This window comes from Stomoxys calcitrans, chromosome 2 (genome assembly GCF_963082655.1).
Source record: "Stomoxys calcitrans chromosome 2, idStoCalc2.1, whole genome shotgun sequence".
In the NCBI taxonomy this organism is placed as follows: domain Eukaryota; kingdom Metazoa; phylum Arthropoda; class Insecta; order Diptera; family Muscidae; genus Stomoxys; species Stomoxys calcitrans.
The window spans coordinates 144,736,375-144,880,553 of NC_081553.1; the positions used below are offsets into that span (position 1 = coordinate 144,736,375).

Below are 144,179 nucleotides of genomic sequence, written 5' to 3' on the forward strand. Positions count from 1 at the left end.
GCGGTTCTCCCGGGTCCGTTCGGCTATTCACGGGAGGAATAAGGCGCATCGCAGGTGGAGACGTTTCAGGACGCCTGAGTTACATGATGCCTTTCGCTCAGCAAGAGATCACGTCAATATGTTGATTAAGATAGCCAAGAAAGACTACTATTACAGAAGCTTTTTTTCTGCAATAGGCTCCAAGAGAACTTGGAAGGTTATTCGAGACATAGGAATTGGGAAAGATATTAATAGATGTTCAACAAACTTGGACATCAATGGGCTTAATAATGCCTTTGTTAATGTCCCACAGATCCCAGTTTCTATGGCTTCAATATCCCCCTCATTCGATGACGACTCTGGTTTTGGCTTCAGCTGTGTTTGTCCCGCCGATGTCTTTGAGTGTGTCGCGACTGTAAAGTCTAACGCTGTCGGATCTAATGGCATTGATCCTTGATTTGTAAGACTCTTGCTCCCACTTATTATTCCTTATGTATCCTAGGTTTTCAATTCCACGAGTTAGATGCAAGGTATTCATCCAGCGTGTTAGATGTACGATCGATCTGTGGAGCGAATATAGATTCGGATCATTAACTTGTTGCAGCAAAGGTTCGTACCCGTTTTAACATGACGAGGAAAGTACGATCTGACACTGCACGGAAGCTGGACATTGAAAAGCTGCTAATACAACAGATGGCATCGGCATACTCCACTCGACTGACCTAACTGCTTGATGAAAGCACTCCTTGTTCCGATGATATAATGGCGCAGTGAGTGTGAGCGAATTAAGCTGTACAGGAGTTAGAAATTCTACCAAAGAATTAAACATCAAACCGATGACAAAGAAGGAAATCTGGTAACTGACACAGATAACATGCTGCGGATATGGAAAGAAAATTTTACCCAACTGCTAGTGTCCGACGTTGGTGGCGAAGAGGATACCGCAGAACCAATCCCTGATGATGGTATAGAATGTTTACCTCCTAGTCAGAATAAGGTCGAAGTAGCAGTGACCCGACTAAAGAACAACAAGGCAGCAGGAGCCGACGGGTTACCCGCTGAACTATTTAAGACCGGAGGCGACACGCTGATAAGGCGTATGCATCAGCTTATCTGCGCAATCTGGCTAGAATAACGCGTACCCGATGGTTGGAACCTCAGCATAATATATGCCTTACACAAGAAAGAAGACAAGACGGAATGTACCAACTACAGAGGAATAAGTCCTCTCCCCATCGCATACAAGATACTCACGAGCGTACTGTGTGAAAGATTAAAAGCTAAAGTTAATGAGGTAATTGGGCCCTATCAATGCGGCTTCGGACCTGGTAAATCCTCCCTGGATCAAATACTCACACTGCGCCAAATCTTGGAAAAGGCCCAAGAAGGACAAATCAACACCTACCTCTCTCTATGTTGACTATAAAGCCGCTTTCGATACTCCTTAAAGTTCAAATGTATTTCAAGCCATGTCTGAGTTTGGTATCCCTTCAAAATTAATAAGACTCTGCAGGATGACACTTGCTGATACGCGTTCCTCAGTAAGAATAGGAAAGAATCTGTCCTAACCATTTGATACCAAACGAGGTTTCAGACAAGGAGACAGCCTATCGTGTTATCTCTTTAATATCCTGTTGGAGAAGATTATACGAGATGCAGATGTGTATAGATATGGCACAATAATCACTCGCCTATGCCGACGACATCGATATCATAGGTCGGTCACCGGAAGCAGTTACTACTGCATCCTTTGAAAGAATCGAAAGAGAGTCAGTGGAAATGGGTCTGGCAGTAAATGGAGATAAGACGAAAGCTTTGCACAACCGATAATGAAAATGGAGAAAGTTGGAAACCAAAACTTTGAGACAGTCAGTAACTTTATCTACCTCGGCACCGCCGTAACCGAAACGAATGACACCAGATTTGAGATTAAGCGAAGAATAATACTGGCAAACAGATGCTACTTGGGACTAAGTAAGCAGTTTAGAAACAAGGCCACCTCTTGGCGACGAAGATTACACTATACAAGAAATTGATACTACCCGTGTTGTTATATGGTTCTGAAGCATGGGTACTTGTGAAAGCAGATGAGGCAGTGCTTGGAGTGTTTGAGAGAAAGATTCTTCGTAAAATATATGGATCAGTTTGCGATAATGGAGAATATAGGCGATGTATGAACCTCGAGTTGTATGACGACGATAGCATAGTTACAACATAGTTATATTTAGCTATGTTGTCAGAATGGATGAAGAAGCTCCAGCGAAGAAGTCTTTTGAAGGCAAACACGGTGGTATACGCAAACCGGAAAGACCACAAGCCCGATGGAAAGATCAAGTGGTGGGAGACACCTCGAAATTTGGTGTCAGAGATTTTAGAATGAGCGAGAAGATCGAGGCGCTTGGAACGCTATTCTACGTTCGGCTAGTGGAACAAATTTTCTGTCCTAGCCAATTAAAGTAAGTAAAGACCAATTGGGATTCTATGAGAAATTGATGCATTTGCAAATGTCGTCTTTTGGCAACGATAACTATTTGTTATATGTGAGACATTCCGGGTTTCGTCCTAACCACGACTGCATAACTGCCTCGGAAGAGGTCACTGAGAGAATCAGGGTCAATTTTTAGAAAGACAAGACAAATTTCCTTGTTCTTCATGACCATTCTAAGGCATTTGACACTGTGGATCATTCCTTGTTATGTGATCAGATAAGATATCTTTACAATTTTTCTTCTATGGGCGTTCATCTTATTTTGCCGTACCTGTCACACCGCACTCAGTCCGTCAGTTATAAGTCTTCTGTATCGTCGCCTCTGCTTATTTTAAAAGGTGTTCCTCAGGGATCAATTCTGGGTCCTCTTTTCTTTTCATTGTACAGTAACGACTTGGCGAGTCAATTGTCTTATTGTGAGGCACATATGTACGCTGACGATGTACAGATATATATCGGTAGTCCGAGGGATGAGATTGCTGAAAACATACGTCTGCTTAATCATGATCTGTCAAGAGTCAGCATGTGGGCGAAAGCCAATGGCCTGTGTCTCAACCTTGTAAAGTCCAAGTGTGTTGTTATCAGAAACAGGTTGTCTCGTTTTTCATGTGATGTCGGTATATTCATTAACGGCGCTAGATTGGAAATCGTTTCTCATGCGAAGAACTTGGGCGTGGTTATTAATAGCACTCTGACTTGAATTTATCATATCGACTCTGCCGTTGGTCAGGGATATTCAAAATTGCGTGCTTTCCGGGCCACTCAGTCGGTAACTCCGCTGCTGGTTAGGTCTCTCTTGGAAAAGACTCATCTTGTTCTTGTCATTATCTACGGCTGTGAGATGTGTGCTATTTGCGACCGATAAGTAGACGCAAGCTGAACACCTTTTTTAATAGTTTTACTCGTTATGTATTTGGCTTGAGATGGCGTTTCCTTACAGCACTTGTTGTACTTGAGGATTAAGGATGGGATCAGCTCATACCATCGCGGCATAATCGAAGCGACGATAGGAAACCTGGAAGGAAGGGAAGAGGTTTCCGATCGGATACCTGAGATGAACCTTGAAGTCGAGTGCTAGGCACTGCTGCCATCGGCATAGTCTTGGATTGACGAAACCTAGTATTACCATCTGGAAGATCATGTTACACGGATGTATCAAAGCTAGAGGACAGAGTGGGCCTGGGGGTTTACTGAGATTTGTTTTAGGTTGCCTGATCATGAGGGGATGCAGATCGTGAGAAGACGAGGATATTACTGAAAGGAAGCAAGAAGGAGGTCAGTATATCTCACGACCTCACTTATGTAAAATCGGTACGGCAAGTGATAGGATGTGTAGGGCATGCGGGGAAGATGATGAGACGTTGGAGCATTTCCTTTGTTATTGCCCGGCTTTCGCATCCAATAGATACCGGCACTTAGGTAGAGACACAATATCAGACATGAACCAACATAGGGGAGTAGCATGGAAAAAAATAAGGGATTTCGTAAGTAGCACGGAATTCGTAGCTTAAATTTTCTTTTTAGAGGTTATTTTATAGTTTTTAGAGCGCTCAACAAGCCAATTACTGGCTTAGGTGTATGGCCATAGTGGCATGGGGCGGATTAATATCTGCACCCTCTTTTCAACCTAACCTAAACTAAAATATTTTTAAATCTGTTAAAATATTTAAAATCGGTTAAAAAATGCCTTCACAAACAGCAATATAATGGACGAGCCTCTGGGAAAATTAAAAAGAAAATTTTTGAGAACTTTGTAGGGGCTAGGTGACCAAATTTGAACGCCCACCAATGGGTCCTCGGGGGCTCTAGGGCCCTCATTTAATGCACATAAGAGGGTTAATGGCTCAGCTATAACCATGTATAATTTCATGAAGATATCTTTATCCGTTCAAAAATTGCAGATTGATTTCTCAAATCGCAAAGCACTGAATGCCGAGTTCTTAACACTTCCAAGTAGCCCCACACGCCTACTAACTAAAGGTGTCTAGTGTTGTCCTGGTGGAATATGACACCTTTACGATTGACCAATTCTGGTGGCTTCTCCTTGACGGCTGTATTCAATTTGTCCAATTGTTGACAGTAAACATCCGAATTAATCGTTTGGTTCCTTGGAAGCAGCTCAAAATATACCACACCCTTCCAATCCCACCAAACAGACAGCATAATCTTCTTTTGGTGGATATCAGCCTTTGAAGTGGTTTGAGCTGGTTCACCATGCTTGGACCATGATCGTTTTCGACTAACGTTGTTGTAAACAATCAATTTTTCATCTCCAGTTATGATTCGTTTTAAAAACGGATCGAATTCATTGCGTTTAAGGCGCATATCACAAGCGTTGATTCGGTTTGTTAAATGTGGTACCCATATTAAAATTGACGCCAAACAAACAAATGTAAACAAAATTTCGCACACTTTTTTTCTAAAGCAAGCTAAAAGTAACAGCTGATAACTGACAGAAGAAAGAATGCAATTACAGAGTCACAAGCCGTTGAAAAAATTTGTCAACGCCGACTATATTACTACTATATTACCGACAATTACTTTTTGGGCAACCCAATAATTTTATGAAAGAAACACAGCTATTATCATTGAATTTCCGAAAGAAGTGACAGAAAAAATTTTAGTAGTCTAGGCAGTAAGTTCTTTCAGTCAGTTTTTAATTGAATCGGAAAGTTCCGTGTTTGAAAAAGTCTATCGGCTCGAAATTTTGATAAATACTTTCTATAGAAGATAAAATTCACCCACAAACAATCTTTTGACCACATATTTATTTATTTAAAAATATGGATATTTATGGTATGACGGCTTAGCATCGATTAATTATAACATATTATAGATAAGTGTTTTTTTGTTGGGTTTACTCCCCCATTGCATGTGAGTCACAAAGCTACTCTAAGCTAGAACAAGTAAGAACGTGCTAAGTTCGGCCGGGCCGAATCTTATATACCCTCCACCATGGATCGCATCTGTCGAGTTCTTTGTGCAGTATCTCTTTTTAGGCAAACAAAGAATAATGAATATAGACGGAGGAGGAGGAGGAGCTATATGAAGTTATAGTCCGATTCGGGGCTCAAGAAACAAAATCGGGAGATCGGTTTATATGGGAGCTGTGTCAAGCTAAGATCGGTTCAGAGAATTGCGCTCTCTAGAGGCTCATCAGGGTATGGACCGATTTGGACCATACTTCACATAAATGTTGGAAGTGATACTAAAACACCACGTTCAAAATTACAGCCAAATCGGATAGGAATTGCGCCTTCTAATAGCTCAAGAAATCAAGACCCAATATCGGTTTATATGACAGCTATATCAGGTTATGGACCGATTTGGACCATACTTGGCATAGTTGTCATAGCGAAACACGTCGTGCAAAATTTCATTCCAATCGGATAAAAATTGCGCCCTCTAGAGGCTCAAGAAGTCAAGACCCAAGATCGGATTATATGGCGGCTATATCAGGTTATGAACCGATTTGAACCATACTTGGCCCAGTTGTTGGAAGTCATAGCGAAACACGCTATTCTACGTTCGGCTAGTGGAACAAATTTTCTGTCCTAGCCAATTAAAGTAAGTAAAGACCAATTGGGATTCTATGAGAAATTGATGCATTTGCAAATGTCGTCTTTTGGCAACGATAACTATTTGTTATATGTGAGACATTCCGGGTTTCGTCCTAACCACGACTGCATAACTGCCTCGGAAGAGGTCACTGAGAGAATCAGGGTCAATTTTTAGAAAGACAAGACAAATTTCCTTGTTCTTCATGACCATTCTAAGGCATTTGACACTGTGGATCATTCCTTGTTATGTGATAAGATAAGATATCTTTACAATTTTTCTTCTATGGGCGTTCATCTTATTTTGCCGTACCTGTCACACCGCACTCAGTCCGTCAGTTATAAGTCTTCTGTATCGTCGCCTCTGCTTATTTTAAAAGGTGTTCCTCAGGGATCAATTCTGGGTCCTCTTTTCTTTTCATTGTACAGTAACGACTTGGCGAGTCAATTGTCTTATTGTGAGGCACATATGTACGCTGACGATGTACAGATATATATCGGTAGTCCGAGGGATGAGATTGCTGAAAACATACGTCTGCTTAATCATGATCTGTCAAGAGTCAGCATGTGGGCGAAAGCCAATGGCCTGTGTCTCAACCTTGTAAAGTCCAAGTGTGTTGTTATCAGAAACAGGTTGTCTCGTTTTTTATGTGATGTCGGTATATTCATTAACGGCGCTAGATTGGAAATCGTTTCTCATGCGAAGAACTTGGGCGTGGTTATTAATAGCACTCTGACTTGAATTTATCATATCGACTCTGCCGTTGGTCAGGGATATTCAAAATTGCGTGCTTTCCGGGCCACTCAGTCGGTAACTCCGCTGCTGGTTAGGTCTCTCTTGGAAAAGACTCATCTTGTTCTTGTCATTATCTACGGCTGTGAGATGTGTGCTATTTGCGACCGATAAGTAGACGCAAGCTGAACACCTTTTTTAATAGTTTTACTCGTTATGTATTTGGCTTGAGATGGCGTTTCCTTACAGCACTTGTTGTACTTGAGGATTAAGGATGGGATCAGCTCATACCATCGCGGCATAATCGAAGCGACGATAGGAAACCTGGAAGGAAGGGAAGAGGTTTCCGATCGGATACCTGAGATGAACCTTGAAGTCGAGTGCTAGGCACTGCTGCCATCGGCATAGTCTTGGATTGACGAAACCTAGTATTACCATCTGGAAGATCATGTTACACGGATGTATCAAAGCTAGAGGACAGAGTGGGCCTGGGGGTTTACTGAGATTTGTTTTAGGTTGCCTGATCATGAGGGGATGCAGATCGTGAGAAGACGAGGATATTACTGAAAGGAAGCAAGAAGGAGGTCAGTATATCTCACGACCTCACTTATGTAAAATCGGTACGGCAAGTGATAGCATGTGTAGGGCATGCGGGGAAGATGATGAGACGTTGGAGCATTTCCTTTGTTATTGCCCGGCTTTCGCATCCAATAGATACCGGCACTTAGGTAGAGACACAATATCAGACATGAACCAACATAGGGGAGTAGCATGGAAAAAAATAAGGGATTTCGTAAGTAGCACGGAATTCGTAGCTTAAATTTTCTTTTTAGAGGTTATTTTATAGTTTTTAGAGCGCTCAACAAGCCAATTACTGGCTTAGGTGTATGGCCATAGTGGCATGGGGCGGATTAATATCTGCACCCTCTTTTCAACCTAACCTAAACTAAAATATTTTTAAATCTGTTAAAATATTTGAAATCGGTTAAAAAATGCCTTCACAAACAGCAATATAATGGACGAGCCTCTGGGAAAATTAAAAAGAAAATTTTTGAGAACTTTGTAGGGGCTAGGTGACCAAATTTGAACGCCCACCAATGGGTCCTCGGGGGCTCTAGGGCCCTCATTTAATGCACATAAGAGGGTTAATGGCTCAGCTATAACCATGTATAATTTCATGAAGATATCTTTATCCGTTCAAAAATTGCAGATTGATTTCTCAAATCGCAAAGCACTGAATGCCGAGTTCTTAACACTTCCAAGTAGCCCCACACGCCTACTAACTAAAGGTGTCTAGTGTTGTCCTGGTGGAATATGACACCTTTACGATTGACCAATTCTGGTGGCTTCTCCTTGACGGCTGTATTCAATTTGTCCAATTGTTGACAGTAAACATCCGAATTAATCGTTTGGTTCCTTGGAAGCAGCTCAAAATATACCACACCCTTCCAATCCCACCAAACAGACAGCATAACCTTCTTTTGGTGGATATCAGCCTTTGAAGTGGTTTGAGCTGGTTCACCATGCTTGGACCATGATCGTTTTCGACTAACGTTGTTGTAAACAATCAATTTTTCATCTCCAGTTATGATTCGTTTTAAAAACGGATCGAATTCATTGCGTTTAAGGCGCATATCACAAGCGTTGATTCGGTTTGTTAAATGTGGTACCCATATTAAAATTGACGCCAAACAAACAAATGTAAACAAAATTTCGCACACTTTTTTTCTAAAGCAAGCTAAAAGTAACAGCTGATAACTGACAGAAGAAAGAATGCAATTACAGAGTCACAAGCCGTTGAAAAAATTTGTCAACGCCGACTATATTACTACTATATTACCGACAATTACTTTTTGGGCAACCCAATAATTTTATGAAAGAAACACAGCTATTATCATTGAATTTCCGAAAGAAGTGACAGAAAAAATTTTAGTAGTCTAGGCAGTAAGTTCTTTCAGTCAGTTTTTAATTGAATCGGAAAGTTCCGTATTTGAAAAAGTCTATCGTCTCGAAATTTTGATAAATACTTTCTATAGAAGATAAAATTCACCCACAAACAATCTTTTGACCACATATTTATTTATTTAAAAATATGGATATTTATGGTATGACGGCTTAGCATCGATTAATTATAACATATTATAGATAAGTGTTTTTTTGTTGGGTTTACTCCCCCATTGCATGTGAGTCACAAAGCTACTCTAAGCTAGAACAAGTAAGAACGTGCTAAGTTCGGCCGGGCCGAATCTTATATACCCTCCACCATGGATCGCATCTGTCGAGTTCTTTGTGCAGTATCTCTTTTTAGGCAAACAAAGAATAATGAATATAGACGGAGGAGGAGGAGGAGCTATATGAAGTTATAGTCCGATTCGGGGCTCAAGAAACAAAATCGGGAGATCGGTTTATATGGGAGCTGTGTCAAGCTAAGATCGGTTCAGAGAATTGCGCTCTCTAGAGGCTCATCAGGGTATGGACCGATTTGGACCATACTTCACATAAATGTTGGAAGTGATACTAAAACACCACGTTCAAAATTACAGCCAAATCGGATAGGAATTGCGCCTTCTAATAGCTCAAGAAATCAAGACCCAATATCGGTTTATATGACAGCTATATCAGGTTATGGACCGATTTGGACCATACTTGGCATAGTTGTCATAGCGAAACACGTCGTGCAAAATTTCATTCCAATCGGATAAAAATTGCGCCCTCTAGAGGCTCAAGAAGTCAAGACCCAAGATCGGATTATATGGCGGCTATATCAGGTTATGAACCGATTTGAACCATACTTGGCCCAGTTGTTGGAAGTCATAGCGAAACACGTCGTGCAAAATTGCATTCCAATCGTATAAGAATTGCGCCCTCTAGAGACTCAAGAAGTCAAGCCCAAGATTGGTTTATATGGCAGCTATATCAAAACATGGACGGATTTGAACCATGCTTGGTACAGTTGTTGAAAGTCATAGCGAAACACGCGTGCAAAATTTCATTCCAATCGGATAAGAATTGTTCCCTCTAGAGGCTCAAGAAGTCAAGACCCAAGATTGGTTTACATGGCAGCTATATCTAAACATGGACCGATCTGGCCCATTTACAATCCCAACTGACCTACACTAATCAGAAATATTTGTGCAAAATTTCAAGCGGCTAGCTTTACTCCTTCGGAAGTTAGCGTGCTTTCGACAGACAGACGGACGGACATGGCTAGATCGACACGACGATCAAGAATATATATACTTTATGGGATCTCAGACGAATATTTCAAGTAGTTACGACCACCATCCTATGGTGGAGGGTATAAAAATATTCAATTGTGTATAACAAAATATTGATCTTATTAGTAGCTATATCCAAAAATAAACCGATCTAAACCATAAACCGACACGGATGTCGAAAAACCTAACATAAGTTACTGTCAAATTTCAGTGAAATCAGATTATAAATGCGGCCCCATAGGCCAAGACTTTAAATCGAGATATCGGTCTATATGGCAGCTATATCCAAATCTGGACCGATTTGGGCCAAGTTGCAAAAAATTTTCGAAGAGACTAACAGAACTCATTGTCCCAAATTTGACGAAATTGGACAATAAATGCGCCTTTCATGGGCCCAAAACCTTAAATCGAGAGATCGGTCTATGTGGCAACTATATTCAAATCTGGACCGATCTGAGCTAAATTGGAGAAGGATGTCGAAGGGCCTAACACAACTCACTGTCCCAAATTATGGCAAAATCGGACAATAAATGAGCCTTTTGTGGGCGCATGACCTTAAATCGAGAGATCGGTCTATATGGCAGCTATATCCAAATCTGGACCGATCTGGGTAAAATTGAAAAAAGATGTCGAGTGGCCTAACACAACTCACTGTCCCAAATTTCAACAAAATCGGATAGTAAATGTGGCTTTAATGGGCCTAGGACCCTAAATCGGCGGATCGGTCTATATGATAGCTATATCCAAATCTGGATCGATATGCGCCAAATTGAAGAAGAATGTCGAAGGGCCTAACATAACTCATTGTTCCAAATTTTAGTAAAATCGGCTAAAAATTTAGCTTTTATGGGCCTAAGACCCAGACTCGGAAATGGATATTTCGATGTGTTACAAACGGAATGACAAAATGAGTATACCCCCATCCTTCGGTGGTGGTATAAAAAAGTCACTCACAAACCAATCAGATTTTAATTTTTTGTGAAAAATTAAACTCTTTTCTTTTATTATATTGTGTATTGTTGAACTTTTTTTGATTATAATTTCGTGGATAGTTCGGCTTGTGGTCATGTAGAATTACTAAAATCAGACGTCGATGTTTTTTATTAATTGTTTTATTTAAAATTTTTCCAATATTTCGATTACCGCCGGTAATCTTCATCAGGGAATGGATAAATTTTAAAACATCATACTCGCATTTCGAAGCCCGGGCCCTTAACTCGACCCGAAACGCTTCGGTTTAATCAAGTTTATTGACGGCAGTCTTTTGGCCTTTACTGCCATATAGTCCGCTTTTTCATTCCCCCTTACTCCGCCATGGCTTCACAACTTGGAGCTGTGAAAAAGCGAAACGGTCGATAGGACGACGAAAATCCTGTAGGGAGATCCGGATCGTGAGAAGACGAGGCTATTAATGAAAGGAAGTAAGAAGAAGGTCAGTATAGCTTTCGGCATCATAACGGGACACATAGAACTACGAGCTCACTTATGCAAAATCGGTGCGGCAAGTGATCGCATGTGTAGAGAATGTGGGGAAGATGATGAGACGTTGGCGCATGTGGGGAAGACGATGAGACGTTAGAGAAAACTAACTGAACCCCACCCGCTCCGCTGCGCTTTTTTTTACACCATGTGTGCCCGGCTTTCGCGGCCAAAAGACATCAACTATCTTAGGGGCGTGGAATGAAAAGTAATTAAGGATTTTGTAAGTAGCACGGAATTTCTAACTTCGATTTTATTTCTCGAAGTTACTTTTTAGTATTTAGACAGCACAACAAGCCGATTACTGGCTTAGGTGTATTTCCATAGTGACATGGGGCGGATTAACTAACACACCCTCTTTTCCGGGAAATGTGTATCAAGGGTATGAGTAGTTCTAGTGTTCCCTCACTAGACATTGTTCATGCATTCTCTGACTTCTGAATATACCCCACCGTAATAGGTCTGGAGGACAGAATCTTCCTTAGCCTAGAGGCCTCAGATGTGAATTCCACCCAAGATTTGTTCTGAGCCTTTTTCAGCTCGCCCTTATATTTTCTCAGTGGCTTTTTTTCTCTTGTGGTTTTCGCTCTGTTGAAGAGTTTTCTTAGACCACCAGCTCTGGGGTCGCTATTTGCCACTTCCCATTCGCATATTCTTGCGCTTATTTCTTCCGACACAATTGCAATATCTAATACCTCCTGCTTGTTCTTGGTAATAAAGGTCGATTTATCCCCTTTATTACAAATCGCCAGATTGCAACTTATTATATATTCGATAAGCAGCCCACCCCTTTCGTTGACATCCGAACCTCCCCATATCAAGTGATGTGCATTAGCATCACTTCCTACAATGAAGCTCTTATTCCCTACCGCGAATTAAGGTTTGAAGGCTGCATCTCTGAATCGTGCGCCATATATAGGAAAGCCAGCCAGTAATGAGACTTGTTTACTTCAAGGCTGGATACTATTAAATCTTCAGTGCTTAGCGACGGAAGAAGAAAATATTTAGACTACTTTTTCGAGGAATACAGGATCTGTTTCTCCCATTCCCCGTACCCTTGAGTAGATTAAATTCACTAGCTGCTGCTGTCGAAATTCTTTTTGAGTTCTGTGCCTCCCGCTGGCGCACACCTTGAGCCCAGTCCAACTGGATGACCCACATACACAGGGCTTGTCGAGTCCCGTTTGGATGCCTCCTGTCTCGATTGCGGCATGGCGATTTTCAGTCTCCTGCAATCCGCCAGACTTTAGCGATGAGGTCGATTGTTCCTCAGGCAAGTATTCAGCAACAACTGCTGAATCGTCTCCTGCTTCCCCAACCCCACTTCTATTGACCATCTGTTTCAACTTGTTGAATCCGTAGGATACAACCCCTTCAGACTAGTTGAGGTTTGCGAGCCAGCCCGAGTTTAATACGAATACTGTATGTCTCCGGTCACCATCAGCCTCATCCAATCTACCAGTCGGTGGTTGAAAGATTGGGATTACATTCCCTTAGTCTTCCAGGTAACGATTCAGGGTCTGAGGGAATCCTTGATATCCAAGCATGCGCCATTGATCGAGAAGGAATATCTTCATTCTTGACTAAATCTAGTGCTGCACCTGGCCAGATCTCACCAATCATTTTTAGCGCACAGCGATACATTTCAATTGAGCGTTGATCCTCGAAGGCAAGTACTCTGTATCGGCTTCGATACCAGCCTGGGTGACGATTTGTGACGACAAACGTGATGCCCTCCAGGTGACCGCATCCTTTTGGCTGATCTTGGTCTTTGGGGTAGCCTGTGCAGGGAATTTCCGAGCCCAATTTAGGGAGTCTCTTTCCCTAATAGTGAGAGTGTTAGGATCATTCGCACCAAGCCCCTCAATAAACCTGAAAGCGATGCGTCTTCTATTATTTCCACCTCTTAAAGAGAGTGTTGGTTTGCCGGGGAAGGTCGATGGCCTAGGCAAACTATAGCCATGCGAAGAAAGATTAGGTTCGGCCTTGTCCTTAAGACTCGAACCAGTGGCAGACAACATGCTACGGACTGATACCACCACCGCAGCTGATGGGTCTTTGAAGTCCATTTTAAGCCTTCTCCCGGTCTCTAGATCTGCCGCTCCACTGGAAACAGACGTAGATCATCAACCGCTAATGAATAACTCTATGGCAGCTATCCTTGAGTGACTTAAATTTTTCTTCCAAAAATAATGACCTATTATGAGTTACAGGAAAATTCTGTCATGACGGACACAATGACTGAGACGTCTGTTCTATCCAATGACAGCAAGGCGATAGACCTCTTCACGTCTAGATTAGGCCACGTAGTTTTGGAATTCTCACAGCCCCCTCTTTGTGACCATCTATCATTCGTTATCCTTCGGGCCTGGTCCTGAAAACTTAGTTCCAAGTCTCGCAAGTTCGTCCGCTTTACGATTTCCTGGGATATCTCTGTGGCCCGGCACCCAGAACAGGTGAATTTTGAACTGTTCAGCCATCTCGGTGAGAGATCTGCGACAGTCGAGGACGGTTTTTGTGTTCAGAAATACGTTCTCCATTGATTTAATGGCTGCCTGGCTGTCTCAGAAGATATTTATGCCAATCGACTTATTGACATTATATCTTAGCCATTCCAACACTTCCTTAATTGCAAGGATCTCCGCTGGATACACACTGCAGTCATCGGTAACCTTTTCGATATGACCAGTTCTAGACTTTTAGAGTGAACCCCCCAGCCTACCTTGTCGTTTAGTTTGGAACCATCCGTATAGAAGTCTATGTAACTTCTGTTACCAGGGATATGGTAGTTCCAATCGGTTCTATCAGGAATAGTGGTACAGTAATATTTATCAAAAAGCGGCTCAGATAAGGTATAATCCACACTGCCTGAAACATCAGATATTGTATTACGGATAACACAGTGTCCGTAGCCGCCACATGGCCAATGACAAAGCAGCCTTAATCTCACGACAGTGATCGCTGCAATTTGTCTAGCCACAATGTCCAGAGGCATGAGATGTAGTATTAAATTCAGTGCATCAGATGGTGTCATCCTCAGTGCGACTGTGATGCACAAACAAACCATCCTTTGGATCCGGTTAAGTATTGAACAGTAAGTGGACTTTGAAGTGCCGTCCACCAGACCACAACACCATATAGCATTATAGGTCTGACAACTGCAGTATATACACAATGCATAACACGCGGTCTAAACCTCCAACTTTTGCCAATAGCTCTCTTGCAGGTGTATAGGGCAAGAGTTGCCTTTCTTGCCCTTTCCAAAATGTTGTTTGAATTACAATTTCCTTTCCAATTCCAATTTCCAAACACCCAGGTATTATGCGCTTTTTGTAAATGGAACATTCTCTCCCACTTTCGGTAGCCCACATTGCTGTTGCACGAAGAGCTTCCTGAAGTATATCTCTTAGAGTGCTGGGAAATTATCCCCTAACCGCAAGTGCCACGTCATCAGCATACGCCACCATTTTAAAACATTTTTTATCCAGAGACAATAATATAGTATTAATGGGTATATTCCAAAGTAGAGGGAACAGTACACCTCATTGGGGTGTTCCTCTGCTGACCCATCTTTTAAGATCCGCAGATCCCAAGCCTTCCTTAATGCATCTTTTAGTAAGTACGTTATTAATAACTTTCTTATGGTAGAGCTGATGCCTAGAAACTCCAACTCCTTCATGATTCACGTCGGTTTTACAATATTGAAAGCACCATGACAGCGAGAAAACCCTCTATGTTGCCCACTAGGTCGTGAAGGGCTATTTCAGTGCATTTGCCTTTACTATATACATGATGCTGCCGCGACAGGCGATATCCAGGGATCCTTGCCCTAAGATAAGTTTCTATCCACATCTCAAAAGAAAATCTTTCGCTTTCGTGTGGTAGGGTTTTCTTGCTTTCGGAATGCAAATGACCTTGGTGTCACTCCATCCCACAAGTATATATGACATTCTGATACGAGCAGAGTATATCTCCCTAAGCCAGGGAACCAGTCTATCAGACACAACTTGTAATTCTACCGGTGATACGTCATCAGGGCCTGGTGACTTAAAGAAGTCGAAACGTCTTATCGCCCAAAGGAGTTTCGGCTCAGACACAATTTTCCTAATAACCTCCGATGAATGCATATCAGTGGCAACATCTTCTGGCTCCACGTTGTCCGTTTTAGAAATTCCCGGGAAATGTACAAACAAGTAGTTCTAGTGTTTCCTCAATAGACATTGTCCATACATTCTCTGACTTCGGAATATACCCCACCGTAATAGGTCTGGAGGACTGAATCTTCCTTAGTCTAGAGGCCTCAGATGCATCTTCCACGAAGCTACAGAATTCTACCCAGGATTTGTTCTGAGCCTTTCTCAGCTCGCCCTTATATTTTCTTAGCTCAGTCTTATAGATATCCCAACCGTGTGGTGCTCTTGTGGCTTTCGCTCTGTTGAAGAGTTTTCTGCAATCCTTCCTTAGACCAACCAGGGCTGGGGTCGACTATTGCTCTCGCTGTTTGCCCCTTGATTGGCACTAGGACATGCTGACACAAGCGAGTGATTCAGGGCCTTCGTGATCCGCTTGACCACTATATCTATATTCTCCGTAGTTTCCACTTCCTTTTCTGATCGAGAAGGGATAGACGTGCAGATTTTGTGCCGAAATTTATCCCAATCCGCCTTTCTTCTGTTTAGCCGATGGACCACTTCTGCAGTAACATCTTTCTTTCGTCTGCTTGATTCTGTTGCGTATCCAAATCGAGGAACTCTGTGACTATGAAGGGGTACGTCCAGTGGGATCTGGGTCTGAGATGAGTTGGTCTGGCTGGGCAGATAAACAGGTGACGTGTGTTCCTTGGTCACAATCGGGACATACATCCTACATGTTGGCATCCATTAAGAATTGAGGCGGCTGCATCTGCCGGATCGTAATTGAGACAGAACTACTTTGGTTTGCCTGGGAGGTCAATTTCTTCAGATGCAATGGGAGCCGTTCTCCAAAGACCGCATTCACCCGGTAGCTATTCACCTTAACCGATACCGTGCCTGCATGAATATTGTTCTCTCTTGTAGCGCTGGACCTCACGCTCTACACCATGTAGATGTGCTTTAAGGCTTCTGGGCGGTGGATACCAATGCACAACATGATGATTTGGATGGTCTCTGCGATAGCATCCCAGAAGTTATTGCTTAGATAGCATTTAGATATGTCTTTGCTCGGGTAGGATCTTTGTCTCCTGATGGAGTTGGTCCACGTGAGAACTTAGGAGACAGCCCGTCGCAGTTCTAAAAGAGCTGAGCATTCTGACAGAGCTGAATATTATTCCACTGCGTGTTACAGAACTGACGATATCACACTGGCGCTGCATAACTCAGAGCAGACCGGCCAATGGCTTTGTTCATGGTCAACAAGGTTTCTTTGTCAGCTCCCCAAATGATGCCGGCAAGTGACTTTAGGACCTTTTTTCTACTTTTGTCTTTATCGCAAATTGCTGTGACATGTGAGGAGAATTTTAAAGAGCTGTCAAATGTGACACCAAGTATTTTGGGACACTTGATGGTCGGAATTGTCACTGCATCGACCATCACTTTCAGCTTCCTACACACCTCATGCATGTATGTAGACAACAATGTGACTAAAGATTTGGTGGCAGATATTTTCAGATCTCTTGCAGCGAAATAAGAGGCAAGTTCACTGAGGTAGACGTCCAACCTATCGCAGATGTCGTCAATGAGTGGGGGCCTGATGCCAAGATCGTACAATCGTCCGCATATGATACGATCTCTATGCCGTATCAAGGGAGTGGAATGGAGGATGGGTAGATTACGGGAGATATCACCCCGTATCACCACGGATACGATGAATGGCTCTCCTGCCAGCCCTATCACTCTCGGGATGTACAATACATTGATAGTTAAACATCATGGGGCATCACTTCCGATCAGTCACAGTAACCTCGCCAAAATTGACAGAGGTACTGTCATCCCGTCTACCGGGGTTCGAAAGTGACTTAACAGTAGACCCCAGCTTGCGTAAGCCAGAACCTAAGTAACATTGCTTATGTTCGTTGACTACCCTATTAATTTCCAGATTCAGCTTGCTGAAGTGGTGATCGGTACTCTCTGAATCCGATCCATTTGGCGGATGGTCGTCTGATCCCAAAGAAGTTACGGCTTACCAGTATACGTCACTCAGGAAATCAGCGAATGTAGTCGAAATGTCTGGTGAGCTGCTGCATCTCCTCGTAATCCTAGTGGGGGCCTCCTCATTCACCGTGGAAAACGTGGAGCTCTTAATCTGTTCGGCCAAAGCTATGCCATGTAGGTCGTTACCTAGGGGAGAATGCCATAAAACGTGATGAGCATTAAAGTCTCTTTGAGCCAGACGATTATGGCCAGACAGTAGCCCACTTAAGTCGGGCTTGTAAACTTGGCCATTAACTGGGTCACAACTACCAACCGGCGGTATGTACATGTTGTATAGTTCTATCTCGGCAGTACCAGACCTGACTGCTAACCAAATGCACTCCATTTTGAGGTCACTAGCGCCAGGCGCGATGGGTCGCTAATCATGCTACAAAGTTCACTTTGTCTAGACAAATCAAAACTATCCGTTCGGAGAGTACATACACTAAAACAAAAAGTGACCCTATGTTTCAAGTAAAATGAACTAATTTTCAATAGAATTGAACTTCATATAGCGCTAAAGACATTTTCATTCGAATTTAGTTTATGTTGTTGTTAAAAATGGAAAAATTATATGAAATTCTGGTTAGTTATAAGCTACTTGTCGGCAAAACTTTATCAAAAGAATTTTTTCGTCATTCTGTAAATTTGATACACAATCGTGTATGAATTGCTGGGTTGCCCAAAAAGTAATTGCGGATTTTTCATATAGTCGGCGTTGACAAATTTTTTCACAGTTTGTGACTCTGTAATTGCATTCTTTCTTCTGTCAGTTATCAGCTGTTACTTTTAGCTTGCTTTAGAAAAAAAGTTTAAAAAAGTATATTTGATTAAAGTTCATTCTAAGCTTTATTAAAAATGCATTTACTTTCCAGTATCTTATAGGAAATTAATTGCTGAAAATAATGTTTAAAATTTTTACTATGAGTAATTTAAAATGTACAAATATTTTGCAGAATCTGGTTTTCTATTTGGAACAATTTTAACTACAATAAATCAAATAAATAAGTCTTAACATTTCGGTATGTTTGTGCTTAAAAAAACATATAAACTTATTTTTGCTATACATTTCTCATTGGATTTATACAAATGTTGCAATATGGAGATAAGTCGTTAAGGATTATAACCGTTATCGCCATATTAAAAAATTCCAGAGATTTGCTGCTTTTCACAGTATCAATTTGATTTAAATTTTTTAAAAATAACTTTCAATTTATATTTATTAGTCTTTGTTTTCAGTTTAAAACTTACCGACAAAATTTGTATATGTTCGCCTTTTATTGCTAGTAGAAAATCCATTGGAAAATCATACTCTATCAGAGCATTAAACATATTTTCCCACTTCTATTTTAAAAAATCTGAAAACGCAATTCAATAAGAGCAATGGAATTTCAAAAAGCAACTAAAATTGCTGTGAATAAGTCGTATCTTAAATTTTAATGCTCACCGGACCATGTCAATAAACAGGAAATAGTGATACTCATTATAACCAATTTCTTTTCATTCTAAAAATACAAATTTTGCCCATGAACATTCCACTAAGGAACAGGGGCAAACATCTCACATATCAATGAGTGCAGCCCGATTCCAGTTTTTAACGCAAAGTTTTAATTGTATATTTATCCTGCTATTCTTATTAACTCAAATTGACAAAGTGATTGAAAATTTTTTATTAATATACAAATTTATATTGGGCAGTTTTTTTTTATTTTATTAATTTACATTTAACTTTTGTATCTATTTAAATATTGGGTTGCCCAAAAAGTAATTGCCGATTTTTCATATAGTCGACGTTGACAAATTTTTTCACAGCTTGTGACTCTGTAATTGCATTCTTTCTTCTGTCAGTTATCAGCTGCTACTTTTAGCTTGCTTTAGAAAAAAAGTGTAAAAAAGTATATTTGATTAAAGTTTATTCTAAGTTTTATTAAAAATGCATTTACTTTCTTTTAATGGAAAAGGAAAAAACTTATTCATATTTTAAGAACACAAATACCCGTCTGCAAAAAAAGCGATCTGACCAAATGAGTCACTGCTAAAAATTTCTTTAAACAAACATGAATTATGTGAATATTTTGCAATAAAAAAAATGTTGCAATACAACGATTATCGAAATTCAGAAAAACAACATCAACAATTGAATTCATTATATTAACGAAAATTTTTATTGTATAAACGTAAATTTTTCCGTTGTATTAATGAACGCAAGTCAACGAACGCTGTTTTTTAATGTGATAACCGTTTTGAAGCATGAGTGCTTGCGAAAGCAGATGAGGCAGTACTTGAAGTGTTTGAGAGAAAAATCCTTCGAGAAAATATGGACCAGTTTGCGTAAGTGGAGAGCTGTATGCCCATGAGCTGTATCACCAAGGTAACATAGTTTAACGCATCAAAATACTACGGTTGCTTTGGCTAGGTCATGTTGTCAGAATGGAGGACGACCGGGACGACCAAGAGCCCGATGGAAAGATCAAGTGGTGAGAGACACCTCGAAACTTGGTGTCAGAGATTTTAGAAGCAGTGCAGAAGATCGGGGCGCTTGGAACGCTACTCTACGTTCGGCTAAGGGACAAATGTTATTTCATAGCCATTTGAAGTAAGTAACTACAGTTTTTCTTTCAGTGCAACATCAACGACAACAACTGCGGTTACCAACAGGTATATTAATTATAATGTTCATCATTAGAACGCTTTTGTGTCGATAATAGAATGACTTTTGACTAATAAAAAAATCATTCTATTAATAAAAATTACAAGTTTTTTTTTATGTTTCCTCTCTTGTCGAAGTCAATCGTTTAAAATCCTTATTGAGTGGAATATGCACTAATAATTCATGGCAATAGTAAAGAGTTTCTCATTCATTAAAATATGGAAAATAAAATTCGAAATTCGATTGACTAAATTCAGAAAAACAACGTCAACGATTGAATTCATTATATTAAAGAAAATGTTCATTGTACTAATGCAAGTCAGTATAATATAAGTATCGGTTCTTCTTTCAGTGTGGGATTGGTTAACATTTTTATCCCAGGGCTCTCTGATGATGGGATAATTGATTGAGCAATGGGGTGTGCTCCATACCGCAACAGTTCGGCAGGTACGTTGCCAGGACAGGCTGATTTTCCGTTTTTGAATGAGACGAAAACGGCGTCAAAATTCTTCACAACTTGTTGGGGCTGAAGATACATATATCTCTGCGTAGGTTTCGGCGCACTGGGGGAATTAGAAGGTCGGAGCGTACGTACGTATTAGCTGCATTTTCAGCTTGCTCTGCTAGCATATTAAAATATATTTGCTTATCGAAATGCGAACTAGGCGTTTGACCAGCGAGGAGGAGACGCGATATTTAGTTCTGGCTCCGATTTTTTTTTCACTTGATTTTACCCGTGGCAGAGCGTTGCGTGGACATTTGCGTTGTTTTATTTGTTTTATTTTTGGAATCGCATATGATAGATTGGGCCTTCTCCGTACATGCTGCTGTGATGTCGGCCCCTGTAAAAGTGTTATTTTGCATCTTCTCGGTTAATGCAGCCTTGTATTCTCGAGCGATTACAGGGTCTTTTAGGCGAAAGAGGTTGAACTCTGTGCTTTTTGTTTGAGTCTTTTCACGACGGCTGGGCGTAGACGTAGAGCGGCCACTAGGAGCATGTGGTAGCTATCGATGTCGGCTCCACGTCTAGTTTTGACATTCATTATTAAACCCATGAAGAGTTTGCATAAGTACGTGGTCGATTTGATTACGGATGTTTACATCAGATGATCCCCAAGAATATTTGGGTATATTTCTTTGGGGCAATGTTGTACTTTCAATGAAGAGCCGGTTTCTTGCGCAATTTGTCGCCATTGTCATTCCTGCTATCGTCAGTCCATGCATTCCAATGAGTGATTGTAAATTGTTGTTGTTATTGCGCACCTTGGCATTGAAGCCCCCATTACAAGTTTAATGTATTCTTTTGGTAGTTAGCGTGTCACTGAATCGAGTTGGGATTGATGATTGGTCTTTTCGTTCCGTCGTCATCGGGTTCGGTAACCGCGTAACATTGTATTGGGTTGCCCAAAAAGTAATTGCGGATTTTTTAAAAGAAAGTAAATGCATTTTTAATAAAACTTAGAATGAACTTTGATCAAATATACTTTTTTACACTTTTTTTCTAAAGCAAGCTAAAAGTAACAGCTGATAACTGACAGAAGAAAGAATGCAATTACAGAGTCACAAACTGTGAAAAAATTTGTCAACGCCGACTATATGAAAAATCCGCAATTACTTTTTGGGCAACCCAATACAATAAATATTTTGCATGTGATAGAAGAGCTCGCTTTGCTTTCGGTGGCAATAAAAGACCGACCCCATTATTCGGTGAATTTCATCAGAAAATTTAATTAAGTGGTAACCACCTTTAAGATCCATAGTTCCAGACTTCGGCCACCGTTCTTTACTTAAATCGAGAATGTCAATGTTGTAGTTTGACATCTTGTTCTGTGCTTGGTGAATTCTCAATGAATCTGAGAGAGTTCTAACGTTCTATTTTCCAATCATAAACCGAGTTTTGAATATATACATATGTCGTCATCAGGGGGTTGTCAGCTCCTTTTTTACTTGTTGATGTTTCTGTAATCGTGTTTTTTAATGGATGGCGGATTGGACCATCGCATCGGTATATAGTTCTCGTTGTTGCTGTAACAGCAGCAACTAACTGTCAGCAGACAGTGTTTCCTATTTTCAGCTGACTTTTTTATGAGTTTAGCCATTAATGGAATATTTGACAAGTTAAGTTATTTTGTAGAGAGACTTTATGTACGTTCGCATTGCAATATCTTTCATGATAAATTTATGCATAAATTTGTGCAGAATACATTTTTTTTCCTTAAAAATACCATTTATACTTGATAAATAAAACATGTTACTCGAAATTTCATCCGGCCCGTACATACAGGTATAATATAAATAATTCTGAAATTATTTTGCTAGACTTTCTGGTGTCCACATTTTTGAGCATATCTGCGCAATTTTGTAATAACTACGGCTCCACATATATCGGACGATACATACGCGCTAAAAAAAAAGATTGAAATTTGACGATAATTTCAAATTTTATTTTACAGTTATCATTCATAGACAAGGCCGTCACAAAACTTAATGAAGTCTTAAAATAGGTTTACTTAACAGTTCAATTAAGGAAATCTGTTGAATAAACCTAATTCAAACCTACATTATGTTTTGTGAATACTGCCATTAGTAGATATGTATACATTTTTATGTTGCATCCATAGGGTATATCAACAATTGTTAAATAATTAATTTTTCTTGTGAATACATGTACGTTATTGATATAGTTTATAAAAGGACAAGAAAACCTTTATTTGTTAGGAATATAAGAAAATTGAAATATACGGTAGGAAATAGCATATGCTTATAAAGAGTAAGTTTACCAGTAGTCGGCAATTTAACAATTTTGCCTTTTTCAATCCATCCTCCTTCCTGGATAAATGTTCAATTCAATGGGTGTAATTGTGGATAAACCTTTTTGGCTGGAAATGCAAATATTGGAACTAAATAAAAAACTGAGAAAAGAAACATATGTTTTCTTTCATCTGAATAATTATGCGCCATTTTCTGTAACAAAGCAAGCTTACCTTTCCCTTGTTGAATCCCAGCTACGTCACGGTACAACAGCTTTTGGGTGCGCCTCATATTTTAAAATTTTACAACAAACGCAAAACCGAATATTAAAAATGCTAATAAAGAATAAAATGTTGAACTCCAACCAAATATCAAAATCGAAATGCAACAAATAAACGCAAATACATCGCGCAATTTACAAACCTTTAATAGAGAACACAACATATTGAACTTAAGAAGCATCTACACAGCAACAATTCTGAATGAATTTTATCAAGACTAAGAAAATTATTACTATTTCTGTTTAACACAAACAAGTGGATATCATTTCAAAATAAGGCAACATATTAAATATACAAATGTTGACAGTTTAATAAAGACTGTATCGTGTAAGAAGAATGTGGCTATTTCGAAAGTCATTAACGGAGTATAACCAGATTTGACTGACTTTGAACCATCACCAAGCAATGTTATAATCTCATAATCAGAATATGCCCCTTCTGAAGGAGAATTTATGAAACAACATTTTATATCCAAAAGGGGAGAAATTTCATGATCTCGTTTGGGATTTAGAATTCTAGGTTCCAGACTTAAGCAATGAAACTATTTGTAAGAAAATGTAAATATTAAATTTCGCAGGACAAAGGAAATTTGTTTTTTTTACCACTTTTCAACGAAAACACTGAAAATAGTAATTTGGCTTACTGCAACGATTGGAACGTATTGTGGCTAATTGTGGCTGATTGGAAAGTTCCAACAATTTAGAATGGCTTGCAAGGTGGAAACACAAAGTATTCTTGCTATTTTCATGATGCTATTTATCATCATGAAATCACTTAATGAAGTGGCCCTGAAAAATTAAAGGCATTTTTGTTTTCCATGGACTCCAAAAAACAGATTTGGTACATTAGAACCCCTGCATATTTTTGGCACATTATTATTAAAAAACATTAGTGATGCACTTATTTTCAAACACATGTATTATTTTATAAATCACATACTTAACTCAAAAACAATAAGGAATTCGATTATAAGAACAAAAAGATAATAATGTCAAAACTATTTCAATTGTATGAACCAGAGTTTGATTATTTTCATAGTTCAGTACCTATTTTAACCAAGATACAATAAATAGGGTTAAAAGAAGATGGTACTAAACGATATATCAATTCCATCAATCATTTCCATAAAAATATGAATCCATTTTGCTTCTGCCATTTGTATCAACAACGTTTTATTTTCTGCAGTACCACCAAAGAGTAAGCACAACACCCTTACCGTAATACTACATTAAAATCTTCACATACCACTGAAGAATTCGGAAACCGAGGTTCGAGCCCCCCTGCCGGAAAATTTTTTTGATATTTTTCTTTAAACTTACTTAAGAAAATTTGGCCTAACATTTTTTTTAAATGGTCTACACTTTTTTAATTTTAATTTAATTGAGAAACTTATTACTATATAGTAATCCTGGAAGACACGCATGAGACCATTAGTTCAAATCTCCCCACGACCACCGACAAAGCTAATAGAATTAATTTTAAAGCGTAATGAGTCGAGAGAAAAAAATGCGAGGGAGAACACCAGCAAGCAGAAAAGAACGAATAAGCGCAGCGCACCCGAAAGACGACACACGGCTTAAAGCAATGTTTATTTTTGGTACTATGTCATGCTAGACTATAACCTCAACACCAACGTTGGTTGTCACAACAGCAAAGTTGTAGTTGGCAAAAAAATTGGTTGAGGCAACAAATCTGTTTTCTGGGTGTAAAAACTACATTAAACCAAGATTCGGTGTGTACCATATTAGGAAAGGATATAGAAAGGTTAATACTACCCAATTATCCAAATTTCGGGAAAATCGATTAAAAAAGCCATTTAAGAGGATATCATAACGCTCTCTCTCTGCAACACATTTATTCAAAATTTTGCGAAATCAGCTAAAAAATTAGCTTTTTCTATATTCAAAACGTAAATTGCGACATCGATCTATGTGTCAGCTTTATCAAAATATGATGCAATATAGACCATTTTGGAATAAAAGGAGATATAGTTATCAAATTTTTTGAAATTTCGAACAAATTGTGAAGGTTAGATTCAAAAGAAGGCGCAGATATTAATCCGCCCCATGCCACTATGGCCATACACCTAAGCCAGTAATGTTGTGTGCTCTGAAATCTCCAAAGTAACCTCTAAAACGAAAATTTTAAGTTACGAATTCCGTGCTACTTACAAAGTCCTTCATTGCTTTCAATTCCACTCCCCGAATTTGGTTCATGACTGGTATTGTGTCCCCACCTAAGTGCCGGTATCTATTAGACGCGAAAGCCGGGCAATGACAAAGGAAATGCTCCAACATCTCATCATCTTCCCCACATGCCCTACACATGTTATCACTTGCCACACCGATTTTACATAAGTAAGCTCGTAGTCCTATGTGTCACGATATAATACCAATAGCTATACTGACCTTCTTCTTATTTTCTTTCAGTAATAGCATCGTCCTCTCACGATCCCGATTTCCCCATAGCATTTTCGCCATCCTACCGACCGGTTCGCTGTTCCACAATGTTGCATGTGCATTCATCGTCCACTCTCTTAACTCGGACTGCGTCGACCCGAAAGGCTACGGACGGCAGTCCTCTGGCCTTCACCGCCAAATCGTCTGCCCTTTCATTCTCCCTTACTCCGTTATGGCCCGGCACTTAAACGATGCTGATTTTCCCATCCTCAGAGAAGGCGTTAATCTCCTTCTTACACTGCAAGACTTTTCGTGACCTTACCGTCCTGGGTGTAATTGCCCTCACGGCAATTTTACTGTCGGTATAGATGGTCACACTCGACGTCCTCGTGTTAGCACCACACGACTTCCGTGATCGCCCGGATCTCCGCCTGCAGGACCGTATTTGGTCAGGCAGTCTAAAACAGATGTCAGTCCCTGGGTTCTCAATGCAGACCCCCAGGACCACTCTAGCCTTTAGCTTTGATCCATCCGTGTAACATGATCTTCCAGATGGCAATACTAGGATTCCTTCAATCCAAGACTGTAACCATGGCAGTAGTGCCTCGCACTCGACTTCAAGGTTCATCTTAGGTATCCGATCGGAAACCTCTTCCCTTCCTTCCAGGTTTCTTATCTACGAATCGATTATACGGCGATGGTATGAGCAAATCCCTCCTCAGTCAGCATCCGTAATAGGACATTTATGGTGGTCACCCATAGGAGTGGCGATAAAATGCCCCCCTATGGCGTCCCTTGTGCCACTTTCTCCCTTATATTTATGTCATGCGACACACAATTTATCCACAAATTCCTAAGACCGGATCCAAACGGTACTGCTCTAAGGATTTGATCAGTGTGTCTGTCCGCACATTGTTTAAAGCCCCCTCGATGGTCATGCATACCGCCAGGGAGTACGTTTTTGCATCGAAGGATTCTTCTATTTTATGCACAACCTCGTGCAGGACAGTCTCCATTGACCTTCCCTTGACATAGGCATGCTGTTTGTATTTGAGCAGTTCGCTGGATGTCCTACTCTTATTTATGGTATCCACATTACGTTCCATGGTTTTGAGTAGAAAGGACGTAAGGTTTATGGGTCTGTAGGCTTTTGGTGTCGCATAACTTCCCTTGCCTCCTGCCAGGCTTTCGGAGTATATGCAAGTCCTAGGCACGATGTGAAAATATTGGCCAGATGAGGCACCAGACAGTCTGCCTCTTTCTGTAGTAACGCCGGATGTATTCCATCAGGTCCGGGTCCAAATTGTGTAAAAAATATCACTTTTCTGAGCTGAAGACGGTAAACAGGATGGCCGTTTATAAAGGGGCTGTATAAAGATGTAGTTCGAAATTTGGGTAAGAAATATTCCGTACCAAGTTTACGCTCTTAAGTTTAAGAGCCTGCAACGATATTAGTTAAGGGACATATTTTCGTAGTTTCTGGCCAGGATTCGTAACCGGAGTGTGAGATTCACAGGCGGACAAGTAAATTATGTGCCAAGCAGGCCTCCAACGTGGCACATATTACTATTTCGTCCACAGGCAGGATGATTTCGAAGATAGGCTACATCGGACAATATATTGATAACGGTTATGTTTAAGTAGCAGTCTGTCATTATACTCACTTATACGTTTTCGTACTGAAAACTTAGCTTACTTGTTGCTAGAGGCCCACAGATTCCAGTATCCCTGGAATGTGTAGGGTAGTTCCTTGTCTTGCGAGCTCCACCGCTTTGCAATCCCCTTGGATATCACTGTGACCCGGCACCTAGAATAGATGTATCATTAAAATCAGTGCATCAGATGTCGTTCTCGGTACGGCTGTGATGCACAAACAAGCCATCTTTTGGATCCGGTTGACTATTGAACAGTAGGTGGACTTTTAAAGCGCCATTCACCAGACCACGCCAACTTTTGCCAATGGCTCTCTTGCAGGTGTATAGGGCAAGCGTTGCTTTTCTTGCCCTTTCCAAAATGTTGGATTTGAAATTCAATTTCCTTTCCAGCACAACACCTAGGTATTTTGCGCTTTCTGTATATGAAACATTTTCTCCTCGCAAGGAGACAGGTGCCACCGTAGGTAACTTGGATCTCCTGTTGAAAAGAACTACTTCTGTCTTGCACAAATTTACGCCACTTGACCACTTTCGGTAGCCCATCCGCTGTTGCACGTAAAGCTTTCTGAAGTACATCTCTTAGAGTGCTGGGAAACTTTCCCCTAACCGCAATAGCCACGTCATTTTTTACATCTTTTTCTTCCAGAGACAATAATATATTGTTAATTAATAAACTGCACCAAATTGTGACTTTTCTGTATGCATTGGTTGCTCTTATAATGCTTCTGACTGATCTTTACTCCCAAATTGCCAATTCTGCTTTTTTACGTACCCATTGAGCCAAAAACGAGCTTCGTCGATTGAATGGAAGAAGCGCGCGATTACCTTTCTTATCAAAACACGCAATTTGATAATAGAATTCAGTTATTTGCAAGCGTTGTTGAAGGATGACAAACTAATAGGGTTTTGTATGGTAGGGTTTACCGGTTACGTAAAATGACCTTGGTGTCCCTCCATCCCACAGGTATATATGACATGCTGATACAAGCAGAGTATATCTCATTAAACCAAGGGACCGGTCTTTTAGACGCAGCTTGTAATTCAACCGGTGATTCATCGTCCGGGCCTTTCGACTTAAAGGAGTGGAAACTTCTTATCGCCCAAAGGATTTACGGCTCAGACTCAATTTCGCTAATAACCTCCGACGAATGCATAACTGTGAAAACCTCTTCTGGCGCCACGTTGTTCGTTGGAGAATTTCCCGGCAAATGTGTATCAATTTCCTCACTAGACATTGTCCATACATTCTCTGACTTCGGAATATACCCCACCGTAATAGGTCTCGAGGACAGAATCTTTCTTAGCCTAGAGGCCTCAGATGTATCCTCCACGGAGCTGCACGATTTCACCCAGGATTTGTTCTGAGTCTTTCTCAGCTCGCCCTTATATTTTCTTAGCTCAGCCTTATAGATGTCCCAATCGTGTGGTGCTCTTGTGGCTTTCGTCCTGTTGAAGAGTTTTCTTCAGTCCTTCCTTAGACCAACCAGCTCTGGGGTCCACCATGGCGGTCGCTATTTTTCCCTTGTCTTGGCACTAGGACATGCTGACACAAGCGAGTCATTCAGGGCCTTTGAGATCCGATTGGCCATTATGTCTATATCCTCTGTGGTTTCCAAATCCTTTTCTGGTCTAGAAGGGATAGACGTGCAGGATTTGTGCCGAAAGTTATCCCAATCCTCCTTTCTTCTGTTTAGCTGAGGGACCACTACTGGAGTATTTTCTCCAAGGGTGAAATTAATATAACGATGATCAGAGAAGCTGTGGTCATCCAACACTTCCCAGTCGCATATTCTTCCACTTATATCTTCCGATACAAAGGTAATATAAAGTACCTCCTGCCTGTTCCTGGTAATAAAGGTCGGTTTATCCTCCTTTTTACAAATCGACAAATTGTAACTTATAATATATTTGATAAGCAGCTCACCCCTTTCGTTGACATCCGAATTTTCCCATATCTGGCGATGTTCATTAGCATCACTTCCTACAATGAGGCTCTTTTCCCCTGCAGAAGCGGCTTCAACCACCAACTTAAGATTTGAAGGCGGCATCTCTGAATCGTACGCCATATATAGGGAAGCCGGACAGTTATGAGACTTGTTTATTTCAAGGCTTGCTACTACTGAATATTCAGTGCCTAGTGACGTAAGAAAAAAACATTTAAACTACTTTTTGCAAGGATACAGGCTCTGTGTTTCCCATTCCTCATACCCTTGAGTAGTTTAATTAGTCCACGGAATTCTTAGTCCACGAATCATTTCTTCACACACCCATACTTCCTGGATTGGAACCACGTCAAATCTTCCTGCCATCAGGAGGACCTTTAGTGCCGCCAAAACGGGCTTACAATGGTGGAGATTTATCTGCAGAAACCGAACCATAGTCGGGATTCAGAACTTCCACCACTGTTGCGTTAGCCTCGTCTTCTGAGCCCGCCAGGAGTTCATACTCATAAGATTCGTTAGATCTTGTAATGATCAGCTTCCGTACGCATCCGTGGGAGGTGAGAAAGACACTGGACAGTTGCGGAGTGGAAGATTCCTCATAAGATGATTCACTATCTGCTGCTGTCGAAGTACTTTTTGAGTTCCGTTCTTCTCCGCTGGCGCACACCTTAAGCCAAATCCGACCGGATGACCGACCCATATAGGGCTGGTGGCTATAATTCCTCAGACAAGTGTTCAGCAACAACTGCTGACTCATCTCCTGATTCTCCAAACCCAGCGCTTCTACAGACATTCAGTTTCAACTTAACGTATGCATTGTTAACCAATCACTTGCCGTGATGCAAAAGAAAATCGAATTTTTATGTCAAAAATTGTAAAAGCAATTAACACCATATATAATCTATCAAATTTAGGTCTATATTTTTTCTGTGTAGCAAACCATCAATGCTATTAACAACAACATATTTTCTGCCTAACTTTAAAAATAAGGTTTTATTTTTCTTTTTGTAATAGAAACAGAGAACCTTACGGTCTGCAGCCGGAAAATATCTGATTGAATCACTTAATTTATTTTGTTTAACCTATACATAACTGCTTAAAGCTCCCTAGCTCAGTTTATTCAAAAATTTATTTTTACAATTTTTGTTCGTTTCTCTTTCGAGACGAGCTCAATGAACGAAGATGCAAATGGAAAAGGAAATCCAACGATAGCAACACACACCAACCACTGAAGAAGAGTAATTTTCCACAGACATAATGTCTGCCATTACACAAAAATCGCTGCTCCAATACTAATTTCGCTTCAATTAATTGCCAATGTAATTAAAAGCTCACGAAATGGGCACCAATCAACTAGGTTTCATCGATGTTGCGTTTGTTGTGTGTTGTTGTTTGATGTTTGTTTGTTTTCTGACAAAGAATGGAGTCCGTCGGATTACGCAATAATTTAATAGGCATTTTCGCTGCCAGTGAAGGCAGTCCTAGGCTTAAAGGACGAAATTTGAGGAGTGCAACTAGGTCAATCTGCTTAATTTTCATCATAATTTGAACGCGCATGGATTTGTCTTCACCAGCTGTAAAAATATGAGTAGATATTTTTTCTGCTGTTATTCGAAATCATTAAAAAATATTTAAACTGCCGAAAATTTATTAAAATTGTATCTTACTGATCTTTAAAATTAAGGGAAAATATAAACATAAAAAGTATATTAGTTTTTAATGTATCATTTGACATTGTAAGGCTACAATCAACATTTTAAAATCTGAAGGCAGCATAAATGTTTGCTGTTTTAGCAAAACATTACTGCTTTCCCATTTTCAGAAGACTTCTTGTTGTTATAGCAAAAATGTTTGCTATTTTTGCTCGCAAATTTCTCTGAGTGATAAAATTCTTCATTAAAGAAAGTAATAATTAAAAACCTATGAATGTACACCAACTCCCACATATAATTTTAGTATTTTCAACGTTGCATGTTACATTCATGATAAACTCAAATGCATCCAAAATTTTTGTATTTCCGGATCCCAGCTGTCCGTAAACGTTCCATCCTGTTGCAAATATTGATCCACAATCCATAAGTAAAACAGTGTGCCTTGCGCCGGTAGCAACCTTAATAGGAGTGCAATTTATTCTATTACTCCCAGCACACCTGCAAATCACGTCGATCAATTGCGGTAGTGGATAAACTGCAGGTGTTTTTAAAAAACATGATTCATTTTTGAATACTCGAATGCCCAATTGCCCGTTTGAATTATATCCCCATGCGTAAAGATCGCCAAAGCTGGATATTGCACAACTATGCCATCCCGATGCTGATATATGTGTTACCTGAAATATAAATAAATATTTTGATTTAGATAATATATTTTAAGCTCGGCTAAGGCACAAATTAAAAAATACAGTGATTGAAATTATTTTTGAAATGATCTTGAAGCAAGATATATATATATATCCGATCTCATGCAACCCATGCGGTTGGAGCGCACTCGTGAAATGAATTCAATTACTCTGAGTTAACGAAGAAAGATCAAAATGGATTCCCCTAACGTTGACGATCCGCGCAAAAGAATTAAGGACTATGATCTGCCGCTCTGCACCGGAGAACCAGGGTTTCAATTTTTTGAAATCGAATCGAATCGAAAGAAACCTTCTATAGTCCGTCCTAGTTTAAAAAAGCCAGAACAAAAAATTAAACGAGAGTATCTTGTATGGGATGGGAAGGAGACTTTTTCCTCGGTAGGTTTTTGTGTAAGCACGATATTAGAAAATTTTTGAAGATTCGACTACAAAAATTATTAAATCAATTAAGTTTTAAATTGAGAATTACAACATTTTCAAACACGATTGTGATTGAAAAATATTTTCAAAATCAATTAAAAATTAATTGAATTGAATCGATTAATTTTATGATTCAAAATGGCAAAAATTTCAATCAAGATTGTAATCGAAAACAAAGGATAATAAAAATGAATTGCTATCCTCCGGAACTTTATCAGATGATGGACACATTCAAATGTTGGATACCATAGAAGAAGTCATTGTACAAAATTGCAGCCAAATCAGTTAAGAGTTGCGCTCTATAGGCTCAAGAAATAAAATCGGTAGATCGGTTTATATGGGATCTATATCCGGTTATAAATGGATTCAAACCATATTAATCACTTATGTTGAAGGTCATAAGAGAAGATCTGAGGTCGGTTTATGGCAGCTATATCAGGTAATGAACCGATTTCAAACATACTTAGCACAATTGTTGTTGGAAGTCTTAACGAAACATCTTATACAAAATGGTAGACAAATCGGATAAGAAATAGACTTGACAGTCCTTTCGATATGTACGCCCCTTCCAAAGACTTCGTCATTGCCTCTATCTCATTGCGATCTTACTCTTCTGCCTTATATTCATGACTTTCGCGGCCTCGCATCGATGTCAGGTATTAACCTTGAAAAGCACTTAGAGAATTTTCTTAGTAAAACTAAAAACTTAAAAAAAGCTTAAAAATTTCATTAAAATTCAAATATTTTTTATATTCGATCTTATCTTTCGATTTAACAAGCATATAGGTTAGGTTGAAAAGAGGGTGCGGAATTTAATCCGCCAATTCCCCTATCACATTAGATCTCCCTATTAGGAAAATATTTTTTTTTGTAAATGGAGAAACGCATACCCTCAATTTTTTCCCCTTTGATCCTTTTAAGCGCAATACGAAATATTATGAATGTCGGTTAATGATAACACGTGCCACAACGGCGTTTAAAGTTGTATTTAGTGCTTTCTAAGGATTATAGTTGAGTATTTTAGGTCATAGCATGAAATTGGTAAACTAAGTATACATTTATATGCAATTTATTACAAAACCACAAACTGTAGCCTGCACCACTAGTGTGACTGTGATAAAATTTGTAGTTGGACTCAAATATTCCTGCTGATTCGGCTTAGCCATGTTCGCATATCCTCTCTATACTTATAGTCCGTCTGCCGATTTTTGTAATAAAGGGGAAGATCGGTTCAGTTTCCCAAGTTTCAACAGATTTGCATGAAATTTGTATGGTATGTAGTAAAATCCTGTGCCTAATTTCAAGAAAATCTGTTCAGATTAAGATATAGCTTCCATACAAATATAGAAGCCGAAGTTAAGTTATTACTCTGTGGCTACTATAGGTTGAAAATTATTATGGGAACCAGGGTCGTAGCCAGGATTTTATTTTGGGGTGGGGCCTACCCCACATTTTTTCAAAATGGAAAATGACCAAAACTGTTCTTTTACTGTGAAATTGGGTGCAGGAACTGACCCATCGGCTGTGACATTTTATCATAAAGTCAGAGCTAAATTTTTGTACAGATTGTCAACACACTATTTATAGGTCCTTCAAGTAAAAGTTTCGGCGAATCAGCTTCCGAATATTGATGACATTTTTTCATTTGCGCTCATTTTTGCTCTCAAACTTGTTTTATGACTCCAACAGGCTATCGTATGTGTCGTTTTATTGGTTTGAAATGACTTTTATTTCCATAAAATTTTACGCAAACAAATTTTTCAAAAAATAAATGTTTACCAATTTTTACGAGAGAACCATCTACATTCTGCTTAAATGATGTCGCTTATTTCTTCTTCGCACTTAATTGAAATCGATCGAAAATCCGTTTTTGATGGGAAAGATGTCCGGTAAAAATTGCACCCAACTATTGTCGTATATGCTTATAATTTCCATCATGTCTTTATAAGTCCTAAAGTTTTTCTAATTTGTTTGAGATACAAGAAGAAAAGGTGGTAGAACTAACAAGTAAAAGCGTGCTAAGTTCGGCCGGGCCGAATCTTATATACCCTCCACCATGGAGCGCATTTGTCAGTTCTTTTCCCGGCATCTCTTCTTAGGCAAAAAATTATATAAGAAAAGAAAGAAAGAAAAATCTGCTATTAGAGCTCAAGATATGATCCGGGTTAGACCTAGAGGCCCAAGAAGTCAAGACCCAAGATCGGTTTATATGGCAGCTACATCAGGTTATGGACCGATTTGACTCATACTTGGCACAGTTGTTGGATATCATAACAAAACACGTGGTGCAAAATTTCATTTTAATCGGATAAGAATTGCGCACTCTAGAGCCTCAAGAAGTCAAGACCCAAGATCGGTTTATATGACAGCTATACCAGGTAATGGCTTGAATTAAACCATACTTAGCACAGTTGTTAGAAGTGATACTAAAACACTATGTGCAAAATTTCAGTCTAGTCGGATGAGAATTGCGCCCTCTAGAGGCTCAAGAAGTCAGGACCCAATATCGGTTTATATGGCAGCTATATCAGGTTATAGACCGATTTGAACCACACTTGGCACAGTTATTGGATATCATAACAAAACACGTAGTGCAAAATTTCATTCCAATCGGATAAGAATTGCGCACTCTAGAGGCTCAAGAAGTCAAGACCCAAGATCGGTTTATATTGAAGCTATATCAGGCTATGGACCGATGTAAACCATACTTAGCACAGTTATTGGATATCGCAGCAAAACACGTCGTGCAAAATTTCATTCAAATCGGATAAGAATTGCGCACTCTAGAGGCTCAAGAAGTCAAGACCCAAGATCGGTTTATATGGCAGGTATATCAGGTTATGGACCGATGTGAACCATACTTGGCACAGTTGTTGGATATCATAACAAAACACATCGTGCCAAATTTCATTCCAATCGGATAAGAATTGCGCACTCTAGAGGCTCAGGAAGTCAAGACCCAAGATCGGTTTATATGGCAGCTATATCAGGTTATGGACCGATTTGAACCATACTTGGCACAGTTGTTGAATATAACAACAAAACACGTCGTGCAAAATTTCATCCCAATCGGATAAGAATTGCGCACTCTAGAGGCTCAAGAAGTCAAGATCCAAGATCGGTTTATATGGCAGCTATATCAAAACATGGACCGATATGGCCCATTTACAATACCAACCGACCTACACTAATAAGAAGTATTTGTGCAAAATTTCAAGCGGCTAGCTTTACTCCTTCGGAAGTTAGCGTGCTTTCGACAGACAGACGGACGGACGGACGGACGGACGGACAGACGGACGGACATGGCTAGATCGACATAAAATGTCACGACGATCAAGAATATATATACTTTATGGGGTCTCAGACGAATATTTCGAGTAGTTACAAACAGAATGACGAAATTAGTATACCCCCCATCTTATGGTGGAGGGTATAAAAATCAGAAACACGAGGAGATTTCTACGTTACGCAGTTGTAAATTTTTTTCTTTCTTTGCTCTCTAGTTGATGTCAAATGACCTAGCGGCAAACGTAAGTGTAATATGAGACTTGGTCTCATAGTAAAAAGTCTGCTGACTAATATTATTTTAACACATATCCTCACTTAAGTTGGTTATTAGGTTCGTGTTTCACAGTGAAACTTAATATATTTTACGATTACTTTTTGCTTACGATTACTTTCTGATTTCATTCATTAGGGCATTCCCATTATTTAAGATAACATTTTTATAAAAGTGTTACGTTATTAGTGATGTTTTTGTAGTTTTTCAAAAAAGTAATCGTGGAAACCATGGCTATTGTGAAACACGGGTATTGTGAAACACGAACTTAATACCCAAATATGCATTGCGATTCGGTCTTTAAAAAAATGTTCATTAACTAATTAACGCCAAAAATACCCAAGAATAGAGCTGCCTTAAAAAATTCCAGTCCGAGTTAGGAAATTTCGATTGGCATAAAGTGGACGACTGAAGCCCGTTACAAAAAATTTTCCCCTCATGTTTTGGGGAAATTGGCTTGTCGAAAGTCGGCAATTTTTTATATCCCAAAAATCAAACAAAAAAATTTGTCAAAATTCTTAGGAGTGAGATTTCTGGAATCCGTTTTAAAGTCTTTTTACGTTTGATGGTTTCTTTATTAAAACAATAAATTTATGGCAATAATCGTACATATTTTGACAACAGAAGAATTTTTTTTTCAAAAAATTTTGAAATTCAAAATATTTAAAAAAATTGCTAGTCAATATAAATTTCCTAAATTGTGAATATTTAAATTTTATCGAAATCGGACAACTAATGGGTTAAAATTTCGTCTTTAATAATATTTATTGAAATTTGTCTATAGAAAATATTATAGGAAAATAAGCATAATAAAACGACTTTAAAAATTTTTATGCAAAATGTCGGGTCGCAAAATGCAAAATTTTATTCAAATTTGGGTTTAAAAAATAATTTCGAGGTTAGGTTGTCTTTAGAGAATTTTTCGCTCATATTTATTACTTAGAAAAAACCATTAAAATTTAGTATGATTATTATTGTTATTTTTTTATAAAATTATTGTTATTCTCTTATAAAAATTTTGTCTTTAGAAAAAATTAATGAAAATTTTATTCAAATTTGTTTAGAAGAAATTTTATTTTTACTACGAATTTCATTGCAATTTTGTCCTTAAGAAAAATAATTTTAATGCGGCCCTGGCCTTAGCAAAATGTTGTCTTTGTAGAATATTATAAATATGAAGTTTCGTCATTTTAAAAAATGTTATTAAAATTTTTTGTTTAGAATAAATTTAACCCATTTTCGAACATTTACATATATGTATTGGCTGTATATTACTAACTTATATTGATAAAAAAAATGTTTGCGGATTGCTCTGCCTCCAGAGAACAATATAGAGTTGAATAATTTTTCCAAAAAATTATCTTTTCAATTCTATTTTTGTTATTAAATATAGGGTCTATCCAACCTTTTTCCAATCCCGTTTTCTCGGGAAAACACCGAGTGTATCAGGTAAGAGAAAGTTTCTGCAAAGTTTCAAGGCGATTGCATTACCAGAAGGGGTTAATTAATTTGGGAGGCTCGGGCCCGAGGGAACTATATGCAAATCTGAACCGATTTTGATCAAATTTGACAGAGGCTTTTAATGAATAATAAAACATATCATACCAAATTTCATGCAAATCCGTTGAAAATTTTAGTAACTACGCCCTAATACTTGCAACTCGAACGATTTGTATATATGGGAAACTGAACCGATTTTTACCAAAACTTATAGCATTTGTCTTTAGGCTAAAAAAGTGATATGTGCAAATTTTCGTAAAGATTGGATAACAAACGCGATCTCCACCTTATTTACAAAAAAACGATAGACGGACTATTAAAATAGTACAGAGAGGATATGCCGACAGACGGGCATGGATAAGCCGAATCAACAGGAATTTCTGAGTCCAACTACAAATTTTATCAAAGCCCAGTAGTTGTGCAGGGTACAGTTTGTGGTTTTGTAATAAACTGCATATAAATGTATACTTATGGTGATTTCGATTGTGCAAAAAAGTGTAAATTTTTTCGATATGTTGCACTGAAATAGAAATTTTGTGTTCGTTTGTCCAAAAAATGTACATACACAAAAATGGAAAAAGTGAACGCGTTTTATTTACCTAAATGTATATTAGATGCATTGCTAGAAAGTTCTTCATCCATCCGTATTATTGGACATGTGGACATGACATATGACATACATATGGACATATCAACATGTTTGATTGAAAACGGAAAAAGTGTAACACTATGAGAGGGTTGGGGCGACATTTTCATAATGTTGTCCCATATTAGTGCAACATTAGTGTAACGTTATTTTTTCAGAATCGAAATCACCATTAGTTTACCAATTTCATGCTATGACTTACAATACTCAACTAGAATCCTTAGAAAGCACTACATCCAACATTGGACGCCGTTGTGGCACGTGCTATTGTTGACCGATCTTCATTTCGTTCAAAAGGAGGGTATGCGTTTAAAAAAAAAAAAATCACTTTTTGTTTTTTGGGACACTCTAATGGGCACACACATACGCCAGTATTCGGCTTGTTGTGCGCTCTAAATACTATATAGTTACCTCAAAAAGAAAATCTAAGTTAGAAATTGCGTGCTACTTACAAAATGCTCAATTGATTTCCATAACACGCCCCTAAGTTGGTTCATGTATGGTATTGTGTTCCCACATAAGTCCCGGTGACGTAGGAAATGCTCCAACGTCTCATCATCTTCTCCACATGCCCTACACATGCTATCACTTGCAGCACCGATTTCGCATAAGTGAGCGCGTAGTCATATGTGTCCCGTTATGATTCCGAAAGCTATACTGACCTCCTTCTTATTTCCTTTCAGTAATAGCTTCGTCTTCTCAATATCCGGATCTCTCCATTGGATTTTCGCTGTCCTACCGTCCGTTTCGCTGTTCAACAGTATTAGGGCCTGGTTATGCTCTCGTAAACATAACGTACATGTAGGAAAACGTGCCACCTGTTTTGTTTTGGATTATGAATACAAATACAAATGATAACCGAATGGCTATCAAACGTAACCGGAATGTAGAATTCCTTAAAAACAAAATATTACGTTCCGTTTTCGTGTCAGCTGACAAAATTTGAATTTGACAAAAAGTCAAGACCAAAAATGTATATTTAGAAAACTGCTATTCTCCTATTCTATGACTTCTGTGAAATTGCACGAAGAGAGTAAGGGGTAAGCACCAATACGGCGCCGTATACGCTAATCCATGGTAGCACTATATCGTGAAGCTGAAGTTATTTAGGAATTTCTTATGCGCCTATCGCCATGGCACAGAACTCCGCCTTAAATGTTGTGTGTGTCGTAGTTTAGCCTCAATTCAGCGTCTATTTCCATCTTAGAGTTATCTATAAAGACCGAGGTATCCTTCTCTACAAACAAAGTATTAGCTTCCTACTTCCCCCAACCCGGAAATTGAATCCCAAGTAGTCTGGAACGCTTTTCAGTCTGCTCACCGCATCCAGAAGGGAACCTTGGCCGCATTCTGTCTCCTCCGGCATGCAAAGTTCCCTCAGCCTTAGCGCAACCTTGAAGACAAAGTTCGGAATAGAGACTTTGATATGTTGAATACCTAGCATTGCAATCATTCTCACGCCATCCCTGTTAAGATCTATCAGAAATTCGTTTACCACTATGTTCCCCTTATCACCCGCCTTCTGGCCACACTATCTCCCAAGTCCGCGTTGATAGTGCAGTCACGTAGCATACAGTCCGTCCACAGCGAGAAACTAGCGGTTACTGTCGACCCATCTCCTCCTCCACCGCGTACTCCTTCAGTTAGAGAGACTTCCCGCACCACTGCGTGGAGGGATGTCTTCTCCGACCTGCTTTTAAGGTATGCATGTTGTGCCTTTGACGTATGCCTGAAGCTCTCCGACGTAAGACCCTCCCTCATTTTCTACTCTTTTTTTGTTAAAAAATTCGAAATGTCAAATGCTTCGTTTTGTAATAAGCATAATTGCCTCTTTACACGATACATTTTTTCTACATTTATGGTACATTTACGAGAGCATAACCAGGCCCTTACATACGAATTCGTCAACCACGCCTTTAACTCGGACTGCGTCGACCAGAAAGACTTCGGTCTAACCAAATTTATTGATGGCAGTTCACTGGCCTTTACTGCCAAATCGTCTGCTCTTTCATTCCCCCTTTCTCCGTTATGATTCAGCAGCCAAACGATGCGGATTGTGACATTCTCTGAGAAGGCGTTAATCTCCTTCTTCACTCCAAGACTGTTCGTGACCTTACCGTCTTGGTTGTTATTGTCCTGTCCAGTATACCGTCCGTAAAGATGTTCATACTCAACGTCCTCGTGTGAACACCACGGCACCTTACGCATTCCGTAATCGCGCGGATCTCTGCCTGCATGACCATATTGTGGTCAGGCAGTCGATAAAAGATTTCAGCCCCTGTTTCTCAATGTAGACCACCAGACCCTCTTTGATCCATCTGAATAGCATGATCTCCCAGATGACAATACACACTCGATTTCAAGTGTCATCTCAGGTATCCGATCGGAAATCTCTTCTAACCCATCCGGGTTTACTATATTCGCCTCGATTATATCACGATGGTATATCCTGCTCCTATCCTCTATCCATTCTCCCATCGCCTTAAATCGGATATCTAGAATAGTCGCCAGTGACCTAGGAGTGGTCCTCGTCGATCTGCCTATGCGGAGACATGTTCTGTGAACCTGTTGTATTATCCCTACGTTGTTTTTTCCATCGCAATCCATCAAACTACTGAAGCGTAAGTAAGTATCCAATTTTGTTACTGAAGAGCCAGTGGGCTATGCTCGGAATCAAGCCCCATTTCGAGCCTACGGCCCGTCTACGTAGTGCCCATCATCTGTGGCCTTCTCAGTACGATCTTGAATGTGACGCTTCCAATTCAGTTTTCAGTTCACGATCTCTCCTAAGTATTTGATCTTGTTATATATCGAAATCGAAATGTCGGTCCGCACAATATTAAAAACCTCCTCGATGTCAATGCATACCACCAATGTGTACGCCGTGGCATCGAAGGATTCCTCTATTTTAGATTTTACTACTCCCATGAACATTCAATTTAGGAGCAGGGGATGCTTCTCTCATACCAATGAGTGCAATCCGATTAATGTTTGAGCTTAATGATAAGGGGCCCCCTTTTTTATGTCAAGTCTGAACGGCTTGCCGCAAAGCGACACCACTTGGCATAGAAGTTTTAATATGGAAAGATACCTCACAAATGTAGCCAACATTGGTAAGGGGATAACCACCGCTGAAAATATTTCTGATGTTCGCTCCGGGATTTGAACCCAGGAGCTTGACGTCATAGGTGGGCATGCTTACCTCTGCGCCACGGTGGCCTCCGGTCTGTAGGCCTTTGATGTCGCATAATTGCCTTGCCGGGCTTAGATATAAAAACCACTCTTGCCTCCTGCCAGGCTTTCGGAGAATATGCGAGTCCTAGGCATATTGTGAAAATAATGGCCAAAACGGCACCAGTTAGTCGGTGCCCTATTTGGCCATAATAACGCTGGAAAAATTTTATCAGGTTCGGGTGACATAAATGTTTTGAAGCTCATAAAGGCCTTCTTTACCATAAATTCCGTTATGAAAAGCCTTCGATCAACCTCATAATTCTATCTTCGAAAGACCCCACTATTGCAGTTGTAATCCTATTGACATTACAAATTATCTTGCCCAAGTCTTCTTCTGTTCAGTCTTCCGAATTTTGTCCTGTTGGTTTTCAACTTATTACGGAAGCTTATCGGTTTCGACCATGCCTTTCTAATCGAGATTATTCAGCGAAGAAGTCCTTCGAAGGTAAGAATTGTGGTACACGCAAAATGGGAAGAGCAAACCCCGGTGTAAAGACCAAGCGGAGAAATATATCTCGAAACGAGGTGTCAGAAAGTGGAGAAGGAGCGTAGACGATCGAGGCGCATAAAAATCTATTGTAAAGTCATTGAAGTAAAAGTACGATATCTGAAATGTATCAACACAAAGTTTGTATTTAATTTTACTACCGAAATAAAATTTCGTACACATTTAAAGCCATGAACCAGTTGAAACCACATCTAGTTCAGTTGGTACCTTTTTAAGCTAATCTTGTCTCTGCAGTTCCGGACGTGTTTTCATTTCGCATCTCAAAGAAAAATATCTGTATCTCCGACTAGATACTTATTAAGAAAATTTTAAAAGCTCAAAATAGACTCCAAATACCCAACAGCTGCTGTGGTGGCTTCAGACCGCAGCATGTTGCACGCCCCTTCTATAGGTGTGGGTGCCTTGCGCCTGTAGTCGACAGTAATGCTTCAAGTGCACGACCAGTCGTCAGACTTACAATTTAGGATGATAGTGATAAACCAGAGGGATGCGCAGTTCGTTGCCAGTAAAGGTAGTGTTTCCGTTTCAAATTCAGACAGCGACAGTGTCAATGAAACACCCATACAAATTATGAGCTGTGAGAATAGAGTGGACATCTTAGCGCTGCGCTTTGCGTCAGCAGAATGTATTGATACCGTCAAAAAGCTCGAAGTATCCACACTCCCTGGGGCACAAAGCTCGTCCTTGTGAGAAAGATGGACATTATCCAGCTCACAAAGGCGACAGTCTTCATCAACACTCTCAATATTGGCAAGACTTGGAGAAGCAAATACAGTCTAAAGAACAGGGAGTAGACGATCAGACAATCACCTACTCCCAAGATGCCCATTTAATGAAGGTACAATGATTGAGGTCATCCCAATAAACCTCCACCGGAGTGAGACTGCTATTCACGCTCTAATGGAGAAAATCAAAAAGGGCAAGATTCATATTGCCTTAATTCAGGAGCCATGGATGAAACGAAACAAAGTTTCTGGGCTGAATCATATCAGTTTCTGGACTGAACTACCAATTAATCTATGCTAACACTGGTACTCGCCCGAGGAACTGCGATATTTGTTCCGACATCCTACACCGCAAAAGGCAAAACAGACAGGAAATGAGGTACTAAAAGGGTGCGTTGCGAACTCTCACTACATTCCGTGAGATAGTACCAACTTTGATAAGCATGGCCACGCCTGGCAGTATTGTTGAATACTAACGACCAAATAACACTTCATATTGGCTACCTTTGTTTATAGGATTACGAAGGAGATTTTAGATGTGACAATATGTTCGGAAAATCTGATCGATGGGTTTTAGGATTGGAGGGTCTCCAAGAAGCAGTCCTTCTCCGGCCATCTCTAAGTCAGGTTTAGAAAGGCGCGGCCAGCGTCGAATCCGATAAGATTCCGTAATAATTTAAAAACCATCTGGACAAAATTCGGAAAACTAATAAGAAGAAGACTTGGGCAAGATAATTTAGATCGTCCAAGCATAGAAGACAGTAAAGACAATGCCAACAGGATTACGACTGCAATAAAGGGGTCTTTCGAACATAGTTGTGCTCTTCCAGGAAGGAAATCAGACGTTTACTTGGGCTGATGCCCCTGGATGCCCGGGAGATTTGCAAAATTGTGAAAGAGGTCCGCAGACTTTGTAACAGAGCATGTCGTACAAAAGCGGAAGTATTTTGGGATGTGTATTATACACAGCTCAAGGAATAGAATAAGTTTACCAGAACGGCAAAACGTGCCTCATGGAACCTTTTCTGTGAACAGGTCGATAGTGTTAATGACCTCGCCAAGATGAAAAGCTTTCTGTCAAAAACCCTTGTCCAAACTCAAACATTAGAAGACAACATGGTAGCGAGAGCAGAGACAACGGAGGACATGTAGAGGCTTTTGATGAAAACCCATTTTCCCTGGGATACGACGGGACTCAAGGAGACACCGGAATCTTTGAATTATGAGGTTAATCGAATGTTCATCATTACGGAATCTGTGGTAAAGGAAGCCTTAAGGAGCTACTACAAAACATTGAAGAGATGGAAATTTTTTTCGGCGTTACCACAGAAGGAGGTCGACTGTCTGGCGCCCCATCTGGTCACTATTTTCACATCATGCCTAGGCAGGAGGCAAGGGCGGTATTTACACCCAAGCCCGGCAAGGTAGGTTAATCGACACCAGAGGCCTACTTACCTATAAGCCTTACGTCCTTTCTACTTAAAACCATGGATCGTATTGCAGATACCATGCATGATAAAGAAGGTCGGTGGAGACTGCTCTGCACCAGGTTGTGCATAAAATAGAAGAATCGTTCGATGCCAAAACGTACACACTGGCGATATGCATTGACATCGAGGGGGCTTTTAACAATGTGCGGAGCGACACACTGATCCAATCCTTAGACCAGTACCGGGAGGACCTGGTTCTTAGAGAGTGGATAAACCATATGCTAAGGTACAGGTGGATAAATTGTGTGTCGCATGGCATAAATATAAGGGAGAAAGTGGCACAGGGCACGCCACAGGGGGGCATTTTATCGCCACTCCTATGGGTGACCACCATAAATGACCTATTACAGATGCTGACTGAGGAGGGATTTGAACCCGTCTGCTACGCAGACGATTTCATAATACTTCTAAGGGGTAAGGATCTGACCGAGCTATGCAGAAGGGCCGAAAGGGTCTTGCATATGGCATATGACTGGGCTAGACCCAGAGGTCTCAATGTTAACCCAGAGAAGACTGAAATATACCTATTCACGGGGAAGACGAAGGTGGTCGAATTTAACGCACCACGTTTCCTCAATAAGACGATTTCTATATATGACAAGGTCAAATACTGAGGTGTGATTTTGGACAGGAAACTGAATTGGAAGTGTCACATTCAGGAGCGTACTGAGTGGGCTCACAGATGTTGGGCACTATGTAGACGGGCCGTAGGCTCGAAATGGGGCCTGAATCCTAGGATAGTCCACTGGCTTTACAAGAGCGTGATTAGACCAATACTTACTTACGCCTCAGTAGTTTGGTGAACTGCTATGGAGAAAAAGTGCAACATAAGGACCATACAACAGGTTCAGAGAACATGTTGTCTTGGCATAGGCGGAGCGATGATGACCACGCCCACTAGGGCACTGGAGACTATTCTAAATATCCGACCTATTGACATACAAATTAAGTGTGAGGCAGCCAATACGGCTATGGGACTCAAGGCGATGGGAGAATGGATTGAGGATGGGAGCAGCTCATACCATCGCGGTATAATCGAGGCGACGATATTAAGCTTGGAAGGAAGGGAAGAGGTTTCCGATCGGATACCTGAGATGAACCTTGAAGTCAGGTGCGACGCACTGCTGCCATCCGCACTGTCTTGGATTGACAGAACCCTAGTATTGCCATCTGGAAGATTATGTTACACTGATGGATCAATGCTAGAGGACAGAGTGGGCCTGGGTGTCTACATTGAGAACCCAGGTACTGACATCTGTTTTAGCATGCCTGACCATAATACGGTCCTCCAGGCGGAGATCCGGGCGATCGCGGAATGCGTAAAGTGGTGTGGTACCAACGTAAGGACGTCGGGTCTGAACATCTTTACCGACAGAAAAATTGCCATAAGGGCAATAACAACCAGGACCTATGGGGGGTCCAGTTCGTGAGAAGACGAGGCTATTACTGAAAGGAAGCAAGAAGGAGGTCAGTATAGCTATTGGTATCATAACGGGACACATAGGACTACGAGCTCACTTATGTACAATAAAATCGGTGCGGCAAGTGATAGCATGTGTAGGGTATGCGGGGAAGATGATGAGACTTTGGAGCATTTCCTTTGTTATTGCTCGGCTTTTGCGTCCAACAGATACCGGCACTTAGATAGAGACACAATATCAGACATGAACCAACTTAGGGGAGTGACATTGAAAAGGAATTAAGGATTTTGCAATTAGCACGGAATTCCTAACTTAAAATTTTCGTTTTAGAGGTTACTTTATAGTTTTTAGAGCGCACAACAAGCAGATAACTGGCTTAGGTGTATGTGGCATGGGGCATGGGGCGCACAACAAGCAGATAACTGGCTTAGGTGTATGTGGCATAGTGGCATGGGGCGGATTAATATCTGCACCCTCTTTTCAACCTAACCTAAGAGGTAATGATCCGAATCAGTTATGCAAAAGGGCCGAAATTGTCTTGAAGATGGCATACGACCGTGCTAGACCCAGGGGTCTCAATGTTAACCCAAGAAGACTGAAATATGCCTGTTCACGAGAAAGACGAAGGTAGGCCACGGCGTTTCCTCAATAGAACGATTTCAATATCTGACAAGGTCAAATACTTAGGAGTGATCTTGGACAGGAAACTGAATTGCAAGTTTGATATTCAAGAGCCTACTAAGAAGGCTCAAAGATATTGGGCACTATGTAGACGGGCCATAGGCTCGAAATGGGACCTTAATCTGGAGCTAGAGGAACGTGATTATACCAATACTTACTTACACCCTAGTAGTTTAGTGGACTGCGATGGAAAAAAAGTACAACGTAAAGATAATACAACAGGTTCAGAGAACATGTTTTCTCCACATATGCGGAACTCTGGTATGCCCATCTGGGAGATCATGCTATACAGATGAATCAAAGGTTGAGGACAGCGTGGGCCTGGGGGTTTACACTGAGAAACCAGGGACTGAGAACAGTTTTCGACTGCCTGACCATAATACGAACTTGCAGGGAGAGATCCGGGTGATCACGGAATGCGTGTAAATATCTTTACGGACGGCAAAATGGCCATCAGGGCAATAACAACCAGGATGGTAAGGTCACGAACAGTCTTGAAGTGTAAGAAAGAGATTAACGCTTTCTTTGAGAATGTCACAATCCGCTTCATTTGAGTGATAGATTATAGCGGAGTAGGGGGTAATGAAAGAGCAGACAATGTGGCTGTGAAGGTCAGAGGACTGTCATCAATTTACTTGGTTAACTCCTTTCGGGTCAACGCAGTCCGAGGTAAGGGCGCGATCGACGAACGGTCGGTAGGACGGTGAAAATTCTATGGGGAGATCCAGATCGGGAGAAGAAGACGCTATTACTAAAAGGTTAAAGGAGGTTAATTTTTTTTTTATTTAGAGCGCACGACAAGCCGAATACTGGCTTAGGTGTATGCCCATAGTGGCATGGGGCGTATTTATATCAGCACTCTCTTTTCAGCCTAACCTTACATATTTATGCCTTTGGCCCTGAAGTATTTTTTACCGAACTAGGAACAGCTACTGCTGGTAGGGGTCAGTTTAAAAAAGTGTCGTGCTTCTTGCGGGGAAGAAAGAATTTGCACCACCAGAAATTCTTCAAACAAACAAAATACTGCTATCCCAAGAAGACTTAGCTTAAATTCTTTAGTCGCATTCCAGAGCTCAACAAGGATTGGCATTGGTGAAAGTTTTTGTGTGGCAAATTTTCAAATTGTTATTATAATAATTTAAGATTATTATTATCAAATTATATATTATGAACACACAGGGACAGAGAATTTACCCCAACTAATAATGCATCTTATTATTAATATTTCAAATTATAATTTATGTACTCATTGGAAATAATTAAACTCTAATTAATTATGCAACTTATATTGTATGAAGGAAGGAGCTATGTAGTTTGTTGGAATTATTAGAAGTAATTTTTCCAGGGTCAACTGGTTAGTGCAATGACAAACTCATATTAAGTTGACCAGATGCGAACACTGAGAGTTAACAAATGTGGAACCAGTTGTGATTACTTTAAAATTAGTGAATATGTAGGTTTGGAACTAGCGGCCTGGTCTACTGGGAATGTGTACATGTACGATATGAATCTTTTAGAAGATGTTCTACATCCTTTGTTATTCAGATATCATCAATAAAACTGATTTATTACTTTTTTAAATAGTAATAAAATGTATTTTTTTTTTTAAATTTGAAAACATAAAATTGTTCGGAATAAAACATCTAATAAGTTTGAAGGCAAGCCCGTCTGTGCTTTCTGCCCAAAATCACAAGGATAGTTTGCGGAATGCGATACACAGTGTGAAGTATATAAGACTTGGCCGGCTGAGCTTAACGGATTAATACGTACATGTGTTTAGTATAGGCTTACTTACTTCGATGCCGGCAAGCGCTTCTACAAGAACAGGAACTTCTTCGACGCTTGAAACATCATTTCCCAGCTGCCCTCTTCTGTATAAAAAGTCACAAAATATTTAAAGCTATTGCCTACACAACATTACATACAAACCATTGCCCCATGAATAGATATCGCCGCTGAAAGTCAATAATAGGGCATGTTCAAATCCACACACTAATAACTTCGGGCGAATAGTTTTAGGTAATTGATAGACTTGTGTGACACCCGCAAAAACTTCATTTGAAGTTCCAATCGCCGCCATGATCTTATTACCGCATGCTACATGACGTATTCCATGATGAAAGTTTGACTCGACTGGTATTGTAAGGTTTCTTTGAAAATTCACTTCTTCCAATTTTTCTTTGTCATTTTGCAAAGAGCATTTATACACCTTTCCATTTTCCAATAAAATTAAACAGAAATTATCACAAGAAGCTAATGAATTTATCGAAATGTCTGTTGTTATGCTCTTTATGATTTTAATACCACCGGAAACAAATCCATGTAACTGCAAAGAGCACCCATCTGCGACTGCTATATAACTCCATGAGCATGACAGCAATAAAGAATTAGATTCAAAAGGCGGTTGAAATTCTGAAAAAGAGACACGAAATAGTTTACTTTTTTTCTATGTTAATACACCATATACTCATTTACCCAATTCTTTGCTAAAAGAACAATTACCTTGGAACTGCTGAATAGTTTGTCCGCTATATGACGGGTTCAGCTGACCAAAAGAATTATAACCGCTAACTACCCAATTTGAAGCGTTTGAAGCCACCATTTTTAAAGGATAATCAAGATTGATACTGCTTTCGCCGCCATCCGCCATATCCGTTTTTAACTAAGGAAAAAGGTTTATAAGTTTAAGGTTCGATTTTAATTTTAAGTATGGATTAATATTAGATTATTTAGTATTTTTAAGTATTTTTACACTTTGTTATTTATTTACTTGTGTTTTTTAAATGTATTACGTTCCCCCAATTCTTATCGTGACTGAACATATTTCTTACGATTGCACTTCTAAACGAAGTCCTGGATAAGTATCCAGGACTTTGCTGACAACAGCAAACACTGACTGCTGATTGATAGTAGTTAATTTTGTTGCTGTTACAGCAATAGTTCTGCTACTTCAGCACAGCAGGCTGACTGCTGAAAAGTCTGTTGTTTGCTGAAAATTACTGCTGCTTTATTTATGTTGGATTTGTTAGAGAAAATTAAATAAAAGAAACGATTTTTGAAAAGAAAATGAGCAAAAGAGAGATTTCGGCCACACACCCACACTTGATAGACTGATACTATCCTTTTGCTGTTGTTGTTTATTGCACACGCTCTTTGTAAAGGCGCATGTGCACTACGTTTTATGGCATAGTAAAAAGGGTCATGCTGAGTTTCCATGCTACTTCTCTCATCGGACGCTTCCCCAGGTAGTGGAAAAGGCAAAGTTCATCAGATATGAGAAGTACCGAAAAAAGAAAATATGCGGAACGAACCAAAAAGCAGGGGAAATCCCGCTTGCACTGATACGAACACAAATACGAATACGATGGGACTGTGCAACAGAGTCAGCAGCGGATAAGCCAAAGCTATGGCCAACATTAATGCTTACAGATCTTCTTCAGAAGATTTACCATCAAAAAAGCCTATCCCAGAGGTTCGCTGGCAGCCCAAATACCAGGTACCGATGCGATGGCACAATTCCCTATCCATCGAAAAACACGATTGCAGAAACATCAACAAGAAATAATTAAACTGACAACCCATGGATTCAAAACACACACGGTTTATGATTGGAACATGGAACGTCAGAACTCTTTCAGAATCATCGAGACTTTACCATTTCCAGAACGATATGACAAACTAAAGCCTAGACCTCCTCGATTTAAGTGAATTACGATACACAGTGTTGCCAAATCAAAAAATCTTGGAAATAATTTTGGAACTTTTGAACGGATGGGGATATGTACACGAAACTTAAAATAGTCAACGTTGAGGTGTATGGTGTATCGAGGTCCATAGGCTGATCCATGAGGCTTGAAAGTTGGTCACCTCAAATTGCTCGCCAAACAGTCATATATATGCCGATCTTGATTATTTTTTTTAAAGATAGAGCTCGTAAAATACTAAAAAAACATGCTCAAATGTCTAGTATATCTCTAACGGTTTATGAGCTATTGTGCATCAAATTTCTTTTGAAAATTTTAGTCAAGGTATCGTCGGTACCTAACCTAACCTAAAAACTAAAATTTTGTGCAAATTGTCCGTTTCTAATAAAAGTAATGACTATACAATGGTAGAATTTCTTGACATTGAAGTTGCTTTCAATAATGTAAAACCGACGTCAATCATGAAGGAGCTGGAGTTTCTCGGCGACAACTCTACCATAAGAAAGTTTATTAACAACTTACTTACTAAAAGATGCATAACGGCATGCTTGGGATCTGTGAATCTAAAAAGATGGGTCAGCAGAGTAACTCCTCAAGAAGGTGTACTGTCTCCTAAAAGTCGTATGCTGGAGACGTGGCCATTGCAGTTAGGGGAAAGTTTCCCAGTGCACTTAGAGATATACTTCAGGACGTGTAACAGCAAAGTGGGCTACCGAAAGCGGTCTACTTATAAATCCGTGCATGAAAAGAAGTAATTCTTTTCAGAGGGAGATACAAGTTGCCTTCAGTGGTACCTGTCCTTTTGGGTGGAGAGAATGTTCTATTTACAGAAAGCGCTAAATACCTGGGCGTTTTGCTGGACAGGAAATTGAACTTTAAATCCAATATTTTGGAAAGGGCAAGAAAGGCTACTCTTGCCCTATACACCTGCAAGAGAGCCATTGGCAAAAGTTTGGGGTTTAGACCGCGTGTCATGCATTGTATATATACTGCAATTGTCGGACCTATAATGCCTATATTGTGTTGTGGTCTGGTGGACGGCGCTTCGAAAGTCCACCTACTGCTCAAAACTTAACCGGATCCAAAGAATAGTTTGTTTGTACATCACAGCCGCACTGAGGACGACACCATCTGATGCACTGAATTTAATGCTACATCTTATGCCTCTGGACATTGTGGCTACCCAAATTGCAGCGACCACTGCCGTGAGGTGAAGGGAGCTTTGTCATTGGTCATGTGGCGGCTACGGACACTGTGTTATCCTTGATACAATATCCGATGTTCCATGCAATGTGGATTACACCCTACCTGAGCCGCTTTTTGATAAAAAGTACTGTACCACTATTCCTGATCAAACCGATTGGAACTACGATATCCCTGGTAACAGAGTTACATAGACTTCTATACGGATGGTTCCAAACTATACGACCAGTTGGGCTTTGGGGTGTACTCTAAAGATCTAGAACTGGTTATATCGAAAAGGTTACCCGACCACTGCAGTGTGTATTAAGCGGAGATCCTTGCAATTAAGGAAGTAGTGCAATTGCTAAGATATAATGTCATACCGACGATTAGCATAAAAATATTCTCAGACAGCCTGGCAGCCATTAAATCCCTTGAGCACGTTTTTCTCGACTGTCGCAGATCTCTCAACGAGATGGCTGAACAGTTCAAAATTCACCTGTTCTGGGTGCCGGGGAACAGAGATATCACAGGGAATTCTAAAACGGACAAGCTTGCGAGACATTCCAGGAATACTGGAATCTGTGAGTATGGCTCTAGTGACATGTAAGCTAAGTTTTCAGGACCAGGCCCGAAGGACAACGAATGATAAATGGTCACAAAGAGAAGACTTTGACCAAAACTATGTGGCCTAATCTAGAATTGAAGAGGTCTACCGCCTTGCTGTGATGGGTTAGAACAGTCGTCTCAGTCATTGTGCCCGTAATGACAGGTCACTGTCTAATCGGAAAACATGCTGACAGACTGAAGGTTGCCAGCAACGACTTTTGCTGAAGCTTTGAGGACATCGAAAAAAAGGGACTATAGAACACCTTCTGTGTGTGTGTCCCGTACTAGTAGTCAAAAGGTGTTCCACACAGATAAAAATAATTTTTGAAAAAACAACAACTTTGGGCGAGAAAACAACTACAAAAGTTGTTAATTTTACTGCAACAATTTTTTATTTTTATTTTATTTATTGGGTTGCCCAAAAAGTAATTGCGGATTTTTTAAAAAGAAAGTAAATGCATTTTTAATAAAAATTAGAATGAAATTTAATCAAATATACTTTTTTACACTTTTTTCTAAAGCAAGCTAAAAGTAACAGCTGATAACTGACAGAAGAAAGAATGCAATTACAGAGTCACAAGCTGTGAAAAAATTTGTCAACGCCGACTATATGAAAAATCCGCAACTACTTTTTGGACAACCCAATATTTTGAATCGCAACGACACAAAGTACAAATTTGTTGTTGAAAGGCACACTATGCAAGCCAACATATAACAACAACAACAATATATCCATAAGCAAGGCAAAAGACCATCTAACCAGCCAACGCATGTGCTTTGCTTCTGGTGTTGGTGGTAGGTTTTCATTGTTGGGCTCGCGCTGCTTTGTCCGTTCATTTTACTGCTGCTCTCGGGTTTTCCTCTGTCACTCTACTATAACTCTTAATAATTTGGGTGCAGATTGAACTCATGTTTGGTAGTCTTGCACGCATCCTCTAGCCTACCGACATCATCTTCTTTATGGTGAAATAAATCAATGAGTACTGCGGCAGTTATGAGTGTCTCAATTAAATAAATTTAAAAAAATGAAAAAACCACATTAAAAAAATTTTTTCTGAATACGAAATTCATATTTTTTATGCCGAATTTTCTAAAATAAGTTTAATGAACGGGCGACTCGAACCTCGGTTTGCAAGTCATGAATGGCATGGGAGTTTTGTGCTCTACATGGTAGTGCGCCATTTTTTTGCAACTACCTCATCTAAAGAATTTGTTGAAAGTCAACAAAATGCCAATAGTTTTGTCTGTCAAGTCTCTTGTAGAGACTTACTTACATACGTACTTCAACAAATAATGTCTTCGATTCAATGATAAAATCGTTGAGAATTTAATGTTTCACGTACAAATTTGGTAGTTGGTTTTTTCTAAGGGATATTTTTTTCTGTGCGCTTTAGGTTCTCATTTCTTTCAGAACATGTCTTCAGAACCTGTCAAAATGAGGCATCTTCCTTCTTCTGTTCCTGGCATCTTCCTTCTTCTGTTCCTGTGGTATCACAATGGACGAAAACGTCTAAGTGAGTCTGAGGGCAAACTGCCACTTAAACCTAACCTAACAAAAAGCTCAGCTTTTGCTCACATTTTTAGGTTTTGTCATACAAAAATAACATAAGTGTGATAGCAAACATGGTGAATCGTATGTAAATCGGAAAAAACAACAACTTTGGGCGAGAAAACAACTACAAAAGTTGTTAATTTTACTGCAACAATTTTTTATTTTTATTTTATTTATTGGGTTGCCCAAAAAGTAATTGCGGATTTTTTAAAAAGAAAGTAAATGCATTTTTAATAAAAATTAGAATGAACTTTAATCAAATATACTTTTTTACACTTTTTTCTAAAGCAAGCTAAAAGTAACAGCTGATAACTGACAGAAGAAAGAATGCAATTACAGAGTCACAAGCTGTGAAAAAATTTGTCAACGCCGACTATATGAAAAATCCGCAACTACTTTTTGGACAACCCAATATTTTGAATCGCAACGACACAAAGTACAAATTTGTTGTTGAAAGGCACACTATGCAAGCCAACATATAACAACAACAACAATATATCCATAAGCAAGGCAAAAGACCATCTAACCAGCCAACGCATGTGCTTTGCTTCTGGTGTTGGTGGTAGGTTTTCATTGTTGGGCTCGCGCTGCTTTGTCCGTTCATTTTACTGCTGCTCTCGGGTTTTCCTCTGTCACTCTACTATAACTCTTAATAATTTGGGTGCAGATTGAACTCATGTTTGGTAGTCTTGCACGCATCCTCTAGCCTACCGACATCATCTTCTTTATGGTGAAATAAATCAATGAGTACTGCGGCAGTTATGAGTGTCTCAATTAAATAAATTTAAAAAAATGAAAAAACCACATTAAAAAAATTTTTTCTGAATACGAAATTCATATTTTTTATGCCGAATTTTCTAAAATAAGTTTAATGAACGGGCGCCTCGAACCTCGGTTTGCAAGTCATGAATGGCATGGGAGTTTTGTGCTCTACATGGTAGTGCGCCTTTTTTTTGCAACTACCTCATCTAAAGAATTTGTTGAAAGTCAACAAAATGCCAATAGTTTTGTCTGTCAAGTCTCTTGTAGAGACTTACTTACATACGTACTTCAACAAATAATGTCTTCGATTCAATGATAAAATCGTTGAGAATTTAATGTTTCACGTACAAATTTGGTAGTTGGTTTTTTCTAAGGGACATTTTTTTCTGTGCGCTTTAGGTTCTCATTTCTTTCAGAACATGTCTTCAGAACCTGTCAAAATGAGGCATCTTCCTTCTTCTGTTCCTGGCATCTTCCTTCTTCTGTTCCTGTGGTATCACAATGGACGAAAACGTCTAAGTGAGTCTGAGGGCAAACTGCCACTTAAACCTAACCTAACAAAAAGCTCAGCTTTTGCTCACATTTTTAGGTTTTGTCATACAAAAATAACATAAGTGTGATAGCAAACATGGTGAATCGTATGTAAATCGGAAATGTTGACACACATAATTAAATACCAATGATACATAAAAAGTGACATGTCATAAGCCAAAGACATGTATTCACCTTTAGTTAGTAGACGTGTGGGGCTACTTGGAAGTGTTAAGAACTCGGCATTCAGTGCTTTGCGATTTGAGAAATCAATCTGCAATTTTTGAACGGATAAAGATATCTTCATGAAATTATACATGGTTATAGCTGAGCCATTAACCCTCTTATGTGCATTAAATGAGGGCCCTAGAGCCCCCGAGGACCCATTGGTGGGCGTTCAAATTTGGTCACCTAGCCCCTACAAAGTTCTCAAAAATTTTCTTTTTAATTTTCCCAGAGGCTAGTCCATTATATTGCTGTTTGTGAAGGCATTTTTTAACCGATTTTAAATATTTTAACAGATTTAAAAATATTTTAGTTTAGGTTAGGTTGAAAAGAGGGTGCAGATATTAATCCGCCCCATGCCACTATGGCCATACACCTAAGCCAGTAATTGGCTTGTTGAGCGCTCTAAAAACTATAAAATAACCTCTAAAAAGAAAATTTAAGCTACGAATTCCGTGCTACTTACGAAATCCCTTATTGTTTTCCATGCTACTCCCCTATGTTGGTTCATGTCTGATATTGTGTTTCTACCTAAGTGCCGGTATCTAATGGATGCGAAAGCCGGGCAATAACAAAGGAAATGCTCCAACGTCTCATCATCTTCCCCGCATGCCCTACACATGCTATCACTTGCCGTACCGATTTTACATAAGTGAGGTCGTAGTCCTATGTGTCCCGTTATGATACCAATAGATATACTGACTTCCTTCTTGCTTCCTTTCAGTAATATCCTCGTCTTCTCACGATCTGCATCCCCTCATGATCAGGCAGCCTAAAACAAATCTCAGTAAACCCCCAGGCCCACTCTGTCCTCTAGCTTTGATACATCCGTGTAACATGATCTTCCAGATGGTAACACTAGGTTTCGTCAATCCAAGACTATGCCGATGGCAGCAGTGCCTAGCACTCGACTTCAAGGTTCATCTCAGGTATCCGATCGGAAACCTCTTCCCTTCCTTCCAGGTTTCCTATCGTCGCCTCGATTATGCCGCGATGGTATGAGCTGATCCCATCCTTAATCCTCAAGTACAACAAGTGCTGTAAGGAAACGCCATCTCAAGCCAAATACATAACGAGTAAAGCTATTAAAAAGGTGTTCAGCTTGCGTCTACTTATCGGTCGCAATTAGCAAACATCTCACAGCCGTAGATAATGACAAGAACAAGATGAGTCTTTTCCAAGAGAGACCTAACCAGCAGCGGAGTTACCGATTGAGTGGCCCGGAAAGCACGCAATTTTGAATATCCCTGACCAACGGCAGAGTCGATATGATAAATTCAAGTCAGAGTGCTATTAATAACCACGCCCAAGTTCTTCGCATGAGAAACGATTTTCAATCTAGCGCCGTTAACGAATATACCGACATCACATGAAAAACGAGACAACCTGTTTCTGATAACAACACACTTGGACTTTACAAGGTTGAGACACAGGCCATTGGCTTTCGCCCACATGCTGACTCTTGACAGATCATGATTAAGCAGACGTATGTTTTCAGCAATCTCATCCCTCGGACTACCGATATATATCTGTACATCGTCAGCGTACATATGTGCCTCACAATAAGACAATTGACTCGCCAAGTCGTTACTGTACAATGAAAAGAAAAGAGGACCCAGAATTGATCCCTGAGGAACACCTTTTAAAATAAGCAGAGGCGACGATACAGAAGACTTATAACTGACGGACTGAGTGCGGTGTGACAGGTACGGCAAAATAAGATGAACGCCCATAGAAGAAAAATTGTAAAGATATCTTATCTTATCCCATAACAAGGAATGATCCACAGTGTCAAATGCCTTAGAATGGTCATGAAGAACAAGGAAATTTGTCTTGTCTTTCTCCAAATTGACCCTGATTCTCTCAGTGACCTCTTCCGAGGCAGTTATGCAGTCGTGGTTAGGACGAAACCCGGAATGTCTCACATATAACAAATAGTTATCGTTGCCAAAAGACGACATTTGCAAATGCATCAATTTCTCATAGAATCCCAATTGGTCTTTACTTACTTTAATTGGCTAGGACAGAAAATTTGTTCCACTAGCCGAACGTAGAATAGCGTTCCAAGCGCCTCGATCTTCTCGCTCATTCTAAAATCTCTGACACCAAATTTCGAGGTGTCTCCCACCACTTGATCTTTCCATCGGGCTTTGGTCTTTCCGGTTTGCGTATACCACCGTGTTTGCCTTCAAAAGACTTCTTCGCTGGAGCTTCTTCATCCATTCTGACAACATAACTAAATATAACTATGTTGTAACTATGCTATCGTCGTCATACAACTCGAGGTTCATACATCGCCTATATTCTCCATTATCGCAAACTGATCCATATATTTTACGAAGAATCTTTCTCTCAAACACTCCAAGCACTGCCTCATCTGCTTTCACAAGTACCCATGCTTCAGAACCATATAACAACACGGGTAGTATCAATGTCTTGTATAGTGCAATCTTCGTCTGTCAAGAGGTGGCCTTGTTTCTAAACTGCTTACTTAGTCCCAAGTAGCATCTGTTTGCCAGTATTATTCTTCGCTTAATCTCAAATCTGGTGTCATTCGTTTCGGTTACGGCGGTGCCGAGGTAGATAAAGTTACTGACTGTCTCAAAGTTTTGGTTTCCAACTTTCTCCATTTTCATTATCGGTTGTGCAAAGCTTTCGTCTTATCTCCATTTACTGCCAGACCCATTTCCACTGACTCTCTTTCGATTCTTTCAAAGGATGCAGTAGTAACTGCTTCCGGTGACCGACCTATGATATCGATGTCGTCGGCATAGGCGAGTGATTATTGTGCCATATCTATACACATCTGCATCTCGTATAATCTTCTCCAACAGGATATTAAAGAGATAACACGATAGGCTGTCTCCTTGTCTGAAACCTCGTTTGGTATCAAATGGTTAGGACAGATTCTTTCCTATTCTTACTGAGGAACGCGTATCAGCAAGTGTCATCCTGCAGAGTCTTATTAATTTTGAAGGGATACCAAACTTGGACATGGCTTGAAATACATTTGAACTTTAAGGAGTATCGAAAGCGGCTTTATAGTCAACATAGAGATGGTAGGTGTTGATTTGTCCTTCTTGGGTCTTTTCCAAGATTTGGCGCAGTGTGAGTATTTGATCCAGGGAGGATTTACCAGGTCCGAAGCCGCATTGATAGGGCCCAATTACCTCATTAACTTTAGCTTTTAATCTTTCACACAGTACGCTCGTGAGTATCTTGTATGCGATGGGGAGAGGACTTATTCCTCTGTAGTTGGTACATTCCGTCTTGTCTTCTTTCTTGTGTAAGGCATATATTATGCTGAGGTTCCAACCATCGGGTACGCGTTCTTCTAGCCAGATTGCGCAGATAAGCTGATGCATACGCCTTATCAGCGTGTCGCCTCCGGTCTTAAATAGTTCAGCGGGTAACCCGTCGGCTCCTGCTGCCTTGTTGTTCTTTAGTCGGGTCACTGCTACTTCGACCTTATTCTGACTAGGAGGTAAACATTCTATACCATCATCAGGGATTGGTTCTGCGGTATCCTCTTCGCCACCAACGTCGGACACTAGCAGTTGGGTAAAATTTTCTTTCCATATCCTCAGCATGTTATCTGTGTCAGTTACCAGATTTCCTTCTTTGTCATCGGTTTGATGTTTAATTCTTTGGTAGAATTTCTAACTCCTGTACAGCTTAATTCGCTCACACTCACTGCGCCATTATATCATCGGAACAAGGAGTGCTTTCATCAAGCAGTTAGGTCAGTCGAGTGGAGTATGCCGATGCCATCTGTTGTATTAGCAACTTTTCAATGTCCAGCTTCCGTGCAGTGTCAGATCGTACTTTCCTCGTCATGTTAAAACGGGTACGACCCTTTGCTGCAACAAGTTAATGATCCGAATCTATATTCGCTCCACAGATCGATCGTACATCTAACACGCTGGATGAATACCTTCCATCTAACTCGTGGAATTGAAAACATAGGATACATAAGGAATAATAAGTGGGAGCAAGAGTCTTACAAATCAAGGATCAATGCCATTAGATCCGACAGCGTTAGACTTTACAGTCACGACACACTCAAGGACATCGGCGGGACAAACACAGCTGAAGCCAAAACCAGAGTCGTCATCGAATGAGGGGGATATTGAAGCCATAGAAACTGGGATCTGTGGGACATTAACAAAGGCATTATTAAGCCCATTGATGTCCAAGTTTGTTGAACATCTATTAATATCTTTCCCAATTCCTATGTCTCGAATAACCTTCCAAGTTCTCTTGGAGCCTATTGCAGAAAAAAAGCTTCTGTAATAGTAGTCTTTCTTGGCTATCTTAATCAACATATTGACGTGATCTCTTGCTGAGCGAAAGGCATCATGTAACTCAGGCGTCCTGAAACGTCTCCACCTGCGATGCGCCTTATTCCTCCCGTGAATAGCCGAACGGACCCGGGAGAACCGCGGTTTCGTTGTGGAGGACACTTCCCTAGTCTTGAGTGGAACCGTAAGTTCCTGTAGGTCACGGATATTCCTCTGTAGAAAGTCAGTTTTTTCATCGATAGTTTCGATACGAAATATAAGATCACAGTCGATAAGCACAGCACTCGAAAGCAAAAAATCAGGTCGAGACTGGATCTCTCCTCGTGCTCCACTCGAGGAGAGAACACTTAAACCAGCAAAGATCGCCATCACGCATAAGCGAAGAGAACAGGAGGTAAATAATTATAGAAAATAAAATTATCAAATTATTTCTTTTGTGACGTCGGTTGATACACATGACCTATAATGCGATAACCAAAAACCCACAATTTACGTTCGAATGTCGTACCTGCAAGAAATTCATTTAAATTGAAAACTACGGTTTGTTCAGATTAAATTTAAAGATAAACTAGAGGCTCAAGAAGTCAAGACCCAAGATCGGTTTATATGGCAGCTATATCAGGTTATGAACCGATTTGAACCATACTTGGCACAGTTGTTGGATATCATAACAAAACACGTCCTGCAAAATTTCATTCCAATCGGATAAGAATTACGCACTCTAGATGCTCAAGAAGTCAAGACCCAAGAACGGTTTATATGACAGCTATACCAGGTTATGGACCGATTTGAACCATACTTAGCACAGTAGTTAGAAGTGATACTAAAACACTATGTGCAAAATTTCAGTCAAATCGGATGAGAATTGCGCCCTCTAGAGGCTCAAGAATTCAAGACCCAAGATCGGTTTATATGGCAGCTATATCAAAACATGGACCGATATGGCCCATTTACAATACCAACCGACCTACACTAATAAAAAGTATTTGTGCAAAATTTCAAGCGGCTAGCTTTACTCCTTCGGAAGTAAGCGTGCTTTGAAAATGTCGCGACGATCAAGAATATATATATACTTTATGGGGTCTCAGACGAATATTTCGAGTAGTTACAAACAGAATGACGAAATTAGTATACCCCCCATCCTATGGTGGAGGGTATAAAAATAGCCTTTTAAAGCCGTGCGAACGCTAACAATTTGTAACTAAAATTCTAAAGACAAAAAAATCGGAAAGCGATATATTGCCAATTAAAAAAAAAAAAAAATTTTTAAATAGCGTATAAATTCAAGAAAAAATGTTAAAATTAGCTTTTTGCTAAAGTGAATTTCGTCATAATTTACACTATACCCCAAAAACCTTCGGAAGAAAAACAGGTGGTTATAAGACAAATGTGATGAAATGAAATTTTTTAAGTTCAAGTATATATAATTCTGAACCTCCTTCCTCCAAATTTCGTTTTACCATTCAAAAAATCCCAAAATCCTAATGTCACAAATGTAGAAAAGAGGGAAAAACCACTACATTACAAAAACAAACGACTTAAATCAAAAATAGCTATATTTTTTGTTTCTTATTCCATCTTACCATGAAAACAGTTACAAAATGTATCACATTTGCTTTTCACATCTAAAATATCATTTACTTCCGTTTCCCCTTCTCCTTATTTCAAAGTTTCTATCTTGACTTCCCCTTTGCTCTTGTTGATCATACCATTTGCTCTTATTAATTTGTTATGAACATCAGCAAAAAAGAAAAAAAAACGAAAGTGGGACTACTCCACTGGTGCAAAACAAAAAAGAAAGAGGACGAACCCATACTTGCAATGATGTGGAAAGCAAATTTACAATAAAGAGAAAATCTATAATCTTTAGTACTCTCTTGAGTAATTTATGAAAAAAAAAAATTAAACCTTTAGCATCACACATTTAATACAAAGCAAAACAGAATAAGTGTTTGATTATTGGTGTTGTTTTAGTTAAAATTTGTGATAAATTTCAAATAAAGTACTTACTCTGGATTTAAATTGAAAAACGAAAACAGATGCTCAGGAACAGATGCTCAGGAATTTTTAGGACGAACCAAGGTCATAGAAACTACACTCAAAGAAATTCAATAGTTAATTTCTACTAATGCCATACAAATTTGAAAATGTTCAAGTATTTTGTTTTTCTCACATATTTCTCAAAGCTATAGAACAATATGGTTGTAACGTAATGTCAACTTGTTTGCCAACTTATTGGCCTACGGACAAAAGTAAAAGTCCAGATCTAATTGATTTCTTTATTACCAACAAAATATCTCGAACTCTTATGGAAGTTGAGGAGGGGTTCGAATTAAATTCTGATCACTCTCCAATATATTTGATCTACAAAACAACATTAACTGTGAACAAAGCAAATCCAAAATTAATTAGTCCAGATACTGACTGGGAGTTTTTCGAAATATTGATCAAAAAGGGTATTAATTCATTTACCCAAATAGAAACAACGGATGATCTTGAAAATGAAGTTCAAAGACTTACAAAAATAATACAAAATGCATGCTGGAGTAGCACACCAACTTATAAAAAGCCTTCTTCAGGACACACATATCCTTTATACATAAGAAATATGGTAAAACAGAAAAGGAATCAAAGAAAGAAGTGGCAGATGAACAGATCTCCCCAGAACAAACAAATTCTGAATAAGTTAACTCAAAAACTTCGCAAAGAAATCAAGAAATTAAAAAACTCAAAATTTAATCAGTTTATTTCAAAACTGACTTATGATAGTAAAACAGACTATTCACTGTGGAAAGCCACAAAAAAATTGAACTGTCCTAAAAACCTTAATCAACCCTTAAGGACAATTGAAAGCGAATGGGCAAAAACAGATCTAGAGAAGGCTAATGCCTTTGCGAAACACTTGTACACAATTTTTTCTAATAAGTCAAACTCAAAGGAAGAAAACGTCGGTCTATCATGTCAAGAAATAATTTCAAAAGTTACCTTAAAGGAAATACTTCAGGAAATAAAATGCCTCAAAAATAAAAAGTCACCTGGCTTTGACCTGATTACAGCAGAAGTATTGAAGAATTTACCGCTAAAAGCATTAGCTAAAATAACAAAAATCTTTAACTCAGCTATTCGTTTAAACTATGTGCCAACAGCTTGGAAAGTCGCCGAAGTAATAATGGTTCCAAAACCTGGGAAAGATCTAAATGAAGTAAGCTCCTACAGACCTATTTCACTACTACCATTAATTGGTAAACTTTTTGAGAAAATAATAGGCAAACGTCTAAACTCTTTTATTGAAAGAATGAATTTAATACCAAGTCATCAGTTTGGCTTTCGTAAAGGTCATTCCACCATAGAACAAATTCACAGGATAACACATGATATTGAAGAAGCTTTCGAAAAAAAGGAGGTATGTTCCGCTGTATTTTTGGATATCTCTCAGGCTTTCGACGGAGTTGTTCACACATCGCTAATACACAAGCTTAAGTCAATACTTCCGGATAGTTATTGCAAGCTGATGGAGTCATATTTAAACGATAGATTTTTTCGAGTCAAACAGGGTAACGAGTATTCGGAAATCTACCCCATCTACTCAGGAGTTCCACAGGGCAGCATATTGGGTCTACTTCTGTATTTACTATATACGTATGATCTTCCCTCGTATTCAGAATGTACTATAGGTACATTCGCTGACGACACAGTCATAGTTGCAACAGGCAAAACAAACGAAACATCAACAATCAAACTACAAAATGCTTTGGCGAAAATTGATTCATGGACTGAAAAATGGGGACTTAAGCTCAATAGTTCAAAGTCCGTACATGTAGATTTTACACAAAAAACAAAAACCACCCATAAACCCATTTTCATTAAAGGCAAACAAGTTCCTATTGCTGATTCGGCAAAGTACCTTGGAGTGACGCTAGACAGCAAACTAAAATGGAAAGCTCATGTGGCAAACAAAAAAAAAGCTCTAGAAATTAAATATCGCGAGTTAAAATGGCTGATCGGTAGAAAGTCTTTACTATCTATCTCCAACAAACTTATGATATATAAGCAAGTCTTAAAGCCGATATGGCTATATGGTATCCAACTCTGGGGATGTGCCAATGAAAGTACCATTCAAAGTATACAGTTACTCCAAAACAAAATCTTAAGAGATATAGTAAAGGCACCATGGTATATAAGAAATAGCGACATACATAGAGATCTTAAAATCAGCACTGTAAGAGAGGAAATACAGCAAGTAGCAGATAACTATGAGAAAAGGCTGCACCATCACAAAAATCCGGAGATCCCAAAACTTATGGAGGCAAATATAACCCGAAGACTCAATAGATATAAACCCTTCGATCTGAAGAGGAGGTTTACCCAGCTACTTGTGCCTTAAAGCATAAGCTGTATCATACATAATTATATAATTTAAATAAACTACTAGTTAGTCCTAATTCAAATGACTAGTTGTAGTATTATACTTAAGCAACATTGTTATGTCTAAGAAATAAAAAAAAAAAAAAAAAAAAAAAAAAAAACATATTTATCAAGTCCAAACTAACAAAATAATAATATTTTATATCAATTTCTCTAATACAATTTATATCTCATGTTATAAACAAGCACCTTAACAATTTTCATTTCATCAAAAGTCACATTCGAATTCGAAGTTTCTAACGCCAAGCTAAGTTTTATTAGACCTCGTATGTAAATATTGGGTTGCCTAAAAAGTAATTGCGGATTTTTCATATAGTCGGCGTTGACAAATTTTTTCAACGGCTTGAGACTCTGTAATTGCATTCTTTCTTCTGTCAATTATCAGCTGTTACTTTTAGCTAGCTTTAGAAAAAAAGTGCGCGAAATTTTGTTTACATTTGTTTGTTTGACGTCAATTTTAATATGGAGCCCACAAAGGAGAATTTTCGTCACATTTTACTTTATTATTTCCGTAAAGAAAAAAACGCGGAGCAGGTTACTAAAAAGTTACGAGATGTGTATGGTGATAAAGCCTTAAAAGGAAGACAATGTCAAAATTGGTTTCGCAAATTCCGTTCTGGAGATTTTTCACTTAAAGATGAGCCACGTTCAGGTCGGCGAAATGAAGTTGATGATGACCAAATCAAAGCATTAATCGAATTGGATCGTGAGATAGGAGAGAAGTTAAATATACCAAAATCAACCGTTCATTATCACATAAAAAGTCTTGGACTGGTGAAAAAGCTTGATATTTGGGTACCACATGTATTGAAAGAAAATCATTTAACAAACCGAATCAACGCTTGTGATATGCACCTTAAACGCAATGAATTCGACCCGTTTTTAAAACGAATCATAACTGGAGCTGAAAAATGGATTGTTTACAATAACGTTAGTCGAAAACGATCATGGTCCAAGCATGGTGAACCAGCTCAAACCACTTCAAAGGCTGATATCCACCAAAAGAAGGTTATGCTGTCTGTTTGGTGGGATTGGAAGGGTGTGGTATATTTTGAGCTGCTTCCAAGGAACCAAACGATTAATTCGGATGTTTACTGTCAACAATTGGACAAATTGAATACAGCCATCAAGGAGAAGCGACCAGAATTGGTCAATCGTAAAGGTGTCATATTCCACCAGGACAACGCTAGACCGCACACATCTTTGGTCACTCGCCAAAAACTGAGTGAGCTTGGCTGGGAACTTTTGATGCATCCACCATATAGCCCTGACCTTGCACCATCAGACTACCATTTATTTCGATCTTTGCAGAACTCCTTAAATGGTAAAACTTTCGGCAATGATGAGGCTATAAAATCGCACTTGGTTCAGTTTTTTGCAGATAAAGGCCAGAAGTTCTATGAGCGTGGAATACTAAATTTGCCAGGAAGATGGCAAAAGGTTATCGAACAAAATGGCAATTATATATTTGATTAAAATTCAGTCTAAGTTTTATTAAAAATGCAATTACTTTCTTTTAAAAAATCCGCAATTACTTTTTAGGCAACCCAATAACTGATTTAGAATGCAGTCGCATATGAAATGTATTTATATAGACATTTCTTACTTATCCTGATCAAGACATACAAAAGATAACCTTACGGAAAAGGATTTTAGATTTTCTTACTTCCGAGTATAATCAATGGATTTCTCATCGGATTGAAAAGTATTTGAAAACTATTCCTTGTGTAAGTGTGGTGTCAACTGACTGAAATGGCACTAAGAATATTTTTTTTCTGATCATAATTATGATCTATAGAAGGTTTAGAAAGTACCTTAAGTACCGACTCTATACCATTGGGGTTTCGCAAAATTTTCTTTTCTGGCTAAGTGGGTTGGCTACGGCTATAAGAAGCCTACTGGAAAGGCGACTGCTCTTTGTTTTTTATGGAAGTTCTCATTAAGTTTAACAAAATACCTTATAGACACTCACTTTTGAACTGAAGTGTAGCAACTGTTCATTTCTACCCCTTTTAATCGGTCTTTGCAGAGCCTACACATGTGTTAATGTCAATTTTTCCACATATTTTACATTACTATGATTTAGTTGTACTCATTTTCAACTGCAGGTTGGCAATTTTACATTTTGTTCACTTTTGTTCCACAAGCGATAGGCAGGGAATTTAGTATCGATTTAATAGATATCTGAGTTATTTTCTAAGGAGGTTTAGTAGAGCTACAAAGGAAGTATTATTTGCGACAATCTTTCTTTTCAACTGCGACCACTTAATCAGATTTTGCTCGTCTTTCGAGAAAACCGACATCACAGACCAAACCGATTCCCTCCAATTGAAGGTCAAATTAGAGGATTTAGAGAACCGTTGGAGGAAACTTCAACAGGATTACGAGAGTGTTAACCTCTCTCCAAAATCCTTTAACACGAAGGACTTCAAAGAGAATGCGAAGATCAACTTCAATGTTTGTTCCGAAGCATATTATAAGACGCGTTCTCAGATTATGGATATTTCAAGAATATCCAGTGGTTCAGTGCCCCGTAATTCTGCAAGACTCAGATAGGCCTATACACAAGTTTTTGACAGCGCGAGTATATGCATAAAGGTCCCCCATGCGATACCGGTCATCATTCCGAGATATGTTCACGGCCGTTTATGTCAATCACCCCATACTTACGCGAGGCCCAAAAACTTTTCCAGACAACCAACTTGAAATATTATTTAATATTCCCGTAGTCATGCAAGAAACCAGTGAATTCTTGCAGGATGTCTACTCAACGGTAAACGACTGCCTGAGCACGTTAAAATCCCTAGTTGTAAAAGTCGATAGTTGGGATGCCTTTTTATTATATTTAGTATCCACAAAACTCCCGGAGGAAACAATATATCAATGGGAGCAGTCGTTAAAGTACCATCGTGAGCTATATTTTTAATATATTTAGTATCCACAAAACTCCTAGAGGAAACAATATCTCAATGGGAGCAGTCGTTAAAGTCCCATCGTGAGCTACCTAGTTGGTCCCAAATAGACGAGCTCTTACTCAATCGAATTGAGGTCGTAGGACGAATTTCTAGTTTAAAATATTCTAAAGATCGAAGTAGTCTACCCCAAAGTATTCATCCCAACGATTGAATGAAGTTCAAACTTATTCATCCTAAGAAAAGCTCAATAAGACGTGCCCATTATGCCTCAGGAATGGGTAGATTTTGTGTATAAGAACAAAATTTGCAATTGCTGCCTATCGGATGCCCACTTGAAGAATAAATGTAAGATCAAGAAAACTTCTCTCACTTGTAGAAGGCATTACCATACTCTTTTATATTTAAATCAGGATCTGAAACCGCATCGGAATGTACAAGTTGCTACTTCAAATGTATCTCCTAATTATACAGATCTCACGAGGTGCGATACCAGTTTCAGATCTGACACTACTTCACCGTCGATGTCAAAAGAGGTTCACACTCATGTGGATGCGAATTGCTCCCATAGAAATGAGACAATCTTGCACAGGACTGCTTTAGTGCAACTTGAACACAGAAGTGAATTCTTCACGATTCGAGCCTCGATTGACCCAGGCTCTCAAATAACCTTTCTTTCTGAAAGGATAAGGAGACTGCTGCAAATTCCTTGCCGTAAATCACTCTTCGAGATTGGAGGCATTGGGGCAACCACCCAGATGGCCGATAAGGAATGCTTTATCGAACTTTACTCTTCAGACGCAATGTTAGATTCTCAATAAGCGCAATTATTTTACCGAAGGTCACAAGGAAGTTCTCTCAGTTTCTTTTGATATTCCGCACTCTCCCGAGCTCGATAAACTCGATTTGGCTGACACTTATTTTAATAAATCATCTAATATTCCAAACGGTCCATATTTGGGTGGGTCCTCAGTGGCCCTGTCCCCCCAGAATCTATTCAGGTATTTACAACAGAAATTGTCTTTTCTGATACTTCCACTCTGAACGAGATGCTTCGCAAATTTTGGGAATTGGAAGACGTCTCATCGATCTCTACTACCTCAGCCCCAGACCAATACTGTGAGGAATTTTTCTCTAGGACGACGCTCCCTTTGAAGAAAGATTTCCCTCAAAATATATTCCTTGGTTCTTCAAGACTCCTGTGGCAGTTTACCAAAATGGACAGGACCCTGTCTTGGGGGAATACATTTCTTTTGACCTTGACTTCCAGTCAAGAGAATTTTGATAAAGGGAAATTTTATTCATTTTATCTTCCCCATCATGCTGTTCTCCGCCCAGACTACAAGTCCACGAAGGTTCGGGTCGTTTTAAACGCGTCTTGTAAGACTAAATCTGGTGATTCGCTAAATGACATCCTCTATACAGGCCCCTCACTCCAAACATATTTAATATCTACAATATTCAATTGAAGAAAATACAAATATGTATACAGTGGGGACATACAAAAATATATCTTCATATCAAAATACATCCCGATGGTAGAGCTTATCAAAGAATCTTGTTCCAAACAGATTTAACTAGCGAGATTATTTTTGAATACGATAACTTTTGGTATTTACTGTGCTCCTTTTCTCGCAATGCGTATGTTATTGCAACTCGCTTCCGACTCAGAGGAAATGTTTTCCCAAGTGTCAGAAATATTACGACGGGAGACATACGTCGATGACATCTTATTAGGTGGATTTTCTGTTGAAGAAATCACCAATTCTTGGACTTTACAGATAGCCGTACTGAAGACAGCAGGCTTCCCCCTAAAGAAAATAACAGCAAACGACAAAAGTTTACTCAAGGACTTGCCTACGGAAGATTTATACGATTCAAACTTTCTAAGATTCTCGGAGACTAGTTCGGCAAAAGCCCTTGGTATCAAATGGAATGCCTTGAGCGACAGGTTTTCTTATTCTGTCATTCCATTTCAAGATACAGAACCTACCACGAAGCGTCAAGTACTGTCTCATATTGCCCAGCTATTTGATCGGGCTGGTTGGATAATCCCTGTTATCGTAAGAGCCAAGATGCTCATGCAGCAACTCTGGTTCAGATTCTCAACAAATCTGGAGAAATATGCTGAACGATCTATCTCATATCGATGAAGTATCAGTACCACGGTGGATTAAATATATGCCCAATGACGGGATCGAAATTCATGGTTTCTGTGGTGCTTGAAAGTTGCTTATTTGCTTGCGTATATATTAGGTGTAAGACCTCTACCCCCATGGTGTTTTCCAATTTACTCATTGCGAAGAGCAAAGTAGCACCCCTGAAACCCATCTCTTTACCGAAATTGAAACTCAGTGGGGCTCTCGTATTGGCTAATCTCATTGATTACGTACAGATGAAAACAGCTACAATTACGGACGGACTCATCTATTGTCCTTGGATGGCTGTCAAAGCCACCACTTACATGGGAAACGTTCGTGGCAAATCGCACGTCCCAAATCCATGAACTCACTTCTGGTGCAAAATGGGAATATATCTCCACGCATGACAATCCAGCCGATCTTGGCACAAGAGGTTACAAGCCTCAAGACCTAACCGCCAGCGCCTTTTGGTGGGGCGGTCCATTTTGGCTCCCAAATCTAGAATCTACATGGCCTAAGAAGAACCCCATTATTCCAGAATTATCAAAGAAGCTTGTCCAATCTCATCCGACTGCTACAGGGGAGGCTGATAAAATGTTGCGATTCTCTTCGTACTCTCGAGCCTTACGAGTCCTTTCACCAGAATTCACACCCTCATATGAGAAGCAATTTTAGAACTCAGACAACTGAACTAACTCAGGTTGAGCTTCAGTTTACAAAAACGCGTTTAATTTCTTTAGCTCAGAAGCAATTTTACAGGTCCGAACACGAAGCTCTCAAATTCAAATACGATATCTCTTAGAAGCAGTTTATTACCGTTAAACCCGTTTTTAGACACCGATGGCATAATTCAAGTGAACGGTCGACATGCAGATTCGGCTCTGCCTCACAGGGAACGCCATCCCATAATTCTTCCTAGTAACTCCCAATTTTTTCGGCTCTATATATGTTTGCGTATTTGTGTGCTTTAGCAACAAAGCTATCCATTTGGAACCATGTTCTGCTCCCCACATGGGTGGCCTCTGGGAAGCGGCCGTCAAAAGCTTTAAAACCCGCTTTAGGAAACTAGAAGGCGCATATAAGTTTACGTTCAAGCATTTTTCGACACTTATGGCACGAATAGAGGGAGTTTTAATTTCCCGCCCGATTTCGGCCATGACGGATTACCCATCCTTACCGCTTTAACCCCAGGACACTTTTTGAGAGGATCTCCTATACTTGCACTTCCAGAGCCAACATGCCCCAAACTTTCGATGATAAACAAATGGATAAAATTGAAAGCCCTACACTATCAATTCTCAATCCGATGGAAGGAGGATTATTTGAAAATCTTACACAAGCGATACAAATGGAAGACTGCTTCTACAAACTTAAAAGTAAACGACTTAGTCGTCGTAATAGATGATTTACTTCCACCCTGGGAGCTTAGGTAGGATTGTGAAGACATATCCAGGTTCCGATGGAAATATACGAGTTGCAGGTGTACGCTGGAAACTGGAATTATAAATAGGCCATAGCGAATTTATGCTATTTACCCCTCTCTAATGATGCAGAAAACCCATAATTACAAGCCTTATGCTTGCTCACCTTATAAATGAATTTGCACTAACAATTTTGTATATTTCAGAACACAATCCATCAGCAGCAGCAGTCCCCAAACATATATAAATGCAAGTTATGTAATAAGTTCCACGCACTTAAGGTTTGTCCAAATTTTTGAAAATGTCGCCAACACAGCGAAATATTTTGATACTTAGAGAACGTACTGCGTTAATTGTCTTGCAAGAATCCACAGATTCCGTGATTGTCGATCCCGCAATATGTGCAGAAGATGCGGAAGACCACATAACTCGTTACTTCACCCCTATTACTCTAAACGAAAAGGTAACCAAACCACCAACAACAGTACCAGGAGCGACAACAACAGTAGCAACATTAATAACACCGGCAACAGCGACTGCAAAACCCAATGTGAACCTTGAGCAAATCAGAAAATTTTGTCTGAAGCTATTCGTGCTTTAGCAACCGTTCAATGTTCGTCTCACCCATCGAGAAATTATGCCAAACCACCGACATCTCATCTTCTCTCAGCTTAATAAAGGCAAACACATCTGGTGATCCCACAACCTACAACAAATACAGTTCACACATTGATTTGCAATGGTGGCGACCAATAGATTCCGCAACCATTATCGTGCTCCACTAATCCCCCCATACTCCAATCAAGTTTAGACACATCGTCTGCATAGCAGACGGGTTCAAATTCCTCCTCAGTAAGCATCCGTTATAGGTTATTTATGGTGGTCACCCAAAAGAGTGGTGATTAAATGCCCCCTGTGGCGTGCCCTGTCCCGCTTTCTCCCTTATATTTATGTCATGGGACCCGCAATTTTTCCACATGTTATGGTTTATCTCGTTGAGTAAAAAGGACGTAAGGCTTAGAGTCCTGTAGGCTTTTGGTGTCGTTTAACTTAAATTTTAGGGTTTGGGTATAAACATCACCGTTGCCTCCTGCCAGGCTTTCGAAGTAGGCACGACGAGGCCCCACATAATAGGCCACTTTTTTTGGTAACGCCGGAAATATTCTATCAGTTTCGGGTGACTTATATGGTTTGAAGCTCCTCAAGGCTTCCTTTACTATAAATTCTGTTACGATAAGCCTTCGATCAACATCATTATTCCAAGATTTCGGTGTCTCCGTGAGTCCCGTCGTATCCTGTGGAAAATGCGCTTTTATCAAAAGATTCAACATGTCCAACGTTGTTTCTGCTCTCACTCCCATGTCGTCTACTAACGTTTCAGAATGGACATAGATTTTTGAGAGAAACTTTTTCATCTTGGCGGCGTCATTACCGCTATCGACCTGGTCGCAGAAAATCTTCCAGAAGGCACGTTTTGCTGCTCTGTTAATCTTTTTGTATTCCTTGAGCCATGTGGAATACACATCCCAATATACATCCGCTTTCTTACGACGTACTCTGTTAAAAAGTCTGCGGACCTCTTTCCCAATGTTGCGAATCTCCCCGGTGCACTAGTGCAGTCGTAATCCTGTTAACATTGTCGTCAATGTTTTCTATGCTTGGACAATTTAATTATTTTATCCATGGCTTCTTCGGACCGTGCTATTCTAAGCCTAATGTAACAAATGTCTGAGAAGGAATGCTCCTTGGAGACCCTCTAATCTTGAACCTTATCGATTAGATTTTCCGAACATATTGTCACATCTACAATTTCCTCCCTAATCCTATTGACAAGGGTAGCGGTATTACCAATGTGAAGTGCTATAAGGTCGTTAGTATTCACATCAATAAGCGGGGCTTGGCCTGCCCCATGGTATTATCCCACGAATTGTGGTGAGAGTTCGCATCGCACCCTTCATGTCTGTTTTGCCTCTTTCTCACCAACCGTTGCATCTCCGGGTAGCGGTGTCGGAGAGTTGAAAGGCACATAAAGTGATGCCAGGTATGCTTCACCGTCTCCCTGTCTCAGCAATGTTGTGTCCGATGTTGACAACTCTGGGAAAAATATATAACATAAATTTTTATGACAAATAACGCATGTCCTCGGCCGAGTACCAGTGTCAGCATAGAATAATTGGTAGTTGATATGGTTCAGTTCAAAAACTTTGTTCCGGGTCGTCCATGGCTCCTGAGTTAAGGCAACATGAATCTTGCCCCTGCTAATTTTCTCTATAAGAGCATGAATAGCTCCTATGGAAGTTTATCCGGATTACCTCAATCATTGGTCCTCCAATAGATGAGCTTCTTGGGAGCGGGTGGTGCCCTATGCGTTAGGCAGCATTGAGTTCTCTGTTACAGCACTGCCTGATCAGCATTAATCCATCCTAGTTTTCCGAATCTCGAGAAAGTCGTTGATGGTTCCGTCGTCGGTACCCTGTTCTTTAGGCTGTGTAGGATCTCTCGCCCTGCACTGCCTGATGTTATAGAATTAGGATATTCGCTTATCCTAGTCTACCCAATATTGAGAAAGTCGGCGATTTACTCGTCGTCGGCCCCCAGTCCGTTAGGCGTTATTGAATGTCCCGCCACCGCACCTCCTGATGGCTCAATATGAGGATATTTGCCTATCCTTGTCATCCCAATTGTGAAAAAGATGGTCATGGCCCCGAAGTTCGCCATGCGTTTAGTCTTAGCCAAACTTGTCAGGGAGACTTGATCAATGCCATCCAAAAGGAGAGTTCCGTCCTCCTTCTCCTCCCTGTGAAAAAACCTCTCATTTCTCCAAGGCCAACTTTTGGTTTTGCTTGTTTAAGACTCGCGACTTCGCCCCACATCCTTGATGAAAACCGTCGTCTTTGTGAGCTGAGGGATTTCCATCTTTCTCACAAGGTCGAGCTTTGCGCCCTAGGGAGTGTGGATACACCCAACGAGCTTTTTGACGGTATCCATACATTCCGCTGACGCAAAGCGCAGCGTTAAGAGATCCGCTCTATACTCACAGCTCATAATTCGAATGGTTGGACCGCTTTCAGAGTTCAATACATGTTCGGGAATATGCGCGAAAGAAGATAACAACAAAGAGAATCGAAACAAAAACCTGGCATCTTAATACTGTGTTTTCCATACCACTCCCCTAAGTTGGTTCATGTCTGGTATCTTGTCCACATCTAAGTACCAGTATCTGTTGGCCACGAAGGCCGGGCAATGACATAGGAAATACTTAAACGTCTCATCATCTTTCCCACATGCTATCTCTTGCCGCACCGATTTTGCATAAGCGAGCTCGTAGTCCTATATGTCCCGTTATGATACCAAAAGCTATAATGACCTCCTTCTTAATTGCTGTTAGTAATAGCCTCGTCATGTCACGATCAGGATGACCCCATAGGATTTGCTCAGTCCTACCAACTGTTTCGCTGTTCCGCGGTGTTACATGCGCATTCTTCGCTCACTCCCTTAACTTGGACTGCGTCGACCCGAAATGCTTCGGGTTAATCAAGTTTATTGACGGCAGTTCTCAGGCCTTCATTGTCAAATCGTCTGCCCTTTCATTCCCCCTTACTCCGCTATGGCCCGGTATCCAAACGATGCGGATTTTCCCATCCTCAGAGAAGGCGTTAATCTCCTTCTTACACTGCAAGACTGTTCGTGACCTTACCGTCCTGTTATTGCCCTTATGGCAATTTTACTGTCCGTAAAGATATTCAAATTCGACGTCCTCGCGTTGGTACCACACATTCTCACGCATTCCGTGCTCGCCCGGATCTCCGCCTGCAGGACCGTATTAATGTTAGGCAGCCTAAAACAGAGCTCAGTCCCTAGGTTCTCAATGTAATTAAAAGTGGTGTGTCAAATTGGCTCACCTTCATTTCCTCGTGAACAGGCATATTTCTGTCTTCTCTGGGTTAACACTGAGACCACTGCAGTTACCCCAGTCATATGCCATATGCAAGACCCTTTCAGATCTTCTGCATAGCTGGTTCGGATCCTTACCCCTAAGAAGTATTATAACATCCTCTGCATAGCAGACGGGTTCAAATCCCTCCTTAGTCAGCATCTGTAATAGGTTATTTTTGGTGGTGAAAGCTTGAGTAAGTCCAGTCACTCATTTGAGTGACATTAGGGTTTACACGGATAGAAAAATGACGGTACTTTGCCAATACCGCCTGGTATTTTTTTTCGGGTCATTGGCAAAGATTTTTAATACCATTTCGTATCAAATCAATACCAGACAAAGGAGGCTATTAAGAGTTGACGGCGTCACACTTGTATTCTTGTCATCGCGCAAGAAGTGTTGTTGAGCTTTGCACTTAAAATAATGACGCCTTTATAAAATATTTGTTAAACAAATAAATAAAATGTTTTTATTCAATTTTAGTGCATAAAACCTGTTCAAATACTCGAAAGCGGTGATAATGGAAATAGTACAAATTGCAAGGACATTCTACATCAAAAACATGATAGTCGCTTGTGTGGAAAACGATGCTGTGTTGGTATATTCATATGAAAACCACTTTTGGGAATCAATGGAAATGGAATCAATTGTTGAATACAAAGAATTGAGGGTGGTCACTGTTTATCATTACCTTTTATAATTATTAACAGATATAATTAAAATTATTTTCAATAGTTTTTTTGGTTCATTAGGGGTTGGAATAATGACCAACGGTTAAGTAATAAAAAAACTAACGGCTTGGTTCTAAAACCAATAACAGATTGGTATTAAAATCAATACCAGTTCGGTAATAAGGCTAATACCAAACGGTATTAATCATTTTATGTTTCATCCATACCATCCGATTTGTTTTTGTACCATACGGTGCTGCTTTACTATCATATGGTACTGAAATGAGCACGTTTGGTATCAACTTTTCTCTGGGTGTACTATTCGGCTTTTCACCTGAACAACTGTCAAATTCCATATAAAAAATTCTTAATGAAAAATGTTTGAATTTGAACGTTGCATTGAAAAATGCAACTCTTCACACAAATCCCTCAAAAGCAACGCGGTAAGCTGGATGCACTTATAAGTTGAGATCATGCGAACAGCTGAGTACAATTTTTTTATTTTTGTTTTGATTTTGCAATAAATCAAATTATCAAAGGCTTGATAGCACAGCTGGAATTTTTTTCTAAAATCTAAAATACATGTTCTATTTGATCCGATATTCCACACATAGAGGCTTGTACTAAGTTCTTTTTTTACGGAACAATTTCCGAAAATCGTTCTTTCGGTGTTTTGACAATGTTGATTTTTTTGGGTTTCTTTGGCCAAAATGTTGTCATTTACAAATAAAAATTAATATGGCATCAAACAATTTATCAGCTGCTTACGTGCATGTGTACACACAAATGCGAGTCGTACTAAAATTCATATACAGCGGTCAAAAAAAGTATTCATCATTCAATGTTTTTTTTTTTTAATAAGTCTACAAAAGACAATTGGAATAAAAACATATTAAACTAATGATGCAGTAGTGCTTGTGTGATATATATGTACACAATTTCATTGTTTTTAAAGAAAAAAATAGTATTTATTGGAACAAAAAGGGCCATTTTACAGCTGAGCACAAAAAATTAAACAAAAAAAGTATTCATCATTGCAAAAAAATAAATAACATAATTTAAAAAAATTAATACTTTGTTATTCGACCACCGCGTCTTATAACTTCTTTTAAACGGTTTGACATCGATTGGACTAATTTAGCGGTTATATTTTGGTCTATATTAGTCCATTCCTCCATTATCACCTGTTGCATTTGACTCTTGCTCGAAAAATTGCGCGTTCTCAATTTGCGTTCGAGATGTTCCCAAAGATGTTCAATTGGGTTCAAGTCGGGACTTTGAGGAGGAGTTTTAATGACTTTGGGGCAGTTATACAGCATCCACATCTTGGTATTTAAAGCAGAATGTTTGGGGTCATTATCTTGATAATATTGAAAGTTATTACCAAGCCCAAGTTTTACAGCACTATCTTTTAAATTCCTCTTTAAAATGTCAATGTAATACTTATGATCCATTACTCCATTAATAATTTCAAGATTTCCCGCTCCTGAAGCCGCCATACACCCCCAAACCATTAAACCACCTCCACCATGTTTTACAGTAGCAACTGTGTTTCGTTCTTCAAGCTCTGTATTTGGTTTTCTGTACACTATGACCTTTCCATCGCACCCAAAAAGATTAAACTTGCTCTCGTCTGCAAAAATGACTGTTTTCCAAAATGATTCGGGCTGTTTTACATACATTTTTGCGAAGTTTAGCCTTTTCACTCGGTTTATTTTATTTATAAAGGGCTTCTTACGTGCAGTTCTTCCTCTGTAACTATGCCTTTTGAGTGTATTTCGAATTGTTTGTGTAGTAACTTCCTTCCCTAAATATTCCATAGTGTTTTTACGAAGAATGGTCGCATTTGTCTTCGGAATTTTCTGAACTTGGCGCACTAGCCAACGCACATCTCCAACTGAAAGTGCTTTTGGTCGACCAGATCTTGGTTTATTGTCAACAGTTTTCGTTTCTGTCCACTTTCTGATGATGGATTGTATAGTAGATCGTGGTCTATTTAATATTTCACTGATAGTTTTTTGAGTTAAACCATTCCTGTGGTGTTTTATTATCAAAACTTTTACCTCATCAGAAACCTCGTTTTGCTTACGACCCATTTTGACAAAAACTATATTTTCAATGAAATTAAATATTTGCTGTCAAGGGCAAAGCCTCCTTTACTAAATAAAACAGAAAAGGGGGATTCCCAAATAATATTTGAATTTGACTTTGATGATAGCACATCAATGATGAATACTTTTTATACCCTCCACCATAAGATGGGGGGTATACTAATTTCGTCATTCTGTTTGTAACTACTCGAAATATTCGTCTGAGACCCCATAAAGTATATATATTCTTGATCGTCGTGACATTTTATGTCGATGTAGCCATGTCCGTCCGTCTGTCCGTCCGTCCGTCCGTCCGTCCGTCCGTCCGTCCGTCCGTCCGTCCGTCCGTCCGTCCGTCTGTCTGTCGAAAGCACGCTAACTTCCGAAGGAGTAAAGCTAGCCGCTTGAAATTTTGCACAAATACTTCTTATTAGTGTAGGTCGGTTGGTATTGTAAATGGGCCATATCGGTCCATGTTTTGATATAGCTGCCATATAAACCGATCTTGGATCTTGACTTCTTGAGCCTCTAGAGTGCGCAATTCTTATGCGATTGGGATGAAATTTTGCACGACGTGTTTTGTTGTTATATTCAACAACTGTGCCAAGTATGGTTCAAATCGGTCCATAACCTGATATAGCTGCCATATAAACCGATCTTGGGTCTTGACTTCCTGAGCCTCTAGAGTGCGCAATTCTTATCCGATTGGAATGAAATTTGGCACGATGTGTTTTGTTATGATATCCAACAACTGTGCCAAGTATGGTTCACATCGGTCCATAACCTGATATACCTGCCATATAAACCGATCTTGGGTCTTGACTTCTTGAGCCTCTAGAGTGCGCAATTCTTATCCGATTTGAATGAAATTTTGCACGACGTGTTTTGCTGCGATATCCAATAACTGTGCTAAGTATGGTTTACATCGGTCCATAGCCTGATATAGCTTCAATATAAACCGATCTTGGGTCTTGACTTCTTGAGCCTCTAGAGTGCGCAATTCTTATCCGATTGGAATGAAATTTTGCACTACGTGTTTTGTTATGATATCCAATAACTGTGCCAAGTGTGGTTCAAATCGGTCTATAACCTGATATAGCTGCCATATAAACCGATATTGGGTCCTGACTTCTTGAGCCTCTAGAGGGCGCAATTCTCATCCGACTAGACTGAAATTTTGCACATAGTGTTTTAGTATCACTTCTAACAACTGTGCTAAGTATGGTTTAATTCAAGCCATTACCTGGTATAGCTGTCATATAAACCGATCTTGGGTCTTGACTTCTTGAGGCTCTAGAGTGCGCAATTCTTATCCGATTAAAATGAAATTTTGCACCACGTGTTTTGTTATGATATCCAACAACTGTGCCAAGTATGAGTCAAATCGGTCCATAACCTGATGTAGCTGCCATATAAACCGATCTTGGGTCTTGACTTCTTGGGCCTCTAGGTCTAACCCGGATCATATCTTGAGCTCTAATAGCAGATTTTTCTTTCTTTCTTTTCTTATATAATTTTTTGCCTAAGAAGAGATGCCGGGAAAAGAACTGACAAATGCGCTCCATGGTGGAGGGTATATAAGATTCGGCCCGGCCGAACTTAGCACGCTTTTACTTGTTTGTTCTGTTTTTGGTGTTATTATATAAAATTGCATTTTTTGCGCTAATTAAATTTATTTTTTGAATTTATTTTAAAACATATTACGAAAAATAAACTATTGCATAAAACTGCATTATTTGTTTACTTTAAATTTTCTTCAATTACCCAAAATAAGTGAATTTATTATCAATTTTGCTAATGATGAATACTTTTTTTGACCGCTGTATGTATTGTTATTGCAACCAAAAACCACCCCTTCGTAATTAATAAATAATGAAACACAAAACAATTTAACAAGAGACAAATGCAGCATTAATTTGTAAATATAATTAGATTTTCTGGTATTTTCACTGTTATAAGTAATATAAGCCCATCTTTCCAGAAGCCTTTGTCGGCATCTTCCACTTTTATCGAAATATTGTTGTTGTAATTGCAAGACCAACAACACATTCTTTCACAAACCTTATCTTGTTCGTACTGGTTGATCGAGTTGCTTGTTGTGAAAGAAATATTTATTTTCTTTCGTATTTTTATATTTAAAAAATAATTTCTTATTTATGCATCCACAAACACTTTATTTTTTTCCAACCAGAGTACATACGAGCAACATCACTAACATTTAACAACAAGTTAGAATTAGAAGTTTGACAACCGTGTTTATTTTGCTTAAAGAAATGACTTGTTGCACAGCGACTGTGGTTGTGCTCTCAAGGGGCGTCCTAAAATGTAAATTTTGCCTACATGAAAAAACAAGTTATGACGAAACGAACACATTTCGGCAAATTTTCCGTTTATTTTTTTATATGGAGTTCAACGCGAAAACCGATATAGTACTGGCCTTAAGCAACATAACAGTGTTTTATAGATGAAAATACAAATATAAAACACATTTGAAGAAGATAAGTCGTAGAACTAAGTTTATTTCTTAACCTCTTTGACATTTCAATTTAGGCATTTGCCACTGAAGGTAGTTTCGTTGAGGCAATATTGTTGTTGTTGTGCTAATGGCGCCACCTCTTAATTGTACCATGCAGGGCGGTAAAGTCAAAGAATTTCTTGATTGAAAGAAAGATATTTACGTTTACAGGTAGTGGCAGTTGCCGAACAACAAAATATTGAGTGCACTATCTGTCAAAATCAGCGATTAGTGCAACTCTGATTTTGGGTATGTTACTAGTTCGCGCCTTTTCTGTTGTTTGTGTATGCAATGGTTCTAAAATATAATACACATACAACAATAACTCGTCGACAGATGGTGCACTTCACGAAAAAAATTGTATTGTACTTTGTTTACGGTACACTACCTGGTAATTAAGTCATGATAAAATTTGCGTGTTGAATTTTTGGCATGTTTGTTTGGAGAGTTGCATTTTCAACTCGAAGTTCCTCTACGCACTCATTCTGTTTTGGCCTTTATGTTTTCGCAAGTGACCTAGCATTCTATTAGTGAATACATGTAAAGTAACTTTTCATAATATTAATAACTTTTTATCATGAATATAAAAATTATATTATTGAAATATGTTTACGTAGGTATACAATGAAAACAGTCTCATTTCTGAACATTTGATGGGGGAATTTTCCAAGTCAAGTTCAAGTAAACTACTTAATGTATACTTGGATGAGGTACAGCATTTTGCCACTATTTCGCGTTTGTTTGTTTGTTGTCTATTTTTGCTCACATTCTGTCGTTGTGTGCAAAAGAAAGAATGAAAAAACACAAATGTACATACCTATGTGCATGTTTTACATTACAACAATGCACAGCATGCACAGTTAGATCTCTGCGTCATTCATTCTACACAGAGAGAATTTTCCTTCATAATTGCAATGATCGGGTTTCAAAACCTTTTGTTTATAAATATTATGAAAATTCTTAATGAAAGAAAATGTATGAATATGATCGTTTATGAAAAAAAGTTCTTATATTTATAAAACTTTGTTTCATACATGTAAAGAAACTTTTCATAATATTAATAATTTTTATCATAAATATAAAAATTATGTTATTGAAATATATTTACGTATGTATACAATTTCAAAGTAAAGTTCAAATAAACTACTTAATGTATACTTGATATTTCCAAACTTTCCAGCAATCTTGCTGCCCACAAAACTGACGACCATAAACAATTTGAAATACTGAATGTGTTAAGTAATTAAGAAATTAAATCTACGCCACAAGTAAGCGCAAAACAAAATGTAAACGAAAATCCAGCTAAAGTTGAGACAAAAAAGTTCTGGTGCCCACCGATATTTTTACACAACGTCAACATCAAGGAGCTTGTCGATGATCTACGAACTAAAATCCCCAACAGCTCCATTAAAATAAAAAATGTCAACAAAAACAAAAGCAAACTGTTCTTCTCTGATGTAAAATTGCATACATCAATATCAACCCTCCGTGCCAACAACACCCCCTCTCATTCCTTCACCCCTACGTCTAATTCTGACATAAAGGAAATTTAAGATGAAATTAACAGCATTTCACCTGACACTGGCTTGTTCCTGGGGATTACTGAACAAGGTTATCTCGTTGGAGCGGCCAAAAAGAAGGAGTGAAACACAATGTCACATGTGCCAAAGATAGGGGCACGTCACACGAAACTGCAATTCGTTCTTTAAATGTGTTAAAAGCAGCAACCTTTAATGTTAGTGGCGAAAGCCCGCGTTTAAAAAACGATGAGTCCGCCCCATTCTTTGCAAATTGTAATTAAATTGGACTCTCAGCGAGCTGGAAAGACTGTCCCACATACAAAAAAAAAATTGAGTAGTTTTTTAACTTATGTTAGAAAAAGTACGTCTTATGCATAGTGTGATTATTTATAGGCCTGATGGCTTCGCATTGCATGAAATGAAATAAATAAATAAAACTACATGGCTGCCGGCCGAGAAAAAATTGGCAACGCCATAAAAGCCAATGCTATTGCCCAAAACAATGTGACCAAGGTTGTCAACACGACAAGCATTACTCCTGGTAAGTCCTTCGCCAATCATTTTAGTCCAAAACCTTACCAATCAAAATCTCAGATCAGAGCATGAGGAACTAACCCTCGAGCAAGAAATCAATCTATTCCTAATGGAATATCAGAATATGCCAAAGGCTGAAGCCAAAGCTGCGTTTTTGCTCCTTCTTAAAAAAGTAAAAGACAACAATGACCCATAGATCCATAAATCTTTTTACTTTGAACCTTAGATCCTTAGGAGATCTAAGTCGGCAATCGAACTGAACAATACACTGTTAAACCATAATATTGACTTCGGTTTTATTCAAGAAAAGCCTTATCCATGACAATTCTTCAGTAAGCGTTGCTATTGCAATTAAACAAAATATTATTACAACAGAATTTTTGCCACCGATTTAGGATTTAACTCGTCTTTTGCTCAAATCGAAATAATCTTAAATAACACCAAAAAGAAAATTTTAATAGGATCAATTTACATTCTATGTAATTATGCCTCTCGGAAACTTAATGCAGATCTGCAGAAAATCCTTGACATTGTTGGAAACTACGACGGTTTCATCCTTAGCTGTGATCTTAATTCAAGAAGTCCTTTTTGGGCTGATAACTCTGAAAACTCTAATGGGAGAATTTTAAAGGACTGGTGATTGGATAACGCTTTAGACGTTGTACGTATTTGCGATGTCTTTCCCTCATACCCCAATGGCTCCTCTTATTTTGACCATTTTATGATCCGCCCAAACCTTTTAGATGTCATTAACACGAATTATAAAATTGAAGGCCTTCCAACATTTTCGGATCATTTTCTAATAAAACTGGAACTGATGATCGATTTTGCCGAGATTGTATCCAATTCGCCCCATACTTACATATCATACAAGAATACAAAATAGATGTCTTTCCGGCAAGAAGTAGAATCTGCCTCACAACGAATTATTCCTACAATAAACAAAAACCTGGTTAGGCATGAAATAGATTCATTAATCAATGAATTTATTGCCATCCTTTCGGTAATTCACGATGTTCACTCTGAAACAATATTGCTCAAGGATAGCAAACTTCCTCTCTCCGAGGAAACAAAAAACTCTTTAAAATAAAACACCGATGGCAGAATCAATTTAAAAAAATGTTCCAACGTTCATTCCAAACAAATAATACTTCTTAAAACAATAATTAAGGAACTTGAAAACATCGAAAAAAGTCAAAATTTTGACAAATAGCTGAAAAATATTAAGCGAGGACCATTTGCTTTCAAGGAAGTTCATAAAATTGTTGAGAGAAATAAATCATCCACATGTTATAACATTAAGCACAATAATACTACGGTTTCAAACAAAACTGATATTGCTGAACATTTTCAAAAAAATTTTCTATCCACTTTTCGACAAACATCCCCTGCCGATCCAGTACATGTTGAGCACAAGGGTGCTTAACATGTGTCATCAGTGCCACAATATATTTTCTCCTTCTGTGACAGTTTTACATCGATCGACAATCTAGATTCCTTTCACTTTACTAGTACCGATAAAGTTAAAAACATCATCTATAACATAAACAACATGAAATCTTACGGCCCTGACGGCATTTCTGATTTCATTTTAAGAAAATTACCTTCAACCCCTATACACCTTTATATTTGAATCTGTAACAACTGTATAAATAATTATTATTTTTCTCCGGAATGGGAAAAAGCCAAAATAATTCCAACAAAAAAATAATCAAAACAGCAAAGCCGTATCTGAGTTTGGTCCGATCTTATTGTTGTCGAACATTGGCAAAATACTTGAACAGATTCTGAAAGAAATGATAGAAAACGAATTCATTATCAATCCAATCTCTGACTACCAGTTCGGATTTAAAAAATCTCACTCCACTCAACATGCACTTATAAAACTTTATTCGGATAAAACAAGGAATGTTAAAAATAAGACTTGTACCGTGGCTATTGCCTTGGACATAGAAAAGGCATTCTACTCCGCATGTCATAATTTTCCGTACAAATTCAAGACGTGCAGAAAGTGGGGTACTACAATACAGCGTATTAGCACCACTTTTATTTAACATTCTTCTCTACGATTTCCCACACAGATTTCATGACTCACAGGCCAGTCTATATGCGGATGATTTTTTTGATTTACGCCCACCATATGTCGCCATTACAAGCTACGAGAAATGGTGTCACACTTAAATCTAATCAAAAGTTACTACAATAAATAGGGCAACAGAATAAAAGCCACTCAATAAGAAGCAATATATGTCAGAAACGCCTCAGGAAAATGTCCTTGCTATGTTGTACCGGAAAGTATAAACCTTCGCCTAGCCCTTGACGTAATTGCTATCCCCTTTAAATCAAGTTTAAAATACTTAGGTCTCAATTTCAGCATACTGATGACATTTAACTGCCACGCCAGATCTGCACTACAAAAAGCAAAACTTATTTCAGCATCCATTTCAGGACTGCTGAACAACAAATACCTGCCACAGAACACAAAGCTTTTACTATACAAGGTCGCCATCAGGTCTGCTTTATTTAACGGCTTTCCTATATGGTTCTCCATTTCCCCTGTAATAGCCAATGAAATAGAAATCTTCGAGCGGAAGATTCTGCGCAAATGCGTCAATATGTTTAACGAAAATCCAACAAAAAAATTCTCCAAAGCACATACATATATTCCAAACAGCAAGTGTTCAACCTCTTTGTAAATATGCCTTTTCGCAGCGGCTTAAATTTATTGAAGGCCTTGAATTTAGCGATAACTTCCTTGTTAATGAAATTTTTAAAATTGAAAAAATCTGCGGTTGACTAATTCTGGTTATCTCTCTCCAATAGGCATAATCAATGAAATTGCTGACAACGACCCTTACGAGCTACCGCAATTCTACGTCAAAACGTCTGGTTCACACAGAGGCTGATACTACAAAACAAATAAATAATAACAGCATACTAATAATGCTGATCTTTCATAATAGCAGACTCATAAGTTATAGAACAAGTGGCATGTATATGTAAGTATATGTGTGTCCTGTCCTGGTCCAATAAATGCAAGAATTTCCTGACCGCTTGTCGCTGTGCTGGCATGGTGGCGTATGCGCGGCTAGTGCCCGCCGGATGGGGTGGTTCTTTGCGCAAGCGTGTCACATGAGCAGGAACAAAAAGTTTTACATGCCAGGCTTACTATGTAAAAGAAAAGGGATGTTTGGCCCGAAAAAGAAACTACTAACCTAAGATGTCTAAATAAAAATGAGGAAGCACCACACCTACCTTTTGGAAGCCTTCTCGCCTGGTGTTCTGGCGAGGATAATGCCCTCCCTCTGGAGTCGGAGCTCCACCATAGCAACTTTCAAGTCAGTTGCCCCGTACCTACCTCTTCACCTTATCACCCCCTTCCCATCTCCCTCTTCTCAAGATCTACATGATTTCAATAAAATTCATCGTCTTTTCGTAAACGTTACAAACATTTCAGGTAGTTCCTTTATTTATAAAAGATGGTTAATTTATGATGACCACATGAAAAATTCAGAAAAACAAGAGGCATCATCCAAAAATCATAATAAAAAAGGAAACTCGAAACATTAGGTGGGTATGGCTAGCTTCAAACAGATCTAATGGCATCCCATCTCTTCTTTCGGGGCTCCTGCCGCTGAGTAAGTTAGGCTGTGCCCACAATGGCAGCTTACTCCGTCTGTCCGTCTATGTCCGTCCGAATATTGTAAAGTTCAAGGTAAGTAAAAGGGGTATTATAAAAAAATAAAAGGGGTATTTGGAATTAGTTTTCTTATTTCATATCTGATTTTTTTTTCTTTTCTTCTTTTAGGCCTTTACCACGCCCGAAAGGACGGCATCTTCAAAGTACTAGCTTGGAACAAAGATCCCTATGGAGACTTCCTACCTGCCTAGAGAGAGCTCTATCTATTGGGGAAGGGTAAATACCATATAATACTGTGGATGGTATAACAAAAAAAAATAAGTATCCTAGATGAAAAAATGCCTTCCTTTTCAAAAACTAATTTCTTTTTTTTCTCTTTTTATTTTTAGATAATCTGTACGTCCGTCCGTCCGAATGTTTAGTGTTAAGTATAACGAGTTAAGGGTCTATGTAAGCCGTCACCTGGAGCACTGCGGTCTGCGAGCGCTTTTGAAGGAGGTCCCACGCTGGTGCAGAGGAGATGAGCCGTTGGCGAGCAGCGTTTTTTTTTTATTTACTTTTAATTCAAAATTTTAGTTTAAGCTTTAGTTATTTATTCAGTCTTTTTTTCCTTTTTTTTTAAGTTTATAATTAAGTTTCTTTCTTTAGTTTGAAATTTATTTTCCAATAAGTGTTTTTAATTCAGTTCCTTTTTTTTCACTCTTTAGAGTTAGGTATTAATGTAGTTTTAAGAATAGTTTTTATGGTAATTTTAAGGTTATTTGGTAATTCAGTTTGTAAGATGCTTTTTTTTTTGTTTAGCTGTTGCAATTTCTTTTTTCTTCAGTAATAAAGGATTCGAAATTTTCTAAATTGGTTTTCCTCTTTGTTTTTTTTTTATTATTTTTTTTTGTTTCTCCTTTTTTTTGGAATTCAGTTAATTTTTCTTGTTTGTAATTTAAAATAAAAGTGCCCTTTTCAACTTTGGGCTTCTAGAGGTTTTATCCCACTATGGTATTTTTCTTATGGGTTATCATGCACTTGCTATGCAGTCATTGTAGCAATACAACACAACAACACCAACACTACACGGCGGCAGCTGCACTTTTCTTATACTTTTTATGTTCGTTAGGCTCACTTCCAGTTGTCTTCTCGGCTCACCTCCGGCTTGCTGCACAGTCAAAATCCAAAAAGAAAGATTTTTCCTTCTTAGGGCAGAGGCATATGCTGTCATTTGGTCCATCATGGCGCTCTTCCCAGCCAGAACTTCCTCTGATGGGCCAAATGACAACACAACACCAACTGTCCTACTGTCAATCAGGCAGGGGTCGTGGCTCATGCCTAAGCAGTTCGCTATTGTCCGCCAGGTGGCGCTTCGAGCGACATTAAGGCGCACGCGACATGTGTGTGCTCGTAAATAAAAAGAATGAATGAGAATCACAGTTGGTATAGACAAGGACTAAATTTTGTACATGGAGGAGTTGTTTTCGTGTTAAATGGAAAATATATGTATATATAAATATATGTATATATAAATATATGTATACATAAATATATGTATATATAAATATATGTATATATAAATATATGTATATATAAATATATGTATATATAAATATAAGATTTTTTCGTTTGCTTTTTTATATGGAGTTTCAACGCGATAACCAAATATAGTACCGGCCTTAAAGCTGGAGTTACATACCACACGAAGCACTTATGCGTGCTTAAGCAATCAGAGGCGCCCTTATGCGTTATTTGGGTTGAGGTACATACCATGCGTCTTTTGCTGCGCACGAATTTCTAAAAATCAGGTTATTTTTGTCATTTCCAAATTTAATTTCAATGGAAATTGGCAATGATGTGGTTTAATATGATTTTATTAAAATAATTTATCTAATTTACGAACTGCGAAACAAGTTTGAACAGTAAGCATATTCAAATCATATCTTTTGCGCCCTGAAACGCGTTTTAAGTTGAAAGTTGGTTAACTTACTCCGTCATGTGCGTACGTGCATTTGTTGTGTAACTCACACAATACAAACCTATTCTAATTTCATTCACGCGTAAGCACGCATAAGCGCTGCGCGAGGTATGTAACTCCACCTTAAGCTTCTCGTGACAGCAATAAAGACCACACATATTGGACCTTAATCTTCCAGCCTGTGTGGTGCTTACAGCTATCCCGGGCCGGGACACTACTTGGTAATTTCGTCATGCTGCAAATCTCCTCAAATAATTAGATTTGCACACACTGAAAATGTATGGGAAACCTCGTTGCAAAACCCCAGATTTTCGAAATCTCGTCGCTAATTTAGATTTGCTTCAAATATAAACATGGTTTAAGATAATCTGTTGAAATTTTTCACAACTAATGGGTGGTAGCAAGATATATTCATTTGCAGGTAGTGGCAGTTGCCCAACAACAAAATATTGTGTGCCCTATCTGTCAAAATCAGTGATTAGTGAAACTCTGATTTTGTGTATGTTATTAGTTCGCGCCATTTTAAGTTGTTTGTGTGTGGAATGGTTCTTAACTATACTACACCCACACAACCAAAATTCGTTGACAGATAGTGCACTTCGCGAGAAAAAATTGTACTCAGGTGATTACGGTTCACTACCTATATAAATATCGCGAAAAGCGACTCTAGTATCAGCCTTAAAACAGAGTACCCTGCTTAAGTAGTGCGACAAGTCGTTAATTGGCACAAGCCAAAGTACACGAATATACCTAATGCTAGTACCTAAACAGACTTGACAACTGTACAGACCTACTGCATTCAATAGATTGTCTGTTTTAATAAGTAATAGATATAAGTATTAAAAACATTCCGAAGTGGTATAAAATGTCTCAGCCAACACTAATGCGACTTACTGCTTTGTCTATTAACGCTGCGAAACGAGCTGGAGCTATTATTCGAGATGTGATGCAGAAGGGAAATCTAGGAATCGTTGAGAAGGTTTGTTTGTTATATACATATGCACATAAGTAAACGTGTCCGTTTTTAAGGGAAAGGACGATCTACAGACAGAAGCTGATCGTTCGGCACAACGATGTATTATAGCCTCGTTATCTCTTGCGTTTCCGACGATAAAAATAATTGGAGAGGAAGGTGGTTCGGATCTTGACGTCTGTAAGGATTGGTTAGTCACACAAGGTGATGAAGATTTTTTAAACCGGACATGTCCTGAACAATGGCTTGATGTAAATGATAATGAGTTTGTGGTATGGGTGGATCCACTCGACGGCACCTCAGAATATACGCAAGGATTTTTGGATCACGTTACAGTTTTAATTGGAATAGCCGTAAGGAATTCTGCAGTTGCTGGAATAATACACCAACCCTACTTTAAGAACCCTGGTGGTGAATTGGGCCGCACAATTTGGGGATTGAAAGGATTGGGTACAGGTGGTTTTATTCCGAATGAACCCCCAAAAGAAACTTTTATAATAACTACTACGAGGTCTCATTCTAATACTATTGTGCAGGCAGCTTTAGAAGCACTTTCACCCACGGAAATTATTAAAGTCGGTGGAGCCGGTTATAAAGTATTGCTGTTATTGGAAGGAAGAGCCCATGCCTACGTTTTTGCCAGTCCAGGCTGTAAGAAGTGGGACACATGTGCTCCTGAAGCTGTTTTGGAAGCACAAGGCGGTAAGCTGACTGATATTTTGGGATACCACTACTCATACGCTACGGACGTAGATTACCCAAATAAAAAAGGAGTTATAGCCACTGTGAAAAGTGTATCCCACAGTGATGTTATCACAAAACTTAAAAATCTGAATATGTAAATGAATTATTTTATATATTCTTTAGACCAATTTTGTTTTAATGATTTACACTAAAATATAAATCTGCTATAATCTCGTGTTGCGCCATTGTTTCCCAAGAAAACTTGTCATAGATAATATATTCTGAAGCAAACAAACACGTCCATTGATGTATCGCACAGCGATACAACCTTCATTATATGATAACTATTGTATTATTAATAATAAAACTTTTTGTTTGGTTTTGTTGTGCAGTTTGAGAAAGTGTTGCGGGGCTGAATCTTAAACGAATATATTGGAAAAAAATATAGTTACCAATTTATGGGCAGTTTTTTATTGCGGCCATGTGTCTCTAAAAAATGTTGTAACAGATCCTTAATTTGTAAAAGTTTTTTTGGAATTCGTTTGGGTGTAACAGTTTGGTAAATAAAACACTTTAAATTTTTAATGCGGTATTTAAATTCTTAACAATTTTTGCATTCCGGATTGAATCAATGCGATGCGTCCTTCCTCTTCTAAAGGTGTTATCGGACTATATGTTCTTGTCTTATGACATGTTACTTTTTTATCATTGGTATTTTATTATGTGTGTCAAAATTGCCAATTCACCAACGATTCATATTTTTTCCGTCACGGTAGCGAGATACACTTATAAGGTGAAGTCATGCGAACAGCTGAGTACAATTTTTTTTATTTTTGTTTTGATTTTGCTGCAAATCTCAATGTCAAATGCTTGATAACACAGCTGTGATTTTTTTTCTTGAGGGGTTGCTCTATTTGATCCGATATTTCACACGTAAGCAACAAAACAGTGTTATAAGAATGAAAATACAAATATAAAGTAGATTTGAAGAAGATAAGTAGTAAAACAAAGTTTATTTCTTAAACCACTTTGACATTTCAATTTACGGCACTTGCCACTCAAGGTAGTTACGTTAGGGGTAGATTTTTGTTGTTGTGCTAATGGCACTACCTCTTAATTGTACCAAGTCACACTAGTATGTTATTTTTGTATGAAATTTGTTATCTATTTTTGAGTGTTTAATTGTTTACTTATTTTTTAACAGACAAATTGCTCTGCATACAACTTTGAAGGCCGTGAGCAAGCCTTGTCTCTTTCGTTCCCTTAGTGTTTCTAAGACATCAACAATCTCAAAGCAAGTACCTTATATTCAGTGACAAAGAAGGTTATAAAAAGACGTAAATTGTTTTAAGATTTTATTTGTTAACCATTCGATATGCATGTCTGATGTATTTTGACAAAGTAAGAAGTCTCAATAAAAGCAATAACAGTCGGGAGTCGTACAGACCGATCTCCCTCCTCTCACCAGTGGCAAAGACGCTTGAGGCATTACTCCTCCCAAGCCTCGTAGGAGAATTTACATTCGCCGAGCATCAACATGGGTTTCGAAGACTACATAGACAACAACAGCTTTGCATGCCATCACCGCACACATTTGCGTGGCTTCAATCAGCCTAGGTCAGGTGATAGGACGATCCTCGTGGCGTTGAACCTATTGGAGGCATTCGACACGGTCTATTGAGGACATCGCCAACACGTCCCTCCAGCCAGGCCTGAAACGCTGAATTGCGAATTATCTGTGTGATCTCCAGTAATTTGTGGAATTTAGAAGAAGTCGAAGCACCGTAGAGTGAAACAGGGAGTTCCCCAAGGTGGGGTGATATCTTCAGCACTATTCAACCTTCAAACAGGAATAGAGATCGTATCATATGCGGACGATTGTACAATCATAGCATCATGCCCCCACCTATTGTTGACATCTGCGATAGAGCTGTTGTCGCAGAGACCTTCCAAATCATCATCTTGTGAATAGATATCCACCGCCCAGAAGCCTTAAGGTAGATCTACATGATCTAGAGCGTGAGGTTCAGCGCTACAAGAGAGAACCTCTAGATCAAGCTGCATATCAAACAGGTCTAGACAACATTCATGCAGACACGGTAGCAGATGCGGTAAATGACTACGGGGTGAATGTAGTCCTTGGAGAACGACCGCCTCCCATTGCACCTGAAGACATTGACCTCCCCCGGTAAACCAGAGTAGTTCTGGCTCAATTATGTTCCGGCAGATGCTGCCGCCTCAACTCCTACAGAGCAAGGATTGATGCCGACGTGCAAGATGTATGTCCCGATTGTGACCAGGGATCACACGACGTACGTCACCTGTTTAACTGCCCAGCCAGAGCCACTCGACTCAAACCCAGATCCCTGTGGACGCACGCAGAGTTCCTGGATCTGGACACTCAACATAATCAAGCAGACGAAAGATAGAACACAATTAACTGCTACAACAACAACAACGATATTCAACATATTCCTTACAGCGTTCCATAGGGAATCCAAGAGAATAATATACCAAAATGGATTATACATAATACAATTTCAGCGCAATGTACATTTCTTAAAATGTTGTAGCTTTATTAGAACAGATGGACACAAACGTGCATTTACACGGGCATAGTCAAACAGCAATAGAATTTTACGGCGATAAATATATACGAGGGCTGATAAACTGTTATTTAAAATTTTATTCAAAATTTTTTTTTATTCATCAACTATCTTGTCCCCTTCGAAGTAATACTAACATCGTCCTTCCATTTGTAACTCATCGAAGTAATGATTTGAGACCCAAAAAAGTATACGAGGTCTAACCGTTATTTTAATTTTTTTAAGTATTTATTTATGCTTCAATGACTATCTTGTCCCCCTCAGACATTTTTTCCGTCTTCGAAACGCTTCTGAAACGATCATTTTGGTAACACAAAACTTTATACAGCTTCTTTGATTCATTTTTTGGAATAGTTAAACATGGAAGAGCGCACCAAGCACGACTAACCTTTTTATCTGTCAAAAACAAACTGAAAATCCGAAATTGCTGATATTACCAACTTATATGACAGACATGTGAACGAACATAACAGAAAAAAGTGAAAATCGAACATACGTATCTCACGAAATTTGAAAATACCGATTTTTTTTTTACCAGACTTCGTATATACACTTTTGTTAACAGGAGTGTGCTTGTTTAAAATTAAATTTATTTTTTTTTAATGTTTTTTAATTTTTAAATTTTTTTATGCCTGTTAGGGCGAGATCACTAAATTTTACAATTTTTGATTGTTTCTCTTTCGAGACGAGCTGGATGATCGGAAAGCCTTTTCCATTTGCATCTAATATAATATTTATACAAGCTTATATTTGCAATTTTACTTCTTACATTGCAAATTGCAAATGTTGCCCATGAACATTCCACTAATGAACAGGGGTAAACTTCTCACATATCAATGAGTGGAGTCCGATTCAAGTTAAAGCTCAATGATAAGGAGCATCCTATTTATAGCCGAGTCCGAACGGCGTGCCACAATGCGACACCTCTTTAGAGAGAAGTTTTACATGGCATAGTACCTCACAAATGTTGCCAGCATTAGGAAGGGAAAACCACCGATGACAATTTTTTCTGATGGTCTCGCCAGGATTCGAACCCAGGCGTTCAGCGTCATAGGCGGACATGCAAACCTCTGCGCTACGGTGGCTGTAACGATCTACCATATAATGGCCCTATTTGGAATGTAACGATCTACCATATAATGGCCCTATTCACCTTGGAACTGGCTACCTACTGGCCCCAGCCGTGCTCAGTCTTGGGGGGCGTTCTTTCTCCAATAGAAATAGGCATGGATGCAATTACATAAAGAAAATTTAGGTAGCTCTTATGATAATAGACAGATGGAAAGGAAAAGTATAGAAGTCGTAGGAGAATGACGTTAATAAGAAGGCGTGACCAAAGATGTCAATTGGTCACATAGTATCCTACACCCACCCTGCCGTGCAGAAAAGTATCTGAATACCTAACTGCCCTCCAGAGTATCCTTTAGCAAGAGTACCGAACCTTTCGTGATTGAAAAACGGCGTTTACAAAAACATTATAATATATATTATAGAAATTAATAAAAATTCATAAAATTGGTTGAGTGGAAGAGATTAATTAAAATGCAGTGATTCAATGACAATAAATGTAAAATAAAATGTGTATTAGGGTGTAATGAAAAATAAAACGGAATATAAATTATTAATGTAAATGTGTTATTATTCTGAACTTATTTCTAATTCCTAATTGAAATGTTATGACGTTAAATTAAAAAAAAAAAAATCTTATTGAAATGTTATGTAGATAAAATGAGTATTTTGTTTTAATATTCCGAGCATTCTAAAGATTTAACAAATGGAAGAGAAAATAATCAAAGACTTACCGCAATTGTCCCACGTTGTCATCTGGCCAGTTGACGATCGTTGTTGACATGGTAGTTAGATATGGCAAAAGAGGGTTAAACTTTTGAGATGCTCGTAGATAATTAAGTTAAGGTGTCTATGTATATTAAATTAGGGTGAAAGCTTAATCTATTTCATTGATGTAATTCCTGTTAACGCTCCATTAAGACTTGTTTTGACATTATATTTAAATTTGACTTTTTTCACCGTTTTTCTTGTCAATTTTCCTTCAAAATGTTAATTTTGGTTAAAATGTTCCAAAAACGTTCCATTCATTGTTGGAATCGTAAAATCCGGGTAGTGTTCTGGTATCCTTATGGATACCAGAACTATATGTCAGTCCTGGTTGCTTGTAGGGAGAAACAGAAATATTTTCAAAAAAAAAAAATTTGTAATCTTCAACAATCCAATTGACAAAATGCTGGACTCCAAATGTGCCTCCAAATATGCCTATAATGGGGCTATGCGTCCTTATGAGTTGGATTGCGATTTAAAATTCCAATCACTAGCATAAGTTTCCGGGAACCAATTCTTTGCTAATTTTCTTTCTGAAATCCCGAAGTATAAATGCCTAGAATAACATCTTACTTATCATCTTGCAAAAAAAAACAAATTGAAATTATTTCCTTACCTATTCTTGCAAAATTATCCTAAGTTCTTCTTTTCTCCGTTTAATTTTATATTTGAGAAAATTTTCTTATTATTACGACCGAACAGTATGAAATTTGAATTGAAATGAAAAATTATGTACACCAAAAATGAAATTGAATTCAGTCTGACATTTCTTCCAAAGAAAAAAAAAAAAAAAATTAAAATTTTGAGCCTACTACAATTTTCAGTAATTTTGAAATTCAAAGTTCCAAAACTATAAACCAAATGTACATCACAAAATTATCCCCAACTTACAAAAAAAAAAAAAAAAAAAAAAAAAAAGAAAAAAAAACTTTTACTATTCCCAAATATCCTTTAGATGATAAGTACTTGTTTTCCCTGTTTCTAAATCCCTTAGTTCATAATATGCATTCCCTTTCCTCCTCAATACTTCGGCCTTGATCCCACTAGGAGCTAACTTTGAGTTAAATTTTCTCAACAAAGAACTTTTTTCAAAATTTCTTCTATATACGTGTTGCCCAATTTTGAGGTCTCTCCTCCGTGAACGCAAATTGTATACTCTCTGATTTCTCTCATATGCTTCCTTGATCTTTGTCTGAATCGAATCACGCAACAACGAAAATTTGTCTAGTCTAGATAACTCGGAATCATTCTCCTCCAAAAGTTTTAATTTTCGCAAAACCTCATAGTCTTTCCCATGTGTTATCATTTTCTGTCCAAAAATTATTTGGTATGGTGAAGTTCCAATACTCTGATGAACGCTGTTTCTCAAAGCGCAATTGACACTTGGCAAAAATAAGTCCCATTTTGACTGATCCTCTCGCACGAATGATCGGAGAGCCTCATTCACTGACCGGTTTACCCGTTCACTCGCGTTTGATTGAGGACTGTACACTGCCGTGAGTTGTTGTTCAATTCCATGTTTGCTTAGCATCGCCTTGAACTCTTTGCTTGTGAATTGCGAACCATTGTCGGTTACGACTATCTCCGGAACACCATACTCCTTAAAAATGTCGTCTGTCAGATAATCTATAATATTCCTAGACACAAATTTTTTCAAAGGTTTAAGGAAAGTGTACTTTGAGAAATGGTCCAATATAATTAAAATACCGATGTGGCCTTTCTTAGTCCGAGGAAAAGGACCTATCAAATCTATATACAAACGTTGAAATGCACGATCCGTCTTGACCATTTGGCCCATTGGTGGTCGTAAAATTGTTGAAGGAACTTTCGACGTTTTACATAGTTCACAACTATTTATATAGTCCTTAACATCGGTCACTAAACGTGGCCAAAAGAAGTATCGTCGAATGCGTTCTGTGGTTTTTGCAATTCCTCCATGTGACGAGGTTGGCTGATTATGAGCCGCATAGATAACATCGTGTCTTAATTCCATTGGAACAACTATCTTCCAAAGACTTTCATCATCAGTGCCACCTGTAGAAAACTCAGTCCGCTTGTAGATGATTTTCCCAACAACTCTGAAATCGGGAAATTCAGTATCCAAAATATCCGACCTCCATTTTGCATAATCTGGACTGTCAAAATGCGGTGAGTTAAGATCTATTGACGGGAGAACTTCTATATCCACCTCTTCAATGACAGTTTCAAAACTGCGGGATAATGCATCGGGGACTATATTGTCTTTTCCTCTCCGATGCTCTATTACAAAATCGAAGCCTTGTAGTTTAAGGGCCCACCGTGCTAATCTTCCGGACAAATCTGTTTGCTGCATTAGCCATTTTAAGCTTGCATGGTCAGTGACCACTTTAAAGCTATGTCCTTCAATATAAGGACGATACTTTTTTACTGCCAGCACCACTGCAAGACACTCCAGCTCTGTTGTGGTGTAATTCCTTTGAGCCTTATTTAGCTTCTGGGACATAAAAGAAATGGGTCGCTCATTACCCTCATCGTCAACTTGAGCTAGAACCGCGCCCACACCTACAGAACTCGCATCACACTGGAGTATAAATTTAATTATGTAACGATCTACCATATAATGGCCCTATTCACCTTGGAACTGGCTACCTACTGGCCCCAGCCGTGCTCAGTCTTGGGGGGCGTTCTTTCTCCAATAGAAATAGGCATGGATGCAATTACATAAAGAAAATTTAGGTAGCTCTTATGATAATAGACAGATGGAAAGGAAAAGTATAGAAGTCGTAGGAGAATGACGTTAATAAGAAGGCGTGACCAAAGATGTCAATTGGTCACATAGTATCCTACACCCACCCTGCCGTGCAGAAAAGTATCTGAATACCTAACTGCCCTCCAGAGTATCCTTTAGCAAGAGTACCGAACCTTTCGTGATTGAAAAACGGCGTTTACAAAAACATTATAATATATATTATAGAAATTAATAAAAATTCATAAAATTGGTTGAGTGGAAGAGATTAATTAAAATGCAGTGATTCAATGACAATAAATGTAAAATAAAATGTGTATTAGGGTGTAATGAAAAATAAAACGGAATATAAATTATTAATGTAAATGTGTTATTATTCTGAACTTATTTCTAATTCCTAATTGAAATGTTATGACGTTAAATTAAAAAAAAAAAAATCTTATTGAAATGTTATGTAGATAAAATGAGTATTTTGTTTTAATATTCCGAGCATTCTAAAGATTTAACAAATGGAAGAGAAAATAATCAAAGACTTACCGCAATTGTCCCACGTTGTCATCTGGCCAGTTGACGATCGTTGTTGACATGGTAGTTAGATATGGCAAAAGAGGGTTAAACTTTTGAGATGCTCGTAGATAATTAAGTTAAGGTGTCTATGTATATTAAATTAGGGTGAAAGCTTAATCTATTTCATTGATGTAATTCCTGTTAACGCTCCATTAAGACTTGTTTTGACATTATATTTAAATTTGACTTTTTTCACCGTTTTTCTTGTCAATTTTCCTTCAAAATGTTAATTTTGGTTAAAATGTTCCAAAAACGTTCCATTCATTGTTGGAATCGTAAAATCCGGGTAGTGTTCTGGTATCCTTATGGATACCAGAACTATATGTCAGTCCTGGTTGCTTGTAGGGAGAAACAGAAATATTTTCAAAAAAAAAAAATTTGTAATCTTCAACAATCCAATTGACAAAATGCTGGACTCCAAATGTGCCTCCAAATATGCCTATAATGGGGCTATGCGTCCTTATGAGTTGGATTGCGATTTAAAATTCCAATCACTAGCATAAGTTTCCGGGAACCAATTCTTTGCTAATTTTCTTTCTGAAATCCCGAAGTATAAATGCCTATTCTTGCAAAATTATCCTAAGTTCTTCTTTTCTCCGTTTAATTTTATATTTGAGAAAATTTTCTTATTATTACGACCGAACAGTATGAAATTTGAATTGAAATGAAAAATTATGTACACCAAAAATGAAATTGAATTCAGTCTGACATTTCTTCCAAAGAAAAAAAAAAAAAAAAATTAAAATTTTGAGCCTACTACAATTTTCAGTAATTTTGAAATTCAAAGTTCCAAAACTATAAACCAAATGTACATCACATGGCCTCTTACATACCCTTCTTAATACTCTTAGAATATCAATTAATTTGGTTGTTGTTATACCAACAAATTTGTCTTGTGAAAATATGAGGTGGTTGTTGTTGTTGTAACAGTTTGTTTGGTTCCATCTTTCGTCTGCATGATACTGTTGAGTGTCCAGATCCAGGAACTCTGCGACTATGATGACGTGCGTCCACAGGGATCTGGGTTTGTTTCGAGTGGCTCTGGCTGGGCAGTTAAACAGGTGACGTGTATCGTGCGGTCCCTGGTTACAATCGGGACATACATCTTGCACGTCGGCATCAATCCCAGTTCTGTGGGAGTTGAGGCGGCTGCATCTGCCGGAACGTAATTGAGCCAGAACTACTCTGTTTGAAGTCAATTTCTTCAGGTGCAATGGAAGGCGGTCGTTCTCCAAGGGCTACATTCATCCAGTAGCTATTTCCGCATCTGCTTCCGTGTCTGCATGAATGTTGTCTAGACCTGCTTGATATGCCGCTCGATCTAGAGGTTCTCTCTTGTAGCGTCGAACCTAACGCTCTAGATCATGTAGATCAATCTTAAGGCTTCTGGGCGGCAAGATAATATTTTGGATGGTATCTGCGATAACAGCCCAAAAGGTATTGCTTAGACAGCATGTAGTTATGTCTTCGCACTGGTAGGATTTTTGTCTCCTGATGGAGGTGGTCTACATGAGAACTGAGGAGACAGCCGGTAGCAGTTCGGAGGACGGCATTTTGACAGATCTGAATATTATTCCACTGCGTGTCACAGAGCTGATGAGACCACACTGGCGCTGCAATTGCTTTTGTACGTGAACAACAAGGTTTTTTTGTCTGCACCTCAAGTGTTGCCGGCAAGTGACTTGAGGACCTTGTTTCTACTATTGTACAAATTGCTGTGGCATGTGGGGAGAATGTGTAAGAGCTGTGAAATGTGACGCCTAGAATTTTGGGACACTTGATGGTCTATCATTTCTCCATCGATCATCACAGTCAGCTCGGTGTTCACATCACGCGTATTTGTAGTGAACAATGTGGCTGAAGATTTGGTGTCAGATATCTTGCAGCTAAATATGAGACAAATTCGTTGAGGTAGACGTTCAACCTATCGTAGATGTCAACAATGGTTGACATCTGCCTTGTGGAGGGGTGTAATGGAGGATAGCTAGAGGTTAAACAGTGCCGGAGATACCACCCTGCCTTGGGGAAATCCCTGTTTCACTCTACGGTGCTTCGACTTCTTATCCCTAAATTCCACGACCTGCGCTGATTGAAGCCACGGCAAATGTGTGCGGTGATGGCATGTAAAGCAGTTGTTGTGCTATGCAGTCTTCGAAATCCATGTAGAATGGAAATTCCACTGGTGGGAGAAGAGAGATCGGTCCATTTTCAAGACATCGTCAACTATAAGAGTGTTCAAAGACAGGTTGAGGACAGAAGTAAGGTACTCAACTCCAAGTAAATCGAGAATCTTCAACATCAATGTAAAGATTCCGTTGGGGCCCAACGCCTTAGATGATTTGGCGCCATGGATGACATTTGTAACTTCGCCTACGGTAAATTGTGAGGCTGTCCATCGGTTCGGAGACTACGGATACGGCGAATGGCTTTCCTCCTTGCCCTGTCACTCTCGGGATGCACTATAAATTGACGGTTGAACAACCTGGCGCATCTCTTCGGTTCAGTCACGGTTACGTCGCCAAAAGTGATTAATGTCCTGTCATCCCGTCTACCGGGGTTCGAGAGTGACTTAACAGTAAACCACAGCGTGCCTAAACCGGTGGCTAAGTTAAATTTCTCCAAGTGTTCCAGCCACAAATTCCACTTATGTTCGTTGACTACCCTATTTATTTCCAGATTCAGCTCGCTGATTCTGGGGTTAGCGGGGTCCATATAACGAATCCCATCACGCTCGTCTGCGAGTACCACTGCCTGCGCCGGGAAATTGGGTCGCACTTGGGGTATTCGACCGGCTGGTATAAAGCGAGCGGCTGTTGCGTTAATGATGTCTCGGAATTTTCTCTCGGCAACTAGCACATCCAAGGAGGTGGCAGTTCATTGATGCGGCGATTGGTATACTCTCTGAAGCCAGCCCAATCGACCTACTTCTAATTGATAAACATCCGGCGCTCAGAGGTTATGAAGTAGGGTGGTCGGTCGATGGTGAGAATTATGGGGAGATAGTCTGACCCTAAAGAGATGACGGCTTGACAGGATACTTCACTCAGAAGATCAGGGGATGCAATGGAAATGTCTGGCGAGCTGCTGCACCTCCTCGTAATCCTAGTGGGGGCATCCTCATTCACCGTGCAAAACGTTGAGCCTTCAATCTGCTCTGCCACGCTGGTCGTTTCCTAGATGAGGATGCCATGAAATGTGATGCGCTTTAAAGTCCCCTGGAACCAGACGATTATGGGCGTATAGTAACTTATGTCGGGGTTGTAAGCTTGGCCATTAATTGGGACACAGCTACCATCCGGCGGTATGTACACGTTATATAGCTATATCTCGGCAGTACCGAGCCTGCTGCTATAACCATGCACTTCATGTAGGCGAGATAGGTCTATACTGCACGGAATGGTGTATCACGAAGGCCCATCCTCCACCTCCATTCCGTGAGCGATCCTTACGTAGCACATTATATCCGTAACAACTGTGTTAGCTGCAGGTATTATTCAGCTTTGTCTCCTGGATCGATGGAGGTAGCACTCCTCTTATTTTGAACACAGCCGTATGTATACTTTATAGGGTCGGGATATACATTTCGATATATGGCAAACGGAATGACAAAATTATTATATACCCCTATACTATGTTGTGGGTATAAAAACATATTTTAATGGTTTTAAATTCTATAAATTTATTTCGGAATCGGGCTAAAATTGCTCAACTCCGCAGTCCTGTTTCGGAGTTAGCGCAGTCGCAGAAATGCTGTGAATAGAGCGGCCAAGTAGTTCGTCTCTCTTTGTGGTACTACCTGTCTTAGGTTGTTAGTTGTTGCTACAGCAGTTTAGTATTCATGAATTCTGTTGTTAGTATTCATGAATTCTGCCAAGGTTTGGCCCACCTTATTAATGTTATTACATCCCCACGAAATATGGTGAGAGTCAACATCACACCCTACTTATATCTCCTGTTTGTTCTGCCGTGCTCACCAGTCGTGGGTGGTATCGGAGAATCGAAAGGCAGATAGTGATGCCAGGTAAGCTCCACCGTCTCCCTATCTCAGCACTCTTGCAACCGACGTCGACAAATCTCGCATGGACTAGCATTCATTACTGTTTATTTTTGGAATCGAATTTTACTGGCTACAGTTCTGGAGTGGCTGCATATGTTGTTCAGAGTAGATTTAGTAACGCAAATGCTCATAGTTCAATTGCAGCTATATGGTTTTATGCTGCATAATTGATATTTATGAAAATTTAGTTTAAATTTAAACATGAAAATATGTTAACATATGGTAATTCTTAGTGTATATGTATTTTTATTTTTTGAGTCTTCGACTACTTTGCTTGGCATTATCCAGTTCCGTTATTGTTTATCTATATATTTTTAATAAATGCACTTTCCTAAATTTTTATTTCAGACATTGTCTTAAATTACATTTACAATTTTAGCAATGACCGCCTTCCTTTAGTTTGGCAACTAAAGTGTCAACGTCTGGAACAACTGCCCCAGCTTGACGCACTGGAGGGTCTTCCACAGATATTATATCAATTCGAGGTTTGGTGTCGACTCCCAAATCACCTGCTCCAATTTTTTTCAATGGCTTCTTCTTCGCTTTCATAATGTTAGGCAATGTAGCATAGCGTGGAGTATTAAGACGTAAATCGGCACTGAGAACGGCTGGAGTCTTTGTCTTGATAGTTTCGAGGCCGCCATCAATTTCACGGATAATGGTTATACCAGCATCACTTTTCTCTATTTTATTGCAAAATGTTGCTTGTGGCCAGTCGAGCACAGCTGCCGTCATTTGAGCTGTTTGATTAGAGTCGTCGTCAATTGCCTGTTTACCCAAAATGACTAAGTCAGCTTTTTCATCTAAGGCCAGCTTTGCAAGTATTTTAGAGACGTGAATTGGTTGTAACAAGTCGTACTCTTTGCCCGAAATTTCGACATGAATACCACGATCTGCTCCCATTGCTAATGCAGTCCTTATTACTTCCTGTGATTGACTGGGACCAATGGAAACTGCTATAACTTCGCTCGCCAATTTCTTTTCTTTCATTTTAACGGCTTCTTCAACGGCTATTTCATCAAAAGGATTCATAGAATGCTTCACTCCCTGGGTAACCACACCAGTCTTTTCGGGATTCACCCGAACCTAAAGACATTACAATGCATATTACGACCAATTGATTACGCAAAATCAACAAGTAAGATAAGACATGTTGAATGTCAAACCCATATTTCCTGCATTTGTAGTATGCAATATAACAACTCACCTTAACAGCATAGTCAACAACTCGCTTCACGCCAACTAAAATCCGAGACATTTTAAATTTCTAGCTTATTATGTTTAAGATGTTAATTGAATTCTAATCAAAAGAACACTACGTACTTAGCTGCTGAACACCTTTAAAACGGTGAAGAATTGAAAATAGGTCCAAAGGTTTCTTGTGCTACCTTGCGTAAGCGCGTGTGGGTTTCTTTGTTACTCGCAACAACCTAAAATATACATGCACCATCGATAGATGTCCAATTTCATATACTTTGAAGCTTGGTAAAATCGTACAGGGTAGATTGACAGCTCCAACACCAAGTATATTAGCCAACATGGTGGCATGACTTAATTACCAAGTAGTGTACCCTAAAAGTAAAATTTTTTCTTGTGAAGTGCATTATCTGTCAACGAGTTGTGTGTGTATTACATTTAAGTACCATGACACGCACAGTTAACGAAAATTGTCGCGAACTAGTAACATACAAAAATAAAAGTTGTACTAATTACTGATTTTGACAGATAGTGCACTCAATATTTTGTTGTTGGGCAACTGTCACTACTTGTAAATGAATATCTCTTGCATGGGGTCTCATTTGTACAACAACCACAAACCATATTCGAGATATCCGACCCATTGACATACAGGTTAAATGTGAGGCAGCCGCTGCGGATGTGAGACAAGGCGATGGGAGAATGGATTGCGGATTGGAGCAGCTGATACCATCGCAGTATAATCAAGCCTACGATAGAAAACCTGGAAGGAAGGAACGAGTTTTCCGATCGGATACCTGAGATGACACTTGAGGTCGAGTGCGAGGCATTGGTGTCAGCGGTACAGTCTTCCAGAATTTCAATCTGGAAGATCATGTGACACGGATGGATCAAAGCTAGAGTTCAGAGTGGGCCTGGTGGTCTACATTTAGAACCCAGGGACTAAGAACTGTTTTAAGTACCTGACCATAATACGGTCCTACAGGTAGAGTTCCGGGCGATCACGGAATGCGTGTGGTGGTGTGGTACTAACGAGTCTGAACATCTTTATTGACTGTAAAATTGCCATAAGGGCAACAATAACCAGAATGGTAAGGTCACGAACAGTCTTGCAGTGTAAGAAGGAGATTAACGCCTTGTTGTAACGCAGAGTTCCGGGCGATCACGGAATGCGTGTAGTGGTGTGATACTAACGAGTGTGAACATCTTTATTGACAGTAAAATTGCCAAAGGGCAATAACAACCAGGATGGTAAGGTCACGAAAAGTCTTGCAGTGTAAGAAGGAGATTAACGCCTGGTCTGAGGATGGCAAAATCCGCATCGTTTGGGTGCCAGGCCATAACGGAGTAAGGGGAAATGAAAGGGCAGACGATTTGGCAGTGAAGGCCAGAGGACTGCCGTCAATAAACTTGGTTAACCCGAAACCTTTCGAGTCGACGCAGTCCGAGTTAAAGGAGTAGGTGACGAATGCGCATGCAACATTGAGGAACAGCGAAACGGTCGATAGGACGGCGAAAATGCTATGGGGGGATCCAGATCGTGAGAAGACGAGGCTTTTACTGAAAGGAAGCAACAAGGAGGTCAGTATAGCTATTGGTATGATAACGGGACACATAGGGCTGCGAGCTCACTTATGTAAAATCGGAGCGGCAAGTAATGATGACATATACCGGCATATAGGTCGAGACGAAATACCAGACATGAACCAACTTAGGGGAGTGGTATTGAAAACAATAAAGGATTTTGTAAGTAGCACGGATTTCCTAACTTAAAATTTTTTTTAGAGGTTACTTTATAGTTTTTAGGACGCACAACAAGTCCTCACAGATATTTCAACATAACCTCTTTTCAACCTAACCTAACTAAAATGCACACACACAACCAAAACTCTAGAGTTGGGTAGTTCCGGATGGAACTTATCCAAGTGAGGAACTGCTGGAACTAGTTCCATATCATTCTTTCTTTTAGTTCCATAGTTCCTTTTTTTTGCATGTACACTTTTCCTTTTTTCTTCCTTTTGTTAATTTGTAGACCAGCTGATTGACATGCCATAATTTTCATCTTCATACAACAACTACAATAAATAAAATAGTCAACTTTTTCAATAGGCAACAACAGTATACGTTGTAATTTAGGTGAAAAGAAAATAAATTACTTGTGGCAACCACATTAAATGAATGCGATAGCACAAATAAATAAACGTGTCAACAAATCTAAATTGTATGGTACGTCAACAAATCTAAATTATTTGATGCGTCAAAACATCTAAATTGTTTTATGCGTCAACAAATCTAAATATTTTTATGCGCTTCGATTCGTGTTTTTTCAGCATCGAGATTTAATAGTTGTTTAAAAAAAAGTACGAAATATTAATTTTAATTTTAATTACTTAAACAGTCTTAATGTTTTTATCCATATGTACAAATAAAAACACTTATTTTAAGGTTCAAAACAAAATTCAAAGCTCTTTTTTTGTTTTGTATGGAGGAATCCAAAAAAAAGGGATCGCAAATGAAAAAAGAACTATTTCCTTTTGTGGAACGGAACTAAAAGGAGTGCTCACTAAAAGGAACTAAAATGCCCACCTCTACAAAACACGTTGACAGATAGTGCACTTCGTGAGAAAAGAATTGTAATCAGCTGTTTACTGTGCGTGGCTGTGTAAACATGTTTTGACTATATGAGTTTTTTTTTATTAAATACATACAATTTCAGCTATTGCCTTTCATTATTGCTCAGTAGATTTATTTATTTTGCAGCAATAAATGAAAAAATTGTTTATTTGACAGTTACCGGTGCTGCAAGTTGCATTTTTACGAAAAAACCAGATTTAATAGCCAACATCACTAAAGTTTCCAATACGGCATTTCTGTTTTAATAAACGAAAAAACGGATTTCTGGAATTTTTTCACTTAAGTTTGTTTCTATTGGGTTGCCCAAAAAGTAATTGCGGATTTTTTAAAAGAAAGTAAATGCATTTTTAATAAAACTTAGGATGAACTTTAATCAAATATACTTTTTTTACACTTTTTTTCTAAAGCAAGCTAAAAGTAACAGCTGATAACTGACAGAAGAAAGAATGCAATTACAGAGTCACAAGCTGTGAAAAAATTTGTCAACGCCGACTATATGAAAAATCCGCAATTACTCTTTGGGCCACCCAATATATTCGGTTTCCGCGGTGAAACTTCATATAAAAAAAACGAGCGGAAAATATTAATAAAAAGTGTTCATTTCGAAATTTACATTTCACGACGCCCAAGAAGAGCACCACCACTGCGCAACAAGTCGTTTTCTTAAGTAAAATAAACGCGATCGCCAAACTTCTAATAGTAACTAAGTGTTTGTTAGTGTTAGTGATCTTGCTCACATGTACTTACTCGGGGTGGAAAAAAAATATTATTTGTGGATGCATATATAGGAAACTATTTATATAACTATAAATAAATATATACTTCAAAAATATATGATTCTTTCATAATAAGCTATTGCAATAAATCTATACGGAGAAATAACGATTGTGAAAGTGTTGTGCATTTGGTCTTCCAAAGGCTTTTGGAAAGTTGTGTTTATTTAAATTATACCAACGAAAATTTTACAAAATCTAATTATTTTTACAAATAAAAGCTGAATTCGTTTCTTTTTAAATAGTTTTGTTATTAATTTCGGAGGGGTGGGTTTTGGTTGAAATTGCAACAACATATATAAATTTGAGTACGGCCCACACACTCACATTTATAGAGTTGGTAATCTATTCTGCTTTCGGAAAAGCCGCTGAAATTTGTAGTTTATCGCGAGCGAAATTTGACAGCAATCAAATGTCTTTGTTTCCATACCGAATACGTTTCTTTTTCTGCACTTATTGTTTTTTTATATTTTATAAACTTTTTCTCAAATAAATAAAGAAAAACGAACTGCTGAAACCAATAAAACAAACAAAAATGATGATGGCAATAGTTTCAAGTGTTGCTACTATAATAGTTTTTTGCCATTTTCATCACTATAAGCACACTTCTTCTTTTCAGCCTTTTTTTGCCAACTTTTTTATATGAAATTTGACGCATTCCGCTTGAAAAGCTGAACAGAATACTCAGCTTAAGTTGACGATATTTTATCGGGATTTATTTATATTGAAATTGACCTAAAATTGGAGAAAACAAAGTTCTGAGAAATGGTTTATGGTTGAATTCGTACAATAAACCCGCATGATGGATTTAATTTCAGGGGTCGATGTTGATTTTGAATAACTTCAACGCTTTATGGCTGGTAGTATAATCCCGTTTACACTGCTCGTTAAATCCGGATTTAAGGCTCTCGTCAACTGATTTTATAAAGGGAAAATAGATGATCGAGGCATTAAATTCGGTGTGTAAACCAAGATATATTCATTTACAGTTAGTGACATTTAGTTATTGTCTATAATTGTGTGTATTAGAATCTCGACAAAGAAAACTTGTTGAGCACGTACACAACAATTGGCCGGTATGTGGTAAGTAATGCAACTCCAGAGTGGTCATGTCAGCTCTGTGACACGCAGTGGAGGCAGGTAAGAAGGATCTCCAGCAAAAATGTAACGCACTGCAACCACCATATAAAAAGAACGGAATCTACTGAAATGTAATATCAACGAAATATGTTGAAAAATGTCAAAAGAAGTCTATTATTGTATAAATTGTTACACCCAACAAATGCATATGTTAAACATGTTATGAATGTATATGAAATATTGTTGGTCGTGGGAGTAACTTATATCTACATAAAAAATAAAAATTGGGAAAAGCAAGAAGATTTAACATAACGAACCCTCTTCGTTATCTTTATTATTGTTCTTCTTCTCTTGTGGTCCCCCTCTGCACCGTTTTCAGCGGCTTCTGCAACTTCTCCAGCACCATTCTCATCAGATTGTGTTGTCGCACCATTGCCATTTGCCGCTTCTCATTCTTCAAGCTTACGCTTCTTCTTCTTGTTTTCTTCTTTTGTGATGACGCATTACTGGCTGTGGCTTGGGTGTTTCAGTGGATGCCATTTCAATGGCATACATAGTTTTGCGAGGAACTTCACCCGATTCATAGAATTTCAAACGCTCCTCTACTTGCCGCTTCAAAGTCTCGTCAAACACCGCTCCAAGAAACAATCAATGGGCGATGCAACGGAGCATTTACTGACTAGGAAATTTGAAATACGACCTTTGTCCTTCAAACCAGCATGCCCAATAAAGGAGGAATTATAGAAGAGGCCGTATTTAGGTGTATTTGAACGGGTCTTCAGGGCTCTGAATAAAACCTTTTCGGCACCCAAAATTTGTACTATGGAAGAGGGGCATTTAGCCAAATTTGCAAACTAACAGCATGAGATATCAGACGGGTACCAACTTGATCACCAATCAAAGATTGCAGATTTGGAGCCACACATTCCATTTTGTTGTGCAAATATGTTGATAGTTTCTTACGGATTCCGAAAGCTTCACCACGCGTTCCGCGAAAAGTTCAATATTCATTAGATCAACAATAGCTTTGAAAAGAAATCATCCTTTAGCTTTGAAAAGAAATTATCCAAGAACACCATTATGTCTTGTGACTCAATACTTTCAAAGATAGAATTGATGTTTTCCGAAGCTGATATGGCGGTTTTAAAGGGAGCAAATCCATCCAATTTAACAATCGAATTGGTTATAGACGATTCCACTTGAAGCAAAAACATGGGCATCTCCTCAAACTCCTTTACCAAGAACAAAGCGTACCCAGCCGCATGTTCATACAAAACGTATAGCTGTGACTGTAACGAGAAGAGGAAACATGATCAGCAAACCCCAAATTGATAAAGAAATAAAAGCATAGAATCAAGATTTTCGAGGTTATGATATTATTTACATTGTGTCTGTGTATTCAAAGCCAATTAAAAAAATCATTTATTTAATGTTTGCCAGGACAGAAAATTTACCGAACCGAAATCAAACTTACCGAAACTGTTGCGAAATATTTTCCAGTTGGGTCGAACTCAATGCATATGTATGTGGCAGGGTGTGCTTTTGAAATATGCTGTAATTCCAAGCAGGGATACCTAAGTATATAAACGCAACCCATTGCTTTGATGAGAAAGAAAAGATCACTGTTATTATTCCAGGAAATTTCATTCAGCTGAAAAAATTTATATCTGTATAAATAAATATAATACGAGAGCTGCTATGTAAGTTTGTGGCTTAGGCAACACTAAGTGTTGCCGGGTCCAATCTGACTTTACCACTCGAAATTTTAAAATTTTCAACAGGCAAAATCTTACGAAATTTATTCTTGGGAGACAAGTGGTATGAGCGCATTTAAAAATGCATAAATCATATTGGAGGATTAAAATTCACATTTTCATTATTAGGCCAGAAATAATTTTGAACACACTCAGTTTGCGTCTCTGCATTTTTTATATTCGTATATTCGACTAATGGGAGCTGTAGAGAAAAGTTATGTAATAAATTATAAACAACCCAATAGCTTGAACATTAGACAGCCTAATCAATGGAATCCTACAGGATTTAAGCAATGAAAACGAGCCAAAGAACCAAAACTTTAATAAAAAACTATTAATACATTAAATTTCTTTCCTATTTACTAACGGACACATCCATCTGTTTCAAATATTCGATCGCTGATTGTTTCCTATTTTTGGATTTAAATTTAAAGACGCTCCTATTTGTAAGGCTATTTTACGTTTTTAACTAACTTAACAACAGTGTCCATAATCGCCCAACATTTGCGTTTCTTTATTCGTTTTTATTTATTAAAGTTGGTACATTCGGTGTTCGCGCTGAAATGGTTGCATAAATAAGACTCTATTTGTATAAAAATATAAATAAATATAATTCTTAAATAAATAAAAAATAATTGTTTAATTCATAACAAGCTTTTGCAATAAATCTGTACGAAGTAATAACGATTGTGAAATAAAGAATTGTGCTTTTGGTCTTGCTATTGCAACAACATATATTGTATTAACTTCGAAGGGGTGGGGTTTGGTTGAAATAAAAATGCAACAACATATAGGAATTTGAGCATGGTCAACACACTCACATTTGTTTGTAAACATGTGCGTAAGCAGCCTATAAATTGATTGGTGCTATATTCATTTTTATATGTAAATGGCAGTATTTTGGCCAAAGAAACCCAAAAAAATCATATGTGGTAACCTTATCAAACCATCGAAAGAACGATTTAGGGAAATTTCCCCAAAAAAACGTAGTACCAGCCTTTACTGTTAAAAACCACTAATCTAAACATTTCATGTACTACTTTTTTTTTATTTTATCTTAAAGATATAATTTAAAAATATCCACCAATGTTACATTAATTAACTATTTGTCTCTTTTTTTTCTTTTTCAGGCAAAATTGATAAAACAACTGATTGGAAATCATTAAAAAGCGCGGAAAGTGTTAGTTATATGTTTAGAAACAACTGAATTAGTAAATTTACAATAAAAAGGTATACAACATTTTGCATTTATATTGTAATAACTATTACAATAAAACTATAAACATTAAAATGCTGACTTGAAAGGCATTGTTTCATCTCATTTCATCTAGAAAAATAATTAAATTTTTTTAAAGTTTCTATGTATATTGAAATATTAATTTACAAACCAAATGGAAGATTCCATTCCTTCGAAGACATCCGCGCCAAAATTGGATTAAGGTCGTCTCTTCTAAAACAATATATTAAACTAATTCGGAACTTTTTTCTCTTTTGCGGTTGTCGTACTTACTTTGTACATTTACTCTTCTAGTGCGATAGCAACAAATAGCTCAGCATTGGGCAACAATTGTGGACGGATCTTGTTGCTTTTCTTTTCTTCGTGAACCGATGAATAAACGTCTCACACCAGTTGGCCTTCCAAAATAACAAAACTGAAGTATGGCTTTATGTTTGAAATGATGAAACTGCTGGATATATTTATTTTGCTTGATATGTGTTTTGTATTTTAAATATAAGGGTTGTACATTTGATGTGTGTGTGTGTGTTTAAGGTGTGAGGTTACGTTAATGTGTTGTTTATTCACTATTAATAAATAAAGATTCAAGTTAAAATTTACATTTAACACTTTAAAACTTTAACAAGTTCAATAAAAATTACAACAAAAAATGCAAAGCACGACTTACATGTTTTTTTGGTATCACGAATAGAAAAGAACAAGTATTTGCCAGAAGGGCCTATTTATACAAAAAATTGGCTTAAAAATAAACAAAAACAATAAACAAAATGAAGATATGTCGCAAATTGGCTTGGGATATTTCAGCCATTGTACTTCATTGCTGACAGTTGCACCAGCATTTTGCAACAACAGGGTTACCGTCGAGCAGGGTTGCCTTCAAACGACATCCCCACCCCCGTGAACTGACCCAGAGGGGGAGGCTTCACCTTCACCAGCAGAGTCTTCAACGTCTAGTATGGCCAACTTGGAAACAGGACGGCGGTAGACACCCACATCTGTGCGCACTTCGGCTGAACGTGCTACACCATCTTTGCCGCGATGGAGCTCGATGACACGCCCTCTTTTCCATTGGCTTCTTGGAAGATCTGGGTCACAAATAAAAACAAGGCAGCCCACGTCCAACGGTTGTGATGGCAAACACCATTTCGTCCTTCTCGTCAGCTCAGGAAGATATTCACGCAGCCATTGATGCCACATGCCGTTCTTTAAGTTCTGCACCACACGCCACTGCTTTCGAAGACACATCAATCTGGGCTCATATGGTGCCGGAGTTTGGGTTGAATTAGTGCACCCAAGCAGAAAATGATTCGGGGTCAATGGTTCCGGGTCTTCGGGAGTCACAGGTAGATGAGTCAAGGGTCTCGAATTGATGATGTTCTCTGCTTCGATTAGAAACGATTGGAGCGTTTCGAGCTTTGGAGCCTGCTCTTTCAACATGATGTACAATGCCTTCTTCACGGACTGCACAAGCCGTTCCCATACGCCGCCTTCACTTGGATTCAACGGAGTGTTGAATATCCATTTGATGCCCAATGCCGTCAAATCTGAAGAGAGACTATTAGTATCCAAAAACATATCAATACCTTGTAATTCCTTTGCTATGCCAACAAAATTGGTCCCGTTGTCGCTTCTTATGGATACAGGGACACCTCTTCTATTAATGAAGTTGCGGATACACATCAGGCAAGCATCGCTGGACAGGTCTGTGGCAATCTCCAGGTGGATGGCACGGGTTGTAAAGCAGGTAAAAAGAGCAACCCACCTTTTCTCACGTTGACGGCGGATTCCAACACTTACTGGGCCAAAATAATCAAGTCCTGTGTATGTGAAGGCTCGAACGTATGGGGTCACCCTCTCCATCGGTAAGGCAGACATCTGGGGTTGACGTGGCCTGGCTCGACGAAGTTTGCAGGCGGAACAGTGGCTCTGGATGCTATTTAATAGTTGACGCAGTGATGGCACCCAGTACTTTTGACGTATTTCGCTCATAGCAGTGGCAGTGTTGATGTGCAGGAACTTTCTGTGGTAGAATTCCACCAATAACCTGGTGAACCGATGATTTTTCGGCAAAATTATGGGCTGCCTGGCTTCCAGATTCAAAAAGGCAGCATTTTGGATTCTCCCAGACGCACGAATTAAGCCATCTTGGCCAACAAAGGGATTCAGCGACAATAATTGGCTGCTTTGGCTCACTGAGTGTTGTTTTTTCAGGTCCTCAAGTTCGTCTTCGTATTGTTGACGTTGCACATGACGGCACAGATAAGACACGGCATTCTCTTCTTCTTCCAGGGACAGATCACACAAGAACAACGCCTCACCTTTGATTTTACGCCTCATGTTTTGCACATACCGGAACACCCATGCCATAGCCCGTTTCAGCCTTCTGTAATTGGAAAAATTATCAATATTTGGAATGCACTAACATACCTTCTGAGCCACCAGAACTCTGTGCTTGGATCGCAGTTCTGAGCCACTTTCATCCTTTTTCATTTGATTGTGCACCTCACTCGGCCAATACGATTCCGCCTTCAGCAAAAACGTTGGTCCATTTTTCCAACGTCCTTCGGGTTCATATGGCTTGAACAGTTTTGAGCGAGTTCCTTCGTCTGCAGTGTTCTCGTTACCAGGGCACCACCTCCATTGTTCAATGCTGCTGCCGTCCAATATCTCAGCCACACGATTTGCCACATATTGCTTGTATCTTCGGTGATCTGACCGAATCCACTGTATCACCGTAAAAGAATCTGACCAAAAGAAAACATTATTAACACAGCACAAATGGTTTTTTAATATGGCCTCTTTCATTCGAACGCCCATTACAGCAGCTTGCAATTCCAGTTTTGGTATTGTGTGATACCGTGTCGGGGCACAGCTTGTTTTGCCCATTACAAACATCACTTTAACACCACTGACACTTACCACTCTCCAATATGCCACAACTGCCATAGCCTCTTCGCTTGCATCCACAAAGACATGTAGATCAACATTGCTGCTGCTAAAACCACCGGCGTAACATCTTGGAATCTTAAATTCCACCAATCTCGATAACTGCTCCAACCAGTACTTCCACTGGCTATAAATTTCTGACGGCAATTGCTCGTCCCAACTTACCCCACATTTCCAGACCTTCTGCATTAGCACCTTTGACGTCACCATAAAGTCGCACAGGAATCCGTATGGGTCGTATACGGACATATTTAGGCCGAGCATCTCCCTTTTTGTTGGCACCTTTGTAAAATTTAATATATTTTTGTCCACTTTGGCCAAACGCAAATGAAAACAAAAATCATCTGTCTTTGGTGCCCAATGAATACCGAGTACCCGTTCTATGCTGTCACCAAAAAGAAAGTTGCCACTGTTCTCGCCATTGCCAGGATTATTACCACATAGTATTGCCACTCGTTCACTGTTGGATATTATGTTGCGAAGATGGAAACCACCGGATTTATGGATCCTTACCACTTCGCGAACAATATTAAGGGCTTCATCTTCAGTTTCGAAACAATCGACATAATCATCCACATAATGACGTTCGATGATACCATGGACGGCTCTTGGTGACTTTTCGATGTATTTTGTCGCATTTTTATTCTTGACATATTGGGCAATGGTTGGTGAACAGGTGGCTCCAAAAATAAGCCTTTCCATAACATAAGTGTCCACAGGCTGATCAGGATTGCCATCTCTACACAGAAATCTTTGGCTATCTTGGTCTTTCCTGGCAATGGCGATCTGGTGAAACATCTCTTGTATGTCACCACATACAGCAATGGGGGATTCTCTAAATTTAAAAAGAATTGAAATTAATGAGTTATTAATGTCAGGACCAGGAAGTAAGGCTTTGTTTAATGAGAAGTTCATAACCTCGGCCGCCGCATCAAAAACCAGCCGAATTCCTTTTTTATTTGGATTTAGTACACCAAAATGGGGCAAATAAAAGGTCCGTTCGCGCATTATAGATTTTTCTTCATCCGATAATTTACGGCAATATCCTTTTTTAACATAATCTGCTATTTTATCGCAATATTCCATTTTATACTCACTGTCTTTTGCCATCTTACGTTCCACAGAGTACAAACGATTCAAAGCCATGTTGTATGAGTCAGGGATCGGTCTCACATCTTCTCTCCACAACAACGAACATTCATATCGGCCATTTACTTGCTTTGTGTTTGTTTCCAATATGCCCATTGCTCTCTCGTCTTCTTTGGATTTTATAGGTTTCACGGGTATTTTGGTTCCAAGGGTCTCCACATCAAAATAACCACGCATCATATCGCTCAACTCCTTCAAAACATCATTTTGGTACACACACTTCCTTACGTGTAAAGCCCTCTTTATGTTTGTTGGTTCTTCACCAGGAATTGGTCCATATATAACAGCGCCTAATCTGGTGGTTGACACAATGGGTCCAAATTCGGATAAAAGTGTAGGCGTCTCAATGGGAACTTTTAGGAAGGAATGGGTTAAGCTTAAAATCATTTTTGGTTGAACATTAGAATAATCCCGCATATTTAAATTGGCGATTTTGTCACTTTTTTGGGATTTCATAAAATGAGCTATGTGGCAACTCTGTACTGGCAATGACATATCCGATGAAACGTAAACATTGGAAAGTAAGTATTTTCTATTAAATTGGCCAACTCCACTGATGGTCACGCGAATTTTTTCCGTTTTCTGTGTTACGCGGTGAGTATTAAGCCATTGCAGCTCCAAGTGCTCAGGTTCTCCATGGAGTTCAAGTTCTCGTGCTATTTCCAGATCCAGCATAGAAACGTTGGCGCCGTCGTCAATAAAGGCGTAAGTGCTTATTGTTTTGTGCTGCCCATACAAAGTTATGGGTAAAATCTGGAAAATCACATTATCGGGAGAATGAGCTGCATGGCAATTTCGTCTTTCGGTTTGTGGTCGTTGTGCTTCGGACGTGACCGTGCGGTTATTTTGTGTCCCACCCGTCGTGGACAAATGAGTTGGCTCGGTCGCTGGCTCCGGTTGTGATTGTGAAAGTGTACTGTGCAATAAATTGTTGTGTGGCTTTGGGCAATCATTAACGCCACAACGGCGTTTTGTGTGGCAAAATTTAACTTGATGTCCACGTTTTAAACAACAAAAACAAATCTTGAGCCCTTTTATAGTGTTCCATCTTTTGTCGATGGACATGTTTAAAAATTCTGTACAGTGTTTTATGTTAGTGCACTCACCCCTTACATACTGGACATTGGCTGACAGTGACGTTGACGTATTTTCGGTTTGGTGGCGGTGCAGTAGCAGCAAAATGGCGGCGGTTTGATGCGGCATTGGTCGAAGTTGACGGCAAGGTGTCATGGACGATATTGGCCAGGCGACGCAGTACTGATAGCCATTCTGCAAAGTCAACTATGGTGGCTGGTTGTTGTAATTGGAGGCATTTTTCGGCCCACTGCATTTGGCGGCTTGTGGAAAGTTTAGCGACCAGTTCGCTCAACAATGAAGGGTTGGAAAGATGGTGATCTCCCTTCACGTTCTTGACAAATGTGGCCATGTTCGAGATTTTGTTGGCGAAGTTTACCAGGGCTTCCAGGTTGTCATTGGCTAAAGGTGGAATGGCACGAACCTTTTCAATTTGGCTTCTAATCAGCTGTTCCGGACGACCAAAGGTTTCAAGCAGCGTTCGTATAATGGTGTCGACGTTGGCAGAATTACCTAGCAGCGATTCGACGGTTTCTCTGGCTCGACCCTTGATAGCATCTCTGAGGCGCATAATGTTGTGGAGGCTGTTATATCCAAATTCGGCTGTGGTGCTTTCGTACGCTTCATAAAAGGTTTGCCATTCTTCTGGAAGACCTGAAAATGTGGGAAGAGGATAAATTTTTTTGTGTGGAACAGATATAAAACTTTGTGGATACGAATTGTGGACAGACATATCTGAATTTATAGACCGTGATGGCGGCGGATATTGTGGCGTTGGCTGATAAACTTGCTGTTGTAGAGGCGACAGTTGTGGCGGCTGTTGTAGAAGATTCTGTGGCGGCTGATATTGTGGCTGATTTGGTGGTGGCAGTGATGGCTGAGATGTTGGCAGTATTGATTCTGGCATATTTGATGGCGGCTGTGGCAGCGTCGATGTAGGTAATGCGGACGTCGACGTCATTTGATTGGCTAACTGCGTTTCCACTTGTTTGGCAGTATTAACAAGTTGTGCTTGCATCTTCTTCGTTGATGCAATGTACTCACTTTGCATTACCTGCATTTGCCGCTGCATCTGCTCCATTTGCACTCTCATTTGCTTCATGAACTCACCGACTTCATTTACAGGTTTTGATGTCCCGGCTGGTGAATTGTCTGCAGTTTTCTGGTGCTGTAATTGAGAAGGCGGATTAATCGTATTGACATGAGTAGTACCGTCCATTGGCTGTAGCTGTGGCTGTCTTTGTTGGCTTTTTGCTGGCGTATCTGACTTTGGTGAGTGGTTGACAGACATTTCGCTGACGTATTGCTGATATCGGGCTGGCGGGGTTCCTTTTGTGCTTCTGCTGCTTGTTCTTCTTGGCTGATCTTGACAATTGGACATAAACTTGGCTGAATCTCGATCACAAAGGTAAGTAACACAATTCACACAAAGGCTGGCTTGATTTTAATGCAAAATTTGGCAAAAATTTGAGGGCTGGCTTCTTCAAAATAAATTTTGCATTAAAAATAACACAAAATGTCCGTCCGTCCACGGCTTTTTTTAACGTTGTTTACTTGCCGCCAAACATATAACACAAAATGACTTTAAACATTGAATAAAATTGTTGCTTTTCTTTTCTTCGTGAACCGATGAATAAACGTCTCACACCAGTTGGCCTTCCAAAATAACAAAACTGAAGTATGGCTTTATGTTTGAAATGATGAAACTGCTGGATATATTTATTTTGCTTGATATGTGTTTTGTATTTTAAATATAAGGGTTGTACATTTGATGTGTGTGTGTGTGTTTAAGGTGTGAGGTTACGTTAATGTGTTGTTTATTCACTATTAATAAATAAAGATTCAAGTTAAAATTTACATTTAACACTTTAAAACTTTAACAAGTTCAATAAAAATTACAACAAAAAATGCAAAGCACGACTTACATGTTTTTTTGGTATCACGAATAGAAAAGAACAAGTATTTGCCAGAAGGGCCTATTTATACAAAAAATTGGCTTAAAAATAAACAAAAACAATAAACAAAATGAAGATATGTCGCAAATTGGCTTGGGATATTTCAGCCATTGTACTTCATTGCTGACAGTTGCACCAGCATTTTGCAACAACAGGGTTACCGTCGAGCAGGGTTGCCCTCAAACGACAGATCTGGTTGTTGTCTATGTCACAGGGCAAAAAGTGATCCCCACAAAGACGGTGTGTTGCTTTAAAATTAAATAGCACTCCATATATATATATATGTATAGCCCTATATATATATATATATAACAACGTCTTCTATGAACTTATCGTAATAAGTTCTCAGTTTTTCCCATTGCAGTTCACCAAAATGTAATTCCAGTGGGCTATCCTCGGATGTTGGCCCGATTTCGAGCTTACGGACCTTATACATAGTGCTCAACATCTGTGAGCCTTCTAAGTTCCCTCCTCGATGCTGCACTTCCAGTTCAAATTCCTATTCAAGATCGTTCCCAAGTATTTGACATTGTCGGTCACGAAATTGTTGTGTTGAGAACACGTGGTGCGTCAAATTAGCTCAACAACGTCTTCTCGCTTATTCTGGTCACAGGGAGTACATTCAATAAATAGTATTTTATTTTTACAACTTTGAAAAAATTGGTCTCTTTATAGGTTCGGAAATTAATACATATTTCGATGTATTTCAAAAGAAACAAAAAAAAAATACAGGCGTTAGTTAGGTAAGGTTAAAATGGTAATCTGAAATTAGTAATTAGACTGAGTAGCGAAAGATTCGAGCATCTCGACCCCCGTACCGGTAAGTCATCGTTGCTGAAATAATTAAAGCTTTCACATTCATTAAAACTTGGGACATTATATAAAATGTATGTATAATAATTCAGTAGAGTCCTTATGAATCCGAATTATATATGTTCTCCACTGTGCATTGCATTCCGCAAAGTTATTCAGACGATTTGGAGACCATGTATGATATGGATGTTGCATGTATAAACAAGTTAAAGGCGCTAAGTTCGGCCGGGCCGATCTTTGCATACCCACCACCTCGGGTATATATATTGTATAACACCTTTCGTCAGAATCCGGTAAAAAATTCATAATTTATGACCCCATTACAACTATTTCGAAATATGGTCCGATTTGGACCAAATTCGACATGGATATTGAGTGGTCTAATAAGTTCAAGTCATTGTTCAATTTTGCAGAACAAAATATTGGTCATTTTGGTAGCCATATCCAAATATAGACCAATCTAAACGATATACGACACGGTTGTCGAAAAGCCTAACATTAGTCACTGTGTCAAATTTGAGCGAAATCGGATATTAAAACTGCCTTTTATGGGGCTAAGACTTTAAATCGAGAGATCGGTCTATATGGCAGCTATATCCAAATTTGAACCGATCTGGAAGGGTGAAGAAGGATGTCGAAGGCGCTAACACAACTCACTGTCCCAAATTTTTGCGAAATCGGACAATAAATGCGACTTTTACGGGCCTTTTATGGGACTTTTTATGATATATATGATATATCCAAATCTGGAACGGTATGTGCCATTTTGCAGAAAGATGTCGATGGACCTATCTTAAGTCACTGTCTCAAATTTCGCTTTTACGGGCCTAAGACCCTAAATCGGCGGATCGGTCCATATGGGGGCTACATCAAGATATAGTCCGATATAGCCCATCTTCGAACTTAACCTGCTTATGGACAAAAAAAGAATCTGTGCAAAGTTTCAGCTCAATATCTCAATTTTTAAAGACTGTAGCGTGATTTCAACAGACAGATGGAGGACATTGCTAGATCGTCTTAAATTTTTACGCCGATCAGGAATATATTTATAGGATCGGAGACGGATATTTCGATGTGTTGCAAACGGAATGACAAAATGGATATGCCCCTATCCTTCGGTGGAGGGTATAACAAGTCCATAGTAAGAGTAAGTAAAGGGTGATTTTTTTGAGGTTAGGATTTTCATGCATTAGTATTTGACAGATCACGTGGGATTTCAGACATGGTGTCAAAGAGAAAGATGCTCAGTATGCTTCGACATTTCATCATGAATAGACTTACTAACGAGCAACGCTTGCAAATCATTGAATTTTATTACCAAAATCAGTGTTCGGTTCGAAATGTGTTCATTCACCGTAACGTTGCGTCCAACAGCATCTTTGAAAAAATACGGTCCAATGATTCCACCAGCGTACAAACCACACCAAACAGTGCATTTTTCGGGATGCATGGGCAGTTCTTGAACGGCTTCTGGTTGCTCTTCACTCCAAATGCGGCAATTTTGCTTATTTACGTAGCCATTCAACCAGAAATGAGCCTCATCGCTGAACGGTGAATGAACACATTTCGAACCGAACACTGATTTTGGTAATAAAATTCAATGATTTGCAAGCGTTGCTCGTTAGTAAGTCTATTCATGATGAAATGTCAAAGCATACTGAGCATCTTTCTCTTTGACACCATGTCTGAAATCCCACGTGATCTGTCAAATACTAATGCATGAAAATCCTAACCTCAAAAAAATCACCCTTTATATCATACAAATGAGAAAAATAATTGTGCCTATGTTCTCATGAAGTTTGTAGTAAAATTCGTACCATACACCGCATGGATGTTGGAAAAAATAAAGAATATACAAAATGTCAATATTTTGTATATAAGGGTTTTATACCAGAATTTGGTGGTGCACCAAAGAAACTATGTCTCCTTGTTATTGTGAAATATTATACAAACAAAACAGTACGTGGGTAGTAAAAACTGACAATTTAGAAGAATATAGAAAACGCGTTCAACAGGTTTTCAAATAAACAAAAATGTTCAAATTTGCCTATGAACATTCCTCTAAGGAGCAGAGGTAAACTTCTCACATATCAATGAGTGCTGTCCGATTCATGTTTAAGCTCAATGATAAGGGACCTCCTTTTTATAGCCGGGTCCGAACTGCGTGCTACAGTGCGACTCCTCTTTGGAGATAAGTTTTCACATGACAAAGTACCTCACAAATGTTGCCAGCATTAGGAGGGGATAGCCACCGCTGAAACTTTTTTCTGATGTTCCTGCCGGTATTTGAACCCGGTCGTTCAGCGTCAAAGGCGGACATGCTAACCTCTGAGCTCCGGTGGCCCAGATTTTCAAATATTTTTACTTTAATTACTCTGGAGAGCAAAGAGCGTTTCAAGTTTTGACTTAGGTACCCACTTCTTATTGCCGAACAGCATGCCGCTGAGTGACACATCTGTGTAGATAAGTTTTACCTTTAGCCACGTAAACTACGAAAAGGTATCGCATTACAAATGCTACCAACATTACTAAGGAGAAAACTTACTAAAATTCACATAAACATTTCATTAAAGAACAGGAGATACTTATCTCATATCAAAGAGTGCAGTCCTTTATTTTATTTATTTATTTCATTTCATGCAATGCGAAGCCATCAGGCCTATAAATAATCACACTATGCATAAGACGTACTTTTTCTAACATAAGTTAAAAAACTACTCAATTAAAAATAAAAAACTCAAAAACTTAGAAAATGGAAAAAAATATTTAACCTATTTAACACTTTCTGAATCTAGATAAAACTAAATAACAAATAAAAAACAAATTACTAAAAATTATAAGCAGCAACTGATTAAAAAAAATCCTACTCAAAAAAGATCAACGTAATAAATTAAAAAAAATGATTAAAGCATAATAAAAATAGTAATACTTAAACCAAAATATACAAAAAAAAAATCACAATAATACTTTTGGCTTTGAAAACAAATTATCAAGAATTATAAATAAAAGAGCTTGAAAAAAAAATAATTAAAAAATATCACTTAACAAAAAAAAAAAGATTTAAACAAAATGGAAAAAAATAAGTAATAAGCACGATAAAAACATTCCGTTAAAGTTGTTGGCAATTTGACACAAAAATTAAAAGCGCTGAAAGTGTAGACGAAGACGATTTGATAAAGATCTTGTTGACAAACTGAAATTCCTTAAATCCGTAGGCAAGGAGTTGTACAAACGTGCAACCCTTACAAAAAAAGTACTACTCAAAAAATTATCTACCCTCGGAAGAACCAACTGATTAGTTCTGGTAGAATGACAAAAATTAAATTCATTAACAAGAAAAATTGGATCAAATATTAGCTCAATGATATGGGCTTCCTTTTTTATACCTAGTCGAACGGCGTGCCGTTTAGCGACAATTGCGGGGAGTTTAAAAAAACGGGATACCTAACAAATGAAGCCAACATAAACAAGGAGATGACCACCTCTGAATCACGTCGGGATTTGATCCCAGGCATTCGGCTTCATATGCGGACATGCTAACCGGTTCTACGTACCAGATTGTACCGATGGAGTCCTTAATCGGCCTAAGGCTACCGCCTCTATTTACGTGCTTACCAGTCGGAATAATAAAACCCTACACTGCTACAACAACAACTACCTCTTGAAGGATATGAACGGGGTGGCGGCAATTGATGGCTAAATTACTTTGTCTTTTGATTTGTGACGCTAATAATCTGAAAAGAGTAAAAATAATATCAACATTATATAACAACACACTTTTCTTACAAACATTTGCCTGTAATACTTAGTTGAAATTGTTTTTAGTTTGAATTGTTTTTCCTTTAAATAAAATGCAAAGAGGCAAATGCAAGATAAAACGTGCTGAAAGAAAAACATGAAAATGTAAACATGCAGCGTTTTTGAGATTTTGACAGATAGTGTACTTCCAGAAAAAAAATTGTACTTGGCTGTTTGCGGTACACTACTTGGTAGTTATGTTATGGTGTAAACCGGGTTTATGTTCGTTTTTCATCGTTGAAACCCCACTTTTTGCGGTTACTTTTTTGAAACACTACATAAATAACAATGATAAAATAAAATTTTACCATGTGTAATGAGGGAATTTCCTTCTAAATGAAATCAGCAGGTTGTTTTACTTTAAAATCTATCATCTAAAAAGAGTAATCGACGAAAAATCTCGCGAAAAGTGGATTTAAAACGGTGGTCTCGCGCGAACAGCTGTTACATAGTATAAGAACTTAGAAGGTAGGGTCATTTGCCCAACACCCACGTTTTCTGTGCAACCCTCCTGGTTTGTTTACAACTCTTAATGTCAAATGCCCGCTGGGCAGCAGTATGTCTGCCGAGGTTAGAAGAAGAGAAAAAGTTTAATAATTTTTCTGACCCAAAGAAATTAATAGTTATTGTTTTGTTCACCCACCTAATGATGATGATGAGAGCCAAATTCAATGTTGGTTGAAAAACGTATACCAGCACTTCCTTTCATAAACGAGACACCACATCAAGAAATAGAAGCCGAATCAATTATGGAAACAATTAAATACGCATGAGAAAATTGTTATGGTGATTTGTTATTGCCACGAAGAACGGTAAAACGACCACGCATTTTTAATTTTTTTTCAATTTCTCGAAACTCTGGGTATTTCGTTTTCCAAGTATTTTGTTTTCATGTAAACAACACACATACACATGAAAGCACACACATCAATGTACCACACGAATGTCGTGTTTAACGCAGATGCCTGCCATCGCGGCCCAAACCTGCGAGGCCCAGGGGTGAATACAATGTGTCTACCAACGCCCCCACATGTGGTAACCTACACATCAGTACCAATTTGATCCCACGTATTTGGACGTGTTCACCTCCTTGGTAAGGAACGGAACACTATCTAAAACTTCTTCCGATCTATGGGTCACGGCACCCGGTTGAAAACGCAACTCCACCCCGAGCTTACGCTCTACCTGCGATTTTGGTAAAATAAACCACAGCCACCACGTTGCTCCTCACTGAGCCTCACCATTGTCAGGCTGGAACCGAAGTTCCAGGGGGTCCTGACACCCGTGGTACCAGAAGCCTCCGGTCAGACATCGTAGCCCTAAAAGACTACTACCAGTTGAACCACAAACAGTTCAGGACAGTCACCTGGCCGACCTAAAGCTAGCCAACCTTAAACCAGCATACAACATATATCAGAACGATATACACAAACACAAATAGGACACGCTCCAACATGGGACTTAATAATCAAAGCGGCCATCCTTACGGATGACCGAACACCGAATGGGCAAACGCCGCAGCATCAACATGGGCAAGGCAGGTGCCAGGCCATGTCACTCGCCTCGTCATGGATAACAAGCGTGTATTCGTGCCTCTACTAAGTCTTGTCCGTCTCCTAAGAAATGCTTCCCGGGAAAAGGTAACCAGCCTTGCAACAGTCGTCTCGTCTTCAAGGGCCCTACTGAAATCCCACACCGCCTCACTAATCCCCATCGGGCTTAAATCTCTAATGTCTGCATATACGGGCATTCCGTCAGTACTTCAATCCTCAGGTCTCCTACAGTCACACAGATCAATCGCGGACAAGTTCCTCTGATGCATGAAACCCAGACTTAGGCCCATGGTGTAACAAATTAAAGGTGGTCTCACTTGTACAACAACCACAAATCATATGGTGCAATCGACCATTTCGTAATCTAAATGTCATTTCTGAAATGACATCGTTGTCAAAAAACTGTCATATTAAGTGTATGTGTGTGTGCGCGCTTTTTAATTATTTGTTTTGGCTTGGGCAGAAATTGCCATTTGTGAGTTTGGGAAAGAATAAAAGAATATCAACGTAAAAATGTACAATAAACGACTAAACTTTTGATTATTGTACGAAATTAAACTATTTTATTATTTATCAGGATTCACTGAATAAGGTTAAGCCAAGCGATCAGCCGATATACTTTTTTTTAATATTTGGCAGTACTTGGCATTGAGGATGTCAACTTGTTCTCTTTTTACATTCATTCTTTGTTTACGTTTTCTCCTATATGATGACATTTTCAATCGTCAGATTTGACATCCTTAATGATGTTTATGGGGCCTATCCACTTTGTGTTTTTGCATGTGACCTAACCTTCTATTAGTGAATCCTGATTATTTATTTACAAGGCAAATATGGTTCTACTTCAGAATTAGTCAATTTCCGGAAGCAGTTGCTTGTTAGGGTCTGTAGACCACGCATAAGAATAGCCCAATAAACTCAAACAGCACCTATGGAAATTTGTGGTATTTCTACGATTTACTACCCACGAAGTCTAAACTTCAAGAGACTATTGCAGCTCCCCAGAGAGATGAAACTATCTCAATAAAAGAATCTTCCTGTAAATTGGCGCTTGTTGTTGATTTGATGATAATTTTTTTTTTGCTGCGTGACCAGTCTTGTCTGCTGGTCAACATTTGTGGTGTTAATATAGCTCTGAATACCTACCGCAGTGACCAAAGCAAAGTATTCAAAAACCAGCTCCTGCGCAGATGGCAAATCCTCCGGCAGATGAAGTGGTGTGCGTAACAAGCTATGAGATGTTAAATTGGGCCCGATACTTCCGTATGTCCGACAAAGATGGAAGGAAGCCAAGATAATTTGAATAATAATGCTGAGAGTATGGCTGTTTATCTTTGTCTTTGTTGTTGTTTCAAATAGTGCTCGAAAAAATCGCCATAAGAATTGGAACAAAAACTATTAAAATGACAATTAATTCGAACACCTCGTAAGTAATAAAAACAATTGCATAATGAACAGAAAGCAAACTTACGCTAAATATAATTGAAGTGAATTCCCACAATGCGAAATTTCTAATGAATATACTTACTCTTCTACAGCATATGGAGCAGCATCGCTCGTCAACATGGCCTTCTTCGCGCAGCGCAAAATATTTGAGGGCAAAAAGTGGTCCCCACATACAAATTGACCGACTTCGAAGTTCCTGTAAGCTGCTTCATTCCACCTTTGACGCAGCGCATCATCCACAGGAACTCTGAAGAACGGACCATTTTCGTGGTTGTCCGACTTGCCACACATTTTACATTTACGCATGTCCTTTATTTTTTTCTTTTTATTTAAATATAAGTAATTTTTAAATCATTCACCTTAATTTTTTATTTCTTTATTTTATTTTGTAATTTATGACACCGAAACTATCATAAAAAAAGTAAACTGGCAAAAAAGTAAACAATACAATGAGAGAAAGGGAAATACATACAAAGAGAGTGAGAAAAAGGGGTTGCTTGCTGAGAATGTAAATATAGATTTGACATTTTAGTACCGTCAAACTGACCGGCTGTTTTCAGCTGTTCTCATGAGATCACCTTCCTAGATCCACCTTGACTTAGGCCTAAACCAAAGTCCGGGCGGTCTCGTACGAACGTCGCGTCACGAATAAATTCGTAAGCCACCCAACCATTGTCACTGTTCGTCCATCTAGTTTTCCACCTATCATGAAGACGCTCCAAAATGAGCAATCCTACAACACACACACAGAACCATCCACTACATACGGTTCCTGTACTAGCCACGCACACAAACAACGAAAAATTGCGCGAATTAGTAACAAACTCAAAATCATAGTTGCACTAATCACTGATTTTGACAGATAGTGCACTCAATATTTTGTTGTTAGGCAACTGACACTACCTGTAAATGAATATATCTTGGTTTCTGAAGTGAACGGGGCAAGATATATTCATTTACAGGTAGTGGCATCTATCTGTCAAAATCAGCCATTAGTGCAACTCCGATTTTGTGTATGTAACTATTGGGTTGCCCAAAAAGTAATTGCGGATTTTTCATATGGTCGGCGTTGACAAATTTTTTCACAGCTTGTGACTCTGTAATTGCATTCTTTCTTCGCGACATTTTTCGTTGTTTCGTGTGTTATGTTTCCTTACTATAATACACACACTCAACCAAAACTCGTTTACAAATAGTGCAGTTCGCGAAAAAATTGTACTGTGCTGTTTACGGTACACTACCTGGTAATTATGTCACAATCTTTGCGACTTACTAAAAACCAAGCAGTTTGACCAACTTGTACAATTCCTAAAATCTTTGGACCTAACCTTCTTTAGTGAACCCTGGGGCTAGTCACTTTACCTAATAATTTGTTAATATGTGTGAACAACCCTTATTGCTGTAGACAATTTATATGATATGGCTACTCTACACTAGAGCAACAAAACAAATGATACGAAGATATTTTAACGAACTGTGGCGCAAATGAAAAACAGACTCTCAACAGTTAACATAAAGCGGCATCACTACACAGCAGTTTTTAAACAAAGCAATAGGTAAAAAGTGCAATATACGACTAAGTAATTTCTGCTACAAAACATGGAGCAAACAGAAGTTCAATGTCCAATTGACCGCTCTACTAACACCGAGGATTTTCCCGATGCCTTCGGCTCTAATGCAAATGCTGCTGGCTACTATAGCAGTGGATACACCAATAATGCGAATCAGTCCGGTGCTATAGCACAATTGGCTAACAAAGGTTTCAATGTGTCGTCCAATAATTACACAGCTAGAATGCCAACCGATCGCCATGCTGTTGAGTATAATATGCGCCATAAAAACCGTGGACTAGCTTTGATTTTTAACCACGAACATTTTACTGTGCAAACGTTGAAGTCGCGGTCTGGTACTAATGTCGATTGTGACAATTTGGCCAAATGTCTCAAACAACTCGATTTTGATGTCCAAGTACATAAAGATTGTACCCTGAAGGAACTTGTACGCCATGTAGAATGGGCTGCAAATCAAGATCATACCAACAGCGACTGCATATTAATCACTATTTTGTCGCATGGAGAACTCGGCTATATATATGCAAAAGATACACAGTATAAATTGGATAGCATTTGGAGTTACTTTACTGCACAGCATTGTCCTACTCTTGCGGGGAAGCCAAAAATATTTTTTATACAAGCTTGTCAAGGAGATCGCCTCGACGCTGGAGTGACATTGAAGAGAGTGGTAACTCAAACTGATGGTGAGTCATCTATGAGTTACAAAATTCCAGTGCATGCTGACTTTTTAATAGCCTATTCAACTATACCTGGTTTTTATTCGTGGCGTAATACTACTCGAGGTTCTTGGTTCATGCAATCTCTTTGTGCCGAACTAGCGACCAATGGAAAGCGATACGACATATTAACACTATTGACATTTGTCTGTCAACGCGTCGCAGTTGATTTTGAGTCATGTACTCCAGATACACCGGATATGCACCAACAAAAGCAGATACCTTGCATTACAACTATGCTTACACGAATATTACGCTTTTCGGAAAAGAACCCTGTGAGCACTGCGGCAAGAGTTTAGGATTTGAAAATATTAAAACGTATTTTGATTGAAGTTGGATTCGCCTCATTATGTAAAACGGCACAACATTCTTTAAAAATAAGTTTGCGATTACTATCATGAAAAACAAATCAATTATTCTGCAAGTATTAAGTATAATTTTATTTTAAACTTCGTTATTGAGAAAAACGTTTCACTACTTAAAATTTCAATTGACCCATATTTGATTCTAATCTGTTCCTCATATTGTGTTAGTAGCTTGATATTAAGAATGCAAAACGATGGTCGGAAACAATTACCGCTATATCCGCAACTGATGCGATAACCAATCCCTAAATATCAACGTAAAAATTGTATCACAATTTTTAATGGATATTAACGTTTTTTTAGATATGATACCTTTTTCGTTTTCCGATCAAGGAAAACAATAGATTTGCAAGAGATAGATTTTCAAATGTTCTATATGAATACCATTAATTTTCGATTTCGATGATACAACCACCAATAATCGTCACTGTTTTTTCCTTATATATGTATATATATATATATATATACATATATATATATATATATATATATATATATATATATATATATATATATATATATATATATATATATATATATATATATATATATATATATATATATATATATATATATATATATATAAACGAAGTGAGGAAAAAACAGTGACGATTATTGGTGGTTGTATCATCGAAATCGAAAATGAATGGTATTCATATAGAGCATTTGAAAATCTATCTCTTGAAAATCTATTGTTTTCCTTGATCGGAAAACGAAAAAGGTATCATATCTAAAAAACGTAAATATCCATTCAGAAATGCCATATATTATTTGCAAGTAATTCCCAATATTTATATTCTGTAAACAAACTGCATCAAATCACCTTTTTTATTGATTTTTTTTTACTAAAGTTTAAATGATTTAATAAAAATAACTGAATTTTAAACGACATTATTATTTATTTAAACATTTGTCCAATAATTACCATTTGCAATGAATAGAACAATGTTTGTGCAAATGTTATAGGTAAACCTAACACAACATAGTGCAACCTAGTTAAAACCACTTTTTGTGACAGTGTGCATATATTTATTGAATCTATTCCATTTTATTTTTTAACGTAAAGATGTGAGAGGCAAGTTATGCTGTTTCTTCCTTTTACGGTCAGGGGCTGAGGCCGACTAGATTTTGTACATGTAGCTACATTGAATGTAACTGGACGAAAACTGTTGCCGCACATTTCAATAAATTCATTTCCTTTTTCGGAAGTAAAAAATAAAATTCGGTGATAATTAGTTGATTCCAAGGCCAAACGAATGAGACTGTAATGTAATAAGTTTGTAATTGGATTTAAACAAAACACCGCCAAATCTGGAACAAGGTTGTTATTGTTGTAGCCCCCGATTTTCGTAAGGAAACCAGTGCTTTAATGGTCCTGGATCGTTTCCGGTAGGTAAACAGCAATCTATTGTGTGACGAATAATGGTTTGAATATTCGACTCGGAATTTGAGTTCATATTCCGCCGACAACTTTAGTCGCTATTGGGTTTGTAACGATCTGGAATCAACGGGTCCCACTTCGCAGAATTCTTGCTACCTATAGTTCTGGCCGTGCTGAAGGAAAATGAGGGATTCTTTCTTCTTCATATATATGCAAATTTAAGGTAGCATTAACCCCTAAGATCTAACCCACAAAAAAAGAAAGGGTTAAAAGAACCAAATGGTGAACGGATTTTGCCTGAAATTAAAGAGGTGATGATGGTATTACATCTTTCTGTCTGGACCCACCCATACATCTGCTATCGCATTCATGATATAAGGATGGTCCACAGAAACATAGACTGTAGTTATGTCTGTAGTTAATGTTTAATAACTTTGTAAAACAAATATAACTTCAAATTAGTCATTGAAATTAATGGGTTTTAAGATACAATTAATCTAAAAAATGTATGTAACAAATATTTCCAAATAAATTAAAAATAACAATTTAATAATTTAATAAATAGGACAAAATAAATGATTGGCCGCACTAAACCAAAAAGCAATATTGCAATTCAAAGACCGATGAAAGATGATTTAACGATATAAAAGATTTTGCAATGTTCTTAGATGTATTTCAAATATTAGGTATAAATACTTTACTTTAATTGGCTATGACGAAACATATGTTCCACTAGCCGAACATGGAGTCGCGTGCCAAGCTTCTTGATCTTCTGCGCTCGTTTCAAGGCGTATCCCAACACTTGATCTTTCCATCGGGCTTTTGGATGTCCCGGTTTGCGTGTACCATCGTGTTTCCCTTCAAAAGACCTCTTTGCTGAAGCCTTCATTTATTCTGACAACTTGACCTATACAACGTAGGACTTTGTGTTTCGACACGTGTACTATACGTCGCCTATATTCTCCATTAACGCAAACATGTCCCTATATTTTACGAAGAATCTTACTCTCAAACACTCCAAATACTTCCTCGTCTGCTTTCACAACGGATAGTATCAGTGTCTTGTATAGTGTGATCTTCATCTGTCGAAAGGTGGCCTTGTTTCTAAACTGCTTACTTAATCTGTTTGTCAGTGTTATCCTTTGCTTTATTTCAAAACTGGTGGCGGGTTAGATAATGTTGCTGACTATCACAAAGTTGTGGTTCCCAACTTTCTCCATTTTCTTTATCTGATCGGAAGTACAAGGCGTTTTGGAAGTTGAAACCTTCTATTTCCTTTTATCTCCATTTACTTCCAGACCCATTTTCAATAACTATGGATATCGCGGCATTTTCCATGGAGTGCGAAATGGTTTGGGAGGCCACCGTAGCGCATAGGTTTACATGTCCGCCTATGACGCTGAACACCTGGGTTCGAATCCTGGCGAGACCATCAGAAAAAATTTTCAGCGGTGGTTTTCCCCTCCTAAAGCTGGCAACGTTTGTGAGTTACTATGCCATGTAAAACTTCTCTCCAATGTGGTGTCGCACTGCGGCACGCCGTTCGGACTTAAACTTGAATCGGACTCCACTCATTGGTATGTGAGAAGTTTGCCCCTGTTCCTTAGTGGAATGTTCATGGGCAAAATTTGCATTTGGGAAATGGTTTGCCACTGCGCCATTATATAATCGGAACAAGGAGTGCTTTCATTAAGCAGTTCGGTCGGTCGAGTGGAGTAAGCCGTTGCCATCTTTTGTGTTTGCAGCTTTTCAATATCCAACTTCCTTGCAGTGTCGGATCGTACTTTCCTCGCCATGCTCAAATGGGTGCGCACGTTTGCTGCAGCAAGGTAATAATCCAAATCTATATTCGCTCCACTGATCAATCGCACTTCTAACACGCTAGATGAATGCCTTCTATCTATCTCAACGTGATCAATTTGGTTCCTCGTGTTTTGATCGGGCGACAGCCATGTGGCTTTGTGAATGCTTTTATGTAGAAATCTGGTGCTGCTAATTACCACGTTTTTTGCCGCGGCGAAATCGACTAGCCTTAACCCATTATCGGACGTTATCTCGTGGAGGTTAAACTTTCCGACTGTTGGACCAAACATGTCTACCAAGAAGATCTTCCAGAACGATTTTAATATCATGAGCGGGACAACGGTCATATTCTCCTTTTAGGGCTCGTAGAAAATATCATTGGTCTGTTCGTCCTTGACATCACAAATAAGGCTGATAGTAAGAATTTGGCTTTTATGCATATCGTGACTAGCCTCTAATCCAACGGAGTAAAGCTTGAGACAAAGTGATTCAGTCTCTGACTAACCACAAATTCCTACCTCGTGTACGTTGGTCCATTTTTCGCCATGGGAGGAACACATCCCGCAGTGCCTTCTCCGCACGCTTCTGGTCCGTGCCGGGATTGAAAAGAACCCTGGACCCTGGTTCTGTTCGGTTTGCCAGAACCGCCTTCATCATCGGTCGGTGTCGGTAAGGTGTACCGATTACACCTGGAGTGGGTACACCTCCGATCTTGCTCTGGCCTTACATCACTACGGGAGTATAGTCATACTGAATATGTTCCCAGGTGCTGTGCGAACATAGACATCCGTGGGTTACAAGCGTCGTCGTTGTCGCCTTCTGCATCCTCGTCGTCGGACTATGTGACCCCCCCGACCTCTCCCGTGTGGCAATTTACGCAACAGCAGCATCCCAGTCCTAATATTGCCAAGCCGGTATCGGGAAGTACAATTGAATTGCAACGGTCTCCGAGGCAAGATCGACGAGATAGTGGATTTTATGAATAGGAAGAACATATTGGTTGCAGCGATCCCGGAGACAAAGTTGACCGATGCCTGCAGCTTGCACAGTTGTCACGGATACAATGTGCTACGTAAGATTGACATTCGTGATACACCATTCCGTACAACCGGGTGCAATTCCATGACAGCCGGTTGTACGCACCGGATTGACCAGATGAAATCCTCCATCGGCAAAGGTTGCCGCCTCAGTATACGTGTTCGTCCTTTTTTTCGTCATAGGAGAGGCACATCGCGGAGTGCCTGGTTCTGTTCGTTTTGCCAGAACCGCCTCTATCATCGTTCGGTGTCGGTGAGGTGTAACCGGTCCATGGAGTGGGTACGTTTCCGATCTTGCTCTGACCTCGCATCATTAAGGGTGTATAGTCATACTGAATATGTTGCAAGGTGCTGCGTGAACATAGCAAGCAGTGGGTCACAAGCGTCACCATCGTCGCCTTCTGCGTCTTTGTCGTCGGACAATGTGAACCCACGACCTCTCCCGTGAGTAGTACTTTTTTTGTAGGAGTTGCACCTTTGTACAACTCGTTGCCTGCGGATATAAAAAATTTCAGTTTTTCAACAAGATCTTTATCAAATCGTCTTCGTCTACACTTTCAGCGCTTCTAATTTTTGTGTCAAATTGTCAACAACTTTAATTATGTTATATAGCCTTACGGATTGTTTTTTTATCGTGCGTATTATTGTTAATTAATTTATTTTTTGATTTTAGTATTACTTATTTTTTTCCATTTTGTTTAATTCTTTTTTTATTGTTAAGTGATCTTTCTTAATTATTTTTTTCGCGCTGTTTTGTTTATAATTCTTGATAATTTGTTTTTAAAGCCAGGAGTATTGTTGTGATTTTTTTTGTACATTTTGGTTGAGGTATTACTTTTTTTCACTCTTTTATTATGCTTTAATCTTTTATTTTTTTAATTTATTACTTTGATCTTTTTTGAGTAGGATTTTTTTAATCAGTTACTGCTTATAATTTTTAGTAATTTTTTTTATTTGTTATTTAGTTTTATCTAGATTCAGTAGGTGTTAAATAGGTTAACATTTTTTTCCATTTTCTAAGTTTTTAAGTTTTTTATTTTTAATCGAGTAAAGTACATCTTAGGCTTCGCATTGCATGAAATAAATAAATAAAATAAATATACGCAACCGCAGCATCCCAGCCCCAATATTGCCAGGCCAGTGCCGGGAAGTGTATCGTTTTTGCAACTGAACTGCAACGGTCTCCGTGACATGATCGATGAGATTGTGGATTTTATGGGTCGGAAGAAGATATTGGTGGCAGCGATCCAGGATACAAAGCAACACCTGCAGCTTGCACAGTTGTCACGGATACTATGTGTTACGTAAGGATCGCTTAAGGAATGGAGGTGGGGAATTGGCCTTCGTGACATTCCATTCCTTGCAATATAGACCCATCTCCCCTGCGCCTGGCCCTTAGGTATTAGTAGGAGTTGTAGCAGCTCGCCAGACATTTCTATTGCATTCCCTGATCTCCTGAGTTACGTACCCTGGCAAGCCGTCATCTCTTTGGAGTCAGACCACCTCCCCGTAATTCTCACCATCGAGCGACCACCCGACTTCATAACCTCTGAGCGCCGGTCGTTTATCAATCAGAAGAAGGCCGATTGATAGTATACCAATCGCCACTTCAGTGAACTGCCACCCCCTCTCGAGAGGAAATTCCGAGACATCGTTAACGAAGCAGCCCCTCACTTTATACCAGTCGGTCGAATACCCCATGTGCGGCCCAATTTTCTGGCACAGGCAGTGGTACTCGCAGATGAGCGTGATGGGATTCGTTGTATGGACCCCACTAACCCCAGACTCTGTGAGCTTAATCTGGATATAAACAGGGCAGTCAACGAACAAAGGCGGTCGAATACCCCAAGTGCGACCCAATTTCCCGGCGCAAGCAGTGGTACTCGCAGACGAGCGTGATGGGATTCGTGCTATTAAGTCACTCTCGAATCCCGGTAGACGGAATGACAGGACATCAGTCACTTTTGGCGACGTAACCGTGACTGAACAGAAGAGATGCGCCAGGTTGTTCAACCGTCAATTTATTATGCATCCCGAGAGTGACAGGGCATGGAGGAAAGCCATTCGTAACCGTGACCGATCCGAAGAGATGAGCCAGGTTGTTCAACCGTCAATTTATTGTGCATCCCGAGAGTGACAGGGCAAGGAGGAAAGCCATTCGCCGTATCCGTGGTCTCCGAGCCGATGGACAGCCATCACAATTTACCGTGGGCGAAGTTACGAATGTCAGTCGTGGCGCCAAATCATCCAAGGGGTTGGGCCCAGACGGAATCTCTACATTGATGTTGAAGAATCTGGATTTACCTGGAGTTGAGTACCTTACTACTGTCCTCAACCTGCCTTTGAACACTCTTATAGTTCTCGATGTCTGGAAAATGGGCAGAGTGATCCCGCTACTGAAGCCTGGAAAGGACCCGAGTTTGGGGGAGTCGTTCAGATCGATCTCCCTTCTCTAACCAGTAACTAAGACGCTTGAGGCATTACTCCTCCCGAGCCTCGTAGGAGAATTTCCATTTGCCGAGCATCAACATGGATTTCGAAGACTGCATAGCACAACAACAGTTTTGCATGCTATCACCGCACACATTTGCCGTGGCTTCAATCAGCCTAGGCCATGCGATAGGACGATCCTCGTGGCACTGGACCTATCGAAGGCATTTGAGACGGTCAGCCAAGCCAAACTATTTGGAATTTAGGGATAAGAAGTCGAAGCACCGTAGAGTGAAACAGGGAGTTCCCCAAGCGGGTTGATATCTCCGGCACTGATTAACCTCCACCTTTCCTCCATTCCATCCTCTCCAGACGGCATAGAGATCGTATCATATGCAGACGATTGTACGATCATAGCATCAGGCTCCCCACCCATTGATGACATCTGTGATAGGTTGAACGTCTACTTCAACGAACTTGCCTCATATCTCGCTGCAAGAAATCTGAAGGTATCCAGACACCACATGCTGTCTAAGAAATACATTTTGGGCTGTTATTGCAGAGACCATCCAAATCATCATCTTGTGGATAGATATCCGCCGCCCAGAAGGCTTAAGGTAGATCTACATCATCTAGAACGTGAGGTTCAGCGTTACAAGAGAGAACCTCTAGATCAAGAGGCATATCAAGCAGGGCTAGACAACATTCATGGAGAAAAACCGCCTCCTATTGCAACTGAAGAAATTGAACTCCCCCGGTAAACCAGAGTAGTTCTGGCTCAATTACGTTCCGGTAGATGCAGCCGCCTCAACTGCTACAGAGTAAGGATTGATGCCGACGTGCAAGATGTATGTCCCGATTGTAACCAGAGACCGCACGATACACGTCACCTGTTTGACTGACCGGCCAGACCCACTCGACTCAAACCCAGTTCACTGTGGACGCACCCCATCTTAGTCGCAGAGTTCCTGGGTCTTGGCACTCAAAAGAATCAAGCAGACGAAAGATAGAACACAACAAACTGCTACAACAACAACATCTGTAACACAACAAAACGCCAACATTCGTACAAGTTATGTGGATGCAGTCTTCCAACACTCATTTCCACAATAAAGTAAATATAGATCTCAGTTATTTTTGAAGTACTACTGCATTCAACCAAAGGTAATAAAACAATAACAATGGAATGCTAATGGGCAAATTTGCATTTGCATAAAACACAATCAATGGCACAATTAAATACTGAATCAATATCTATGTATTCGTATCGTTGTAAAATAATAATCCAGCAGGTGACGTGCATCTCCAAATATAAAGCGTAAGCCATGCCAGAAAATAAACGAAATGACGATTTTAGTAGTAAAGTCCTCGTATCCTTTTTCGGTAATGAAAATAGCGGAATGGATAGGTGACGGATCAAGTCTAGGCAATTTCAAGGCCTTGCCGACAACAGGGACAGTAAAAATTCGTTCATAAATGTAATGAAAATCACCAACCAACAAACCAACACATTTGTAAACTGTTTCCAAGCCAGTGGGCCTACATTCTCGTATTCGCCCGGCCCCGGTCTAGCCATATACAACTCATCACTAAACATAGGAAAAATAGCAGTAATACCAGACTTCCTAGAGCCCTAGTAATTGTCGTTGAATTGTTCTATAAATGTGCATGACTCGTTTTTATGGCAAACGAATCGTTTTGCCCTTATAAATTGTAAAAGAAAAACGAGTCGTTTTCAGAGCATTATGAAGGGAAAACGAGTCGTTTGCTTAAAACAGCTTTGGCCTGAACATAGTATTATTGACTATGACATAAAACCGCTCCTGCTGTCAAAAGGCTGATGCCATACATTTATTTTTAATATGAAACCCATCAAATGCAACAATACACTAAAATGGTTTCCAGAAATCTCTCTCCTAAGAATTTTGGAACATATTTTGTTAGATTTTTTTTGGATATAAAAAAAATTGCCGACATTCAACAAGCCAATTCTCCCTAAAACATGACCTTATATGACAGGAAAAAAAATTTAACAAGTTTCATTCGTGTACTTTGCGCCAGTCCAAATTTTATTAGGACTTCTCTTTCCTAACTCGAGCTAGAATTTTTCTAATGCATCTTCTTGGCTTTTTTTACCCATTCGCAGTTAATGGGTTAAGAACATAAAAGGAGCATGTATTAACCGTCTCTGAAATTTGAAGCTGGGACTTGTATAAGGTCTCTGGTCATCTAAACCAAATATGATCCAAATCGATCTATATTTGGATATAGTGGAACAATATGAAAATAAATGTATCCATAGTAATGGGTATCCAAAATTGTCGGGCACGGAGGGCGCATTTTTTAACCCAATTGTTATGACTTAGCATCTGCACTAAATATGCCCTAATTCGGTCCGTAACTTGATACAACTTCTAATCCGAATGCAAAACATATCTATGCATGCTTTTGCTAAGACTGTCAATTATTATCAGATTAAATTTTTATGGCAGTGCGCAGGAAATGGGCTTGGGGGAGTTTATATTTCAACATGATAACGACCCTGAGCACATGAGTAAGGTCGCTAAAAACTGTTTTGAAGAAAATAACGTTGACAAATTAGAAAAGCCTGCTCAAAGTCCTGATCTAAACCCCATAGAGCTTCTTTGGGCTATCTAAGACGACAAAATCCCAATGGAATCCATAGCAACCATTTGTGACAACCAATATTATAGTATCAAGAGAGGTAGAGTTTTTATTATTTTACATGGAGACCACCATAGCGCAGAGGTTAGCATGTCCGCCTATGACGCTGAATGTAAACTAATTCCTGCATTTCGTTTGTAACTCATCAAAATATATATCTAATCGTCTTGACATTCCAAGTCGATTTAGCCATGTCCGTCCTTCTGTTTGTCTGTCGAAAGCATGCTCACTTTCGAAGAAATACTTTTAATTAGGTTAAGTCAGGTGGGATGGCAAATGGGCAACATTTGTCCATAACTTCAAATAGCTGCCATATACGCTGTCGGACAAAATAAAGTGCGGTTGTGTACACTTCTTCATTAATCCTCCATATTTTTTATCTACGTGTATTATTTACTGTTTTTTTTTTATTGTCGCGTTATTTGATGGAGTGCCTCAATTATTTCCATAAATATTTGAACTTTTTAAACTCGTTCGTTCAGGTTTCTGATGTAAAAGTATTGTAGTGTAAAAAAGTCTTCGCGACATAATAAAGTGGGTTTTTTTATAAATCGTGAAATTTGTGGTAAGTTTTTAAAAAAGAATACTTTGTAGCAAAGTACTTAACTTTTTCGTTCAATATTCTTAAGTATATAGAAAATAAGCATGGGGCCTTACTTTTCCGAAATGAAGCCCTTAACCGAAACTCAAAAAGATGTATTGGTACAAGATCGCGAAAAGAGGATGAAATTAAAAGCTTTGAGTTCCAAGTATAAAATATCAGAACAATTTTTGCTTTGTATAAAATACGGAAGTCAAATAAAAGTTTGGAAAAATTATGTGTCAGAAACCGTAAGGCGACGAAGGTTGAGGACGATCATATAGCAATTCTAGCAAAGAAATTCTTTTACGTCAGCCAGAGATATAAAAGAGAAGCTAGAATTAATATTTCGACTCGAACTGTCCAAAGAAGACTTAATGAAAGGGGTTTAAAAAGTGGCTTCGCTAAGAAAAACCGCTCCTACGAGCAGCCAATAGAATTGGATTTTGCAAAAAAGTATGATAAAATGAACTAAAAAATTGCAAAATCGGAAAAGAGGGTGGTGTGAACCAACACAAATGCTAAAATCGAACAACCTTATACATACTGTGAAACATGGTGGAGGAAGCCTCATGGCGTGGGGATGTTTTTCCTCTTCATGAGTTGGTAGGCTCGTTAAAATTGACTCTAACATGACTGGAGAGCACTTGTAAATATTTTGGAAGAACATTTTTATGGCAGTGCGCAGGAAATGGGCTTGGGGGAGTTCATCTTTCAACATGATAACGACCCTGAGCGCATGAATAAGGTCGCTAAAAACTATTTTGAAGAAAATAACGTTGACAAATTAGAAAAGCCTGCTCAATTCCTGATCTAAACCCCATAGAGCTTCTTTGGGCTATCTAAGACGACAAAATCCCAATGGAATCCAGAGCAAACATTTGTGACAACCGATGTTATAGTAGCAAGAGACGCTGAACGCCTGGGTTCGAGTGCTGGCAAGACCATCAGAAAAATTTTTCAGCGGTGGATTTTCCCCTCCTAATGCTTGCAACATTTGTGAGGTACTATGCTATGTAAAACTTTCTCCAAAGTGGTGTCGCACTGCGGCACGCCGTTCGGACCCGGTTATAAAATGGAGGCCCCTTATCCTTGAGCTTAAACTTGAATCGGACTGCACTCATTGATATGTGAGAAGTTTGCCCCTGTCCCTTAGTGGAATGTTCATGGGCAAAATTTGCATTTGCATTTAAAGCATGTAAACCCAAATAAATGCCCAAATTGTGCTAAATAAACACAGCCTTGAATGTCAAAATATAAAAATCTATTTTTTTTTTCCAAAAAATATTTATAGAATAAAAAAAAAATTACAGATAAAGCAAGAAAATAGTGCTGCATAACATTTATGTTGGAGTGTGAAAAAGTGCAATATAAAAAAATATCACAACTAGTGTGAACGGTTGAAATGTTTTTCAAAACGACAAAAGCAAAACGACAAAAGCAAAACGAGTCAATGTACCCATGGCATTAAATCCACTTTTCTTCGCTAAAAGATCAAAAAATGCCTTAGATTGTGACTTAGGCAGGAGAGTAAGAGCCATTTTACTCTCTTTAAAAAATTCGCAAGCAAAAGTACGTGAACGACTTCCTGTGGAAATTTGCATAACAGCTTATTTTTGTTTTGTTTGGTTTTTTTATTTGCCAGCTTAGGAAAACAATTGCTTAAAAATAAAAAATGCTGGAGATACTTGTGAGGTATTTTCCTTAAATAAACGGCAATTTATTGACCTGAGAGTGAAAAGGCCATCACAATTTACCGTGCACGAAGCTACAAATGTCATCCGTGGCGCCAAGTCGCGCAAGGCGCTACTCCCAGGCGGAATCTCTACACTGATGCTCAAGAATCTAGATCTGCCTGGAGTCGAGTACCTTACAATTGTCCTCAGTCTGTCTGAACACTATTATAGCACCGATGTTTGGAAGATGGGCAATGTTATCCCGCTACTGAAACCTGGAAAGGACACGATCAAGGGGAGCCGTACAGGCCGATCTCCCTTCTCTCATCTGTATCCAAGACGCACGAGTGACTACTTTCCATTCAGAATGCATTTCAAAGGCTTCATAGGAATACAACTGCTTTACATGCCCTCACCCTACACAAAAATAGAAACAACGTTCTCAAGTCCCTTGTCTGCAGCACTTGGTGTGCTGACAAGGAAACCTTGGACTAACCATCTAATGCTTCTGTATATTGTGGCTAGATAAATTGCTGCGATCACTGATGTGAGGCTAAGGGAGCTTTCTATTTGGTCATGTGGCGGCTACGGACACTGTGTTATCATTGAAGATATCTGTATCCGTTCACAATTGGCAGACTGATTTGCACTAATTTTTTCCAATTCAACTTTGCGTCACTTGTTAAACTGCCCAGCCAGACCCACTCAATCCCATGACAGCATCTTCCCTCCTTAACAAATTCATAGGATCTGTGTTGGTTTCATTGTAGCTCTCCGATGAGGATGATTCCATCAAAATACTTAAGAAACCGATAATTGCTCTTTGGGTCTGGAAGGGTACAAATGTAGAACAACCGACTTGAGGTAAAATTACAACTTCATTTGGCGAGTTTTCTGTACCCAAACGCTGGCGGCTGCCTTGAATCTTCATTAAAAGTAAATAAAAATGAAACAAATTGAATAATTACCAATAAACAATATTTTATTTTTTACTTACCTCCGCCTTTTTGATCCATTACACCACCACAAGCTTACACCAAGCTTTTGTATTTTCATGTAACAGCTGACCTTTGTTCAAAGTTGCAAATTTCTGCTGGCAAAAAAGTCCCAGTAGAAATTTTCAGGTTCACTTTTTTCGAACTGTTAAAATTTTTTCTCTTTCACGCTTTTTTTGCTGGCAAATAAAGTACGCGAACGACTTCCAGTAAAAATTTTTGATTTCACACGGCTGTAGTTGGCAGACATGGACAGGCATAAAAGGGTACTCGTCCAGTTTTAGAACCATATATCCGGGAGCTCATCGACTCTGTTAGTAAGTAAAGATAATAATAACGGAACTTGCAAACCAACAATAACCAACAAAAACTATCCATAAGATGTATCACTGATGTGTTCTATCAAAGTTCACTGAACCCTAAATTTCCAAATCCATTGAAGTGTTTTGGAAGCACATTAGAAAAAGAGAAGAGAGCCCTTGAGCGCAGTAGCGGACACAGCAAAAAACACTCAAGAGATGGAAAGGGCAAACCGCCCGGCTTGATGATAATAAAGCACCAGTGATGAAATTTACCACGACGGTTCGTAAAAGTGTACGCGCAAGTACGGAAGATTAAATTAAAAATCTTAACAGAAATACATCTGCTATTACATCAGTAAGGAGCTAAAACACATTGTTCAGGTTTTATTTATTTATTTATTCATTAGTTCCACCATATAATAAATATATGCCCAAACACAGAAAAGAAAAAGCATTGCTTACTATGGCCATCAGCTTAAACAGTTACAAGAATTTGTTTTTAACATATAATTTTAACTCAGATATCTAAATTAGATTGTGTTATAAAATTGAATATTATTTTGATGTTTTCAATAAATGGGTTCGCAAGGATCTCCAGGCCTTTGTTATGAAGAATTGTACGTTGATATTGAGTAAGAGAAACGCATGTTTCTATGAAGCGTTTTACAGATGGAGGATTACCAAATTTCGGACAAGAGTGCGTTGCATTGGTATGGCCCATCCTAAGACGGCTAAAAATTCGAATATTTTTCCAATCAATATTTGTGGGGTTAACTGGAGTTTCGTTGCTAGAATTTATTACACTGTAGTGATAATGTTGAAATAGTTTGCGATTGTTGGAGTGTTGTTTTTAAAGTTCCATAGTAATAGCCCTCTTCAAATCTATTCTTTTAATTAATGGATCTGTTATCAGCGGTGCAGAGCACTCATATTTAGCCGCGGAGTCTGCATGTACGTTCCCGGTCAGCCCAACATGCCCGGGTACCCAGAAAAGAATGATTTTATTTTTATATTCAATTAGTTTGTCGCGTATCACATTAATTGATGACCAGAGGCAGTTTGAGGTATTGGTGACGGCTTTTAAAACTGACAAGCTCTCAGAAAAAATTATAGTCTTCTTTTTAGTATCTATGGCGTGATCAATAGCATGCAAGATGCCAGCTGCTTCCGCCGTAAATATAGACGAGTAGTTGTTTAAGCATTTTATCCCTAGCATATATCCAAATTTATCAACAACTGCATAAGAGGTGCTACCATCGTTCTTGGATGCGTCTGTATATAAGAACTGCCAGTCAGAATGTTGAGAGACGTATTTTCTGTGCAGCTGGGTAAATGTTTCATTCGCAGTATTGTTCTTGACAAAGTCCGCAAGAGAGAGATTACAGCTGTGTTCCGGATACATCCAAACAGGATGTTTTAATCGGTATTTGGGTAGCTTCTCACTGAAGTTCAACACATTATTTTTAACACAGTCGTGTATGACTGACGTTTCCTTTTTGCTATTAGAACTTTTAGATGGTACTAAAATAGCGCGAACGCTAGCACTAGTTGGCTCAACAAAGCAAAATAGATTCTAAGCACTGAGTGATAAATAAATGAGTGATTTTCGAATTAAATCCTGGCATAAACTAAGGGAAAGTGGCTTACGTGAAGCCAATGTTGTTAGTGAAACTTGGAGTTGAGCTGCTGTAGTGGATGGGATCTTTGAGAGAGACTGTTTAGTTTTGTCTGTATAGTAGTGATCTATTGGAGAGATTATTAGAGGGATATTGGAATAATACAAATGTAAGACTGAAATAGAAGTTATGAAAGGGAATATCTGTAGAGCATAACATGTTACTAAGGTAAAGGGAGGTAGGTCACTGATGGGCATAGGACAAACCGAATATCATGCCACGATGTAGTGCCTTGTCTCTACTTCAAAACGATTACAGTCGGACTTACCAAGTATTTTGTGGTAGGAATCCTGTGGCACATCTTTCGCCGACTTGTGCGATCAAATGCAAATTTTTGATACTTTTTGGTAATAATGTTCCAGGAAGAGGAGTGGAAAGAAAGCCAAATAAAGTATCCACAATAATTAGGGTGGTTTGATAGCTTCGACTTTATTTCTTTGGAATGATCTTACCAGTTCGGCAGATGAAGTCAAAAGAGCCAGAAGTCTTAGGACTCCGCACGGAAGTCATAATTCTGAGATGGCTTGTCTTGCGGCGAAACGGCATTGTCAAACTTTGACATAATTTGACGAAGTCAATAGCATATTTTTTTCAGTAATTAAGGATTTCTAATAATTATGTAGGAGTTCAATTAAGCTGGCAAATTGTAGGGGTTCTCCAGCATTTCGCGTGAACAAGGTTGGTGAATTCAGATCAGATAAAAACCCATAGCAGTTATATCTAAATTTAAATGAAGGCTATGAAAGGGTCCAACACAACTCATTGTAACAAGTTCATTGTAAAAAATTAACCTTTTTTATATGCATATGACAGCTATATCCAAATATAAACTGATCTCAGTCATATAAACACGAATATCGAAGAGCCTATCTCAGCCCACTGTGTCAATTTTTTTAATTAATTTTTAATTTAATTTGATCATTTATTGGTCAAGTCGTTAGACCATATATGACTAAAACACTACAAAATTAAGAATTCATAAAAGTTTTCTTAAAAATAAATCAAGAATTAAATACTACTCAAAAACAGTTAATCTCATAAATTTAACAAATATTGCCAATAATGATTTATAGAACATATAATAAAAGTCAACATTAAAATTTTTCTTAAAAAATAAATCAGGAATTAAATACTTCTCAAAAGCATTTATTCTCCTATATTTAAAAAACATTACCAATAATAATCCCATGGCAGCCGGTTGTACGCACCGGATTGACCCGATGGAATCCTCATCGGCAAGGGCTGCCTCCTCAATGCACGTGTTCGTTTTTTTTCGTCATCGGAGAGGCACATCCCGGAGTGCTTCTCTGAACGCTTCTGGTCCGTGGCGGGATTAAAAAGAACCCCGGGCCCTGGTTCTGTTTGGTTTGCTAGAACCGTCTTCATCATCGGTCGGTGTCGGTGAGGTGTAACTGGAGCATGGAGTGGGTACATTTCCGATCTTGCTCTGGCCTCACTTCACTACGGGAGTATAGTCATACTGGCTATGTCGCAAGGTGCTGTGCGAACATAGCCAGCAGTCGGTCACAAGCGTCGTCGTCGGACTATGAAACCCCCTCGACCTCTCCCGTACGGCAATTTACGCAACGGCAGCATTCTAGCCCTAATATTGCTAGGCCAGTGCCGGGAAGTGTATCGTTCTTGCAGTTAAACTGCAACGGACTTCGTGGCAAGATCGATGAGATCGTGGACTTTATGAGTCGGAAGATCATATTGGTCGCAGCGATCCAGTAGACAAAGCTGACCAACACCTGCAACTTGCACAGTTGTCACGGTTACAATGTGCCTACGTAAGGATCGCTCAAGAAATGGAGGTGGGGGATTGGCCTTCGTAATCCACCATTCCGTGCAGTATAGACCTATCTCGCCTGCGCTTGACGCTATTGACCCCTACATGGAATGCATGGGGATAGCAGTCAGGTCTGGTACTGCCGAGATAGAGCTATACAACGTGTATTTACCGCCGGGTGATAGCTGTGTCCCGATTAATGGCCAGGCGTACAACCCCGCTATCTGGCCATAATCGTCTGGTTCTAGGGGACTTCAATGCGCATCACACGTCATGACATTATCCCCTAGGTAACGACCAGCGTGGCATAGCTTTGGCAGAGCAGATTGATAGCTCCACGTTTTGCACGGTTAATGAGGATGCCCCCACTAGGATTACAAGTATGTGCAGCAGCTTGCCAGACATCTCAAGTGCATCCCCTGATCTCCTGAGTGACGTATCCTGGCAAGCCGTCATCTCTTTGGGTTCAGACCACCTCCTCATAATTCGGTGTAGGCAAACTGTGGGCCACTGTTAAGTCACTCTCGAACCCCGGTAGACGGGATGACAGGACCTCAGTCACTTTTGGCGAGTTAACCGTGACTGATCCGAAGAGATACGCCAGGTTGTTCAACCGTCAATTTATTGTGCATCCCGAGAGAGACAGGGCAAGGAGGAGGGCCATTCGCCGTGTCCGTGGTATCCAAACCGATGGACAGCCATCACAATTTACCGTGGGCGAAGTTACGAATGTCATCCATGGCGTCAAATCATCCAAGGGGTTGGGCCCCGACGGAATCTCTACATTGATGTTGAAGAATCTGGATTTACCTGGAGTTGAGTACCTTACCACTGTCTGTCTATGAACACTTATATTTGACGATGTCTGGAAAATGGGCAGAGTGATCCCGCTACTGAAGCCTGGTAAGGACCCGAGTTTGGAGGAATCGTACAGACCGATCTCCCTTCTCTCATCAGTGGCAAAGACGCTTGAGGCATTACTCCTTCCGAGCCTCGTAGGAGAATTTCCATTCGCCGGGCATCAACATGGATTTCGAAGACTGCATAGCACAACAACAGTTTTGCATGCCATCACCGCACACATTTGCCGTGGCTTCAATAAGCCTAGGTCATGTGATAGGACGATCCTCGTGGCACTGGACCTATCGAAGGTATTTGAGGACATCGCCAACACGTGCCTCCAGCCAGGCCTGAAACAATGGGTCGCGAATTATCTGATAAGAAGTCGAAACACCGTAGAGTGAAACAGGGAGTTCCCCAAGGTGGGGTGATATCTCCGGCACTGTTTAACCTCTACCTATCCTCCTTTCCACCCCCTCCAGACGGCATAGAGATCGTATCATATGCAGACGATTGTACGATCATAGCATCAGGCTCCCCACCCATTGATGACATCTGTGATAGGTTGAACGTCTACCTCAACAAACTTGCCTCATATTTCGCTGCAAGAAATCTGAAGGTATCCACCATCAAATCTTCAGCCACATTGTTCACTACAAATACGCTTGAGGTGAATACTGAGCTGACTGTTATGGTCGATGGAGAAATGATTCCGACCACCACGTGTCCCAAAATACTTGGCGTCACATTTTACAGCTCTTACACATTCTCCCCACATGCCACAGCAATTTGCGATAATGGAAAAGGAGTCACTTGCCGGCAGCACTTGGGGTGAAGACAAAGAAATCTTGTTGACCACGTACAAAGCAATTGGCCGGTCTGTGGTAAGTTATACAGCGCCAGTATAGTCTAGTGATCTTTGTGACACGCAGTGGAATAATATTCAGATCTGTCAGAATGTCGCCCTCCGAACTGCGACGGGCTGTCTCCTCAGTTCT

The 144,179-nt window shown here is 39.1% G+C and overlaps 5 protein-coding genes and 3 long non-coding RNA genes across 10 annotated transcripts; 4 read left to right on the forward strand and 4 right to left on the reverse strand.

Annotated features, from left to right (window-relative positions):
• Window positions 1-30,933: 30,933 nt before the first annotated feature.
• LOC106094637 (probable E3 ubiquitin-protein ligase HERC4) lies at window positions 30,934-89,104 on the reverse strand. Of its 3 annotated transcripts, none has more exons than XM_059362053.1 (5): window positions 88,585-89,104; window positions 48,349-48,508; window positions 47,772-48,258; window positions 47,642-47,717; window positions 30,934-31,632 (listed from the first exon to the last, which is right to left on the reverse strand). In XM_059362053.1, the coding sequence occupies exons 2-5, from the start codon at window positions 48,494-48,496 to the stop codon at window positions 31,216-31,218; spliced, it is 1,128 nt and encodes a 375-aa protein (XP_059218036.1). In that variant the 5' UTR covers window positions 48,497-48,508; window positions 88,585-89,104; the 3' UTR covers window positions 30,934-31,215. The 3 variants fall into 3 exon arrangements, with proteins under 3 accessions (XP_059218036.1, XP_059218035.1, XP_059218037.1); XM_059362052.1 differs by lacking the exon at window positions 88,585-89,104 and adding an exon at window positions 84,978-85,910; XM_059362054.1 differs by lacking the exon at window positions 88,585-89,104 and adding an exon at window positions 84,978-85,913 and having other exon boundaries at window positions 31,619-31,632; window positions 47,776-48,258.
• On the forward strand, window positions 83,637-85,372 carry LOC131994909 (uncharacterized). The gene is made up of 2 exons (XR_009396946.1): window positions 83,637-84,590; window positions 84,684-85,372. It is a non-coding gene; the product is annotated as an uncharacterized LOC131994909 (long non-coding RNA).
• Window positions 87,230-88,717, forward strand: LOC106094788 (3'(2'),5'-bisphosphate nucleotidase 1). Its single transcript, XM_013262027.2, has 2 exons — window positions 87,230-87,454; window positions 87,505-88,717. Exons 1-2 carry the CDS (start codon window positions 87,341-87,343, stop codon window positions 88,288-88,290), a joined length of 900 nt encoding a protein of 299 aa, XP_013117481.1. The 5' UTR covers window positions 87,230-87,340; the 3' UTR covers window positions 88,291-88,717.
• A 1,694-nt stretch (window positions 89,105-90,798) lies between the features above and the next one.
• Window positions 90,799-91,437, reverse strand: LOC131994910 (uncharacterized). The gene is made up of 2 exons (XR_009396947.1): window positions 91,127-91,437; window positions 90,799-91,028 (listed from the first exon to the last, which is right to left on the reverse strand). It is a non-coding gene; the product is annotated as an uncharacterized LOC131994910 (long non-coding RNA).
• An 8,712-nt stretch (window positions 91,438-100,149) lies between these two features.
• LOC106094790 (electron transfer flavoprotein subunit beta) lies at window positions 100,150-101,292 on the reverse strand. Its single transcript, XM_013262029.2, has 2 exons — window positions 101,131-101,292; window positions 100,150-101,009 (listed from the first exon to the last, which is right to left on the reverse strand). The coding sequence occupies exons 1-2, from the start codon at window positions 101,179-101,181 to the stop codon at window positions 100,299-100,301; spliced, it is 762 nt and encodes a 253-aa protein (XP_013117483.1). The 5' UTR covers window positions 101,182-101,292; the 3' UTR covers window positions 100,150-100,298.
• Window positions 101,293-109,025: 7,733 nt separating this feature from the next.
• Window positions 109,026-113,923, reverse strand: LOC131994769 (uncharacterized). The gene is made up of 2 exons (XM_059361647.1): window positions 111,038-113,923; window positions 109,026-110,981 (listed from the first exon to the last, which is right to left on the reverse strand). The coding sequence occupies exons 1-2, from the start codon at window positions 113,921-113,923 to the stop codon at window positions 110,925-110,927; spliced, it is 2,943 nt and encodes a 980-aa protein (XP_059217630.1). The 3' UTR covers window positions 109,026-110,924.
• A 1,161-nt stretch (window positions 113,924-115,084) lies between these two features.
• On the forward strand, window positions 115,085-115,624 carry LOC131994770 (uncharacterized). Its single transcript, XR_009396875.1, has 2 exons — window positions 115,085-115,175; window positions 115,419-115,624. It is a non-coding gene; the product is annotated as an uncharacterized LOC131994770 (long non-coding RNA).
• Window positions 115,625-124,764: 9,140 nt separating this feature from the next.
• Window positions 124,765-126,432, forward strand: LOC106093599 (caspase). The gene has a single exon (XM_013260685.2). The coding sequence runs from the start codon at window positions 124,932-124,934 to the stop codon at window positions 125,919-125,921; it is 990 nt and encodes a 329-aa protein (XP_013116139.1). The 5' UTR covers window positions 124,765-124,931; the 3' UTR covers window positions 125,922-126,432.
• The last annotated feature ends 17,747 nt before the right edge of the window (window positions 126,433-144,179 follow it).

Excerpts from the sequence above, each read along its gene's own strand:
- LOC106094637 (XM_059362053.1), bottom strand. The coding sequence starts at position 48,496 with ATGGCGGATGGCGGCGAAAGCAGTATCAATCTTGATTATCCTTTAAAA. Across the intron at positions 48,259-48,348 it reads AACTATTCAGCAGTTCCAAG|AATTTCAACCGCCTTTTGAA; the intron begins GTAATTGTTCTT and ends TCTCTTTTTCAG. Across the intron at positions 47,718-47,771 it reads TATTCATGGGGCAATGGTTT|AAGAGGGCAGCTGGGAAATG; the intron begins GTATGTAATGTT and ends CTTTTTATACAG.
- LOC106094788 (XM_013262027.2), top strand. The coding sequence starts at position 87,341 with ATGTCTCAGCCAACACTAATGCGACTTACTGCTTTGTCTATTAACGCT. Across the intron at positions 87,455-87,504 it reads ATCTAGGAATCGTTGAGAAG|GGAAAGGACGATCTACAGAC; the intron begins GTTTGTTTGTTA and ends TCCGTTTTTAAG.
- LOC106094790 (XM_013262029.2), bottom strand. The coding sequence starts at position 101,181 with ATGTCTCGGATTTTAGTTGGCGTGAAGCGAGTTGTTGACTATGCTGTT. Across the intron at positions 101,010-101,130 it reads TTGTTGACTATGCTGTTAAG|GTTCGGGTGAATCCCGAAAA; the intron begins GTGAGTTGTTAT and ends TAATGTCTTTAG.
- LOC131994769 (XM_059361647.1), bottom strand. The coding sequence starts at position 113,923 with ATGACACCTTGCCGTCAACTTCGACCAATGCCGCATCAAACCGCCGCC. Across the intron at positions 110,982-111,037 it reads GATCCAAGCACAGAGTTCTG|AAGGCTGAAACGGGCTATGG; the intron begins GTGGCTCAGAAG and ends TTCCAATTACAG.
- LOC106093599 (XM_013260685.2), top strand. The coding sequence starts at position 124,932 with ATGGAGCAAACAGAAGTTCAATGTCCAATTGACCGCTCTACTAACACC.